The sequence below is a fragment of the Drosophila pseudoobscura genome, chromosome 4 (assembly GCF_009870125.1).
Source record: "Drosophila pseudoobscura strain MV-25-SWS-2005 chromosome 4, UCI_Dpse_MV25, whole genome shotgun sequence".
In the NCBI taxonomy this organism is placed as follows: domain Eukaryota; kingdom Metazoa; phylum Arthropoda; class Insecta; order Diptera; family Drosophilidae; genus Drosophila; species Drosophila pseudoobscura.
Window position 1 is genome coordinate 11794292 of NC_046681.1, and position 121896 is coordinate 11916187.

The following is a 121896-nucleotide window of genomic DNA, read 5'->3' on the forward strand; positions in this document are numbered from 1 at the left end:
AATCATTCATGAATCGTTTTGGCACAAATGCAAATCGTGCAAATCTTTACAACAAACAAATGCCGCCCCACCACTCCTGCAAGGGGGGGGGGGGGGGGTGAAGGGGGGACAGTAGGGAAAAACGCGAGCTAAACAATGTAAAATGTAAAATGTTAAATAATTATTTAAAACAGTCGACTGGGGGGTGGGGGTGGAGAACAATAAAATGTTAACTGTTTACTTTTTGGAAAATTTATGGCCTAATGCAGCTGGCACTGGCACTCCCCTCCCCCCCTCCTGCAGATCCCTTGGGCTCTTCAGCCTTTGATTTAAGCAAAAAAAAAAAAAAATCATTCACACTGCGGGTTTGTGTAAATATGCAACACTGGCCGGCAAAACAAGGCTTTAATACAAACAATATCAATAGGTCTAAATATTTAATATTCCGCTCAACCGAAAGTGATGATTGGTGTTGCCACGAGGTTGGTTCTGGTCTGAAAGCCCTGTTTAACAGTTTAACAATCAAATCAAAGGGTCGGCCACAATAATCACAGAGAAGAAGTAAATATGTAAACTGCCAAATCGTGGCATTAAATTAAATAACACCCACGGGCAGAGTGCACACAAATAAACAAACAGAGAACACACGCACAGAAATCTAGAGCCACATATGGCCCAGGGTCTTGAAATTTTAAGGCCACCCAAAAACCGAAAAATGCAAAAAAAAAAAACCCCAACCTGGCAATTATATTTATGTTCCCATAAATGGGCACAGCACCATTCTATGTTTACTTGAAAGCAATTAAAAGCAAACCAGTAGCAGGAAAAGCTAACCCGAAAGAGTTTGTGTGGGAATATTTACTTAGAAAGGAGGATGGTCCCACTCACACCCATGTGAAAAAGCCTCGCAGTAAAATGGCCACTCAGGAAACGAAGTTCGTTTATTGTGTCAGGGATATACAGATGTACATACTCGTATATGTATATCTTTTAGCAGGAATTGTTTCTCTATGCCCTAGCTCTCTGCAGCACACACAAATAACCTACGGGGCCATAAAAGAAATACGTTTACTATGTACTAAAAATTGAGTAAACGCTGCCATTACACAGCAGAGCAGCAGAGGAGCAGACCAGCAGTCAGAGATACACAAACACAGACTCCTACTCGTCGGCCCCAGTGATTCTTTGTTCTATTTGTGCACTCGGATCTCCGTTTGCCCGGCTCTGGTCTATTATTTTGAGTGCACACAACTTGCCAGCACTAAGAACAGGAACAAAAAAAAGGACGAGCACACAATGGGGACTGGGACTGGGGAATGGGGACTGGGAACCCTTTTGGAATTGTCTTTGACATCAGGAGAGTCCATCGGTTTACCATTCATCAATTAATCCCGTTGGCAGCCTTTTGTGCAGCCCATAATCGAATTAACCTCGTTTAGGGCAAAACAATGAAATTGTTATCATAAGATTAGATATTCCATAGAATGGAAGAGCCAAAGCTAAAGCCCACCTCAAACCAAATGCAAATATCGACTTTAAAACTGCTTTAACTTGAGCCTAATGGAATGGAAGAGGCAGGCACCTGACTACTTGCCACTTTGCCAACACATTTACATTTACAGGGCAGAGAGAGAGAGACCTGCCCTGCAGATACATTTCAAGTAACAATCAAAGCTTTGCATTCCCCTCTTTTTTCCTCTCTCGAAGTGGTTTGCCACATAAATTTGCACTTTGTTTTGTTTGCCAAGCAATCGAAATGAAACGAAACGAAACGAAACAGAGAGCTGGATACCAACAACAAAGAAAAACGTGTAAAGAAGTCATCAGGTGGGAGAGGCTTTGATTGGGGTAATCACACTCTTTAAACTGTCTTTAAGTGTATTTTTATTTCAACGAAATTCAATTGCGGGTCAATCGTTTCTTTTCCATTAGTATTTTCTGCAGCTCCGGAAAGTGCACATTATTCCGATTAAGATTGATGCTAAAATCTGATTTTTTGTGCGACAGCATATTTTTAAGGAACTGTCGTCTCTCAGCTCTCTCAAGGGATTCAGTTTGAGAGCCACGGCCACCTTCAAGACGTCCTGGGCTTACGGATCGGGCATCGGGCGCCTTTCGTTGCCCTTCTTCGGGGCCTTCTCTCTTCTGTACACGATCCTTCTCTTTGGCTTGAAGCTTCATTTGATCTTCCTTTTCAAATCGTTTGAAAATATCATACATGTACGAGTAAACCTCTATGACATCTTCATTCATTTCTGTCATGCATTTTCTATAAGACAGCATCGTGGCTTTCATACAAAGAATCTCTTGGGAGAGTAAATCTAAGCGGTCCTCTAGCGTGGAGTCCATCAGATTTACTTGCACCTCTTTGTTTGAGGAATTGCTATCCAGCATTGCATCCTGATACGTGGATTCGTCCAGGGAACTGGAACTGATGTCGCACAACGATTCCATTTCACTGGGCCGTGTTTTCGGTGGTTCATTGAGTGTTTTCGCCAAAAGTTGACTAAATTTCGACATTTTACAAGACCAGAAATAAAATTAGTTATTCTTAAAAACAAATATATATATTTTTTTGTTTTGATTAATCTGGAATACGAAATGCCCTAACTACTTGGATGAGAATAAAGTTTTAAAGTAGTTCGGGGGGGATTTATAAAAATCATAAGCTGGGTTGAGGGTGATGAGCTAAGAGGACCTCTACCCTAGAAAGCTGGACAGATAATTTAACCAAATAATCTTATTTTTTTAATATTTTTATTTTTTAATTATCGTAATTTTTCCTGTGACTGTTGCTCTTATAGTAACAAGTAAAACAACATAATTGTACCCGTTATAATATTTTATATTCAAATAAAAATTACAAAATATTATAATAATAAATAAAAAATTATTATACAAAATCAAAAATAATTATAAAATTTATAAAATTATTTAAAAAAATAAAAATTATTATAAAATATAAAAACTATTATTATATAAAAAATTATTATAAAAAATTTAGAATTATTATAAAAAATATAAAATTGTTATAAAATATACAAAATTATTATAAAAAAAAACAGTTTTATAAACAAAATTATTATAAAATATTACAAGTTATTGAAAAATACAAAAAATTACTATAAAAAAAAATTATTATAAAAAATATAAAACTATTATAAAAAAAAATTGTTATAAAATATATAAAAAATTATTAAAAAAAATGTTACACCTTCTTAGTGTATATATCTCAAATATTATTTTCTCTTGGATTATTATTTTATTATAGTTAGGATTGTATTTTGTATTTTTGATTAAAAAAATGTCAAATGATCATTACCAAAGACTTCGAAAATACAAAAGTCGAGCTTCCATACAGCGAATCTCAAGGGGAATTCATTATACGAATAATTCGTAATATAGAACTCATTTTTGCAGAATTAATAATTGAAGTCCTTTGGGAATAAATGCATTTTCGGAATAGAGAATTTCGAGTGTATAATGCATTGTGTTGTTGGATTCAGGGAGCGACTCAGAATACGAATGCATTGAAGGGGGTCTGCGGTCAGAGACAAAGGCGATAAGAGAATTAAAACCCGCCATAGAATAGGTTTTTGCTCCCTCATGCCTTAATAGAGGGCTACTAGCTCTATTTATGCTTTAATCTTAATTAAAAATCCCACATTTCGCGCCCAAAATGGTGGAAAATAATCATATATGTTTCGACCAGCCCGATTCATTGAATTATAATGCAGATAAGCCCCCCTAAAAACAATATAAACACATCCAATCCCGTGCATAACTAAAAAGCACACCACTGAAGTCGAATATTATCTCTTCTTTTTTGTTCTTTGGGTGAGAAAATGACAAAGCATAAGCCCTTGGAGAGGCGTCAAATCACTTAAACGCAAAACGCAGATAAAGGCTAAACCAAGGCAAAAAAAAAAAGAGAGAAAAAAATACAACTCAAACCCGAAAGCAATTCCCAACAATGACAGCCCATAAAATGATGAACTCTGTTTCTCACATTTATGCTGCTTTTTTTTTTGGATACTGGAGACGGCATTAACTTTGACATTCGCATGATTATGACTCTTGTGTGGCCATGACTTTTGCACTTTTGATGGAGACTTGATGAAATTAATATCAGACAGTGCCTGAAAGAAGTTGCCGGCTCATTGGCAGTGGCTTCTTATCAGTGCCTGCTCATTGATAAGCAAAATCTCAATGGCTAAGTGCATGACTTTTCCAACTTTAAGTATATCTATGGCAAATGGCCAGAGATGAGTCGTCTTTGTGGTTATTTATGGGTTTATTTGAGAGAGATTCTCATGAGCATATTTTCTTAGAGATGGGCAATCCATCGAAGATAGGGGCCTGGCTTTACCTTTGAAGATCCTTATGGTTTGCCTCTCTTGAAAATGCCTTGTATCCATTTCGATTTGGAATTATGTCTGTGTGTTTGTGTCGTGTCGTGTTGCATTCATCACACACTCAAAAATTCCCATCTGGCAAACCATCTATCTCTCTGTAAATACTCACTAGACAAATCCTATCTATATGCAATCAGCAAATATGTGCTCAAAAGAAACCAAACCCAAACCCAAACCCAGAGCCCAGAGCCCAGGCATCCCAGAGCCCCATCGCCCCTTCGTTCGATGCATAATGCAGGCACTTTTGCAGGCAAGTGGAAATTATGTCAAAACAAAACGCAAAACGTGTGCAACTCAAGTCACTCGTTAGTCTGAGAGGCATTTCAATTAAAGAACCGAGAGGAACAAGCACACACAGACACAGAAATGGGAAGATTGTAAGCACAAAAGTTCAACTAATATGATATGCAATGCAAAACGGGGGCTGGAGCGGGACGGGGCTTAGGGGTGGGAGCAGACCGCGTAGGTGGTGCCCGAATGGACCGGGGTGGTAGCGGGATGCCGCCTCAAAGACATGAGCTGCCATTTATCAGCGCCAAGCAATCTGCAAATTTCTACGCTACACGCTACAGAGTTCTCTACGGAGATAAAGGGTGGGGGCCTGCGCTATGGGAGAGTTCTGGACATGGGATATACCTATATTTTAATGGTATTTTGCATTATATATTTTATAGCATTTTATTTTTTAGTCAAAAAGCTTAAATACACGACAAGACCCCATATTTATCCCTACATTATATTCCTCATATTTATAAATTTGTAGATTTAATTTTTATTTTATTTGAATATACAAAAATGATTTATTTATTTGATTTTTTTATTTATTTTAATTTACTTGTTTTAATTTATTTATTTTTATTTACTCATTTTTATTTATTTGAACTTACTTATTTTTATTTATTTGTATCTATTTATTCTATGATATTTTTTAATTGTTTTTATATAAGTTTTTTAAATAATTTAAAAAAATATTTTTTTTATATTTTATTAGAATTTTTTATGTTTACTTTTTTTTATTTATACGTATTATTTTTTTTTAATTTGAAACAAGGACTACTTTCTATATAATTGATCCTTTATTAATTATTTATAACTTACTTTAGGGAGCTTCATTTAATTTTAATAAACAATAATATTTAATTTTTTTTTCTTAAAAAACTTTTTTATTTTTAAAAGCACTAATTTCGGAATTATTGATTCATTAATAATGATTACAAAATTAGTTTACTCTAGGGATAACAGCTTATTCTTCTTGGAGAGTGGTATTTTTTTTGTGTTTATTTCTAGGTTTTATTTTTTTTTACTGGTTTTTCATTGATTGTTTTTAATTCTTTAAATATTTTATATAATTTTCATAATTTTTTAAACGATTTCTACATTTTTGTAATATCGTTCTCTCAAATATATTCCTTCCCATTTCCATAGAGCATCTCCTGTTCGTCCAGCGTCATCGTCTCCCCGTCATTTTATGTTATATATACGCGATTTCAAAAAAAGAATATCCCCTACGAGTATCATCAGTGCAGAGAGAAAGAGAAGGGAATCCATGGGCGGTTCTGCTTTTGTTTGCAATTGCAGTGGAATCGCTTTTGCTTTGCTTGGCTTTGCTTCTCCCTTTCCTATCCTATCCATTTCCTTTCTTCCACTGTACATATGTCTGGGGCAGCAGCATTTGTAAGGATTTGCCATGTCTCTTCCATCTTCTTTTCGTACTCAAACGTAGTGGATTGCTGTGTGTGTGTGTGTGCAAGTTGACTTCATTCATTCATTCCGAAAAAAAAACAGAAATAAAAGAAGAAAAAAGTTAATTCATAAATCGCACAAAGCGCGCTGATACGAAAGACGCCGCACACACACCCTAAGAACCTCGTATGATGCAAAAATGCATTTAGTCAGATGTGCAGATTGCAGATAAAAAGCATGTGCCTGCAGCAGAAGGAGAGAAAGGGGATCTCCGTCTCTGTCTCTGTCTCCGTCTCTGTCTGTATCTTTATCCCCTGTTCAAATAAAAGATTTCCATCAGGTGGCTCTTATGGCGCATAAAAGTACTTAAATTTGTTTGACTTTTGGCTAGATATGGTTAGCCCCGGCGGCATGTTCGACTCGTGGTTGCATGGTTGCATTGTGGCCCATTGTTTCGCTTCATTATGCGAAATTGCTAAGGCAACTCACGATCCCGCACGCGCGGACTTGTTTAACTTTTCACCCATCGTCGAGCACGCGGGCCGGGGCGGGCGGGACGGTCGGTTCGGGCGGTGACGACAAACAGAAACAACGACGTTTTGTTTGCGAATACGTTTAGCAGAAGATTGTGACGCTATACATAGAGTATATACATATATATATATATATTATCTATGTATATATATAGGTTATTCATGTGCCAGAGGCGAGAGGGTTGCATTACCGCTTGGTATTTCAGAGAAACTTACATATTTAATGAGGAAATATTTTTCCGCAGTGAAATATGAAATATTTCTGTTTTTTGAACCTGCTCACACGCACATTTTCGTTATCTTGTGAGATTCGTTCATTACTGATGCAAAAAAAAAACCAAAGATTGCTGCTTACTTTCACTCGTTTCCTGCTACTGGTTGTTGTAACACTCGAAAACTTTTGAATGGACCCCCTCTGACCTCACCTGGTGGCAGTCAGGCATGAAATTGAACGGTTACTTAGCGGCATTTTCAATAAGCCGGGGAGCATGGGACATGGCTAAACATCCATGAAATGGCTGGCAAAACTCTTTTTCGACTTCATTGAATGCACTCGGGCGATAGCTGCCTGGTGCCTGGTGCCTGGTGGCACATGTGACTCTTTATAAAGTCGTATAAACTGCTTATATCTCAACACTTCAGAACCATCTCAAGTGTTACAATGACTGGGATGAGAGGAGTTGAGCTCTAGGATGGTTTCCAGTGACGCATCGACAACAACAACGGCAACGACAACGACAACGACAACGACAACGACACTTGAGGCACAGACAACACAAAAAGAGGCAAACGCTTCCTTTTGTTGGAGGCGCAAGAACTTAAGGCTTAAGCCTTTTTTGGAGAGAGTGCCACAGTGCCTCAGGAAGCTGTACGTGATTTTATCAAAGGAAAAGCCAAATGGAGAACAGAGCCAAGCCACCCCCTCGCCCCGACTTTCACCAGCTATACGCCCCCTGGGCTGCGTCAAAATATGCCGCAATCAGGCTGCAAAACATTTTCATTTATATTTAAATACAAAAACGCCGAAAGAAAACGAAATCGTGGAATGGGAATGGGGTTGTTACTGGGGAAAGGGCCCAGCAGAACCAGAACCAGAACAGAACGCGTTTTCGATTATGTTTAGCCGCTTTTCGGGCAGCTTATCGACGCCCACGACGCATATGGGCAGGGCAGGGCAGGGCAGGGCAGGGCAGGGCAGGGCTCCGCTCTCCTCTCGCTCTCTCTCGGAATTCCATATTTATTGCGCACCATGATTTATTATAATTTTATGCATGAATCCCATTCTCCTCCTGTCTCTGTCCCCCCCGCACTTCCCCCCACGGGCAGTGTTTGTTGGAGGGGGTGGGTGGAGGAGGGGGCGTGACTATACTGTAGGTAAAATAAGTCCGGACGATTACGTCTACCAATGTCTCCTATGTGTTGCGTCTCACTTGACCTATTCTCCCACTGACATGCATATCAATATACGGGAATAAATACTCACACATATGTATGGATTGTGCACATGTACATGTGTATGTATGTATGTATGTATGTGCGAGCAAAACGCATTTCTAGACCAAAAATTCAATCAATGGTAAATGATTGCTATGGAAAGATCTAGAGATGGGAATGGAAGATGGAACTTGTTCTTATCTGACTTGAGCTGCGGCTTATCGCCAGACTCGATAGTAACACTAATGTTTCTTAAATTACATAGCTATACAAATTAATTATTTTTATTTTGTAATATTATTTATTTATTTTTTTTTAAGGACATATTATACACCAAACAAATGGTATTGAACAGTAGATTACTTTCAATTCAATTTTTATAATAAAAGTTGTAAATAATTTGTTGTTTTAAAAATTAAAAAATGTGTTTAATTTTAAAATTTGTATTACAAAATTTAAAAAAGGTGCTTTATAATAAAACACAGAGTTTACTTTTTGTATTCCACAATAAATTTTAACAATAGAAATCCCAAATTAACTTGTATATCATTATGTTGAAGCTAATTTAATATTAAATTTTTCAAATAATCATAAACCAGTTTTATTTTTAACCATCGACCATTTATTTTTTATTTTTTAAAATTATAATCGAAATTAAATTTGTATTTCATTAGTTTTTGTTATTGTTATTAAAATTTTTATTTTTTATGTCATGAATTTTATTATTCAAATTTGAAACATTTTTTAGAATTCCTATGATAAAAATCAAATTAATTCTTTTTCATAATTTGTATAACTTTTATAAATTATAATCCTCACGATCTCTTGGATGTTGTTGATTTCGTTCTACACATTTCTGATGAGGAAAGAGATCTACTTGAGATAAAGGACAGTAAAAAAAAATATTAAACGAGGGGGAACGTTGTGAGTCGCAGGAATGCTGATCAGAAATATATATAACTTATGGGGTCGGAAAAGCTTCCACACAAATCTAATACATATACCCCTAAACTCTTTTTTGCGTATCGGGTATAATAATCATAGATAAATCAAGAAAATGATTCAAAATTTTTCTAGAAAAATTTCGAACAACTCGCGCTTTAAAAATGTGACTAAAATTCGCAGGTTTTGTTTTTGCCATGAGGCACACTTTCAGCGACTGCCTGACTGGCTGCCTCTTTCGTTTCACCCCTGACTGGTGCTGTGGGGGATGGGATACGGCATCCGCCCACAAATGATGAAACTGATTAGACATCATCTTGCTGGCATTTTCCCCAGTGACAGACAGGCCAGAAGTTGGTCAAGTGGTTTTCTGGTCGAAAAGAGAAAATTGCTGCAGCATTATGCGGGAGACGAGCCCCACCCCCACACGCACACACACACGCAGGCACTCACACACACACACACACACCTGGGAGACAGAGAGACATATGCAGTGCATGAATATTTCACACGCACAAAGTGAAAGGCGAAAGCGAAAGCAAAAAGGCCTGCGGATTATCACACTCAATAGTGCCATTCTTCTCCTCCTTTAATGCCGATTCTCTGTATCTTGTGTATCCCGTGTATCTGTGTCTTTCGGTGGATGTATCTCTGTCGCATCTGTAGCTCTCCCTCTCTGTCTCTCTCTGTCTCTCGCTTTAATGTGGTTATTGTTGTTTCCAAGGCGTCTGCTCATTAATTCATATGATGGCACTTTTGCCTCATTGGCAATTCAATTGCCAACGCACAACAGAGACAGCGAGATAGTGCGTGGGAGACAGAGACAGAAAGGTTAAGTGCCAACTTGCACACGTATTCTCCCCTACCCCCCTCCACCACCATCGATGTATGTATGTGTGTGCCCACTCCACACCATTCCAAAATGAGCATTTTGTTTATGCATGCATAATTGCTCATATCTGACCAGCACCAATACATATCCCCCGTTCCGATACGGAATTATGCAATTTGGGTGCCCAAAAAAGTATGCTACGAAATTTGGGATTTGCATTTTATTTACCGCCCTTACGAAAGGATTATTTATGAGAACTGATGTTAATGTTGAATGGAAATGTTTTACGTTTTATCGGAATATTTAGATATTAGAAAATTCGTATATTTCCATATAACGTTCGACTGTACTTTGATGGATCCACGCTCTTGAAGGTCGCCATGGATATAGATCTGGATACAGGGCATCACTTTTAAGCCTCTTTTGACTTTGAACTCCTATACAGAACATGATATTTCTTTGGAGAGTCATATGTATCTTCTATTGGTAAAAAATGGTTACATTTTCAGGTGATAAACTGTATTCTATAATATTGTATAATTTAAAAGAGTCAAAGTTCCCTAGTCCCGAATTTTTGTATTTAATAGAGAAATTTCTATAATTATTACCTACAAAAAATTGTAAAAAAATATCTATGAATTTCCTTACCTTCAATTGAGGTTCCTTGAGAATATAAAGCTCTAGAATTAACCCTCCTTGACACAAAAAATAATATTCCAACACCATAAACAAACTTATCGGAACATTTCCGCCCCCGTCCAAAAACACTTCATCAATTTCCATTACATTTGGATCCTCTCTCTCTCTCTCTCGCCTTCTCTATCGAGAGATATACGACCCGCATAGGGGAATTATTCAGTGAGCACTCATTCAGAACCTCCCACGATTTGCACATGGCAAATAAATAACCAAAAATAAATATAAATTATACAACATTAGGCGCAACAAACCACCAAGCAAATAGGAGTACAAAAAAAAAAAAAAAAGACCAACCTACAGTTGACTAATTAACGGGCATTAGTCAACACTGGCGGCACGGCATGGAACGGCTCGGCTGGCCAGTTCATTGCCAAATCGAATGTAAAGCCCAGCGATAAGCAACTCGGAAAACTGTAATTCAATGTGGCTAAGGGGCGCCCGAGCAGTGCGGGGGGAGTGCGATTATGAATGATAAGCAAGGAAAATTCACACAATTACAACTATTGCTCATACGACCCATAGCCAGAGCCACGCCTACCGCCCTACTGCCCTCCCCCCACCCAAAGGCCCCATAGCCGCACAAACTAACGGTTGTAATTTAGGAAATTCAATTATGTGTCCCCCGAAAACCCGACCGAAAAGCGAACAAGAAAGGAAGACTGGAATTTGGAAAGTCGAAGGTTTTGATACACTTATGATCAGAAATCGTTGGACATATTTATTTGATTTTGATAAGTAATGGATATAACAATCAATGTAGGACTGTTGGATCTTATCTTGAGAAATAAAACACTTGGGTATATGAAAAGTTTCACTGTGAAAATTCAAACTGTGGGACTATTCATTTTAATATGAAAAAATATTTATTTATAATATAAATAAAAAATGTAATAATAAATATTTAATTTATATTTAATAATAATTTAATCATTTATATTTAATAAATAAATAGTTGATTTATATTTCATGAATAAATATTTAAATAATATTTATTAAATACATTTTTAATTTATATTTAATAAATAAATATTTAATTTATATTTAATAAATAAATATTTAATTTATATTTAATAATAATTTAATCATTTATATTTAATAAATAAATAGTTAATTTATATTTCACGAATAAATATTTAAATAATATTTATTAAATACATTTTTAATTTATATTTAATAAATTGTTAATTCATATTTATTAAATAAATATTTAATTTATATTTAATAAATAAATATTTAATAAATATAAATTTATAATTATAAAATTATAAAAATTATAATTTATATTTAATAAATAAATATTTAATTTATATTTAATAAATATTTATAATGAAATCATTTATGCTCAGATTTTTGCGATTACACTTGAAATTTTTGTGCTCCGGTTTTTAATACAGAAGAAATCTGCAACCCAAGTATTTGGATATTATTTTTGTAATATATTTTTCTGTCAAAGGAAAATAGCAATATTCTGTGTGGTTTATTTTAGAAAAAATACATTTATTGGAAATATTAAGATGTTCAAATATTAACTTGAAACATTAGCAATTATGTTTATATTTTTTTCCCCGCTCATAAAATTTTTTAATTTTTTTTTTTTAAATTGTAAGAATCTAACGAATTCCAAACAAATTAGACCACGATTTGCGATAACCGAAGCATGGCTGTATGTACTTTTAATTAGATGGGAATACCTCCTTTTATTTTGTGTCAAAGTCTCCTTACAAACCCCTCATACCCTGTTGTAGTAAAGGGTATAAGAACTCTGTCAATTCCTCCGTCAGCATTGAAGCGTAGTTGAAACGGATGAGCAGTGGGTTACAATGTGCTGTGGCTGAGTGGATTGTGGACTGTGGATGGATGGGTCAATTGTGCGGCGGATTCTAGCCACCTTTCCCCCGCCCCCCGCCCCTACCGCTCCCGCACCGAACCGTACCGCCCCGGCACATTGCATGTAATCAAACAGTTTGCGTAGCAATTTTCGATTATCGTTTGACTGATTTCGTGTTAAATCAATTAAGACATTGCCATCAACGTTTCAACGAACGTTGCAGTGCTCTTGCGACTAGACCGGACTAGGCCTGGTCCCTGCTCCTTGGTCAGTATTCCGTGCCATGCGCCTATTTATCTAATGTGCGGGCCCAGACTGCCACCCACCCTCACCCACCCCCAACAAGGACACACAACTCAATTGTCTTGCTGGAGGCCAGTCCCTGGGCCTTATTGATTTGTGCCGCAAAACTTCTCGTTACAGATATTTCTTTTCTTTTTAGCTTCTGTTTTTTTTTTTTGGGTCTAAAAAATTTGCAATTTTAAATTTATGAAAAATGTTTTTCTTTTCCCAAAACCTGCCGCCGCACTCTACCCCTCAGTCCCTCGTCCACAGTCCCCCTGGCGGCTCCTGCCAACTGCACAAGTTTTTCCTGTGACCAAAAAAGTAAAGTTTGTCAAGAAAAACTTTGCTTTTGCTTCATTTTGTAGCCGCATAAACACTTTGAAATAGACCAAAAACTGGAGTTCCAAGTGTTGGGGGCAGGGATAAAGGGGTGGCCTGCTGCCTGCTGCTGGCAAAAGTTTCCATCCCGTAAATGGCCGTTAACAAGCGAAAAAGATTGCTGACTGAAAATTTAAATTGAAAATTTTTCAACGCTAAAAGAAAACTTGGTTTTCCTTTTAGTGCGTTTTCAAGTACTAATCGATTCAGGACTTCCAACCAAAGATCTTATTTCCTAATTAATATTTAGAATTTTCATTTCATTCCGCCCCCTAATTGATTAAAATAATTATTGTGCACTCAATTAACTAAAATTTTTGGCAATAAAATTGATTTAGATGTAAGCAGGACATTCCCTTCGTTAGGATTTATGCCACCTATTGTTGCCACTCGCCCGTGCGGTGTGTGGTGGCATGTCAATAAGCCATTCGATGTGGGCCTGGGCTTCGCTTAATTTTCGGAAATATCGCCTGAATGATTTCGTGTTAAATTAATTAAAATCAAATGCGTGTCCGGCAAACATTTGACCACCGCGATAAGGAGGGTTTCTCTCCCCCGAAAATCAAATCTGGCCATAAATCGGCAAGACCTTGTAATTGAAAGCGACAATGTTATAGGGCTATTTGTAGATCTTTTTTTGTACTCCTACGTCAGTACTTTGAAGTCCAGAGAAATCAGGCCATGGAACAGGGCAACAGCACTGTTAGCAGGGCGGGTTAACAGACTCCGTTAACAGCCAGTTGCATTACAGCGCTCTGTAACACCTCTCTGGCGCTTGCTCTTAGGATCCACACGGCTCTCGGGCGGCCTTAGCTTTCCAGCTAGAACATGATAAAATTATACAAAAATTATCCAGCATTATTGAGAGCGCTTTGATGCCATTTTTTATGAGAGATCGAAGAACGAAAATTTCTGTTGTGCTGAACAAAATAAGATCCGAAAAGACAGCGCATTGCGGGAGCGGACCACCTTGTATAATTTCGTCATGAGCTAGAACATATGTACATTGTACATACATGATTTATTATGTTCCAATCAGCCAGCATACAAAAATTTTTCAAATTAAATACGACATCCATATTTACCACTTTCTTTTTTTTTACCACGATCCGCCCTCCTACAAACAAATTTATTTACATAAATAAATATTTAATATTCAATATTCATCTGTTTGAATTATGCATACATATTTTTATTGTTTATATACAAAATTAATAATTAAACTCTGAAAAACTATATAAATCATACAAAATAAAATTAAAATAGTTTTTTTGTACTTTATCTTTTTTGTATAAATTGAAAGAAATATTCAATAAAAAATATCTAAATAAGTGCTCAATTCTATATTGAAGAAATTTTATCAGTCAATTAAATAATTTATAAATGTATCAAAATGTTGAAAAAATACACACGCGTCACAATTTGAAACAATTAAATAAAACACACATATTTCTAAGCGTAAAAAAAAAGAAGAAAAAATCCTTTTATGACATGCCAAAAATCTCTAAAACGAAAAAAAACTCAAATGACAAATAAAAATTGTTTTTAATTAATTGCGGTTTCAGTTTCCTCTCTTTCGATATTGTCTGTTTTTTGTTTTTAAATACCAAAAATACATATTCATATTTGATATATTGAAATATTTATATTTTGGTTAATAGAAAAACTATTTCCAGGACATGTGTGTGTGTGTGTATTGCGGTCGTCTCTCACCTTCCCCCTTGCTCGCCAATATACGGGAATCTACTATAACTTTTCTCTGCTGATTGTGTGCTTATTTAAGGCAGCAGCTGTTCAAATTTCTATATTCCGCTGGAATGCATTCCCTCCCCCCCCCCCCACCGCCCAACACACAGTCACCGCCACACTATATACGCCAACATGAATTTTTATAGTTTTTCCCAGCCATTGGCGAGTAATTAAATTTAACGCTTAAAACAACAGCAGACGAGAGGGAAAGCGAAGCTTATCATTGTGTGGGTATCATCGACAAGGAGATACCCTGGCACTGGTACGGAGTCTCTCTGGCTCTCTGCCCCTCTGACAAGAACATCATTGGACCCATACGGTTGCCTTCAATGGGAATCAATACAGTAAACACTCTACCGACCACTCATCGACTTCCAGGGTAGAATTCGTGGATAAATTTATTCCACATATCTATCTACAAAGGCGCTAAAAAGAGTATTCTTAGAGTAATTCTTACCATCAGAGGAAGGGCACTGAAATTTAAATTTTTGTACAAACCTTAATTTACAAATATTTATGTACAAATAATTTTGCTCCGAGAGTGGAAATTGTTAAAAGGAAAGTGATTTTCAATTCAATTTTGGCTAATAAACAAATTTCATATTTAAATAAAATATTTTCATTTTTAATTAAAATTTATTTCATATTTAAATGAAATGTATTTTGTATTTAAATTAAATTAATTTCATATTTAAATTAAATATATTTCATATTTAAACTAATTGTAATACATATTAAAATTAAATAAATTTTGCAGTTAAATTAAATGTATTTCATATTTAAACTAAATTTATGTCATATTTAAATTAAATTTCATATTTAAATTACATTTATGTCATATTTAAATTATTTATTTTATTTCATTTAAATACGAAATATATTTAATTTATTTAAAAAATATAAATAAATAATATTCATTTAAATATGAAATATTTCTAATTTAAATTAAAAATATTTAAATATTAAATATACATATTTCATATTCATATTGAATATACTTAATATTTATATTGAATATATTTCATATTTAAATTAAATATTTTTCATATTTAAATTAAATATTTTTGATTTTTTTTTCATATTTAAATTAAATATATTACCAACGAATTAATTTTATTTCTATATATTTATTTTTATATTCACATTAAATATGCACCGTTTTGAAAAATAAGTGCTCCTGCATTTATGTTGAAATCAAAATTAATTCTATTTAGTTTTGTTTTAAACCCCGAATATTTAACTGAAACATGGATGTGTTCCTTTTTCGTATTCCAGTTCCCTGCGAGCCATTAGTAGCTTCGATATAGAGTCTACCTTGCCTGAGAAATCGTTTTTCTCATTCAAAAATTAGCTTTTCAACTGCTCCCCTGAATCCCATATCTCCGCCATTACAGGGTATCCCCAAAAGGTACAAGAACTGACCGCACAAACAGAAAACCAAACACAGGACACAGAACACGGTGGAGCAACTGCAAAATGCAATTGTTAACAGCCCCGCCTGTCCCCCCGCCAGTTGGTTTTTGCAAATCGTTTGACACGCCAAAGGGAAAAAATGTGCGCGAAAATTGAAAAAAATCGCCGTACGAAAAAATAAAAAAAAAAACGTGAATAAATATTTCTGCGGTCGGTGTGGGCATTTGCAAACAAATGATGCATAGAGCGAGAGAATGTTTTTCGCGGTGGAGTGGGGGGTGGGGTGGGGGTGGGGTGGCTCTGTTCTGCTCTGCATTTAAATTGCTTGTGAATTATGTGCTAAATGCATTCGAAACACCCGATCCGCTTTTCAATGTTGCGGTTTTCACTGCGAAATGATTATTAATATTATTGGATTTGTTTTTGGCTAGTGTGTGTGTGTGTGTGTTTTTTTTTGCTCTGAATGGATTATTATTATTAATATTTATCACAGCTGTTGGTCCTTGGATTAAGGCAACTTACATTATTCGGGTGCCTTAATGACGGGCATTTTGTGTAATTGGTATCTGCCGCCGCATTAGCAGATACTTTTAAATTGCCATTAAAATCAATTGAATATGACTGCAGATATGTAATTTGAATAAAGTAGTTTTTATGCGATTTATTCAGGCCTATTCAGTGTCATTTGTTGTTAAGGAAAGAGTTTATGAGGTGTCTGAAAAGGTTCATTTAGGTGGAGTATTTTTTTGCAATTTGGTAGAAAAAAAGTGATGGAAAATGTTTATTTTTTCTGAATTAAATTGGTATAATTGTTCGGGTAGGCCTCGTACCAGAAGCCGAATGATTCACTTATGTATCCTCGAAGTCTACCCACCCTTATAGGGCTTTAAAGATCTATAGATCCAAACGGAAAAGCCTACCCAATGAAAAAACTCTTATAAGGTGTCCAAGACATTGTTCCTTAAGGTTCCGCCTTCATAGATTTACATTTTTGAAAGGAAATCCCTTTCTGGATTTAAATTTCTAAATATCCTTCTTGATCTTATAGATCCTTCAGCATGTACCCATTATTTTAATGATATTTTCCAACATTTTAAGCCCATGAAAAATTAAACTTTTCTTATCCCCCCCTTTCTACCTTTTTATCCCTGTCGGGCGTTGGCCAAACAATTGGCGCTTTTATGGCAATACATAAAAATCATTAATTACAACAACTCGGAATGAAATTTAAATGTCAACAAAAAACGTAACAGAAAGCGAAATTAACGAAGGAGATGGACCCAAAGAGAGAGAGAGAGAGAGAGACCCTAAAGACAGAGAGACAAATATTGAAAAGCAAATTGAATTTTCGTATGGAGAAACGTAAAAGGTGGAAATGCGTATAGGCATGGACCAATGGGCGTGGCATACGGCAGAGGAACCAAGGCTGCAATTTTTATTGTGCACTTTTCGCGGGGTCCAATGGTTTTTAGACGCTTTTTGGCAACAAATATTGTTCCAAATGAGTGGAAAAATAAAACGATAAACTTCTTCTTGAAGGTTTTTGGTAGCCCTGGGGAAGGGGATGCCTGTGCTAGGGTATCTATGCCTTCGACTGCCTCCCTTGATCCCCATTTTTTATTTTTGTTTCCGTAGAGCACAGCACTTTGTGCTGCCCCCACGCACACGCATGGACTTGCACCTTCAACAGTTTGATTTTATGGGGGCGTGTGTGTGGGTTCATGTGGCGGCAGCATTTTTGCTTTTTATGTTCGACAGATTTTCGTGTTGGTATGTGAAACATGCTGATTCCCAGTGATTACAATTGTTGTGCCCTGGACCCCAGCGAACCATCCGCCCACTGCCCAGGACCCATGAAAAGCACAACGAAAGCAGATAAATAAAAAAAGGCACTGCACAGGAAGTGAGTTTGTGTTTGTCTGTGTGTGTGTGTGTGTGTGTGTGTGTGTGTGTGTGTGCAAATATCTGCGGGTACGCGTGTGTGGGTGTAGCCGGCATTGGCGAAATTTTCGCACACGAAACATTCAAATGGAACAAACAAAAAGAAACAACGAGGGGGAACGTTGTGAGTTGCTGCGGACACCGCAACTCTACGGTTATACCCGATACTAAGTCAGTATGGCTCTCCTCCGGCAGACGCCGCTAATATTAAGCGACACGACAAAGAGTACGTGCGAGAGAGACAGAAAATCAGTCTGAACGTGACGTCGGGCGCTGCGTAGCCACTGCAAATTGATTTGTTCCTTTTGGCTATAAAAATGATCTGATCTGATCCAGATTCAGCAATCTAATAGATATGGTCATTATCTATGATTCTGCGTTTTTAGTTTTCTTAAATCTGGAATATTGTGGATGCAACAGATTTTCGTCCTTTGTGGGGGCGGATGGGGGTGGGGCGAAATTCTGAGATATACGTTTTATAGTGACATCTTAAAGGAGTGTGTGTACCAAATTTGGTTACTCTAGCCTTAATAGTCTCTGAGATTTGTGGTTGCCTCAGATTTTCGTCCTTTGCGGGGGCGGAAGGGGGTGTGGCGAAATTTGGACAGGAAACGGTCAAGGTCCGATATCACAGGAGTGTGGATACCAAATTTGGTTGCTCTGGCTTTTATAGGTTCTGAGATCCTTGAACTCATATTTTACAATTGGCAAAACCGACCATGAAACCTGTGTGTTAGAGTGAGACAGAGCGAGAAAGAGTGAAATTGTTTTCGTGATTCTGGCTGTAATAATTATACGATCTGGTTCAGATTTTGCACTCTAGAAGATATAGTCATCTTCTACGATTCTGCGTTTTTAGTTTTCTCGTATCGTCGAAATTGTGGATGCCACAGATTTTCGCCCTTTGTGGGGGCGGAAGTGGGTGGGGCAAAGTCTTGAAATATTTTTGGAGCAGTGACATATCACAGAAGTCTGGATCCAAAACATCGTTGCTCTAGCTCTTATAGTCTTTGAGCATTAAGCGCTGAAGGGGACGGACAGACGGACAGACGGACGGACGGACAGACGGACAGACAGACATGGCTCAATCGACTCGGCTATTGATGCTGATCAAGAATATATATACTTTATGGGGTCGGAAACGATTCCTTCTGGACGTTACACACATCCACTTTTACCACAAATCTAATATACCCCAATACTCATTTTGAGTATCGGGTATAAAAATAAAGAAATTTATAGGTGCCCGAACATCTGGATACCCTGTAGAGAATGTGGAGGGGAGCTCTGCAAGCTCTCTCTCTCTCTCTCTCTCTCTCCCAGTGTGGCTTGGCAGTTAAGGGTGGGTTTTTAGTACCCAAAGAGAGCGCGCCATCGGTTTCTCTATCGCTCTCCCTCTCTCCCAGTATGGCTTAGCAGTTAAGGGTGAGTTTTTAGTACCCAAAGAGTGCGCGCCACTGCTTTCTCTATCCCTCTTCATAAAGGGGTCTCTCCTAGTTATATGACTGGTTCTATCCCTACCAAAACCCCGCACTTGGAGCCACAACCGCTTTGTAAGGGAGCCGTCTGGGATCCAGGAGGATGGTAAGAGGCTGGTAATAGGCTGTATTAAGACCAGGGCAAAGTAGACCTCACATCTCTCTCAATTTTTAATAGATCTGTTGTTTCTTGAACTCCATCTGTTCCCATTCCCCTTAGCGTTCAATATTCCAGCTTTTTCCTTGCCGCAGCCTGCCCTTCAACCAATCAATCCTCGCTTTTTATTCCACAGGGTATCAAAAAGCACAAAAAAAAAACCAGAAAATAACCTGCAAAAGTTGTCTTTTTCTGTTTTTGATGCTGCTCGTTACAATTTTCGTGATGTTCTGCTGACAACTCAACAGAGATCAAGTTATTATATGTGTGCGTGTGTCTGGGCGTTCTGAGAGATATATATAGACAGAGCAGGATACAATGAGAGAGAGCGACAGAGAGAGAGAGAGAGAGATTTTTCGGCGCGGTTGTGGCGCTCAGAATTTGAGGCTGCGGACCGAAGTCCGGGCTCTGGGCTCTGGTCCTTGTCCTGTGCCGTCCTTGGGTCCTTCTCGGCCGTTGACAATTAAGGTGAATGAATATTTTAATATTGGCAAACAGATTACACATGTGGGCAATGGGACCAATCCGCACGGGCCAGCAGCAGTCGTGACTTGTATGTCATTCGATGGTCCCGGTTCCCGGATCCCGGATCCCGGGTCTCGGGTCCCGCGTGGTCCTGTCCGCCTCTCTCTTCGCGTAATGGCGTAAAATTTAATTCAATTGAATTGTTGGCACAATGCATCAAAGGCAAACCGTGCAACGAAACATCGTTTTATTATATCTTTTTTCTTTTGCCATCAAAAGTAATAATATATATATACATATACATATATGTACATATATTTGTGAAATGAAATGCAATTTCTGAATGCAATTAACGTTTTATTTTCACAGATTTCTTTTCATTGTATTCCTCCACGAAAATATGGCCATAATTAAGCTCTGAAGCTCAATGTTGACTTGACTTCTTTTCCCTTTTGTGGAGAAGAAAGAGAAGCTTAAGCAGGAAAGCGGTAAGTATATATATATATATATGTATATTGATTCATGAAGAATACGTTAAGAAAAGATTTAAATTGACGATTAAAGGGCTTCAGTTTAAGCAATTTTTCGCACTGGAAAAACCCTAGAAAATTTATGAATAACCTCCAGGCGACAAGCTCATCAAGTGCATAGCATAGCAGGCGGTCGGAGGACACAGTCCCTGCTACCGGGGCCTAACAACCAGAAAAGAACTGACGATGACGATGACGATGACGATGATGGTCGGTGTCCGACAAGTGTTTCGGGAGGGGGGCGGTGGTAGGGCCCGGACCAGGATTAATTTGCCCAGAGAAAAGAGTGAAGGGGTTACGTGCCGAATTTCTAATCAAAATTGCCGCAAAACAGCAGTTGCAGCAGACACAAAAACGGATTGTTTCAGTTGCTGTTGCCCCCTGTCCCTGTCCCTGTCCCTGCCCCGGCTTGTGGCATGCGTGTGCCTGTGTCTGTGGAAATCAAAAGCGCTTTGGTTGGCAGTAAAACTTGATGAAAATCGATTTTAATTACAAAGTCAATGCGCGTAATTGCTTTTGCACCTAACTCAAGTGCTGCAACCAGCAGCCAGCAGCCAGCACCACTTTGATGTAGCAGGTCTCTCGTTGGGTTTTTTTTTTCGGGCTTTCTCTGCAGAGTGGAAGGGGTTGCTAATGCAACAACTAGCAAAAGAGGCCTCGAAAATGAGCCGAAAAAGTAAGACGAATGTAAAACTGAAGAATGACAGGTCGGATATTGGTGGAACATCAAGCGCAGGAAGCACAAGGAAATGGTGGATAATGTGGAAGCAGCATGATCGCTAATCCAAGGCGCACTCGACAACCCTAGGCGGACTCCTCAACGCTCCTCTCGCTCGTCAATCTACTGCTCACTAGTCAATCCACTGTTTACTCGCCAACCCTCGGCCCCTGGCTCACTCGCTCACTTGCAAACCATCAGCTCACTCGCCGACGCTCAGCTCTCTCGCCAACCCACTGCGCACTCGTCAATCCACTGTTTACTCGCCAACCATCGGCTCACTCGGCAACCCCTGGTAAACTCGCCAACTCCTGGCTCACTCGCTCACTCGCAAACCCTCGACTCACTGCCCAGCCCTCGGCTCACCCTCGACCCTGCCACGAAGACATTAGACAGGGGAAAGTGCCTGCTCCAGAGCCAGTTTAAGATCTCCATAAACATCTCCATCAGATCTACATCGTATACTTTGGCTAGAGGTGCTTCTAAGACCTTTTAAGCTTTATCATAGATCGAAAAGGACGTTCTGTACCTTTCGTACCTTCATCTTGCGATACTCTGTACCCCTCATTCTACGGACCATTAACCCAAAGAAAAGTGTCTCCACTCCCAAGAGATCTCTCTAAAGAAAAGTGTCTCCACTCCCAAGAGATCTCTCTAAAGAAAAGTGTCTCCACCCCCAAGAGATCTCTCTTAAGAAAAGTGTCTCCACCCCCAAGAGATCTCTAACCCTAAGATAATATCCAAGTATCCAAGTAAAGACCTCTGGCCCGAAGTCCAACCTGTAAACGAAAACATTCAATTCATTTAAGGCACCTAAACGTTTCATACAATATTGAGGAGGCCACAAGTTATCATCACAGTTTGTGTGACACGCCGAAAAACACTGGGGAGACAGCAATTTAATGGTTATTTTGCAGCTATTTTGCAAAAGCGTAGGGTTAATGTCGCTGCCATTTTCCTGTGCATAATTTTGCGCTGCGGCAATTATTGCTCAATAAGCGAATTGTTTGTATTGCTGCAGTGCCCCCAAACGCGTGGCAGTTGCATAAATGAATTCCATGCGAGGCAGCACAACGGTGGCCGGGTGCGTGGGGGGTAAATATCTATGTAGAGAAAATAGACCGAGGGGCGACTACCGGGGGGAGGGAGGGGGGGGGGGGGGGGGGAGCAAAATACCAAAACAGCGAAAGAATTTTTGGCGTTTGTGGTTGTGGCATGCAGCACGCACTGCAATTTCGATACCGCGTCCTCCTTTGTTTGTCCATAAAGCTCTCCCGGCAGCCAAATTTACTGCACTCCGAAAACCAAGTCCAAAATGTCAATTCAAAAATCAGCCATCGGTGTTGTTTTCGTCAAAATTTTAAACATGGAAAGGTATTCAGACAATAGATGGGTTTTAGATGCAGTCGGGAAACGTTTAAAACAGTTGGGAATAGTAAAGAAGGTTTAGTTTTATATCTAAATATAAACTTTGACGGATAATTGGGCTTAGAAGTAGAGCCGCGGTGCTTGCGGCGACTAACAGCGCTTGCTCTGGGTTCTTGTGGAAAAGAAGGTTTTGCTTGCATCAAATGAGGCATAAGGAAGGTTCTAGAGGCAGCTTGGATGCAGTGGAGGATCATAACGAAGGTATATTTTGGTTAAAGACGGATCATAGGGCTTAGAAGTGGCGCCGCGGTGCTTGCCGCAGCTCCCGCTCGTTTCTTGTGAAATTCCTGAAAGAATAGAACGTTTTTCTTGAATCAAATGACGTTTAATTGTTGTTCTAATCTATAGTAAAGGCCTTGTAATCTCAGTTGAATACTGCTTCACTTAAGTGCTCCCAATATGAGCTCATAAAATTCTAATCGGCGCCAAACTGTCTCGCATTTGAAGAGAGTTCCGCAGATACTTCCACAACTCATAAGAAAGGCAACTCTCAAACGTTTATAATGTTTCCAATTAGTCGAAAAAAGCTAATTGTTTCGTCGAACAGATAAGAACGCTGACAAATGACAAAGAAACCGTATCTGGGGAAAGAAAAAAGATTAGAAGGTGTGTGTTCTACGATTAAAGTGCCTCAACAAATGGTTTGTGGGCGAGGTCAATGTACTTCTTGCTGATTTGTATTTATTTTGTTCCCGTACGGTTCGATGTCTATGTGATACTGAATGGTGAGTGTTTTGCTTCTATGCTTTTCGATGGACTGGTTTTCGTCTCCGTTCCTCCACACTTATTTACACTCCACATTATTTATTTAATTAAATAAAAAAACTATGGAGAGCAGCTCTCATCATTTCTAGCTGGAAAATATGCATAAAACATTTATTTACACATTAATTTACAGAATTCCATTGCAGACTATGAAATTTAATTGAAACATTCTAGCGATGCCGCTGCTAGGAGAAGTGATTGTTGCCATGGCATCTTTCAACACTTTCTCGACTGCAAAAACTCAATTTCACAAATAGCCACGCAGCCAGGTACAAACCGAACCGCACTGGAATGCATTGCTTCTGCTTGGATGCACTCACAGATACAGACAGCCCTCGTACATACACTTGTATATTTATAGGACCCCTAATGCCCGAGCAGCATTTTAAATGAGGTTTCCAGGGGGGGTACATGGGGCTATCGAATGGGAAATATACAAGCAGGTGTTCTAATCATATAAACCGTGTCCAACAGAAGTCTATACCAAAGTCTATACTAAATGTTCAAGAGTTGCCTTTCTTATCAGTTGTGGAAGTATCTGCGGAACTCTCTTCAAATGCGAGACAGTTTGGCGCCGATTCGAATTTTATGAGCTCATATTGGGAGCACTTAAGTGAAGCAGTATTTAACTGAGATTACAAGGCCTTTACTATAGATTAGAACAACAATTAAACGTCATTTGATACAAGAAAAACGTTCTATTCTTTCAGGAATTCCACAAGAAACGAGCGGGAGCTGCGGCAAGCACCGCGGCTCTACTTCTAAGCCCAATGATCCGTTTTTAACCAAAATATACCTTCGTTATTATCCCCCACTGCATCCAAGCTGCCTATAGAATCTTCCTTATACCTCATTTGGTTCCAGCAAAACCTTCTTTTCGACAAGTAATTCCACAAGAAATCAGAGGAAGCGCTGTTAGTCGCCGCAAGCACCGCGGCTCTACTTCTAAGCCCAATTATTCGTCAAAATATATATATAGATATAATTGTGAATGATTTCTTGTGTTTATCGGCTAATGGGGGTTAAAAACCATCCTCCCTGCAGGCCAAAGTATAGATGGGCCGTGCAACAAGCTTTTTAAGTAAAATATTAAATGAAAGTGCAGCTAAGAGGGATTCCAGCAAAGAGTTACAGAGAGAGAAGGCATTAGTAACAGATCCAGGAGATCCATCAGCAGCAGCCCCATCGTCGTCGCATCGCATCAGTCGTCGTCGCCGTCGTCGTCGTCGTCGTCGTCGTCGTCGTCGTCGTCTGCTGCAATCTTGATTTAAATGAAATTTAACTTTTTGCATATTAAAAAAGTTTTGCATTTTTCATGCGAAATAAGAAAAGTTTTTTGGCCGATTTTTGTCTCTCTCTCTCTCGTTCTCTCTGTTCGGTATTCCTCTCGTTCTGCCGTTGCCTTGCCATTCGTTTTGTTTTGTAGTTCTATTTTTACCATTTTTTGTTGGTTGGGCATTCGTCGTGGACTGCAAATTAGATAGAGGATAGAGGAGACCACTCCCTGGACCACTTAAGGCACAAAAAGCTGCCAAGTCATGGTCCACAAAATACGTATACGCAGTGTGCCCCCAAAAAAGCAAAAGATGCACGCAGGAAAACAGTTTTTTGGGTTAAAAATAGCTTAAGAGTACAAAAGAACGATGTATATTTTATTGGTGGATCATCGGCTGCCTTTGGAATGAATTAGAAATGCCTTTGCGGCAGAATTAGAGATTAATTTGGGTGTCATCGAAGGCCATGAATCACATGGAAATTACGTTTTTTATGCCATATTTTGCACAGTACCTTTTACTAATATTTAGGAGGTATTTGTGGGATCTTTAGAGGTTGTAGAAGAACCATCTTTGAGGTATTTGTGGGATCATTAGAGGTTGTAGAAGAACCATCTTTGAGGTATTTGTGGAATCATTAGAGGTCGTAGAAGAACCATCTTTGAGGTATTTGTGCGATCATTAGAGGTCGTAAAAGAATGCTGAATTTTCAGAGAAATGTATGAAAGTTTTCTATAGGAGAAATTAATGAAACTTTGATTCAAATGCACTGCAAAAACACATACCATTCCGGGCCCATGGCATCTGGCTTCCTCTTTGTAGGTCGTGTGTTTTTCTATGGTTTTAGAACATCAAGTAAGCGCCTGTTGGTGGGCGAAATCGACGCCCGATCCAACGCAGTTGACTTCGGTATATCGATAGGTCCTTCGCTGTCCAGCCGGAACCGGACTGGGTACAGTTGCCTCGGCTGCAACTTCTGCGGCTGGCACTTGTGGGGACACCTGTGGTGGCTCTCCATAGCCATCCTGTGGATTGTCTTCTTCTTTTTGAGAATTCATATTCGAGTCACTGGGAGTTAAAGATTTTTTATTTCAACATTTGATCGAAAACAAAGAAAATTTTTGAAATAGTCTTTAAAGAAATTTTTGTAAATTTCCGACTGCTACCACCTGGTCTTTAATTCTGCCATTAATAGTATTTTCCAGTGCCTCGAATGCAGGGCAAACTAAAAGAACATTTTCCAGCAGCCACTTGGGGGGAAAACTCCCCAACAGTTTTCCTTCTTCAGAATCGTTTTCTCTCTGCCGTTAGGGGGTGGGGTCTGTGCATTATTTTATGTTGAATTATGGCGCCTATTGTGTGTGTGTGTGTGTGTGTGTGTGTCTCCCTCTCTCTTTCTCTATCTTTTGGGGCGGCGGTAGAGGCGTGCCATTTGCAACGTGTTTTATTTACAGACGAGAGGCGTGCAAAAAATTAGCACTAAGCGGCGAGAACGAGACACGTAGCTGGAGAGAAGAGTACGGGTAGACAATAGTGTGGGGGGAGGGGGAGGAGGGGGGAGCCAAAAGCAAATGGCTCTTCTCAGGTAACGGTAAACTAACCCAGAAAACCAAGAGGCTGTGGTTCCTTCTCTCCGTTTGCTCCAAGTTCCTTATGAAGATTTATGTGCTGTTGTTTTTGCATCGCTGCCTCCGCCAGACAATGCAACAACACGAGGCACAATACAACAACAACAACTATGGGAAGAACAACAAGAATTATATATGATATTTATTGGGGACCCGAATCCTTAGATACCCTTGAAGAAGCGTCGTTTTGTGGAGATTTAATCAATAAATAAAATTATTAATAATAAAATAATAATAATACAAATTAATAATAATAAAATATTAATAATACAAATTAATAATAATAAAATAATAATAATGCATATTAACAATAATTTATTAATAACAAAATTTAAATAAAAATGTTGGCTGATTTTGAATTTTGGATACAAAAAAGTAAACCATTTTTGAGGAAATATTAGAACAAAAAAATTTTTAAATCAATAAAGAATTCATAAAGTTAAATAATGTTATATTAATAACAAAAACTTCAATCAAAAATTTTGGATTATTTTGAGTTTTTTAATACAGAAAATGATCACAGTTTTATGGAAATTTTTTAAAACAAAAAATGTAAATAAATAAATGATAAGTCAAAGAAAATAAACATTATATATTTTGTGAATAACAAAAACGCAATTAAAAATTTTGGTTAATTTTGGATTTTAAATACAGATTTCTGTACCATTTTTATAGAAATATTAAAATCAAATAGTTTTGGAAATAAATAATAACAAAAAAAAGATTTATTTCTAACGAAATTGAAATAAGTAACAGAAAAATATACCATTTTTATGGAACTTATTAAACAAATAAATAAAATCAAATATAAAAATTACAAGTTTTATTAATAAAATAATTGCAATAAAAAGTGTTGGTTTATTTTGCATTTTAGATATAGAAAATTATATTATTTTTACAAAATAAAAAAATTAAATCAACATTAAATAATATTTTATTAGAAACGGAATTTCAATAACAACTGCTGAATACTTTTGGGTTAATTAATTAATCGGACAATAGTTCCACTGAAAAAAAAATTCATAAAAATTAAAATCAGCGTAAAAATTATAAAACCTGAATTTTATTATTTATTAAATTCGCGATAGCTTTGGATAATGACCATAGACTTTTTTTTGGCCTTGAAGTTGTTGCCAAAAAATTGTACCAAAGACAAATTTCACTTTTAAAAGCTACCTTGAAGAAATGTTGTACCAAATAAATTTCTGGGAATATATGTAGTGGGAAACGTAGTCATATTCTTTTCGATGATACCCACTGAAAGAGTATTTTAACTTTTGAAAAGTACAAAAAAAAAACTCTGGCAAAAGCTAACCGAAAGACGTGAGCATTGAGCAAAATTTCATGCGGTAAATTTTGTTCTTTTTTGTTTGTTGTTGTTGTTTTTGTTATTTTTTATATTTTTTGTTAGCTGCGAATGCAAACGAAGACCAGGTACGGCATCTTATTGGCAATTGCATTGGCAGATACAGTCGAAATTGGCTAAGAAGGAAACGGTGATGCATATGGAAGGCCTTTCTGGTATAAAACATAAAACCCATAAAGTGCATCTATTATAGCGATAAGGAAACCCCCAACCCCCGCCTGTATGCATTTTATTAGCCCTTAGGCATTAGCCACTATACTTGACGAGAGATGCTCTGCTCGGGTTGGCTCTGCTCTGCTCTGGTCTTGGTATCAATTGCAATAAATTCCAAGTCATAAACATGGCTCTCAGCCATGTCTCAGTGTCTGTCTGGGCGGAGGGGAGCGAGGTGGGAAACCCTTGAAACGGAAACCTGATCACGCTCTCATTCTTCGTAGTGCTCTGCTCCTTTCTTTGTTGGCCTTTTCACACGGAAGTGATTTGCGCTTTTGCCGGTTGCCACTTTTGCCAGCTTTCTGCTTTATTCTTTTCTTTAGCTTTTTGATAAATCAAATGCGTTGTTGATGTCGTCCTCTGTCGTCGTCGAGCACAGCTCATTGTCGCAGAACAGGAGCACGCAGCCGGAGGAGCAGAAGCTGTTCGAAATTGAAGTTCTCATTGGAGACGGAGACGAAGCCGGAGCCGGAGACGAAGCCGGAGCCGGTGCCAGAGCCGGTGCCGGTGCCAGAGCCGGGGCCTGTTGTATTGGCACTTGAAAGCGTGCGATAAGGAAGTCAAATTGTATGGCAACCCTCAACAATGGGCCGCACACTCTGCCGTTTAGTGCAGAGCACCCCCCCACCCCACCTCACCCCACCCCACCCCACCCCACCCCACCCCATCTCTAAAGCTCTCAAGTGCATTTTCCCTTTTTTTTCTACCCCACGTGGAGGCAAAAAAAAAAGGGCTGGCTATGTTGTACGCAGACATTCTTTTGTTAATCACAAATTAAGAGACAAAAAAAAAAGGTATGCCCCCCCTCCAGTCTGGACAGCCAGGCCTGAAGTACCCTGTAATTCAAGTGGGCCTGGAAAATGTTGTTTTTTGAAGGGCCTTTGACAGATACGAGTAGAAGGAAATCGAGTGGAACACTCCATCATCGACAGAGTTTTCTCACTCAAAACGGTTTGTCTCGATTTCCCGACGGCTTCGGTGTCATAAATCTAACACTGACTGGCACTTTATTAATTCACGATTAGAGAAGGGAGAGGGAGAGACAGCAGAGAGACGAGACAGACTCGAGTACCGATTGTAATTAACTGCCAAACTAGAAAACGTTGTTCGTGCCACACCGCAGCACACATTGTAGTACATCCACACACGATGCTGCTCTCTCCACGAAACGTAAATCATTTTAAATTGCTTTTTGAGCATTCGTAAATGGTTCGACTTCCGCCCGGTGCCATCTACTCCATTCCGTAGCGTCGTCCAGTATCAAGCATCAATATCTATCCATATATCCATATATCCATCTATCCATCTGTATCTGCTCTGTTTGTTTCGTTGTCCGCTTTCGGGTTCGGTTGCATCTGCTGTCTGCGGCTTACCTGCGATTTGCTCTGGGGCAAGACCTCGCTACTGTTTGAGTAATGTTCGAAAGATTTTTGTTAAAGGATTCTCGATGATAATTATCAGGCATCTAGGGGTTTATATTTATATAACAATTGAAATCAAATTAGGGGCACCCAAGAGGTAGACACTGGAGCAATGATATAAATATTTTCAATTATAAATTTAGTCAAGATAAATAAATATATTCAATTATTCCTTTTATACATTTACATTATTTTATTTATTTTTTAAATTTTTAAATTATTCATATTTAGCGAGAGTCAAATTTAATATGTACTCCCCGACGTTTCACAGAGGTCTCAAAAATAGAAATTTTGGTTCGGTTTCTCATGTTTTTCCTATAATTTGACTCTTTTTTATGAAATCACTCCAAGTTTTACCAATTTTCTTCATTATTGATGGACCTACTTCCCTCACTGCTTTTATTTCCGATTTATCCTTCTTTGAAAAGGACTTACCACAAATCAAATTTCTTTCTTATAATAGGGACACTTTAATTGACTTTAGAATTTTTTCGACCACAGCCAAAAAATATATTTATAAAATGAAAAAAAAATATTCTTGTATTCAAGTGTCGCATTTATGTATTTTAAAGTAATATATTTATATTGAATTTTTCTCTTTCATCTCCTCTAATGAATATTGCTTTAAATTTTTCGAAAATGTATGCTAAATTTAATACATGTTTTATGATAAATTTAATAAAAATTGTATGCTAAATTTAATACAAATTTTACGTAATTTCCAATTTACTGTTTTCTTTGGATTATGCTATAAATATTAGTACCTTTAAGTGTACATTTATAGTGTGTCTCATTCATGTTTCGGGGAGTGTTTTCAGCCTTACTATCATAGGTCTCAAATAAAGTCTCCAATCAAAAGAAGAATACATTTCATGAGCTTTTATTTGGTTAATTATTTAGTATTCGTTAGTCAATGATTACACTGTGCCACAATGTACTTTCCACGTGACAATAAATTCAGCTTTAGGCCTGGATCGCCTCCTTGTATTTAAATTTTGCAACATTCTAAAAATTAAAGAATCTATCCTCCGTTTTGTGACTTTGTGCAGCACGGACATATGCAAAAACTATTTAATTAAAATTTAATTTTTTATTTGTATCGATAGCGTTAAGATCTTAGCGGCTTATCTTATAAAAATATAATTTAAAAAACCCAATTTTTAGTGCCAATAAATTCTCGAGTACTCCATTCTCTTTGTAATTCAACATACTTTCAATTTAATCGAATTATACCTTCTAATTGATTCATAATTGCTTTCATAAACGATTCATAATGGACACAAATCAATTATTTATACACAAAATTTGGTTTATGTTCCTTTACTTTGGTTTAATAATTGCAAAATATAATTCTAATTAATCCCTTAACAAGTCAGAAATGGTGTCAAGTGTCAATTGTCGAATTAACGCACCGCCTCACCCCCCCTTCGATAACAAAACTGAAGAAGAAATCAAATTATTTGCAGCACATCACGAAACACACAGCAAAAGCAAAGTTCTGGTCTTCTGTTTCAAGGGGCGTATACGTGATCAAATATGCAAATAATTACAAAATGAATGTGTGAGTGTGTGTGTGTGTGCAAAACCGAACGAAGCGTAACCAGAGAGCGTATCCTGGCTCTAAAAAAAAATACAAATACAAATAAAATAAAAGAATGCCCGACCTGGAGATGACTGGTAGTTCCAGTCTTCCATTTTAAATTTTAAAAATTATACAGAGCTTTTTCTGAACTGAATCACGATCTGGGACGTTGCTGGATGCCCCGTCCATGCATTCGAGTATACCCTTGTCCTCTGGCATACCCTATATATCCCTGTATTTCCCACTTTTAAAGCGTTACACACTGAACACACGACAGCGCGAAAAGTGGAGGCGTGGCTGGGTATGACATCAATTTATTTGCGACACGCACGCGAATGCAAACAAATTAAATTGCAAATCATGATTAGCTTTCCACAGGGGCGAAAAAAGCTACACAAAAAACAAAAAAGAATCCCTGTATATCGCTGAAGAGGTGGAGTCGGCGGAAAAGAGGGATGGCAATAGATACGGGTATTCCTGTCTCATCAGCATATGACAATTTTGTGGCTCTTTCCTTTTGGGTTTTGTTTTAGGGTGGAGTGGATAGAGTTTGAAAATAGTGGGGGGATAATGGGGACTACACTTTAGGGAAGCTATAAAATTGGTGGATTGCTTGGAAAAAATATATAAAATTGAAACACATTTCCTCAATATTCTATACGTTTTTGGAAGCTTTTTAAAAATTTATGCTGGTAAAAAAAAAATACTTTTTAAAAAGATTTTATTTTTTTAGATTTTTTTTTAGTCGATTTTAAATAAAATATATACAAATATATATAATAATAATAAAATAATACAAATATATAAAATAAAATTGGAATAAAATAATTCAACAAAATAATATCCTTAAAGCGAGGACTTTTGGGACCGACTGTGTATTCGAACGGAAAACTAAAGCTTACCCAAATTTCCGAATTTCCTTCATAGAGCATTCGAATATTGGCTTGATTTCCCAATCCTGTTGCTCCTTTTGCCATACTTTTTATAAATTTATGATGTAACTGCAAATTTAGCGGATTGCAATACATGTACTTCCCCTTTACCGCCTTACGCTGTGTCTGCCCGATTTCTCTGCTTCACTGCGGCTGCTACGTGCACACTTAAGAAATACCCCCAGCCAGAGCGTGCCACCAGCCCGACGTCACGTTTGATAATATGGTAAATAATTTAAGCAAAGCAAAAAACAGAAACCAAAGCCTCATGCACGAGAGGGGTACAGTCGCGTCGTTGAGGCTAGCGGATAACCTATAAATTTCGCTGAAGAATCGCAGATTTCAGTGGGTTTCATACCTTGCACAAACGTCCTACAAATACCCTGTATAAACCCACGACAAGGCGACAGCAAATGTCAACGACAAACCCCCCCAAAAAACACACACAAAAATCTACAAAAATAAAGACAGAAGAACAGCAGACGAGTAAAACCAACATCGATGTCAAGTTTGTGTTAAATTATGTGTAAATTATTTAGCATCAATGCAGCACAAGAGTTTTTCTTTACGAAAATCGATTATAAATTGAGATTTATGGTATTTGGTTTGTCTTACGGGGTTCTCGATTGTTTTTCCAGGCTTTGTTTTTCATTGAGAGTTGCATTTAGATCACTCTTGGGATCTTGTAGATGAAAGCCACACCATAGTTCCACCTCCCAGGGGGACTCCTTCTCTACTCTACTCTCTTCATCCTTTCAAAAGGATGATGTATTCTACCTTGAAAGCAAATAGAATTAACCAAAAGGAATTCACAGAAAAAAAAAACTTTTCACAAATTGAATTAACGCACACAGAAAAAAGGGGAGCCTCGGCCTCCGTCTGTTCATTGAATTTCCCTTCCTACCTTCGAATGGCCGATGCTCTTAACCTCAGGTAAATATTTATACAGGGCCCTCCCTTTCGAGGGGTTTGCACATACTCCCCCCCTCTTTCCGCCGTCTCTCCAGGTAAGGAAAACATTCGGCTCGGGATTCTATTCAAATCTTGGCCCCAAGTTGTGCCTTTCCGAGCACTTAAACAGCAGCAGCTTTTTGGTTATTTTGTTTGCACTCCTGTGCGTTCCGTGTGCTCTGTGTGTGTCCAGTTATTGAATTCCACTTGTTTAGCTTGATTTTGTTGTAGTTCGGGGCCTGTGTAAACGTTGCACAACAAAAAAAAAAAAAACACAAAAAAAAACGAGAAACTTTTGCGTGTTAACAACATTTTTCAATATAAGTTGGCAAACTTTTCTGTTGCTCAGACACACAGAAGACACCCAGCCACCCACATGTTTGCCAAAGCCAAAAGTAAAAGTCTAGCAGCCAAGTCAAGGATGTCAGTCAGGAGGTCGTATCCTGGGTGTCCTCCTGAGTGTCTGTCTGTCTCCCTGTGTATTTGTGCCACTGCAAGTGGCAGCTAAGATGATCAAATAAAGAAAGAAAAAAAGAAGAAGAAAACTCTCAAGGGTGTTTTAGTTAAGGAAAATAGAGAACAGAAAAGTAACGAAACGGTTCAGCCACCCCCCCTACCCCACTAACCCCACCCCACCCGCTCTATATACATACTATATGCGGGTGTATCTATCTATCTCAGGTAAAACTTCTGGCTTGATGAATTGAATTGTTGACAAACGAACGAAAGAACGAACGAACGAACCAGCAAAACAGAAGAAAATTGTGTTTATTCAGTCATGTTACAAGTTACATTGGGGGTTTTTCTTTGGAAAAGTTCTGGCTGCCACCACCCCCACCCGTCACCGCCACCCTACAATATTGCAACCGAAAATCCTTGTTTTTTATGCGGGGTGGATTCTGTTCAGGGCAACAACAGCTGTAACAGGGCAAAAGCGCTGGTAGTCTGTTACGGATCTCGGTTAACAGTCTGTTAGCGATCCCTGTTAGCACCACCATTTACAGCGCTTTGCAATCGCTCTGTGAGAGCGGAGTCGCTCTTACTCTTACGATCCACCTTGGGCTTGCACTTATGATCCACTTCGTGCTGGCTCGCACAGTCCGCATCGGGCAGCCCAATTCGGGCTGGCTCTTAGCGTCCACTTCGTGCTTGCTCCCACGATCCACTTCGTGCTTGCTCCCACGATCCACTTCGTGCTTGCTCCCACGATCCACTTCGCGCTTGCTCCCACGATCCACTTCGCGCTTGCTCCCACGATCCACTTCGCGCTTGGTCTCGGCATCCACATCGGGCTTGCTCTCACTATATCGCCATAAGGCCTGCTGCAGGGGAATGCAAATCGCCACAAGGATGAAGAAAGTGCAAGTACATTTCCTTAAGAAGTTTGTGACTCTAATCGGTGCAATTTAAAGCCAATTACGGGAGAGCAGAGCATCCACCAGGGGCAATCCAGCGATTCTCCACCGCCTCCTAATATTAAGATGCCGAAAAACTTTGTCATTTATATTAATTTCCAACACTAGAGTCTATTCCATTCATCAACTTTGGTTCCAAAACCAAACAAAATATTCCAAAATAAATACCCTTTGACTTACAACTCAAAATTTTTAATTTTTTTTTAAAGAAAGGAATTTTGAAAATTACAAAATTATATTTTTTCCAAATTCATTCAAAATTTTGTGTAGAAAATGCATTTGGTCTATTCCTTTGATTGGCGGTGTTTAAGCAGAAATTGTCCAGCCTGATGCGTGCCCATCGACTCCCAATTCACGTCTAATTTGCCGCTCATCGTGTCTTGGCATCCACCAGGCCATTGCAAATGGGGACAGACACAAAACCCGGGATTGAAGAGTCATCTTAGAATCACTGGACACACGGCGGATCCTTCACAAGAACTTGATGGTTGTTCTTGGCCCGAGGGACCACATAACCTTCGGATGTAATCTTCAGGCCGCAGCAACGTGAAGCATTCAATTGAGGACTGGAGGACACCATAGCCTTCATAGCAAGTCACATGGAAGCGATTTCCATGCGAATGCCCAGCACTGGAGGCTAGCCGGAGACCTTCTCGTTGCCAATGCGATATAGGAATGTGCCATCGTCTTGGAAAACGGCCACGACATGGCCCTTCATATCGCAAAGGTAGAAAACATTGCCTCGTATGGCTATGTCCGAGGGGTGCACGCACCTAGTCACTGCAATCAAACCAGCGTACCTTCCTCGGATATAACAAAGACGGTGGGCGAGACACTATCGACGGTCCCAATATGGCCCTTGGCGGTGACGGCCAGCCCGGCCAAATCCTTTCCAAATCCTTGGAAAAGATCTGCATGCGAGAGGCCCACATCTTGTCGAATACAGCGATACGGTGATTTTTTGATCCTCTCGTCAACGCCCAGGCAAAAGCCCTTCAGTTGATTGAATCGTCCGTTCCCGGGGCCCAGGCAGACAAATTTGCATCTGATCGGCATGGGAGTGGAAGTGGCGGCATGGAAACTGTCCACCCGATGGAGGCTGCGCTCGGTGGCAGCTGGCAGGCAGTAACCCTTGCCCCAATTGGACTGGGGCCTGGGGCGAATGCTCGACCAAGCCCGGCCCGAGCCTCAGTCAAGGAGTTGGACATCAGTTCATGAAGACCGGAACGTCCTTTAGACATGCAGTCTGCTTAACAAATTTAAAATTTAGTAATTGTTTTCATTTATTTACCAAAAGAATTTCATGGAATTTCGGAATATTACGTATGTCAAAATTTGTTAAAAATGTATTATATTTTTCATCGAAAAATTATAAATAATTCCAAGGCACACTAGATCCAGAAAAAACTAACAAAAATTTGTGGGGGATTTAGTTTACAAAAAACAAAAAAACATTTATCTATGTAAAATGGAAAATCATCTTCCAAAAAGCCCCAACCGAATTTAGTATCTATTTAGAAGCTGCCTCCGACAGGACTTCATCGGAAATGTCTCGCGCAGGACATAGAGGCGATATTCCAGTTATTGATTTGAGGGGAGACAGCGGCGACGAAGCAGAGGAATGCAGCAATGCCGTATTGTGCCCCATATGCTACGAGCACCTGCACAACGAGGGTCCAGTGGCCACCATCTGCGGACACCTGTTCTGCTTCAAGGGCCTGAGGAATTGGGTGAGGATCAGCTCTGCATTTCCCCTGTGCAAAAAGTCCGATAAACGAGCAGGCCTTGGACGCCCCGACTGGCATTTAGTGTCGGAAATTATATCAAACCGAATTTCCATTCAATAGAAATTGTAGAACAAACTTGTAGAATTTTGTAACCAGAATATCACCCGAAAATGGCATCGATTACTGGTACTAACGCCTTAGATGGGACCATGCAGATAATTGACTTGACGGGCGACGACGATGGCAAGAAAGATGGCCAGAAAGCGCCCCAAAGGCGCCGTCCAGCCCAGAAGAGCATTCGCGGTGCCCGTTGTTGTCTTTGCTGCAAATTCCTGAAGAATGCGTCGCCAATGGTAGCCACCTGTGGACATCTCTTCTGTTCGAACTGCTTGCTGGGATTGATGGAAAATGATTCGCAGTGTTCCTTTTGCGGGCAAGACCTTGACGAGGAGTCCATTTTTCCAATATATCCCAAGTACAAGGATTAATTATGTACTACCGCATCATTGTAACATTAAGAGTTGTATTAAAGATTGTAGATGATTGCATGGCCGGCCAAAAAGCTGTTCGTAGGGCGCCCTCTGTCTAAAGACTTGCTTTTCGGTCCCAAAATTCCAACAACGAATACTCAATCTTTGGCGACGTGCTGAATCCCAAAGCCCTCTTACTCCATCAATTACCGTAGCTCAAGTGTCGTTGAATGAAGCCATTATAATACGGGGCTTCGGGGGAGAGCAGGAGGTGTCCAAAGCTGCACAAAATAGTTACCTCCAGACACTCGAAGCAGTCACAACTTTGGCAGCGCATAATCTACCCACTTACAAGCCATACAAATACTAACGAAAAAAAAAAAAAGCCAAAGAAGTAAGAACCAAACCGCCCAACAAATTGTCTAGATGAAGTGCACTTTCCCAGGAAGAGGGAGATGGAGAGACCAGGCGACGTCGTTTTCCAACTGCCCGTAAAAGTAGACTACAAAATATGCTTAAATATGCATTATGCTCTTATGGACGAAACGCCGAAAACACGAGGCACAGAGCAGGGCCAGAACTCGACTCAAACTCGACTCGATTGCATGTAATGGCACTTAAGCTTACAACCCAGGTGCGTCTCTCTCTCTCTCTCTCTGTGTGTGTGTGTGTGTGGGTGGCACAGGTGCAAATGTAAATGCATCAAATCCGAATTGGACCAGAGCGTACCGGGTCCGGGTCCTGGTCCAGGGAAACCCGCTGGTCCTCGACCTGAAACACAACCCAGACGATGAAGCCTTGCAAAAAGCGTCGTACCACGGGTAAAAAGCATTTTCACACACACAGATACAGATGCAGATGCAGATGCAGAACCAGATGAAGATACGGATACATACGCATTTCTGTATTGCTGCTGTTGTAGTTTTTTTCTACTATTATGCCTTGCCACATGCCCCCAATGCTTTGAGAGCAAAACACAAAAAATTGAGTAAGAAAAAAAAGGCGAGAACCCATTGAAGGTCCACTCCGACCCTTCAGACACTCCAAAAACACACCCAACCTTCGCTCCAGACACTCCCCCCCGCCCACACATTTGAATTTGAATGTACATTGAAATTGATATTGCAACAAAGAGGCGATTACTGCAACTGGAAACCCAGTTATTGCCACTGCAACTGCCGCATGTCCACAGACCACGGACCACGACCACGACCACATGTGATTAGCACCAGTGTCGCGTGGAAAACTGTGAAAATTCGAGGCTCAAATTGAAACTTGAATGGGAAAAGTCGAGCATAAAAATTCCATGGAATATACAGAGGAGCAGGTCAGCGGTACTATATCGTCGACCGATTCAGTCATCCGAGGCTGAGTCAGAGGCCGAGTGGGGATCCCCAGTAGCCCATGCCATGTCCTTGCAATTAAACCCGATTCGACGGCCATTGGCAATGTCTTCTTCGCCGACTAGAAATACCAGGACGTCCAGCGATATACTCGTATTTTATGAGCATTCGTTGCTGGAATCTCGGCACCGAAAAGCAAGTCTTTAGACAGAGGGCGCCCTACGAACAGCTTTTTGGCCGGCCATGCAATCATCTACAATCTTTAATATAACTCTTAATGTTACAATGATGCGGTAGTACATAATTAATCCTTGTACTTGGGATATATTGGAAAAATGGAGTCCTCGTCAAGGTCTTGCCCGCAAAAGGAACACTGCGAATCATTTTCCATCAATCCCAGCAAGCAGTTCGAACAGAAGAGATGTCCACAGGTGGCTACCATTGGCGACGCATTCTTCAGGTATTTGCAGCAAAGACAACAACGGGCACCGCGAATGCTCTTCTGGGCAGGACGGCGCCTTTGGGGCGCTTTTTGGCCATCTTTCTTGCCATCGTCGTCGCCCGTCAAGTCAATTATCTGCATGGTCCCATCTAAGGCGTTAGTACCAGTAATCGATGCCATTTTCGGGTGATATTCTGGTTACAAAATTCTACAAGTTTATTCTACAATTTCTATTGAATGGAAATTCGGTTTGATATAATTTCCGACACTAAATGCCAGTTGGGGCGTCCAAGGCCTGCTCGTTTATCGGACTTTTTGCACAGGGGAAATGCGGAGCTGATCTTCACCGAATTCCTCAGGCACTTGAAGCAGAACAGGTGTCCGCAGATGGTGGCCACTGGACCCTCGTTGTGCAGGTGCTCGTAGCATATGGGGCACAATACGGCATTGCTGCATTCCTCTGCTTCGTCGCCGCTGTCTCCCGTCAAATCAATAACTGGAATATCTTCCTATGTCCTGCGCGAGACATTTCGGATGAAGTCCTGTCGGAGGCAGCTTCTAAATAGATACTAAATTCGGTTGGGGCTTTTTGGAAGATGATTTCCTATGTTCTCACACTAAAGCCCAATGAAAATGTTTTCAATGTTTAACAAAGATAGGAATCGCAGAGAAAGATACTTAAGTCAATAAATATTTCTAAAAAATATGTATAAATTATTTGGCACGCCTCCAACGCCACTGCCACCGCCCCTAAGCCCCAAAATCGAGCACGGCCTTCACTCGGTCTGCGTTTGCGTTTGCGTTAACGTTTTGTTATTTTAAGGCATTCCGTTGTGCCGTATGTAATATTTACCTTAACAGTTGTGAAAGTTTGCCAACATGTTGAGCATATTGCGTTTTGTACACACAACTGTACCCCTCTGTCGGGTGCTCTCTATCTAACTGTTTACCCGGGCGCATGGCGTGGCGTGTTTGCCTTTTGAAAACGGCCCAAAAACCCCAACCGACCATTTCCGCAGCCAAATGCAATTTTTGGTGCAACATTTTTTGGGCTGCGTACAATATTTGGGCCTAATTGAAAGCTTGGGAATTTTAAGGGGATTTTCAGAATACTATTTAAAAAGTTAATCATTAAATAATCCCAAAGAATTCTGTGTACCATAAATCACTTTGTTGACCGTCTTCGGGGACGAAAGCAATCTCCTGAACCGAACCCGGGCGACGGCACTCCATTATTCCCAGCGAGTACTCGCAGCACACACACACACACACACACACACACATAACCTCCACTAAATCGTTTTGGACACTTTAACTATCCGCTGGGATGAGCCCCCAAAACGAAACGAAAGCAAAGGAAAGGAAAGAAAGTGAAGTCATGCGCTTAGGGGCTGCTGCTAGCTGCTGGTCTACGGATGGGTGGTCAACGAGAACGTCGACAATTCCACGTTTCCAATTCTCCGATTCTAGTATTCCATATGTTTGCACAGACAATTCGTGTGCGGCGTGTGCGGCATGTGCGTGGGGCATGGGGCTGGGTTGTCCAACGTATTACGATACTCTGGAAACTGAAACTGGTAGTTTTTTTTGATACCACCAGCTAACACAGCTTTATTTTGAGGGCTAAAAGCCTTTGGAATACCTATTAGTTGAGTTTAAAAGAGGTTTCTTAGGTCTAAAGTGGAGTAAAATTATTCAAAATTAGCTCCGAAATTAAGAGAATGATAAATGGGAAATTTGATGATTTTTTTCTTTCGATTGAGATGATTTTTGGTATATAGATGGAAAATATCGTTATATATGAGGGCTTGAAAAATAATTCTTAGATTTAAAAAAAAAATTGTGGATACCCCACAGAGAAATCTAAGGGATAAGCCGGATTTCTAAGGTCCATAAAGGCCCAAAAGATAAGCAATCTCCTAGATCTTAAGGTTCTTGGGATCTTTTTCCCCTTTCTTCCTGTTACATATATCCCTTTCTGGCATGCCACTATTTTACAGGGTATCGAAAAGAGTGAGAAGAACAAGCATAGAGATGGCTGCTATTTTCATTTGTCCGGAACGTGTTTGGAAAATTAAAAGTTTCACCCAGTGAAACACAGAAAGAGACAGGACACAGAGAGGGCGAGGGAGAGGGAGATAGAAAATGAAAGTGGAACCAACTTTTCCTTTGGTGGTGGCGGGGGCGGGGGCGGGGGCGGTGCCAGGGGTGTGCGGGTTACGTTGCAGAAATAAATAAATATATATTTCGCCCTCCCCCCCCACCCCCTCCCCACACTCCTCCCCTTCTCTAAATGCAATTCCCATTGTAGTATTGTTTTGTTTATCATAAACAATAAAACTTATTTTGACAAGTTTTTTGAAAAATGAAACCAACTCAAGAAAGAGACAGGGAGAGAGAGGGAGAGGGAGGGAGAGAGCAACTTGAAGTTGCTATTCTCTTTATTAGTCGGTTTCGTTCTCTCTGCCATGCCTTTCCAGGGTATGGACTGTGCTTCTGTCTGTCTGTCTGTCTGTCCAGCCATAAAACTTTCATAATTTGCATGACATGCATTGTGTTTGTGTGTGTGTGTGTGTGTGTGTGGCACCATCTGCCGTCGCCGTTTGTCATAATGGGTAGCGTTAGCCTGTCCAAAAACAACTCCAAAGTGCCCCCATTCCGTTCCGTGATTAATTTTGCAACGTGCGGCAAGCAGCAACCAGCTGCTCAACCTCCAAAAAAAAGAAAAAACAGAAAAACAAAAACCAAAAACTAATATTTAAGTCATTTTTTGTTATGTTTAAGTATCTATTTTGTGTTTTTTTTTAAGCGGAATGGCAGGTGGCTTTCACTCAACTATTTACTGGTTCTACTTTACGTTCAAGTTCTTCTAATGTTTGTTCTTATAAAGGTCCACCCTAACACCTAATAATATTTACCCCTTTTTGCCTTTAAATTTCTTAGCCCTTTCCTCAATGTTTTGTGTATTTAATCGATTTGAAGCACATTCCCGAACCATTGAAAACATTTATGTAATTAACATGGAAGGAATTTTTTTTCTAATTGCAGTTGAAATTGCAGTTTGGAGTCGACTCTATCATGCCCAGTAATCGGCTTGCCTCCCAAAAGTATGCAACCCTTTAAACGTGTGAGAAAGCCAGGTGTTCAAGGAGCCAAACAAAAGGTAAGCTTTTTGTGCCTTATTTCAGAATACTACCTTATAACCTCTGGAGAGGGTTAAAAACACTGAACCTTGATTCGATTTTCTTTGTCTTAAAATCCCCCCTCCTCCAGAAATTCCAATAAATGGTATTCCCCCCCCCCGCCACCCTCCCTCAACATCCAATAACAATAGTAATTATTAAGTGAAGCGCATTCCAGAATTGCCCATTCCTCAAGTTACTGGAATAAAAAAACACACCGCACAGCCACTCGCGGAAATGTAACAAAATATTTTCATAAATATTTTTCTTTATTTTTCTTTATTCTTTATTTTTATACATACCATCCCCCCCCCCCCCCCCACCACTCCCACCCACCATTTTGAGGGCAATTTGTGAAGCAGTAGGCCATGGAATTTTTTTATACGATTGCATGTGGCATGGGCCTTGGGGCACAGCCCCCCACTGGACTGGCGACTCAACGGCTACTCAGCGAGAGAATTAATAACGCCATGCGTCGCATTTGCATGCAGAGGCAACGAAAAAAAAAAAATGCAAAATAAAAGAAAAAACCGACTCCCCCCGCCGCCCCCTACCAGAGTCCAGGCCATCCTGTCACGCCTCGTAAATTTTTTAGGCAAATATTGAATTGTTGGAGCAAAAAACTGAAAGAAAGACAAAGAAAAAAGGAAAAAAAAAAAATCCCCATATGGAAATAGTTGGATGGTAGAGGAGACACTTTGGATGCCCTAACCATAACATTCCAAGGGTGGAAAGGATTCGTTTCAACCAACGTTTACCTGTGACTGGCAAAACCGGCATTCAGCTGAAACGAATAGGGGGAATATTCATTCACTGCAGAGCATTGACCATTCGCTTATTGATTGCCCTTAAATTTTCCTGATTTTTACGCATTGTAATTTTTATTGTAGACTTTTTCTTATCGAAATGGTAAATATAATTAATAGCGTCAGCTGGCAATCGTTTGTGCAATTTTTATGCACTTTAAAGGTCTCTCTTTATACGATATATACGATATATATATATATATTGATCTCCCACTCCCCCCTGTGGTCGGTCCAGGGGGCCGTTCATTCATGGCATCTTTTCACGCTCGATAAATGCATTTGTGCATATAAATTGCTTATTTATTGTTTGCACCCATAACAATTTTTTTAATTGCCAGGACAGACACAGGTCTCTGGTACAGTCACCAGTACTGTACGCGGGGGGGGGGAGGGGGGAGGGCTTAGGCGCGACGAGTCACGCAGTCACAGGAAATTGTATCTAAATTCAATTTCACATGGTGGGGCTTTGGTATCTTCCCAGAGACAGAGAGAGAGAGAGAACTCTCAACATTAAAAGTACGTGTCAAATTAAATTGTTGTGCCTGGAAAAACAATTGAATTTTTGTTGCCGTTTGCACCAGTTCCGTGCTCCCCATTTCCCCATTTCTAACCCCTAACCTAATCCAACGTTTAGACGGTTAGTGGGGGGGGGTTGCCTGATTTCGTTTTCGGCCCAAGCTAAATGCCAGAGATTTATGTTTATGGCTGTTCCGTGTCAGTGTCTGGTGTATCCTCTGCGTCGGATTCGGCTGGTTTCTGTGTCATATTCAATATTTATGCTGTTGCCATTTGTCCTTGACTTTAAAGTGAACAGATTGGGGTATTTTATATGAGTTCTGAGGTGGGAGAGTCCAATTGGTAAATCCCTTGGGGCAAGCCTAGGAATGCAGACCAGATCCCATGATAATATACTGTTTAAACATCTACAGGTTAGAGAAGTTTCTCCTATGGGATCTTAAGAAAGTGTACAAATCGTTATTGTTCTTTAAGAATCTGCCAAAAAGCTTCGTTATGTGAGTGTTTTAGAGCATATATCCGCATAAAAAGGTGAGAAGTCTAGGAATTTGTAAGTAATTTATTCTTAAAATCCAAGCCTTATATATGATGTAGCAATTCTATTATCATCCCCAGACCCACTGAAGGGATGGTATGTTGAGTGTTATCCTAAGACTATATTGGTCAAGTGTTTCTCCACTTGTTAAAGGGTTTACCTATCTCCGCTGACAGAGAAGACCCGTGAGGATTATAAATTGTGTATATTATGTAATTTTGAGCCTTAAATTTAGATATCGGGTATGGTTTTAGGAAAGATTGTGCCGAAACGGTAAATTTTCCTACAATTAAAATCAGAAAACTTAAAATTACTTTAAAGTTTTTCCCCTTGAAAATTGAAATGGTGTTTCACATTTCGGTTTTTCGTGCCCCGAGGTCCGGGCTTCGATTGGAACTCGAGTTGTGTCGCAGGCCCTCGAATGTCTCGACATTTCAAATCACAGCGTTGGACACCAGGCAAGGCACTCTTTAAGCTGTTTGAAGTAGCCATCGAAGAGGGAGAGAGTGACTGTGCTCGGTGTACAGTCGTATGTAGTTTTGACATGTCCTTGCGCTGGCAATACGTTTGCCAATTGCCCGAGTAGGCGAGCATGGCTCCCTTTTCTCCCCCACTGTCTCTCTTGTTGTCTGTGGCGAAACGTGCCCAACTTTTGTTCGGCAAAAGTTGTTGATAGATAGAAAACGGGGCCAAGGGTCACCAGTCGGCTGTCGGCTGTCGGCTGTCGGCAGTCACATGGCTGACTGCCACACCAGGGGACATGGGTAATTATCGAGACAATGCGCGCTCGCTGGCCTCCCCCCAAGTTTGTCATCGGGTCTCCAGCTCCAGACCCTCTTTTCTGTCTCTGGTGTACACTCGCACGATGGTTTGGTATTCTTCTTTCTCATTTTTTTTTTGTGTTCTGTTGGCCCAGGAAGTGCAGTAAATTGTGCGACACAAAAATAGTACCTACAGCAGGACAATGGCGTTGGAAAATGCGCCATGCAGCGCAACGAAGCGCCTGGACACAGAACCCAGGACCCAGGACCCAGGCCCAGGCCCAGGACATTCAATATGTCGGATCGGAGAGGGGCAAAGGGGGGTATGCCTTGTGCTGCACAACAGACGCTTGTCATCAGCAGACGTGACTAGACGACAACAACATCGGCAACAAGAGCAACAAGAACAGACGGCAAGCACCCCGTTCCACCCGTCCGCCCCACAACTAAAGACAAAACATGCTCTGGGCGGCCTGGCGTTGTGTGGGTGTACTGTACTGGGGGGTCGTAGGTTAAACCCAAGCAATTGTGCATTAAATTGCACTAAGCCAGCTGATTCGACTCGTCGAGAACCCCTCTACTCGAAGCTGGCAAAAACCCCATTAAAAAAAAGGGGAAGCCCAAAGAAGCACTTAAGAGACACAGCCATGGATCGTATGGGTGGCACAATATGTTTCAAATGGTAACACAAAAAAGGAGTTAGTGGAATGGAAAGCTCTCCACTAATTTAGCAACTAATGTCCTTAAAAAAAAAACCCCCCCCTCCCCCCACAACTCGTCTGTTGTGGCGCCCATAAAGTTGAGTTCATCAAGCTGTTTTTGGCTTTTGTTATTGCACTTGACTGCGTGCCACCATGCCTCACCTCAGTGGCAACTCAATGTGTTGATTTGTTGTAAGTTGAGCTACTAAAAACACGCACAAAAAAACTTGGGGAAAACGAAGGGAAAGCGAAGGCAAAACGAAGGCAAAACGAAGGCAAATAACTTTTCAATGTGACGGAACACAAAGCCAGGGAAATTGTTTAATTAGTTTGAATAGATGGATGAAGGAATAGTTGTAAGGGGAATGGTTGTTCTTGTCTAAGTACAGGGATTAAGCCAAAAGCATTCAATTACACAGAAACCTACAACTTTTGTCTACTTTTAAAAGGGGATCAAGAATCGTAATCCAACAGGAGGAATTTCAAGGGTTCCAAGAGGTGTACACACCCTAGGGGACAAGCTTCGCTCGTTTGCCTACCCCCGGCTCACTCGCTACGGTCGCTCACGCCGATATGAGTCAAATATCGGACGATAATAGAGAGAAAATATGATCATTTGTGGGATATTTCGTACATTAATTTAATATTTCAATACAACAAAATTTCTCATTAGATATATATATTTTGTATATCCTTAAAATCCAAATCTTCCTCTACTTAACTGCCTTAAAATGTTTTTTTGATGTGTTTAAATAATTTTGAAAGCCCTCCAATTATGCGGGCAGCTGTAGCTTCCTGTTCTGCAGGACCTTGGTAATATATAGATAGAAGAAATCACAGTAGAGTATAGTTTGAACGAGGCCAGCGATGATGGCAATTAAATCGAAATGCGACTCTGCGATGTAGCGATAAACCCAATTGCAGACATACAGCGCCCGATAGGAGCCCAAGGCAAAGAGATAGTGGCTCGTTATGGACTCGGCTTCTCCAGTCTTGGCCACCATAAATAGTTGCGGCAGGATGGCAACGGATTCCAAATAAATTGAAAAGGTCCAGAGTATTTCCAAAACGGAAAATTCATGATTCAAGATAAGCGAAAGCAAGCCACACGGCACCAGGAGGTAAGCAATGCGGAACGAGTCATGATTGTGATCGTACGATGCCTTGAACTTGCGATAAATCAGATTCAGAGTAGCTCCAGAAGTACCCAAAAATAACAACTTCATTGTCGAATTATAGAAGCTCACATACGAGGTCATGATATCCAAATAGCGCATAAAGTAGACGAGTGCAAACAGTATCTGCGACTTGCCCGATATACCGGCACACGAACGAGATTTCCATATTTTATGCAACAGTATTACAATGGCTAAGACATGGGCCAGATCTGCCATGAGACGAAATATATTCATTCTGAATGAAATGGGAGTTTATTTTTGGGGCTTCAGTCGATAGTCGTATGAAATACTGAATCCAATATCTACAGTAGAGACGATCTAAGCAAAGGTTACCCTGTCCTTGGATTTATTTGAATATAAACTGGACTTTATCTAGTTTGAACTTTTTGGATAGCTGTAATTTTGATCGCCATTGGGTATGTCTAGTATTTTTTTTTTTGTAGTTTTCTGGTTCTGTTTACATATCTAGTATTTATTCGAGAATTTGTATGGATAATATTTTTTTGGTATTTTTGTTAGTATTTTCTAGTATTTTTTGTTATTAAATTGCAATCCAAATCTCTTCAATTTTAATAACTTCGAATCGCTCTAATACGCATCATTTTCACAGTATTCTTTCCATCAATTCAACTGATTTAAAGGTCTGGAACAATATTGTAAGAATTTCTCAGCTTAAGCTAAAATTTTACATTAAACCAACATTCAATTAGTCGAATAAATGTTCAAATCAAATTAATTTCAATTTAAGAGCAAAAAGGTAATGCTTTGCTAATGCAACAACAACATAGAAGAAATTGTTATCAATAAATTTTTGATAATCAATTCAGTGAAGCGTAAATAAAGCCCCAATGAATGGGGGAGGGGGGGTCCGATGACATTAACAGGGAATTTTGCTGGAGGGGGGAGGGGCTATGCGAGGGGGGGAAAACTATTTACTACTCGGTATCTGGCTTTTATTTTAGCGCGTTGATGCGGAAGATGAACGGAAAGAGACGGAGACCGAGGGACCGCTCTCTCTCTCTCTCTCTCTCTCTCTCTCTCTATTGTGTGAATGAGATTTATGGGTTTCTATATCCTTTAGAATGGAAGCTACAACTTAGTGCACTAAAGCATTGAATTGTGATTAACGTTTAATTGCAATTAGAGAGAAAATTAAACGTTTCAATTGTTTAGGAAATATTTAGGGGAAGATTGTGGATTGAAATAAATCCAAAATGATAGAAGCTGAAGGATCTATTGGATGGGAAAGAATCTAAAGGGATTTCGTATTGATCAGTCTATAAAAACTTGAAAAAAAAATAAAATATTTATTAGCTTATAAAATCAAAAAGTAAAAAAGTAATAATTCCCTTATCGACATACGCCATTCGAGTCTGGGGATGTGCACCAACAGCAAGAACCCGCGACCTAACAAAATATTAGTTTTCCAAACAAAAACCCTAAGAGCGATGACCAACGACCGCCTGGTTTGCTCTGGAAAGATATCCATATCCCTGAAATTGGGGATCAAGTAAACCCAAATCTAAGACAGCAGCTAGTGGAATACTAGACCCTTAAATACCACACAAACTTGAGCCTCTACATCCGTCAAATATCATAAGTAGAATAATTTCGAAAAATAATCTATTAATCTATTATTTTAGTCGTAATCCATCTACAGTGGGTAACATTAATATTCGGTTTTTTCTTCTTCTTAATTTCAAACGTGTATACATTGTATAAAATATATATATATACCTTTTTAGAGAGGTATATATGTATATATTAATGATTATTAATAACTATTATTATAGTCGTTGAGCACTAGGCGCTGATAGGGACAGACGGACGGGGCTCAATCGACTCGGCTATTGATGCTGATCAAGAATATATATACTTTATGGGGTCGGAAACGATTCCTTCCTTTCACCACAAATCTAATATACCCCAATACTTACTCATTTTGAGTATCGGGTATAAAAACATGGGCACAACGGCCGAGTCGCAAAGAAAAAGCCTTTGCTCTCTGAGCACAACCGAAAGATAAGGAAAACAGTTGGCCAGGAGTACTCCAAAAGGACCAAAGCTGGTGTGATGATGTAATATCCTTAGACGAAAGCAAATCCAAGACTATGGTTTCCCGGAAACCAAATCCTGAGCTGCATAAAAATCACTGAAGACCAACAGTGAAACACGACGGGGGTACCGTTATGATTTTGGGCTGCATTTCGACAAAAATAAGCATGAAATCTGGTGTTCATTGAAGGGGTAATGAATCAAGAACAGTATCTGAAAATTTCCCCCAGAAAATATACCATTATCCAATTGTTTGTTTTTTTTAAAGGTAATGTTTAATTATATTTGAATACGTTTTACACACTGGATTCCATTCGGATCCCCTCGCCATACATATGTATCTACCATTAAAGATTGTATCTATGTACATATGTATGTCCTCGGCAGCCGAAGTTGATCTTTCCTTTTGATTGGGTGAAATTGTACGCGTGTAAGAAATAGAAAATAGGAATCTTGGAAGTTGTGTGCTGACAGGCTGCACCACAGTGAATGTGCAGGGACAAGGCTACGCAAACAGGCTTCATATATTCATATATATACGGCTACTAAAGTCTATATTTCATCAAAGGACGTAACCTTCACCACTCAGAGCTCGCTGCTGATGCACAAAGTCACAGTGCTAATTTTTGTACATGGCTGTCAGAGACTGTACAGAACCACTAGGTACAGTTCCGATACGAATGTAGCGAACGCGTCGCTCCTTAAAGTTGAATTTCGCTCTCTGATAGCAATTCGATCCCACAAAATCCCAGTGAGTCTGGTCGCAAAATCAGAATCATCCACTTCGATCGTGATGTTACATGAGGTATTTTCGCAAATAACTTCATTAAAGTGATTCCTTGGACAGTTTTTCAAAGGAATCATGTTTTACTATATCGGAGGCATTGCAGTCAATGAACGTGAGGCATTCTTCAGTCAGCTGGTTGAGATTGTTGCGGCGTGCGACATCGTATCTGCGCGTTGCTCATGCTACAGTGGGACAGATTGGAAAAATGATAACTGCGAAATTTGCCGATCATTTAGTTTTCGTTTTGTTAAACACTGTCGTCAGGGTTTGTTATCCTGTGGATGGCGGCGTGTCTTTGCAGAACCACTAATCCAGTCAGTCCGTAGAATATAACGATATTCCCGTTAAATAAAGTCTGTAGAACACACATGCACGTCGAGAGAGTTATGAATGTTGCCACATTCATTGCAATTTTCGTTGGCCATGGCATGGCTTAATAAAGTCCACACATCACTTACGTTCCACATGCCCAAAAAAGAGAACAACGAGGGCGAGAAGGGACCTAGTGGGTCGATGAGTGTGCTCTGTGTGTGTGTGTGTGTGTGCTGTGTGTGTGTGTGTGCTGTGTGTGTGTGTGTGTGCTTACATACAGTTATGTTATGCGGATTTATTGGGCAACGCGGCGTAAATAAGTTGTTGTATTAACATTTTAAGCTCGCTCAACTGATTTAAGTGACACATAAACCTCTCTTCTCTGTGCCTCCCCCTCTCTCTCTCTCTCTCTCTCTGTCTCTCTTTGAGCTATCGTTTTTTCATCAGCCTCCACTTTTAATTACGTAAACAAAAGCGCGACAGCGGCAGAGATCTCGCGGTGGGCTTGAAATAAGAAAAAAAAACACCAACAACAACAACAACAACAAAAAAGACCCCATTGATGGTCTGATAAATGTGATTGCCCATGGTCATTGACATTTCTGTAACAGATGCAAAGGGTAGCATGGGCTCGGGATGATGTTTGCCACATGGGGTAGAAGCATATACCCTATAATCGACCAGCAAAAGCTCTGTCTATAGCTCTGTACCCTCGAATCTATGCGATGGAGGGACCTTGGTCTTTTTCGCGAAACAAAAAGGCCATCAAGTGGTTAGGCCATTGGGTTCCACCGAGTGGTTTAGGGCGGTCTCTGGGTGGTTGCCGCAGCGTTTGTGGTCCACCACAAGCGGATATGCAGCACCAGGCCAAAACGTCAATGCCCAAAAACCCACTCGACGAATCTTCTTTGGGCTTATGCCTCTACCCCCCATTGGGGGTGACAGCGAGGGCGTGCTAAATTCTGGTAAATGTTTATAAATAGGCTGCGGTAACCGCTTAAATTTTAGCATTGAAAACATCGCTCTACGAGAATATTGGAGGCAGCACAAAACCGCTGCAAAAATTTGTTGGCTGTGGCTAAGCTTTTCGTGGCTTTTGGGGTTCATTTATTCAGTATTTTGTATGATTTTTCATTTTATTTATTTACTTTCCCTTAGTTTAGGTATTATATTTTGGGAAAAATGTGAAATCTGGAAATTTGGAGGGCTTTAAATGTTGAACCTTTAATACCTAGAAGGTATCTATATATCTTTTCTCTTTTTTCATTTATTTAAGTCGAATTAAATTATGAAATTATCTTCTGTTACCATATATTGCAGATATTCTACATCTATAAGGTTCTTACATTCCGTCGCTTTGGGAAATCCCATCTACAACCGTTCCAATCAATTCCAAAGGATCTTAATGACTTGACTCTCGTGTTATCTGCAAAGCTATTCATAGGGGGTTTAACAGAGTTTACCGGGGCCTTAAGGCCTGCCACAACAGAGCCTCAAAAGACCCACAAATTTATTCCCTACGTTTGAGCACCATAAGCAGATGGCTTGAACCATCTCAATGGGGTTTAAGTTGCGTTTTGAATTGCGTTCCAAATATTGAAACTATGCGGAAAGTGGTTCCACATTTCATTTGTACTTGAGGTATTCCTATGTGGAATATCTACTGTTAAAAAAAGGAAGTTTAAACATCTTAAAGCTTCCAAAATGTGTCTGTTTCAATTCATGTTAAAACCCCACAAAACAGAGTTCCATACTGCGAAAACTTTCCCATTTTATACTTACTTACTTTTCCACAAAATGTTTTCCCAGTTGCAACAATGTTGCCAAGTATTTGGCACGGTATTTTTTTTCATTAATTTCTCAAATAGAACCTACAATTATTGACTGCAACGGTATGGTTTTGGTTCTCTGGCCCACGCCCCGTCAATTTCGTACGGTCGTCGCCCACTCAAATCCTCTGCCCCGCCGTTCTGGACCTGAACCTGAACCTGAACCTGGACCAGGACCCATCCGAAACTTTGGCGAAATAAACATTTTCCAACAAAAACTAAACCAAACCAATGGCGACCACATTGAAACAAATAACGAAAGTAGCAGCAACAGCAACAACAACAGCGGCAACGGCAACACTGGTAATAGTAGTATCTGCAACATCTGTTTGAACAAATAACCAAAACACGAAATTGGGGCAGAGCCTCCTTTTGCCTTAATTTGTATTTTTGGTGGCCACGAAAACCATCCTCGCTCATTCAGTATTTTTGGAGCACCTCCTCCGTCCAGTATTTTTGGGTAACTGCGCCCGCGATTTCGTCTGTCAGATGCTGGCACTTGAACGGTGTACCAGCTGTGTCTCCTAATCCCCAAACCGAAGATACTTGGACTGGATGGAATTGCACTAGTCTACAAGAGACTGAATCAAATTATGGATAGCCTGAAAATTAAATTAAAAATTAACTTTATTTATTTATTTTGAAATGAAATGCTTACAAATTGTATACTTAATTTATGGAAAGTTTTCAGCTACAAACCGGCACGCTTGTCGTTGTTGATGTCGTTTTTCTAGTGACTCTTGCGAGTAATATTCACGCATTTGCGTCTTGCTCACACGCACATATTCATTATCTTGTTGAAAATTTTTCGTCTGTTCTTTCTGCTCTGCTATTTCGTAATTTTGTTGCTTTAATGCTATCCACTAAATTATTTACAAATTGTATATTTCATTTACGGACAGTTCTGGGGTAGAATTTTAATCGTTTTATTGCCAAAATGTAAAAATGTTGACCTTTACAATCAAAACAAAATACTTAGATTTAATATACGCCTATATAATATAGAATTCCGTATATTCTCCCTAATGTGCCCATAATTCGTAATATTCTTAAAGCATACAACAAAGCAAATTACTCTTTGGTGTGGATTTAGAAATCTCATTTGGGTTGTAATAACAGAATGTCACACAGAAATCAATTAAAATCATTTCCCGTTTAAAATTGTCCATTGGCAGGAACCGAACAGAAGCGACATCCTGCCATGTGGCGGCCTATTCCTAAAGCACCTCTCAAAACTTCAAACCGCCCCCCTGGAGCCACCTCTTCACCTCTCATGGCACCACCTCATTTGGCATCTGTTGCCAGCGTTGTCATTTCGGCCGCAGCCCCCTGCCCCTTGGATCAGCTCTCAACAATGTTGTTTTACATTTCCGGTAATAAATATACATTTGACAAAATAATAGAGAAAGAGAGACAGAACACACAGAGAGACAGAGAGAGACTGAGGCGAGACAGAGACAGAGACAGGTGACATTTGGCAGTTTGCCTGCAAAAATTTTCGCGTGGGAGGGCGTGGGAAATTGGAATTTTCGGGACAAATTTTGGTTCGCCAGGTGAGAAACTTTGCGGCATTTCATTTCCTACAATTAATTAATTATTTCGTTGAGTTGTGAGTTGATAGCTTTGATAATTTCAAATAAGGAAATAGAATAGAATTCTTGCAGAGAAATTCTGCGTGAAAGCGTGGATGGTTTTGGAACTTGGAAATATTTAGGCGTCGCAACACGTTAAAGAAGTGAACCGATTCCTGTATCTTTATTTGGTGGCTTTGGTGGTGCCTCTGATAAATCTCCAGCACCATGGTGAGGAGCTCGAGTCATAAAGTATTGCCAAAAAATTAGCAGCTTGCCACTGGCCTTCTGGTGCTTCTTTGATAATATGATCCGCTAAATTAAAATGACGCTGAGAAGGCTGTACTTAGATATAGGATAAAATCGGCCTCATTGTCGGAAAGTGGGTTTCGTGAGAGTTCAATATCATTTTCCGCTTTTAATTTGAGCAGAGAATTATTTCAAATGAAACATAAAACGTTATACATTTTGGTGAGCACGATTGTATCTTCAAGTATTGTAGGGAGTTTTTTTTTTTTAACCCACAAGGTTGAACAACTAGAAACGGTCTCCACAATAAATGGGGAATATCCAACGATTATGTCGAAAGACAATTTGTAGCCATTAAAAACAGTTTAATGAACTATTTAGACGGATGTATAGCCGCATAAAATTGCTTCCGGTAAAGCCAATCGCTTGGTCTAAAGGCATCAACGACTTCACATTCTGAAGAAGACAAAAGTCTAAGCCAAGAGGACCTGTAGCCAACAAATTATTATAGTTCCCACATATCCTGTTGACATTTAACTGACAGCGCGGCTGAACAAAGGCGACAATGGGCTGGGAAATGGGGAATCTAGGTGAAAGGCAAACACATGCACAGGGGTGAAAGGTGGAAGTGGAGGCACATATAACCGGGCACCACCTGAGTCCTGAGTCCTGAGTCCTGAGTCCTGAGTCGGAGTCCGGGAGTCATAACCATGACCAAAGTCACACGACAACATGGGACACCGACACACATGCACACACACGGACACACACGGCTAGCTCCACATCCGGCGACATCCGGTACTTCCTGCTCTATCCCTCACTCACTCACTCCCTCCCTGTCTCTCTCTCTCTCTCCCTCTCACTCAGCATTCCTGTGGCCTTGTCACACGTTCACCGTGCCACTAACAACTGCCCCTTAACAGCAGCAACCAGCAACAGCAACAATCTCACATCATACTTTATGCGCTATGGCTACTCTATCAGGCCGTACACACACGAAGAGATAGAGAGAGAGAGAGAGAGAGAGACAGATAACTAGAAAGAGAGCGGGATAGAGAGCTAGCCAGAGTGATAGAAAGATAACTCCAAGGACTTGATGCTCTTCACTTATGGCTACTCTTAAATGGTTCTGAGATTTGGTCTACTGGGTGAAAGATCTTGTAAGAGGACGACATTTTCTCAGGGAAGTCTGCATTTGAAGGAAGTAGGAAGGACGGAAGGACGGAAGGAAGGAAAATTAATCCAAGGATGCCATATATTTAGCGATTATATGAGCCAAATATCGGACAACGACGACCTACCATTTTGTATATAAAAGAAAGATAACAGCTAGAGATGATTTGGGGATTAAAAGTCGCTTATTTTCCTCTCATTTTATACCACTTTAATAGTTGAATACGTCGGCGTATCGGTATTATCGGCTATAGGATTTGATTCAAAATCTTTGACTAACATTTCAATAGCCATTCCTTCGTTTTGGTCATTTCACGGTCTAAAGATGGTCTAAATTGTTTAGAAAAAGGTTCTTCGATATAATCTGGGGAATTTTCGAGCTTTCTGTGCAAAGAAGTCTTAGGTTTCTAAAACTTCAATACTTTTATTTGAAGAACTTGCCTGGTCGACCCGTTCTTTGGGAAAGAGTATACAGCACTTCTCCCTTTTGAATGCTGATGAAAATTTACAGCTTACTTCTTATGGCGATGTGGCAATGGCGGAGAGGCGGCTGTTGCTCTCTGCCGTTGCCTTTGCCTGTCATGCATCCGTTTGCAGGATGCACGAAATAATTCTGTTTGTGTGGAGCCAGGCGCTCACTCCTCCACTCCACTCCACTCCTCTCTGTGTGTGTGCGCGTGCGTGTGTGTGTGTGTGAGTCCTTTCATCAGCGCGTGTGTAGTTTAGGACCGACTGGTGGACTGACTTATTTCCACTTGCTTTGGGGCCGTGGGTTTTGGGCGCCCTGGTTTGCCAGTGCACAGTGCACTGCAGCCCTGGGATCCTCTCACGCTTGATGTAGTTGGTGGTTTACTACTAATTTGCAACCACATCGTTTGTTTTGTGTGCTGCTGCCCGCACACTCTGCTCCCCTCTCTCTCTCTCTCTCTCGCTGCTGCTGCGAGTGTCCTTTGTGTGTGACAAGCTCCCTGTCTTCTTCCTCCGGGCTCCTCTTCTGCGACACGTCTGGTGCATTAATTCTTGCATCACAATAGAATGAGGGTGTGGGGCTCTCACTCTCTCTATCTCTCTCTCTCTCTCTCTCTCTTTCTGTCAGTTTGCATTGTTATAAATGGTCCTGCTGCTGCTGCTGCTGGTCCTTGTCCTGCATCCCCATCCCCTTTTTTGTTTTTTGTTTTTTTTTTTTTTTAATTTTTGCGCCCCTTATCAGCTGACGCTGCATACTTTGTGGCATCTTCAGAAAAGTTGCACAGTGTTTCCCCTCGCACTTTTCCAAGCACCGTTGCACCATGTAATTATCGAATACATTGTACAACAAAACACATACATATGTATGTACATACATTCATACTCGTATTGTATATGAAATTATTGGGTATCCCCAAGGGGGCAGCACTTCGATATCTGTATCTGGCCCCAAAAACGAAGCTCCATAAATTGGCATTAAAAAGTATTTAGCATGTTAACAAGGCAACCCTGGCAGTTACAAGGAGTTCGGGGCTGGTCCAAGGCTTTCGACTTTCGTAGTAAAAGCAAAAAACACGACAGGAGACCAGAGTTCATGCGAGCAAAAGCCAAGGCACAACATAAATATAATTGTATATTTATATATAAATCTATATAGACATAAAGGACACGTTGTATGATATAGAAATTGGCTTTATAATCGGCTTACGTTTGTCCTGATATGAGAGGCAAATGCCCAGGCACACACACAAACAAGCTTAAAATTGAGTACATGCAAAAAGCTTTGCATTTATACCGGGTATCATACCCACACACACACACACACACACACACACACTCGTGTATAAAGATTTAACTTATAAATAACATACATTTACATATCCATACAGCCATAATGATAACTGAAACAGCTCCCAAAGAATCGTTTCCACAAAAAAAAATATATATCAAGGGATGGAATCAGGTTGGAAAATGACAATATGAATTTGCATTTTCATTTTCTTATCGAGAGTACCACAAATATAAGGAAATTTATTTGTTTTTTTTTTTTGAGTTGCACAGAAAGTGAAAAGTGCTCTGCTTTTGGGAAATATGATTAAACTTGTAGAAGGTGGAGTACAGATTCAAAACTAATGAAGAACATACTATCCCATGTTTAAAGTCAGAAAACCCTGTGACACCTGCAATTTTTCAAATACATCTTTTCAGAAGCTCATTTAGTCGAATGTGAAGAATAAATAGGAAATCGATAAAAATAAATTCATAAATAAACTCAAATATTCATGCACAAAAATAAATAAAATAAAAAATAATAGAATTGATAAATAAAATTTAAAAGAAAGCATAAAACAATACATAAAACATACAATTCTAAGAATACGTTATTCTTTACAAAATAAAGGATATACATATGTACATACAATACTTATTAGATTCGAAAGGGGACTATTCTTTACACGCTGAAATAAAATTTATTGATTTATTGATTTATAACAATTACGTGATTGAACTTAAGGTAATTTGTGAAAAAAAGCTATAAAAGGGATAACTGAAAAAACATCAAAAACAATGATTACTCATTTTTGACACTGTCAGGGAATTTTCTACACAAAGCTGTATGTAGCTGTCGGTTTTCTATTCTAATTCGGATCTGTCTCCATTAACCCAATTACTTTTTGAACATTGCTGAACCATCCCTCAAAGGGGGATCGCTTGCCATTAGCCTTGAATCTTTTTGCCTGTGTTACATGCCTCATTCAAAGTTACGCTCTCCCGACTCATTTTATCGCCACTTCTCTGAGTATGCCTCTGAGCACTCGTTCGCTCTTTCTCTATCTAACCCACACACACGCCCAACGCGCGCTCTCTCTTCGTGTTGTCCCTTTTGATCTTCACTGAGCGAGTCGTCTCTCTCTCCCTACGCACTCTCTCACTAACGCCTACGCAGCAATGGGACAGGCGGTGAACAAGAAAACTCATGCACAGCAATGAGACAGGCGGTGGACAGTTACAAACGGTAAATAGTAAAGAAGTAAAGAAGGCAACGGAAGCCAACACTGCGAGAAATCTTGTGGTGAATTGTTGGACATCGAACATATGTACATACATATGTATAGCAATATGTGCAACAATAATATCGTGCCATATATGGTAGCGGATACCAATGTATGGGCTGCAACCACTAAGATTACCGCTACAATAATGGGGGAGCTTCGGACAGCAGAGAGGGCAAGGAGTATGTCGAAGGAGTAAGCTGTGTGCTAGGTTATCCAGACTAGGTCTCAGACCCTAAAAATTTGTTAATTTGATAAATTAATAAATATAAGAAACGCTGAAAATAACCCAATATTATTCGGTTATCCGACTAAGCCTCTAAATCGTATTTTAAACAGCCCTCTTTGTATTGTTATACCCGATACTCAAAATGAGTATTGGGGTATATTAGATTTGTGGTGAAAGTGGATGTGTGTAACGTCCAGAAGGAATCGTTTCCGACCCCATAAAGTATATGTATATATTCTTGATCAGCATCAATAGCCGAGTCGATTGAGCCATGTCTGTCTGTCCGTCTGTCCGTCCGTCTGTCCGTCTGTCCGTCCCCTTCAGCGCCTAATGCTCAAAGACTATAAGAGCTAGAGCAACGATGTTTTGGATCCAGACTTCTGTGATATGTCACTGCTACAAAAATATTTCAAAACTTTGCCTCGCCCACTTCCGCCCCCACATAGGACGAAAATCTGTGGCATCCACAATTTTAAAGATACAAGGAAACCAAAAACGCAGAATCGTAGAGAATGACCATATCTTTTAGACTGCAGAATCTGAATTGGATCGTTTTATTATTATAGCCAGAATCAAGAAAACAATTTCATTTTTTCTCGCCCTGTCTCTCTCTAACACACACATAGCATAGCCGGCTTTGCTTAGAGTAAAACATTAGCGCCTAGATCTCAGAGACTATAAAAGCTAGAGCAACCAAATTTGGTATCCACACTCACAATATATCGGACCGAGACGAAATTGTTTCAAAATTTCGCCACACCCCCTTCCGCCCCTGCAAAGGATGAAAATCTGGGGATATTCATAAATCTCAGAGACTATTAAGGCTAGAGTAACCAAATTTGGTATCCGCACTTCTGTTAGATCTTACTATAAAACGTATATCTTAAAATTTCGACCCACCCCCTTCCGCCCCCACAAAGGACGAAAATCTGTTGCATCCACAATATTGCAGATTTGAGAAAACTAAAAAATGGCTCTCCTCCGGCAGACGCCGCTAATATTAAACGACACGACAAAGAGTGCGTGCGAGAGAGACAGAAAATCAGTCTGAGCGTGACGTCGGGCGCTGCGTAGCCAGTGCAAATTGATTTGTTCCTTTCGCTATAAAAATGATCTGATCTGATCCAGATTCAACAATCTGATAGATATGGTCGCTATCTATGATTCTGCGTTTTTAGTTTTCTCGAATCTGCAATATTGTGGATGCAACAGATTTTCGTCATTTGTGGGGGCGGAAGTGGGCGGGTCGAAGTTTTGAAATATTTTTGTAGCAGTGACATATCACAGAAGTCTGGATCTAAAACATCGTTGCTCTAGCTCTTATAGTCTTTGAGCATTAGGCGCTGAAGGGGACGGACAGACGGACAGACGGACATGGCTCAATCGACTCGGCTATTGATGCTGATCAAGAATATATATACTTTATGGGGTCGGAAACGATTCCTTCTGGACGTTACACACATCCATTTTCACCACAAATCTAATATACCCCAATACTCATTTTGAGTATCGGGTATAAAAAAGGCACGAATGAGAGAGACAAATAAATGGTAGAATATCATTAGGTATGGACATAGATCGAATAACTAACGGCTCTCCGTATCGCAAGCGGCGCTCGAATACAAGTGCTTCTAACCCGAGTGACCAAACCAAACCCTGTTATTAGTATACCCTGGATGAGAGCCAGCGAAAATGTGTGTGTATGTGTTTATAGGTGTGTATTCTTTCTAATTCTCTAAGCTCCACACACGATCAGCGACAGCCGCTGGACCCAGAATTTGCTGATTCAGCTCTCTTATCAGAGTCTCGGAGCGAGAACAATATCATTTGGATTTCAACAGTCAGTGCAGTGCGTTCGGCATCGTTTCATTGAATCCCACTGCGTTTTTGTAGGTCTATAAATTTTGCCGGGCAGATGGACTTCCGTAATAAGCCTTTAAATAAACTACAGAGAAACGGATGAAAGCTATTACCACGTTATTTTGTGAAATTCTAATTGATTTAAACAAAATAAATATTCATTAAAATATCTCATTTCTATCGATGTTTGGCGTGTTAAATATACATACATATATATATCGATAGCACGATAGCGATTTATCGAAATTCAAGAGTTACTCGAAGCAAAACACCGACTGCCGCTGTGCCGACTTGTGAAGTCAAAGAAAGGGAAACCTGAAAGCCTGCATAAATAGAAGCAGCAGAAACTGACACAAAAATTGCCAAACGCCACAAAAAGAGGAACAAAACAATCTGTGCGCATAAATTGTTCAAGAAATTGAAATAAAGTGAGTTTATGGAACACAAAGAATACACGTTTAGACATCATTTTTCCATTCCACACAGAAATATCCAGCGACGAAAATGAGCAGCCAGAAAAATCAAGGGACCACTGTGGAAAACATCGACGAGATCGACAGCTTCGTCGCGGACATGGCCAGCCTCTGCATGAACGAGCCCTACTCGGACGTGGAGTTCCTGGTGGAGGATCAGCGGCTGCCGGGCCACCGTCTCGTTCTGGCGACGCGCTCTGAGTACTTCCGCGCTTTGCTCTACGGCGGTTTGGCCGAGTCGAACCAACGGGAAGTTCGGCTGGAGGTGCCGCTTGAAGCCTTCAAGTTAATCCTGGGATATCTCTACTCGGGGAAGATGCCTCTGTCCACACTGGACGTTGACACCATTATCGATGTGCTCGATTTGGCCCATCTTTACGGGTTGCAGGTCGTCGAGTCGGGAATAGGAAAATACCTGCAGCAGAATCTTTCTGTCAGTAATGTGTGCACGATCCTGGATGTCGCACGCCGCAAAAATCTCAACCAACGGGCTGAAGAATGCCTCAATTTCATCGACAACAATGGCTCCGACATAGTAAAACATGATTCCTTCGCACAACTGCCCAAGGAATCACTTGAGGAACTCCTGCGACGGGACACGTTTGCGGCCCTCGAAATTGATATCTTTCGAGCTGTATGCAAATGGAGGGACAACCATCCGAGCGAGGACTTCAAGACGGTGGCTGCGCTCGTACGTCTCCCGCTTTTGACTGTCCAACAGCTGGTGCAAGAGGTACGCCCCTCTGGCATATACGAGTTGGAACAGATACTCGACGCCATTGGTCAAGCGGATACCGGAAAGAATCTGCCCTACCGTGTCGGGTTGTTGCCGGGGGAGGATGTGGCATCAGGGAATCATCTTGCGCGCCGTTTCCAGGATGAGCAAGATCGTACAGTCTTCGAGCTGAGAAACCTTTTCGGAATCAACTATATTGATGCACAGCATTCAAATTTATAGACAATCAACCAGTTAATGGAAACCAAGTGAGGGGAGTACAAGAAGAGCTGCAAATACAGTGAACTATTAGAGCAATAACACAGTGAAATAATGCTATAAGAACAACGATTGCCTGTTTGATTAGCCTTGTCCCTGCATATTCACTGTGGTGCAGCCTGTCAGCACACAACTTCCAAGATTCCTATTTTCTATTTCTTACACGCGTACAATTTCACCCAATCAAAAGGAAACATCAACTTCGGCTGCCGAGGACATATGTACATACATAGATACAATCTTTAATGGTAGATACATATGTATGGCGAGGGGATCCGAATGGAATCCAGTGTGTAAAACGTATTCAAATATAATTAAACATAACCTTTAAAAAAAACAAACAAATCTCTTAATTCTGTCAAATCTAGCCTCGGAAAGGGTATCAAGAAAATACAGACAGTGCGAGTGCCGAAACATAGGGAATAAAGCAAAGAAAAAAAAAGAAGAACCGTTGCTGTCCCGTTACTCGTAGCACACTGCACACATTTGCGGCTCTTCGCATGAGCGGGCGCTAGTTTTCTAGGTGTACGAGGGCGAGTAACGGTGCTCCCAAACGTTTCGTCTTGTACACTGTTTCCTTCCCTCCCTCCTTCCTATTTTGTTGATGCTTTGCTTTGGTTTGTTTCTATGCTGGCTCTAACCAAAGACTATACAATACCAAGATGTTGCATGAGGAACAAATTCTTTTTCAATTTTCGTTTGACGCTTCACGGTACGGGCGCGCGGGGCTATTACTTCAATTCTCTTTTACGCTAGCTTCGCCTCCGAAACGCTACTCGGCTTCGTCAATGCCTCGGTCAGCGTCGAGTCGGTGTGTCTCGAGAGAAAGAATACAAAAACAAAATATGAATCGTCTGCTTGCCGAAACCGTAGGGCAGCGTGGTCGCTGATGTTTTTGGCGCGGCACAGTGGGGCCGAAATAGTAAAAAATTGTATGAGTGCTTTAGATAAATTTAATGTACGCATCTAATAGAGAATTTTCCAATTGAATTTTCAAGATAGTTTTAGTTTAGGAGATATAAGCACTCAAAGTTTAACATTTTTTCAGTGTGCAAATATTTATTGAACTCATATTCACTAACTAATCTAGCAAGCTGAGACGGCCAAAGGTCCCACTGTGCCGCTCCAAAGACATCGGCGATCCGCGACCACCGCTTCGACGGTGCTGAGGCTCGAGAGTCCAGAATTGCCGAACAGACGAAACCGATGGGCAGCGGGGTCGCGGTAGAGACGAAGTACAGGCGAAAAGGGAATTGAAACCCCGCGCGCTCCCTCGTGCCTTTTGGGTTCTAATGTTAGGACCCGCCCTAGAACAGCTTTTTGGTCGCTCATGCAACATCTTGGTATTGTATAGTCTTTGCTCTAACCGAAGTGCGAGTAAGAGATGGTGGCGTGAGTGGATGTGCACTTTTAAATACAATTTTAATGTTCAAAAATATTTCTGGACTTCCTCTTCCTCTCCTCGAGTATTTTGAAATACGATTCCAAGAACGCTATCAATTTTATAAGCACGCTCTAACGCTCTACTATCGGCTTTTGCCGATACCTTCAATTGAATTACTCTCACGCTACCCTCACCTCACCTCACCTTTGGCTCCTGCATCAGCTGCTTCTACAGCTGTTTTTTTTTTAGCCTTTTGCGGGCTGCGTCCCGTCCTTTTTGCGATGCAGGAGGCAAGAAAAATGATTGAGTGGGCACGGCCATATCACCAAAGCAGCCAGACAGTGACACAAAGAGTATGGGCTATGTGACGTTCTTTTAAGCTTTTAGTTAAATATGTATGTAGAAATCTTGATACATCTGTTCAAAAATCGTTTCGTCGTGCCCCAAAATTGCCTTAGCTAATTGCATTTGAGAATTGTTTTCAATGCGATTCGCAGTTGGACAGAGTACCAATGATGGATTTCACTTGGAAAGATCGGTGGGTGGGCATCGCTTGCTTTTACTTATGCCTGGCGTTTGTGGTCGGTGACGCTTTATATTATGACACAAGTACGTGGAATATTCTTCGGTAAAAGCTATGTATGTTCTATTTCCTAATAATCCATTAGCCCTGTGTTATGGGGAACCCGACTTCACAGGATGCGATTGGAGAGTTATAAGATGGTTCTTTAACCCATCGACCAAGACTTGTTTCCTTTCACGCGTTTGCAGCGGTGGCTTCTGGTATTTCATGACTTGTGCACACAACTGCATTGAGCGTGGACCCAAAGAGAGGCTGGCGAGGATAAAGGAAATGAACCAGAAATCTACAATTGTGGTGCCATTCAATTCGTTCGCATGGACGACAACAGTGACATGGGATCCAACTGTTAGTATAAAAAAAAAAAATTAAAAAACCAAAAACACCACAAAATGGTGGTAAATTGTTTTCGAATTGCCTTTGAGACGTTTATTCATACCTGAAAAGTCATCAAATTAATGCACCCAAATAAAATTTTAAAAAAATATATACATATATATAAAAATGGAAGAAATCATTTTTTTCAGATGTTCAGATCAAGATTTATAAATGTTTTTTTGGGCTTTTATGTACAGTTTCGTAAAAGCAAATCCATCCTCTAATGATACAAAAAACTAGCCATAATTTATTTCAAATTTGTAAGGCCACAAATCAATCAGAAATTTCTGTTTTTCTTCGTGTTGGCATAGTGTGATTGGTTTGGATTTTGCATTAGCTAAGCAGCCATATATATGCGAGTATTGTTTTCGATGTATTGCGAGATTGACACTTAGAAATAATCAGCTTTGGGTCGTAGGAAAAATTCGTTAGAGATCACTAAGGTTAGGTTTGGTAGTGGCCTCCGTTTCGGCCCGTTATGGCACCGCTGGGACTGCGCTATGGGGCGCTAAGTATCTGACTATTGTAGCCTTATTGGGTCAAGATAAGGGCCACCCATCCTGTTTGCTTCCAATCTCCTGTGAGGGATGACTGCGCTGCACCTCCATCTGCCAAGTTTTCAGAGCTCAGAGGTGCCCTACCCTCGTGTCTTCCTTCCTTGATGATAAGCTCAGAAGAGATCAGTAATGATACAATCCTGATCAGTGCTGTGTATTTAGATTGATTACAGCCAGAATTGTGGTAACTAGTTCATTCGAATGAAATAAATTGTTAATAATTTAAATAAAATCAAGGAAAGAAACACTCTGCACTACCCTGAAAAAATGTTGAGTTAATCTCAGACTTTTGTTTTCCACTAGAAAAGGTGCTTTGCATAAATAGGAAAAACAGAAACAAAACTTAATTATGTGGCATTTACAGCATGAAATAAACCTCCTGTTGCCTTTCACGATAATTACGGAACACGAAACAACAACGGCAACACAAAGAGGAGGAAAAAGAGGGGGAGGGAATGTCAACCAACAACAACGAGAACAAATAAACCGCAACTACTTAGCAACATTATACACTTCCGTGGCAGCATCCAGCAGCATCACAGGATCCAAAAACCCACAACCCAAAAACGTAATTATTGTTGCGGTAAATGCCACAATGCCACCCAGACACCCACCCACTCACCTATTCCCATCCTCTTCTGAACCACTGACCAGGCTTTTTAATTTCTTTATATATACATATATACAAAAAAAAAAGTAACAGTAACTGTAACAGAGACCGAGACCGAGCGAAAAAGAGACAAACGATGTGCTCAAAGGGGGACAGAGAGAGAGAGAGAGAGAAGGAGAGAGGGAGGTGTAATTGTGAGAGTGCAAAAGAGAGGTGTATATGACAACGTGCCGCGAAAATTAATCCATTTGCTGTGACAATGACTTTTATGCGGTTTCCAGCAACGCGGCAACGGCAACGGCAACGGCAACGTCCGGGAATCGCCAGCCAGGAAGCCACCACCAGGAGGCCAGGCCATGGCCAGGCCAGACGTTCAGACCAAAGGACTGACCGTGGGACAGACAGACAATCGGCAAAGTCAAGCCGCAGGCCAAATGCGGGCCATTGTAAAAAGTGGCCAATAGACAGAGACGGAGACGGAGACAGAAGAGAGTGTGAGAGTGCGAGATTGAGAGATTCAGGGGAAAAACGAAAAGCAAAAGCAAAAAAAAAATAGAAACCCCAAGACTCGGTGAAGCTTTACAATCCCTGCGACATGTAAATATTTGGCGACATTTATAAAAAATGTTTACGGACTACCCAGCGAAGGGAAAGCGGCGGAGGCCTTATCAAAGCAATTATCTCTAAGATGTCCGACGGTACAGAAGAGACCCACCGATTCGGGATTACGGATTCCGGATTCCGGATTCCGGAATGGAGGGAGGGGCAGCGCTCCTTCCTTGCTACCCACTGGGCCCCATTGTTTGATTTGGAACCGTAACAGAGACAAAGTACATAACATTTCTCTTGATTTTTCTCTCACTCTCTGCCTTCTCATTCTTTCCCTTTCAGTTCGCCAACTGCGCTGCCCTCTCTCTGTCCATCGGTTTTTTGCGGCGGATTTGCCAAATGCCGAAAATTGTCAAATGTTGCGGTCAATTTGCGGTGGACTGGTCGTCCTGGAGATTAGGTGACTGGATAAGAGATGCCCAACTTCCTGCATCTATCTCTCTCTTTCTCGTTTTGGTGTTGGCTTGAATTACACTTGATTTAAGCCAAGAGCTAATCATGCCGGCACATTTTATAGACATATTTTAATTTGGAAATACAATGGAATTATATTAAAGAGGAATTCCGTTTATTTGTATATCTTGGCATTTTTTCCTGTTTGAAGATAACTGACCTGCAGGTAGAATTGGTCTGAATAAGAGCCAAAAGAGCCACCAACGCGAATGTAGCGAACGACACGATCCGTGAAGTGCATGTCCTCTAAGTCCTCTCTATGCCTTGTTCCCACGCAATCCCACTGATTATTGTCGCAAGAGACCTTCACGTGGAAGCCACTATGTCTTCGGTGACTCCGAAAGTTACCAATAAAGTTGACTACGAAGAAGTTGCTCAGTTCCAAGACAAAATCCTGTGTGCGAGGGTCCTTAGTCCAGCGCGCAAGATACCTTTCAGAGGCCAAATTCACCTCCGGCAATAAGACGCCTCGGTAAATCAGATTATTTGGTGTGATCATTTTATCGATGGCGTCAAGTATTTTGTCCGGTGAGACGATGCCAGAGGGTCGCACCACATGTAGTAGATGCTCGATTCTCATGAGGGGGAAACGTATCTGAGAGACCACCGGCTCGATGTTGACGTTGGGATGGTTTGCCTTCCATTTGCACACAGCTCGAAAGATATCTACCTCGGGGACATAAAAGTTGTGGAGCTGTAGAAATCTCCCAAGTGATTGCCAAGACAGTGCGTAGCAGGTGCTATATTTAATATTTCGGCTACATTGAGGTCCATGAAGGTGAAGCAGTCGTTTGTCAACTCGTCCAGACTGTATCGACGCTCTGATTCCAGGAGCATCATATCCTAAATTGTTTAAATAAACTAAAAAAAAAACGAGGGGGAACGTTGTGAGTTGCTGCGGACACCGCAACTCTACAGTTATACCCGATACTAAGTCAGTATGGCTCTCCTCCGGCAGACGCCGCTTCTATTAATCGACACGACAAAGAGTGCGTGCGAGAGAGACAGAAAATCAGTCTGAGCGTGACGTCGGGCGCTGCGTAGCCAGTGCAAATTGATTTGTTCCTTTCGCTATAAAAATGATCTGATCTGATCCAGATTCCACAATCTGATAGATATGGTCGCTATCTATGATTCTGCGTTTTTAGTTTTCTCGAATCTGCAATATTGTGGATGCAACAGATTATCGTCCTTTGTGGGGGCGGAAGGGGGTGGGGCGAAATTTTGAGATATACGTTTTATAGTGAGATCTAACAGGAGTGCGGATACCAAATTTGGTTACTCTAGCCTTAATAGTCTCTGAGATTTGTGAATATCCCCAGATTTGCATCCTTTGCGGGGGCGGAAGGGGGTGTGGCGAAATTTTGAAACAAACTCGTCTCGGTCCGATATATTAGGAGTGTGGATACCAAATTTGGTTGCTCTAGCTTTTATAGTCTCTGAGATCTAGGCGCTAATGTTTTACTCTAAGCAAAGCCGCCTATGCTACGTGTGTGTTAGAGAGAGACAGGGCGAGAAAAAATGAAATTGTTTTCTTGATGCTGGCTATAATAGTAATACGATCCAATTCAGATTCTGCAGTCTAAAAGATAAAGTCATTCTCTACGATTCTGCGTTTTTTGTTTTCTCGTATCTTTAAAATTGTGGATGCCACAGATTTTCGCCCTTTGTGGGGGCGGAGGTGGGCGGGGCAAAGTTTTGAAATATTTTTGTAGCAGTGACATATCACAGAAGTCTGGATCCAAAACATCGTTGCTCTAGCTCTTATAGTCTTTGAGCATTAGGCGCTGAAGGGGACGGACAGACGGACAGACGGACGGACGGACAGACGGACAGACAGACATGGCTCAATCGACTCGGCTATTGATGCTGATCAAGAATATATATACTTTATGGGGTCGGAAACGATTCCTTCTGGACGTTACACACATCCACTTTTACCACAAATCTAATATACCCCAATACTCATTTTGAGTATCGGGTATAAAAAGAATTTGTTCCTCATGCAACATCTTGGTATTGTATAGTCTTTGGTTAGAGCCAGCATAGAAACAAACCAAAGCAAAGCATCAACAAAATAGGAAGGAGGGAGGGAAGGAAACAGTGTACAAGACGAAACGTTTGGGAGCACCGTTACTCGCCCTCGTACACCTAGAAAACTAGCGCCCGCTCATGCGAAGAGCCGCAAATGTGTGCAGTGTGCTACGAGTAACGGGACAGCAACGGTTCTTCTTTTTTTTTCTTTGCTTTATTCCCTATGTTTCGGCACTCGCACTGTCTGTATTTTCTTGATACCCTTTCCGAGGCTAGATTTGACAGAATTAGAGATTTGTTTGTTTTTTTTAAAGGTTATGTTTAATTATATTTGAATACGTTTTACACACTGGATTCCATTCGGATCCCCTCGCCATACATATGTATCTACCATTAAAGATTGTATCTATGTATGTACATATGTCCTCGGCAGCCGAAGTTGATCTTTCCTTTTGATTGGGTGAAATTGTACGCGTGTAAGAAATAGAAAATAGGAATCTTGGAAGTTGTGTGCTGACAGGCTGCACCACAGTGAATATGCAGGGACAAGGCTAATCAAACAGGCAATCGTTGTTCTTATAGCATTATTTCACTGTGTTATTGCTCTAATAGTTCACTGTATTTGCAGCTCTTCTTGTACTCCCCTCACTTGGTTTCCATTAATTGGTTGATTGTGTTTTAAATTTGAATGCTGTGCATTTTATTCATATACATATACTTATACGGCTACTAAAGTCTGTATTTCCTGTAGAGTAGAGATGGGTTCGACTACCTTTCACTTTCATCAAAGGACATAACCTTCCCCACCCAGAGCTCGCTGCTGATGCACAAAGTCACAGTGCTACTTTTCGTACATGGCTGTCAGAGACAGTACATTAGTAGTAGGTGCAGTTCTGATACGAATGTAGCGAACGGGTCGCTGTTTGAATGTTAAGTAATGTGTCGCGGTTTCATAAACACTTTTCGATCCCACACAATTCCAGTGAGTCTGGTCGCAAGAAACATGCACTTCGAACCTGATGCTATATGAGCCATATTGGAAAATAAGTTCAATAAAGTTGATTGCGAAAAGGTTTCTCAGCTCGAAGACTATATGATTTTGCTCATCCTGGAAACGGCGCGCAAGATGTTTCTCTGATGCCACATTCTTCTCCGGCAACACGACGACACGGTAGGTCAGATTCTTTCCGGTATCCACTTGACCAATGGCGTTGAATATTTGGTCCGGCTCGAATAAGCCAGAGGGGCGTACCTCTTGCACCAGCTGTTGGACAGTCAAAAGCGGGAGACGTACGAGCGCAGCCACCGTCTTGAAGTCCTCGCTCGGATGGTTGTCCCTCCATTTGCATACAGCTCGAAAGATATCAATTTCGAGGGCCGCAAACGTGTCCCGTCGCAGGAGTTCCTCAAGTGATTCCTTGGGCAGTTGTGCGAAGGAATCATGTTTTACTATGTCGGAGCCATTGTTGTCGATGAAATTGAGGCATTCTTCAGCCCGTTGGTTGAGATTTTTGCGGCGTGCGACATCCAGTATCGTGCACACATTACTGACAGAAAGATTCTGCTGCAGGTATTTTCCTATTCCCGACTCGACGGCCTGCAACCCGTAAAGATGGGCCAAATCGAGCACATCGATAATGGTGTCCACGTCCAGTGTGGACAGAGGCATCTTCCCCGAGTAGAGATATCCCAGGATTAACTTGAAGGCTTCAAGCGGCACCTCCAGCGGAACTTCCCGTTGGTTCGACTCGGCCAAACCGCCGTAGAGCAAAGCGCGGAAGTACTCAGAGCGCGTCGCCAGAACGAGACGGTGGCCCGGCAGCCGCTGATTCTCCACCAGGAACTCCACGTCCGAGTAGGGCTCGTTCATGCAGAGGCTGGCCATGTCCGCGACGAGGCTGCCGCTGTAGTCGATAATGTATTCATTAGTGGAATTCGGGGACGACGAGGTATCTTTATTCGCCTGGCTGCTCATTTTCGTTTCCTCAAATAACCTGTAACAATTGCAATTAAATGTTATTCGGTGCTCCGCAGATTTAGTACTGCTTGCATGACAGATTAGTTAGATCGAACAACTAAAAAATGATCGGTGCGGAAACGAGCGCGCTGATAAGATAAGATTGGAGATCCCACCCCTATCTACTATCGATAGGGTACGAGTAGACCTCTCGTGTACACTATGCTTATAGCATTGTTTGATCAATCAAGCATTTCTGCCCGAGAAAGGCTTACATTTCGGAGAGTAGCTTCATCCTAAACACTTCAGTGTTCAACTCCGGCGATCGTGTGCGCCGCGCACCCAGATCGAAATTTTGAAAGTGATTTTAGATCAGCTGCGCTTTTAGGCCTCTTTCCGGCCTAGTGTGCGCGAGACCAAATTCGAAATCAACAGAACGGTTTATTCATCCGTTGATTTTTAGAGCTGGTTGCAAAATGATCTAAAAGCTCTTGCTCCGTCAGTTTAAAAGCTTCGATCGTCGAAGCTTTTGGTTTGAATATTAAATTTGAGGCTTTTATTGATTTATTCCCTGGGACTGCTGTGACTTTTGGGATCATAAAGTCTCTGCTTGGATCCTATCCTTTTATGGCTTCAGCTAAAAATAAAATCTTTACATACTTATTCACTTTATTGGCAGACTTAAGAGTTATACAAGATCTTCTAGTATACTTTTTCACAACTTAAAAAATATACATTCACAAAACTATTTACAATGGTGGCTCTCTCAATACGTACAGATCTCCGGCTAACCAAAAATATTCTGCTTGATGGCGGGCCAAACGCCTTGACCCCGCTTCGGGGTCAATTCGTTGTCAATCTCTTTGTGATACTGCTCCCGCAGCAGGGGATCGAGGGGACCCCAGTTTTTCGTTGGAGTGAAAGCGCCAGTGATCTTCTCACCCAAAGTTCTGCCCGGATCCCGGACAATGGCCACAATCATCCACACGGGCAACTGGAGAATGCCAAAGGCAGTGATGGTCCAACCGATGCCTGGGAAAACAAAGGACGACCATCGATCAGTGATCCATCAAGTGAAAGGTGTTTCGAGGGAACACTTACTGTACGCCCAGCCTGGGTAGATTTTGTCGTTGTAGGTCAGGGGCTCATAGGTGGCATAGAAGTAGATCAGGATTACAGTCATAATCAATGGGGTGAAGATGCTCCAGCAGAGTCGCCAATAGAGACCCACTTTGCGGCCCAGCATGAACTCAATGTCCTTGCAAAGCCGATCAGTGCCATAGATCCAGCCAATGGTGTAGAGCTCTGCAATGCCCAGGACCAAGGCAATCATTGAGGCCCCAAAGAAGTCCACTAGGGTAAGCATATACTGTCCGCCCTAATGTTCAAAGACAACCAATAACTAAGCCATTAAGTCTTAAGTATTACATTGATTATCTTACCGGTGTTATGTACATCAAGCCAATGGCAAAGCTAATGATTGCTATAAAGAGGGAACACTGCCATTGCTTGAAGTGTGGAAAACGATCTCTTATGGCCGTCACCGAGCAGGAAGTCATGGCGATGTTCGAGCCGATTCCCAGGACAAACAGCATAAGGAAGAACAGCACCGAGAAGATCTGCGGCAGCTGTTTGAACTTTGCAATGGCATCGGGATACGAGATGAAGGCGAGGCCAGCGCCGCCCTTCACCACAGTGCCAATGTCATCGGTGCCGATCTCGTGGGCCAAGTGCCCGAGGATACCGAAGATGGTGAAGCCCGCCAGCAGGGATGTGATCGTGTCCAGACCCGTGACAATCGCCGCATCCCGATGGACATTGTGTCCGAATTTGTTGAACGACGAGTACATGATGATGTTGCCAAAGCAAACGGAGAGAGAGTAAAAACATTGCGTGACGGCGGCATACCAAACTTTCGGATCCAATATCTTGCCCCACTGCGGCTTGATGAAGTACAAGATGCCATCGGCGGCGCCCGGCAGGGTGACGGCACGGATGAGGAGTACACCCATGATCACATAGGGGAAGATGGCCAGGAAATAGGAGGCCTTCCCGGAGCTCTTGACGCCGCGTCGAATGATGAGAAAGACGCACAGCCAGGCGACGAATAAGCCAATGACCAATTCCCAGTTGGGCAGACCAATGCCATCGATGATGTCGGGCTTCTCGTGCAGCACTTCCTTTCTAAATATTTCAATTGAAATTGAAAAGTGTCACAAATTAAAGGAAAGATCGAAGGGTACAGACCAACCACCAATAATAAAATCATTGTTAGGATAGGAACCATCACCATACGAGAGTACTATCCCCCACTTACACAAAATACCATTCCGAACTGGTCCGAACCCGTTGACTCTCATCATTTATTGTGTAATTTTTTTGTATCGGTTGATCATCCTGTGGATCTTGTGGATCTTGTGGAAGCCAATTACGTGCATCGGGGGCGGAATCAATGCAGTTGCTACCCCACTCCTCGTGGCATTTGGCCCAGGGCAATGGGTTGCGGAATGATTCATAAAAGTATCGACCAATTATCGCCACCAGTGCGGCATAGTATGTGCTGAGCATAAACACCTGCAGTGCCTGACCGATTCCAACACCTTTCCGGATGACAGATACAGAAAGTAAAGACTTTTAAAGACACAATTCAAATGAGAGAGAGAGAGAGAGAAAGAGAGATAGAGCGTGGGAGATTCGTGTTATTCATGCTTTGAGGATGATTATGATTATTTTGATTCTGATTAAAGACAATGATAGTGAAAGTGCAAGAAAGAAGGAATGGAAGATTTTTTATAGAATGTACGTTTTTTAGTTCAAATTATTTTTAAGTAAATTAAGTAAATTCTTAGTTAACGAGTTGTCATTTATAATTTACTCTTGGGGCATTGTAACCTCTCAAAGATGTTGCTATGTTGCCTTAGTTGCTATTTTTTTGGCTCATGAGTTGATAAGAAGAAGTGATTAAGATCTTAGAACTCTGATCATTGGCTTGGAGGATTGGAGGATTGGAGGAGAAGCTTACTAAAGAAATCAAATGGAACTCTCATCGTTCAAAGATTGATGATTGTCGGAATGAATAGAACAATAATCACAGAATCGATGTATTTCTGATGGAACCAATGAAGAATATTCTAGGGAGCTCTAATGTTCCTCGAACCGCTCCCCGGTGCGGTTAATAGCGTCGCGCGCCATGCAGCAGCGCATATCGGTCGGTTGGAGTGCGTTAAAGGCTTTGGCCTAATGTGGCGTGGGCATGATATGCAACGTCCAAAGATAAGCCTCTTAAAACTATCTCCCAAACAAATATTCAACAAGGAATCATTGAACCAATTACCATTAGGAAAGGTGAAAATAATGGAGTACTTTCTTGCAATGCAATCGATCTTCTTCCATCGTGAAACAAGGTTAATGCCAAGGCTATACTGTGTACAGTGATTGAGTAATTCAATCTTCAAGAACCTCCATTATTGAATGCCGATGATACTGATGATGATAATGATGATGATGTTTGCCAATTGGAGCAACTGTCACTGAACCCTCTGATGGCTGTTGCAATCGCATCGACCGATTGCGGTATCCACCAGTATCCTCTCTCAATTAATGGCAATTTAGGCGCCATATTTGCGTGTATGGTACTCATTCAATTAGTGCCGCATGCCAATAAAGCGAACGAATGCTCCCATAAACTTGAGTTGAGTCTGGGTGCCGGGATTTCACCAGAGTCACAGAGTATCGCGCGATAAGATTACCCCACAATGCACCCACAGAACACCAGAAAACATGCCCCAAAAGCAAACACACACAACGGCAGAAAGAGACCACCAACAATAATGACACCGAGACCGAAACCGAGACCCCCAGCAACAGCAAACGACAATACAAACCACTTACAGAAAATACAGCTCGGCGGATGCCACCGGCTGCTGTTGAGGCATATCCATATCCATTCGGTTATTGGCCAATTTGGAGGTGTTACCCAGACTGGAGGCGACACAGGTGGACTCCCATTCCGAGCGGCACTCGGACCACGGCAATGGCGAGCGAAACGATTCGTACAAATAACGTAGGGTTATGCCCATTATAGCGACATAGTAGGTGGTCACCATGGATATGGACACAACCTGACCAATTCCAACACCTATACGAGTACGAGATGCGGTGTCGAGGATGGGTTGATGAGCACAAATGATGATTTACGTGGTTCAGATTCAGTTCTTTTGGTTGCTATGCTCTTGCTTGAAGGGTAATCTGATATTCTTTGAGGGTTTAAACTGTGGAAGTTGAATAACTTACTGGTATCATAGCTAACAAAAAATCAAATCTAATTTACAGAAAAATCTATTCAAATCGATCAATTTTTTGGTTGGAACTATTAACTTCCAGTTTCGATTAAAATCGATAATTATCGAACAACAGATAGAACTGGAATTTTCCGTATTACATTAGATATCCATTTACTTCTTGAAAGTATAAATATTCCCTACTCTCTACGTCAAGTGTCTACAATTCACAAAAGCATCGCTTGAAATCGATAATTATCGATTGACAGCAATCACTTCTGCTTCTGGTATCCTCGCCGCAAGAGCATCAAAACCTCGAACTGAACCGAAAAAGTGAACTTTCACAAACGCTTACCTTTCATCGCTGGACACAAATCGAAAACCTTTACTGAACCGCGACTGGAAAACTGACCAATTACCATTTCCAGATAGTAAATCGGTTTGCCAATCAGAAACAGCACAATGAGATATGGTATGAGGAAGGCACCACCGCCATTGTCGAGAGCGGTGAAGGGGAATCGCCAGACATTGCCGAGGCCCACCGACATGGCGATGCAGGACATTAGGAACTCCACTCCCTTGCCCCAGGTGGCACGTTCCTCTGACAATTTGCCCGCTCCTGCCTCCTGGTCGGCATTATCGCGACCGGCTGCTGTAGCGCCCGGCACCGGACTGTTGGACTGTATGAAAGAGCGATGTTTAGTTGGCTCATAGTTTGTTTTCGGGACCAAACCGCTTACCGATATCACCACAGTGCTCGCTGTGCTGCGTCCATCGTCGCCTATAAAAGCTGGATTTTGGTGATTATGATGCGATGTTTCCATAGTTTCCTGCAAAATACAGTCAACAGTTCTATTAGCAGCGAGTTTTCAAGTTCAACTGAATGGGAATGGGAATTCTGAATTCTGAATTCTATTGTGATATGCTTTATTTTCGCTCAGATCACGATTAGATGAAAGAAGCTGTATAAGTGACAATCAGATAAACCAAAAATGATCTTGAAGATAAGAAATGATGTCACTGTCACGAGCTAGAGATAAGGCTAGACGAATGGTTAGCCATATAGAGAAAGAGTGACCGACTGTCTTGGCCCTTTAGATACTGCAATTTATTGTCTGTCTGGCATAGATAATGCAAGAGGTTTTCAACTCGAAATATGTGCTTTGCAAGTTCCATTAGATATCTGTGGGGCTCCGTCTTGGTGGAGAAAAATTCACAGAATGAGAGTCAAATGTTTTGCCCTGCTATAGATTACAACAAATTAAGAGCAAATTTAATACTCATAAAACAATTAACAGGACTGTAAAAATTCGCCAACTAAGGAGTAAATTTCTTCAACAAAAGAAGGCGCTTAATGTGATTAATTTATATAATTAACACCTTATTTCATTTACCAACCAGTGTTGTTAGCTCACTGAAATGATAAAGTGATTTGGGATATATATTATATATCAGTCGTTTGTGTACCAAAATCGTTATATCTCATAAATTTGTTGCTTTGGCTGTGCAACCGGCTGACAATTACCGCGAAATATTGACACGTTTGCGCTTATATTAATTCGCAATTATTGATTTAACCGAGAAGTGGGCACGTTTCGCGATCGAAAATATTTATGAGGGTTTGTCAAAATAATTGCAATTGATTTTCTACTATTGCGTGAGTCACAAAGAATAATTGATGGAACTAATGGAATGCGAAAATCGGGAATTTCTCAACTTGTTTACATATTGTTGGAATAATACCAATGAAATTTGTAAAACTATTTTATTAATTTCGAAATAGTGTAATTCGTTCTTCGATGATTACAACAAGGGGATTTCAGTGAATATTTCATAGAAAAATCTATAATAAAGAGCTGTTACTGTTAAATAAATTTAAAAAAACCCCCGTTAAATGTAAAAGACGTAAAGGAAAGTCTTAACGAAGATCCAATATACGTATATTTCGTTTAGCGCTTGGATTATCTTTCCCCTTTGAGTATTCCTTATATCTTTAGCGAAAAATTCAAGAAATTTGAAAGCGGAACAGATCTTTAGGTCCTTGTAAATGTTTATAGAACCCTTATTTAGAGTCTATTTATTATATGCCACACTCCCAATCTCTATATGATACTCGTAAAATTTGTACAAACAAAAAATCTAATTAAGAATGTTGCAACAGATTGTTTTTCAGGTAATATTCGTATCTCTTGTGTTGTAAATGCACTTTGTTGACAGATTGATGTGCGAAAAATGTAGATAACAGACCTGTTACGATCCTAATTAAGAACGTATATTGAGAGTGATAAATCTTATTGCAGAAAATAAAGAAAGCAAAGAAACACTAGGGTCTAGTCGGATTGGCATTGACCGATTGAAAGGGTTTAGCCAACACATATTTTACAGCTATTAAAACTCATCTTGAATTCTGATTCATTAAATATTCGTATAGAAATTGTTGTAAAATTATTCACCGCACGCAAATTGTGGCAGAACGCAACAAAAATTCCCCCCAAACAAATTGACGTCTAAATCCGCTTTAAATTATTTTCATTATTTTGTTGTATTTATTTTCAGAATAAAACTGGTTTTCTCCTTGCTCGTTGCTTGTTAAAAGTGTTCTAAAAAAGTTTCCCCCCCCCCGCCAACTTGGGGATGACTCAGACCCAGAGACAAGATCTATTCTTCTTTTAATTTTTGTCGAGGCTTCTTGGAATCGAATTAAGAGAATGTCTCAAGTGACGTCATGAATGTCAAGCAGTTGTTCAGGTGAGTTAATAGCAGTTTTAACTGGTTTTTAAATTTACGATCCGATCGGTTTCTTTTGTAAGAAAAGAAGGGTCGAGAAGTGTAGACAAGACAACGAAACTGAATGGAATAATGGAAGATTTTTATACATTTATTACTGTAACAATTTCTTTATATTTTAAAAAAGACCTAAAAAAACATGAATACCGAGAAAAATTTCTAGTAATTAATGCTCACCTGAAACCTATTTGGAAGCATACAAATATGATGCTTTAAGCCACAGATGGAACCCCCACAGTTTTAATGGTACCAGTCTCTAAAAGATACAGAACATATTCGTTTCCATTCATAAAGAGCCCGCTTTATTTCCTGATTCACGCTCTACCTTTGATACAGGTATTACTTTACCATACTCTGTGTTGTGTTTGTTTAATGCCTTGTCTGTTTTAGCAAGTACTTGTATCCATAGTATGGCAAATCCATTGCAAACTTTACATTCGTTCAGAGTCAACAAACACTTGAATCGAAACTACCGCCAGAGACTACCGTCTGAGTGGCATTAGCATGCAAAAACGTGTTTTTAAAATATGACCAGCTTGTTGCGCTGGCAGCCAAAACAAATAGACGGTAACGATCGAATCGTTAGACGAATCACAAAAATATATACACAATATACAAAAATACATACATACATATGCATATATTTATGAGCTTTTGTGTCTACATTGCGTATACGTCATCAGTTGAAAGAGCCAACCAAAAAGGGTTGAAATTTGATGAAATGCGAATCTCGGGATACTCTAACGTTGGAGTATATTTATAAAGTTTTTTTTTTTTTTTTTACTAAATTACGTGACGAAGAACTTCAGAGGAATTTTAATAGTTTTTTTTTGTACTTTCGGCGGTTTAAAGTGAAACTTAAAATAGTTCCTTCTGCTGGTTTGTTCTTAAATTTACTCTGTAACAAACGTTTATTTTTCCTTAGTTTAGGTACTTCTGTGAGTGCTTATTTGACTCATTTATTTATACCCTTTTTAAATAGTTTTTGGTGGCTTTAAAACCTTTTAAAATTAAATTTTGTTTAGAATTATATTTAATTTTATTCATCAACAGTTTCTAATGGCTTTTAGATTATAATAGTAATTTTTTCAAAGATTTTGATTCGTTCTTTGATGATTTTAAAGATGCATTCTGTGCCTTGATACTTTTTACCTACAGTAAATATCCATTTATAATGGTTCAAGCTGATGGATGAGAGAAGCCGTCTTTGAAATTATTTGAAATTCAACCAATAGCCAAGTTCTGTCCTAAGACCTACTATGTCAAAGTTAAGAGCACCTTTGAAAATCTCCTGTAGAATCTTAAGAAATAAAACCATTTCTGGAGTATGTTTTGAGGGGTTCCATAATATTTAAAGATCGTGTCATTCCGTCGTTTCGAGGGAGAGGAATCCCTTGCCAGCTCCATTATAATCTCTTTAAAATAAACCCTAAAAAACCTTGCTCTTAGTGTTGATATTTTTTTTGTATAGTTCAGATAACCTTATAGTGACGATTCGCACTGTATAATTTGCATGATCTGTAGTACTTCCTTGAGCGGATTTATTGGTGATTTACCTGTTGCTTCGGCTTCTTCTGTTTTGTTTCTTTTTGCTTCTTACACGTTCACTTCACAGTTTTGCGGTTCACTTCACTTGGGCGACAATTAATTTTAAGCTGATTTACAGTGGTTATTGTTGTTGTTGTTGTTGTTGTTGTTGTTGTTGCAGCTGTGGTGGTGGTGGTGGTTTAAGTTTGTTGTTAAAAGGTAAAGTAACTGGCCGCCTTTAACCGCTTTGAACCGGCACTTAGCTGGTATTTCTGTTGATCCAAGGCTATGTCTTTTTATTTCAAATGTTAAACCACCAAAAATGCAGCTATTTGTATATTTTTTTTGTCAATTGTTGGCCATCTTCTCGCACTAAACACACACGTTATTTTTTTTTTGTTTGGTGGAAAATCACTTTGTTGGTTTTTTTTGTTTTTTTTTTGGCAGAAACCTTTACGAAAACCCGTTATTATTATTGCGCTAGCCAAAAAATCGGTTGGCGCGTATTGTTTTCCACTGATCGGATCGCTGTATCTTTCTGTACACAAGCCGAGTGCTAGCAGCCAACTGAATGGGACAGGGCAAGGCTTTGATGGTTTTATTGTGAACTTGACTTCACTTCAATTCACAGGCAGGCCAGCGATCCAACAGCTCGCTCGGCACAGCGTCGGAATATAGGTGAAAGCTTTGTTGTGACCCAGTTTGAGAGTCATGTGTCTTGGCTGAAAGAACGTGCGGCTTGTGACTTGTCCGCGTGGTAGGTGCGGGTCTTTGATGAGTGATCTTTGGGCGGGTGGTTTGAGTCTATGATAACGGATTTGGAGTAGGATTTCGACTGGGAGTAGCTATAGGATTATTTGAAAGATGTTGACCACCAATTTGATAAGAATATCATTAGAGGAAAAGTGACAAAGAAAGCTTTTAACAAAGATTTCTGAAAAGGTTGAATCTTGGAAGAAATGAGATTCTCTTTTGTGATGGCCTTGAAAATTCCCATGATGCGGCTTGTGACTTGGCTGTGTAGTAGGTGCGTGTCTTTGATGAGTGATCTTTGGGCGGGTGGTTTGAGACTGTTATAACGGATTTGCGTAGAAATGACAATGGCTGCTCGAGAGGGTAAATCATGTGGGGAATGAGAGTAGATATAGGATTATTTGAAAAAAGGTTATGCTTCAATTTTATAGAAATATTCTGGGAAGAAAAATGGCGAAGAAAACTATTAACAAGAAGTCCTGAAAAGGTTGAATCTTGGAAGAAATGAGATTCGCTTTTGTGATGGCCTTAAAAATTCCCATGATGCGGCTTGTGACTTGGCTGAGTAGTAGGTGTGGGTCTTTGATGCGTGATCTTTGGGCGGGTGGTTTGAGTCTGTGATAACGGATTTGGTATACGATTTCGAATGAGTTTAGATTTAGGATTATATAGATAAGAGCCTTCAAAAAATTGAATCATATTCGAATCTAGATTCTCTTTTGTGATGCTTTTAAAAATGCCCATTATGTAATGCTTTTATGTGTTGAAATTTGCTTATAGACATTATCGAGCCATTTGGAAATCTCCAATGATGTCCTACATAAAATAAGAGTTTTTCTGTTCTAAAATATTTATAAAGTGTTCGATCCAGGCCCAGTACGTAACATTTTTTCTTTGCTGCACTTTTCCGCCCTATTCATTCCCCTCTCTTTTATACAGTCCTTTTTTCTAAACAACTTCCACCTGAGCTGTTAACCGTTGACGTGGTCAACTTTTGCTGTGGCTTGCAATATATTTTACACAGAGGTAAACTAAAAATGTGCAATCTGTAAGTTTTGTCGGTCTCCTCTACACGACAGTCATTTCATTTCGGGCCAACAGCAGCAGCAGCAGCAGGGACAACAGCCAAAAAGCCAGAGAGAGAGAGAGAGAGAGAGAGACTGGAAAATGGTTAGGATTTCCTTGGCCAAGACTTTTGCTTAGTTTTTAATTGCAATTAAAAAGTTGTGTGCCAGCCAGCAAACGACAGAGAAAGGGGAGACACACGCACACAGAGAGGCGGAGAGAAAGAGAGGGACATACATTTGGTGGAGCTCGGCGTACTGTCCAGCAATGGATATTGTCCCCAAGGTCCAGTCATAATGACAAAGACCAAGAAGACAAAAAGAAGAAGAAACTGCTTGCAGCCCAGCAGCAGCAGCAGCAGCACCGCAAAATGGCCATGCAACCAATTTTGCAGCATAAAACAAGGCAGCTCCTTGGCCACCACAAAACCACCAACAACACACGCTCTGCCTCTTTCCCCTCTTTTCCCTTCCCGCGAACACACACACACTCATCCAGAGAGGAGCGCCGCATCTCTACGGCGAAACACCGAAACAATTCTTCGGCAGACTTAATGATTTTTGGCTTAAAGTTTTACCAGTTAGCAGTATTTTTGCAAGTAGTTAAAATTTTATGAGACACAGAAAACCCCTTGGCACCCAAAGGCATTGTTTTATGCATTTTCCAGTGGTCCAGAGAGAAACAACAACACCCTTACTCGTCCCAGGTTTCCTTATCTTCTATAGGAAAAATCAACGACAGAGCCAGACGAAAACCCAAGACCAAGACCAATGACGACACGACACACACAAAAAGCGAAACGAAAACTTGATAAAAACTTTTATCATAACAATTTGTGTTGTTTTCCATAGACGCTGCTACCCTGGTCCTCATCCTGCTCATCCTTCTGCCGCCACAAGTCCGGCTTCTGGTCTCCTGCTCCTGCTCCTTCTGCCCAAAAATATGGGGAACAATGGGCCCTAGTGTGCCACATAGTGTGTGTGTGTGCGTAATGAGAAAAGTGTAAGTGCAACTTGGCCATTGCCCACAGCCGCCCTGGCCCCCTCCCTCCAAAAGAAAGCACAAGATGAGTAGCAAATGAATCTCACAATTTAAGTTCAAGAAGAGTTGAAGGAATTTTCTGGGGTGCAAATTTAAGTTTCGATCTTACCTGTTCAAGAGAATTCTTGGCCAAGAGTGCTTGAAGAACAGGGAAGAGAACAATCTGCAGGTTTTATGGGTATTACTTTTATATACAGATATACACAGAATTTTTGGAGAAATTGTGCCACGAATGTAGTGAAATATTTTCATAGGTGTACATACATACGTATGTCTTTAATACGAAATAACTTATTTATTTGGTATTAAATACTTGAATGAATATAGGAAAGCCATAAATTTCAGTACCACTAATAGGGAGAGAAAATTGAGGAGGACCTTGAGGAGTGAGGATCGAGAAAGAAGAACTTCGTGAGTGTGTTCTCTGTTTTCTATTTGATTTAATTAATTGAATATAACGATAATTACGAGAAAGGTAGCGTTGGATTTAACACATAAAATTCCTTTCTGTTTTCGTCATCCTTGCTGGGTTCTTGGTTTCTCGTGTTGCGCGTCCTGCAGCAGAGCCCCTCAGTCGTGCCGCATCGCTGGATCATTTCTCTTGAACTCCCCTTTCGTTGTAGTGCTGTAAAAGTGAACTTTTCTAAATTTTAACACATTTAAATGCTAGTTTTAAAGTTCATTTCATTTTATTAATTCTATTGTAATGTTTGGAACTTTGGCCTCGGATCATCTCGCCCTCCGTTTGAACTCTTTCTTCGTTTTGGTTGGGGGGTGGTTTGGGGGGGGGGGGGGGCGTGGAGGGGTTAATGTTCATCCGTAAAATCAGAAAGTTTCGGTTGTGCAATTTTTCGGCACATTTGACTGCATTTCCCTGGCGCTGCACAGGGCGCTGTCCTCCATTAACTTTCTTTTCGGAAGGGCGGAAGGGTTTGGCGATGGCCCAGAGGCTGCAGCGGACAGGATGTGTCCATGTCGACCGCCTCAAAGGCTCCTTTGGCTTTTGTGGCTAAACCAGAAATCATTTTACTCGTGTCTCCCCAGGAAAATCTCTGCCTCCAGAAGTACCCTCTCTACACTCTACTCCACATGTTATGTGTAAGGTAATCTCCTTTATTACTGCGGCAACTTTTTCCAGAGCAGAGCTGAGCAGAGTTGGTGGTGGCACACCAGACATAAAACAGGATTTCCAGAAGCTTGGACTAGGACTAGGACCAGGACCAGGACGAGGAGGAGGAGGAGGACTCCGCTGTCGTTTACAACTTTTGCATAACATGGCAATGGGACAAAACTGTGAGCATTACCCAAATGTTTATTTGCGGGATCTTTCTTCTCTATTTTTCTCCGAAAAGCCACGATGCACATAAAACAAAGTTCTCCACATATTATATATTGGAGGAAAATCTCATAAATTACACCCAAGATGAGTGCTAATTGAAAATGATTCCTTATACAGAAGATATTTGTGCTGGCATTTCTTTAGAGAGACCCTCTTGATTACGCTAATTGAGTGACTCTCTCTCTCTCTCTCTCTCTCGCTCTTTCTTGCAAAAATCAAAAAGTATTCAGGAAAAGGTAATTTTCGGGACTTTTTGTTGAATACTTTTAGGTGGAAACACATATTCCAATGCCTGTCTCTCAAAAGGAATTTCTATACATTTTGTTTTACTTTTGCCTCTTCGCTTTATTTCTCACTTCTTTCCTTCATTCCGTTCGTCCGCCATTTGGTTTTTATGGCCACACGCGCATACGCCTCTAAAATTTAATGCGTTTGGGTCCTGTACGAGGATTTTGTGTGTGTTTTGAGGGGGGTTTGGGGGAAAAGTACAGTTTCATATAATGGATTTATAATTTCCGCTCATAAGCGGAGAAAGACATTGAGAGTGGCATTTGGTCGAAGGAATGTAAGAGTACGTATTGGCTTGTATACCAGATTATTCAGATTATTGGAATCAGAGCATGTCCACAGAAGATCTTAAAATATTCCCTTATTTACCAAGCCTTAAGCTCCTCCAAAATACAATCGATTAATTCCCTCTAAAGATCGCATAATTTTTGGGTGATGCAGGAATAGTTTGAATAGTTTTTTGTTTGGTCAATGGTTGGGTTCTGCCTTCGCGCCGTTATCCTCACGCATTTTGCCGGCCCATCAATTGTGGTTTGCATTTCGCATTTTGCTGCTTTCCCCTGACTTCCCGACTTGACATCGTTTCTGACTGTCCTGTGACTGCCTGTTTGTATTTTATGAGTGGCTCGCAGTCGTGGAGAGCCATGGGGCCGCGGCGTGTCTCTAATGACCCGCGACAGCAGCGGGACGGTTACGATTTTTGGGGGCACCGCCTTTCGACTTCCTGCATATTGCATTGCAGCTGCCATAAAATTTGCCATCGCGCAGCAAAAGGACAAATACGGAATTGGGGCCTCGGAAAAGTCAGTTGGCAGTGCAGTTTATTGGTTCGAAATTTTAATTTGCCAACGGGGCGGGGCTGGGCGGGTTGTGGCATTTGGTCAATCGGAATTTTGTTGTTCTTTTTGATTTTATGAAGAGAGATTCCCCTTTGGGGAGTGGTGTTTTCAAAAAAAATGAGACCTCTGCAAAAGAAAACTTTGGTCACCTTACCAACACTATTAAGGCTTACGACTTACCAACACTTCTTTGGAAAGAAATCAAAGAGAAAACTTTTATAATCTCAAGAATAAAGCAAAAAGATTGTAAAACAATTTATTTTAAAACTTTATGGCTTTTAAATCTACGTTTATTTATGCCTCTGCATCTTTATTGATAACTGTTTACCAACACTATGTACTTTTAACAAATTCTCGCAAGAAATATTCAATTCTTTGGTCTTTTGATATTTTAGGCATAAGTTTTTATTTATTTTATCACAATTTCTTCAAAACAAATATTCTTTACCAACACTAAAATTCATAGATCAATAGCCAGCAATAAAAATAGGATTACACCTATCAAACGACACAATTAAATTAATGTAAATTAATGGACTTTCAAGAACTAGAGCACTTTAGGGCCTTTAACCATTTTCAAAGTTGTTTTTTTCATCCCTTTCGAACACTGAACCCAATCACTCGTACCTGGAGTGTCTGTCAATTGGGTTCGATGCCACTTGAACCCTTTTTTGTGTGTTAAAAGACTGGAACGATTAATGAGAAAATGCGAAATCCTTTTTATGTTTTGTCATTATTTAATTAACAAACAATTTGTGACGGCTCGTTGCTAATTAGGCGCGAGCGCCCCATCAAAGGGGCGCCCATAATGTCGCCCCACAAGTCAAAAGTCTGTCGTCTGGCAGAAAAGCATCGAAGCGAGCTCCGATTTCCACTTTCCACCTTTCAGCCTTCCGACACATTTTCCAATTTTCACACCCAGCGTGGCGAAAACAATTAGCCAGGGAAAACCAAGACAAAAAACAAGAAAGACAAAAAAAAAAAAACTGCTGCTTTGTCTGCTGCCTGAGCCGGGAATCCTTTCAAGTGTTTATTTTTTTTTTTTTTGTGAGGCAAAATGAGGTCTTGGAAAAGGTGGAATAAGTGAAAGGATACCTACCGGATGACACTTGGAAATGTTGTACGTATCTTTAAATTTTTCATTGAAAAGTTGTCCCACTAACGCGGTGGAGAAGTTCATTTGACAGCGGAGGGGTGGGGGAGGGAAACTTGTGGTGGGGGTTTGGGGCTTGGAGTGGGGAAAACTTGGCAAGTGCACGCACCACAAGAGTCAGCTAACTATAACAACTTGCATTGCATGCCTCTTTGAGTCGAACAACAGCTATAACAACTAGCACGGCATTAGTGGTTGGATGGAGACGGACAGCGCTAGTCCGGAGAGAGTCCAGAGTCCGGAGTGGCCGGAGTGGCCGGAGTGTCCGGAGTGTCCGGGGGGAACGAGTCCCAGTCCAGACTCTCTCTCGCTCTCTGGGTTGCAATGGAATCGTTGTCATGGTCACGTTCAACATCTGCCGCTGCTTCCGGCTGCTGCTCCGCACGAACGGACGATGAATGGCGGCCATGTTCCATGCCCCCATGCACCATGTTCCATGCACCACACCACACCACACCACACCACACCACACCACACCACACCGCAACAATTGTCAAACAAGCCAGAAAAATGGCGGCTTTTTGCTAGAGCTCCTCCTTCTCTTCTTCCTGCTGCTGTTGCTTCATCCTCCTCATGCCTCAGGCATTGGTGTTGCATTCGGTTATCCATTGATAATTTTTTTCCTTTTTTTTTTTTTTTGTTTTTGTTTGTGGCAAGCATCTTGTTGCAGGCTGACTAATGATATGGATGCCAGAGTTCTCCCTCCTTCCTTGAAGCATATTAAGCGGAGGAAAAGTGAAGTTTATTGTGTCAAATTTAAAGCCCAGGCAAAGAAGACTTCAAGACGTTCTTTTGTTTGCAAAAAACTGGTATGGCAACGCTTTTTATAGTAAGGAAAACTCTCTTGATAGATGTCAGGCAACTTATTAGGATATTGACATGCAATGACTGGGGCATAGATAGAACCAAGCGACACCCAAGTGACACCCCAGCGAAGCATTTCATAAGCGGATCTCAGGCAAAATTAACCGAGGAGCGCTGCTGCATCTAGCGGTTTATGTTCAATATTTCTTTCAGACCGTGATTACGTTTTGTTCTCAATATTTCCACCTCTATTTGATGACCGATGGCAAATCGAGTGTGTTTCTCACTTTGTTTCTTTTCACCACATGCTGAATTCTGTAGAAACATTTCCATTTTGTCATTAGAATATTTTGAATGAATTTCAATCATTTTTGGCAAAGAAAATGCTGTTCAGCTCAAGTTTTAGACCAAAATGCATCCATTTTGGGTGTCCTGAAAATCGGTTAATTCCGAAGACTATAAATTTTTTTTCAAAAATTAAATTAAATTAAAAAAAAATGTTCAAGGGATAGGGAATATGGAATTGGGACTTTAAAACGATTTTCCTTAACGTAAAAATTATTATTTTAATTATTTTCGCTAGGAACGCTTACAGAAATGCTAAGTAATATTTACTATTAATGGATTTCATATATTTCAATTATTTTTGAGGCCCCTTGGGGTGAGTGGACTATCAAATATTGTTTGGGGTTTGTCCCTTACAACTATTTACCATTTGGTATTTTGTAGTCTTGCAAGAGCAATTCCTTGAGCATTTGCTGATATATTTCTTAGCCTTTTGTTGTGCCCACATCTGTCGCTGCCAGAGGGAGTTTTTGCTCTCCTCTCCGGTTGTTGCGACTGAGAAGCAGCAGGTGCAAGGATCCAAACGTTTTTCTACCGCCGTGTGTGTGTGTGTGTGTGTGTGGCTCTGTGTGAGACTCAATTCAAAAATACTTAACAAACATTTATTTGAATTTTTGCTCGTTCGTTCAACTGCTTTTGCCAGTTGTTGTAATAAAAATGCAAATAGCTCCGAAGTCGGAATGGGTTTCGGTTAGTCGCATGCAAAGTGCCAAAAGCACTCGTTCTCTCTCTTTCCCTCTTTGTCTGCCTCACATCCTCTCCTTCTATATATATGTACATATCTATATGTACATATAGTATGTATGTATTTCCTATTTCGCTCAACAGCATGCACATAATTTTAATGCCAATTCAATTTAATGGTTCATTTCATATGAAAATTGTAAAAAGTCATTGCTGTGGCCGAAAAATGGGTGAAAGTATTGTGCGAAGGGCCGTGGGGGTGGGGCCTTTGGAAAACCCGTTGAAAACTCCTTCGAATATTTGATTGTTGTATTTCTGCATATTTTTGTTGTTGTTGTTGTTGTTGTTGTTGTTGCCTGCCACTTTGGCATTTTGTCATGCGTGATTTTTAGGGCAAGCAGGGAGCTGCAGCAGCAGTGGGTGCCCGCCGCAGTTTTGGTTGCAAGTTTTCTCGCTATTGTGTTGATGCAGCTGCGTGGCAACAAAGGGAATTTTTTTTTATATTTATATATATGTTTTTTTTCTTTTTTTTTGGTGTCACTCTAGAGGTAGTTTCGGCCGTAACAATCTTTTGTAGGCTGTTCTATAAATCGAGAGAATATCAAGATTTATTTATGCATATATTTACACCAGCAAAAAGGCTGCTGCAATTAAGTAATACTCCAATATCCTTTCCAGGGTATACTAATGATCGTTGCTATCCTTGGAAATATTTGGATTTAATTTTCTTTTTTTTTTTGGGTATTTTCTGTCGCGCATTAAATATGCAGAACATGCATTTGCATTTTGATTCCGCCACAACTGATATATTTTGTATTTACTATATACTCGTACATATGCATACAATCCGTATGTCAATGGAATACACACACACACACACACACACACACACACATATATATATACGAATGAGGGGTTCCCTATACTTATTTGAAGGCTATTATAGATAGCAAACGTTTGGGATGTAAAGTCCTCGCTCCCTCTACCTCCTGTCCCTGTACCTGTCCCTGTCCCTGTCCCCCCCTTTTGTGAGCTTTGACATTTTTGATTTATTTTTATATATATATATTTTTTCTGCATTTATTTGATTTCTATGCCAAATTATATATTGAATTATTGTTGGTATGGCAACTGCCGCTGCGCTGTTGGCCCTGACATGCCAAAAAAGGTTCTCTGTATAAGGTTAATGGGTATCAATATAACAAGGGTATATGCGTGGTGTGCTAAGCCAGAGGCATGGCCTGACTTTAAAACTCAGTAGATATTTTATTAGACTTAAGATTAATTAATTTATAATATAATATTATTTCTCTACAAATTATACATACAATTTTTCTACAAATTCTCACGCCTTTTTCTAAAACAAAAAACCATAAATTGGAAAATTCTCGAATGAAAACTAATTCTGAATTTATATATGAAAAAGTTAAAGCCAAATAATTTATGAAAATAGTTGTAAAATTTCTAAAAAAGTAATTAATTGGTCTAGTTCCTGGATGTCAAACATTCAAATTAATTTGAATACCTTTCCTTTTGTATGAAGTGCCTCCTCCCCATCGCTGTAGGGAACTTTGTTGGGCGGTGAGGGGGTAGAATTTTTCAATTTGATGCAGCAGCCAAACAAACGTCCATCCACACACACACACACACACACACACACACATCCCACACATACACCCACGCATGTTTTGAGGAACTTTTCTGAACCGTTTCTTTTTGTGGGGGGGGGGGGGGGGGAAGGAAAAAAAACTCTTCACAGAATCTGTGTATGTGGCACGGCATGGTCCTGGGGTCCTGTTAGCATCTCTGGCATTGCTAGGATTTCTCGGCAATTTGTATGAGGCTTTGCTGGCTGCTCCTGCCCCACGGAGCGACCTATCGCGGGAGAGAGTTCAGTTCGGATCAAAACAGCTGGAAACTACAATATGTGGATTGTGAGTGGAATTGCTGTGTTCCCTTCTTTTGTACTTAATATTTTTTTTCTTTTACGTTTTTTATGTGTGTGCGGTGTCACATCAATCCCAGGCCGGGGCGCATCCAGGGGGCCTATGCAGAGTCAAACGATACTCGTATCTCTAGGAGAAGGAAGCAGAAAAGGGGGCTTTCATACTCACCGCGGAATTGAATTTAAAGCTGACAATAATGGTGTGACGAACCGATTCAGCTGGGCTGCCTCAGCGGTCGGTGGGCTCGCTGCAACAATATTTGTATGTTGCCCCGACGACTAGTAAGAAGGCACGGGTTGGGTTTTGTACTGATATGACAACTACGCTTTATTGGTATCTTAGAGCTATCATACGCTATTCCGACTCCGGTGCTGGTTCTACCGTTGGTTCTCCTCTGCGTTTTTGGTGAGCGTGACCCACCCTGGACCCCCCAAGGCGTCTCCAAGCGTGGCACCGCCGACTCTACTGACTGGGGCTCTCACTTGACTCACTTGGCTTTTCGGCCCGAAGGTGTCTCACTCCCTGTGGGATGCACTCCAAGCGTGGCACCGTTGGTTCAAGGGATTGGGACCTTTGGACACAACGCGTTCGCTTGGCGGAAAACCCCGATTCTCCGCGTCCCATGTTTGGGACGTTTCAAAAACCCCGCGCGAACGGCGCGCGCGCGCTTTGTTCTCGAACCGGTTGCACCCTGGCGCCCTCCCTCGGCCTCGCCCAGTGCGGTGTTGCCGTATCTCTCCGATGTGAGCGATCGATTCGTTTTCACCTTGTCGATAGTTCGCATAGGCGCTCTTGTGATCCGCTCGATATAGGGTAGGGTCGCTATTCTGACCTACTCGATATGGCGTAGAGTTGCCTTTACGATCCACTCGATAAAGCGTAGGGGCGCTTTTGTGATCTACTCGATATCTCGCGGCGTGCGTATTCTACTTTCGCATCGCGAATTCCTCAATGGACGTTGTTCCGGGTTTTTTGTTTGTTTTTCTTGTGCCTGTCCGGTTTCCCTTTCTGCCGTCCGCTGGTGCGCAGGCCTTCCGGCGGCCCTTTGGATGCTTCGGGTAAGTTTTCCACTCTCTTTCACGCCTTCCGCCGCATTCATTCATACTTTACCGATTATTTCTAGCGATGCCCCTCTGTTCTTCTGCTGAAAGGTAAATACCATGTTCTTCTTCTCTTTTATTTTTTTTTATTCGTTTTTGTTTTTAATTCTTTTTCTTTAATTATTCCTCTTCTCTACTCTTCTCTTCTATTCAGTGTGTTGCCCGGAACACCTCCTGCCGATCGGTGGACACCGATAGACGGTACTTAGTTTCACCCTCGTCGAAGTTGGCCTCATCCGCGCGAGATAGCGCTTGACGACGGCCGGCCAGTCCTCGCGTTTGATGGGCTGCCACCGTGGGTTGTCCGCCGGCCCCGTCTGGGGCCACGATGCCTGACGCTGCAGCTCGGGCCGGCGCGCCTCTGCCCGCTCCCCTGGGCACGACGTCTGTCGGCCTAGCTTTGGCCTCTTGCTCTGGCCATTGCCAGGGACCTCGCTCCCATGGCTCAGGTGAGCGTTGTTCTGCGAGTGTTGCTACTTCCAGGTCTGGCGTCGTGTTATTTGGCTTCGCCTTGAATCTGGTAAGCCTCCCGAGTTCTTGGGTTCTTCATCTCACCTTGCCTTTTCTTCCAGCCCGTCCAGGGTGCAGACCGATCTCCCAGCTCGTGATCAACAGATCCTCCGACCTTTCGCCCGTGCTGCCCGTCTCCGGATTGGCTTGGACGCGGATGTCACCCCCGTGCAGCGAATCGGACCCAGGGATCATCCGATTCCCCAGCCGGTAGACCGCGCACGGGCTGCATTCGCTTTTGTCCCGCCTTCCCCGACGTTGGCAGCTGTCTCCAATGCCCTGGACCCGGACCCGAACTTCGGCTCACCATCGGAACGCCATTTCCGGGGCCACCTCGTCCGTAGACGCACCACGCAACCCGCTCCCTGGGATAGTGGTGATCCGGGTATCTGTTACTTTCTTTACCCTTGCTCAGTTTCTATTGGTTGATGAGCTAACTCTTATCCTTCTTTCCGTAGGTCCGGCTTGATCCGTCCGCCTGCCACAGTCTGCTGCTTAGTTTTACAGCCTCTTGGCTTTGCCGATTTTAGTTGTAAGAGGATTCTGGAAGGCCTTGTCCTGCGTGGCATTAAGTTGGGCCGCTCATTCCTGCCCTTGTGGATGATTCCTGTCCTGCGTGACACGAGTGGTTCCTAGTTTTCCTGATCCTTAGTTGTAAGAGTATCCTGTACGACCTTGTCCTGCGTGGCATCCTCTTGAGTCTCTCCTTTCTGCCCCTGTCGACTGTCTCTGTCCTTCGTGCCCCCGTCCATCCTTCCCCGTCTGCCACGCCCGTTACCCCTCCTCGAGGGGCTGACTACGATTCGGTTCCAGGGCTTGTCCTAGGGGTTCCCTCACCGGGCTGTGGCTTCAGGTTACAATCTACAGATGACCGGGGACACGAAATCCATTATGGTGTAGGGACCGTCATATTTCGGGGCCAGTTTTGCGGCAAACCCTTCGGCCGCGTTGGATAGATGGTGTTGCTTGGCCCATACCTTATCTCCAATCCTGGGTTTCCACGCTCTCCTCCTCAGGTTAAAATACCTCGCCTGGCCCTGCGCAGCTATTTCGAGATTCCGCCTCACCAGTTGAAATAATTCTCTCAACTTGGCCGCGTTCTCGTCCGGTGTGGGCGTGCCCTGCCCTGTGCCAAGCACTTCTTCATCGTATAGAGCCTTTGGTAGCCTTGGCTCTCTCCCTTGGACAATAAACACAATGGTAGTTGAATGACTGAATTTTCTTGAAATTTTCTACCCCAAAAAGGTACTACACTATTCTTTCTATACTTTGAATACTTAAACTTTCTCAGAAAATCAAATGTCATGCCAGCAACATGAATGCTATGGTATGATTTAATTTAATCCTTAAATCAATTGCTTTTTTGTTCTTTTTTAGTGTATTTTTTGGATGTAAGATGATGTATTTACAGATCATTTTTTGTTCATTTCTTGAAAAGCCCCATTTCATCAAAGCTTTTACGATGAAATATATCCATTTATCTACTATCTATATACCAAACATCTAATACAGAATTTTCCAGAGATTTAAATTTATTTAACTTTTATTCAAATACTGTATTTGTTTTTTATATCTTTTATTATCTATTACATCTAACATCTAATCTAATATATACCAACAGCTTCCTTAAATTTGTTAGCGCCTTCTAGATCGATTTAACTAACGAAACCCGGCACGAAAAACCACCCAAAAAAAGGGATTACGCAGGTAAAAACCATATTCTCACCGTTTTTCGTGCCAGGTTGGCCAATAGATCTCTCTAACTTCCACTTAGGTAGAGTTTTTGAAGGGTTGCTATTTCTCCATAGTTAAATGGATCTATCCTAAGCTGTGAAGTTTCCCAGAAACTAGTATTTTCCATCGTTTGCTATGTCCAAAAATTTACATACTTATGTGATGATTCTATAGAATCAGTGTTACTTTTTGTACATGGCTGTCAGAGAAGATACCGAATGTATAGAGCCACTAGGTACAGCTCCCACTCGAATGTAGCGAACGGGTCGCTCTTCGAATGTGAAGTTATGTGTCGCGTTTCCATGAGGACTTTTCGATCCCACACAATTCCAGTGAGTCTGGTCGCAAGAAACATGCACTTCGATCGTCATGATGCGATTAAATGGGGTATATTCGCAAATAAATTCAATTAAGTTGATTGCGAAAAGGTTTCTCAGCTCGAAGACTGTATAATTTAGCTCATCCTGGAAACGGCGCGCAAGATGATTCCCTGATGCCACATCCTCCCCCGGCAACAACCCGACACGGTAGGGCAGATTCTTTCCGGTATCCGCTTGACCAATGGCGTCGAGTATCTGTTCCAACTCGTATATGCCAGAGGGGCGTACCTCTTGCACCAGCTGTTGGACAGTCAAAAGCGGGAGACGTACGAGCGCAGCCACCGTCTTGAAGTCCTCGCTCGGATGGTTGTCCCTCCATTTGCATACAGCTCGAAAGATATCAATTTCGAGGGCCCATAACTTGTCCCGTCGCAGGAGTTCCTCAAGTGATTCCTTGGGCAGTTGTGCGAAGGAATCATGTTTTACTATATCGAAGCCATTGTTGTCGATGAAATTGAGGCATTCTTCAGCCCGTTGGTTGAGATTGTTGCGGCGTGCGACATCCAGGATCGTGCACACATTACTGACAGAAAGATTCTGCTGCAGGTATTTTCCTATTCCCGACTCGACGACCTGCAACCCGTAAAGATGGGCCAAATCGAGCACATCGATAATGGTGTCCACGTCCAGTGTGGACAGAGTCATCTTCCCCGAGTAGAGATATCCCAGGATTAACTTGAAGGCTTCAAGCGGCACCTCCAGCCGAACTTCCCGTTGGTTCGACTCGGCCAAACCGCCGTAGAGCAAAGCGCGGAAGTATTCAGAGCGCGTCGCCAGAACGAGACGGTGGCCCGGCAGCCGCTGACCCTCCACCAGGAACTCCACGTCCGAGTAGGGCTCGTTCATGCAGAGGCTGGCCATGTCCGCGACGAAGCTGTCGATCTCGTCGATGTTTTCCACAGTGGTCCCTTGATTTTTCTGGATGCTCATTTTCGTCGCTGGATATTTCTGTGTGGAATGGAAAAATGATGTCTAAACGTGTATTCTTTGTGTTCCATAAACTCACTTTATTTCAATTTCTTGAACAATTTATGCGCACAGATTGTTTTGTTCCTCTTTTTGTGGCGTTTGGCAATTTTTGTGTCAGTTTCTGCTGCTTCTATTTATGCAGGCTTTCAGGTGTTTTGCTTCGAGTAACTCTTGAATTTCGATAAATCGCTATCGATATATATATGTATGTATATTTAACACGCCAAACATCGATAGAAATGAGATATTTTAATGAATATTTATTTTGTTTAAATCAATTAGAATTTCACAAAATAACGTGGTAATAGCTTTCATCCGTTTCTCTGTAGTTTATTTAAAGGCTTATTACGGAGGTTGATCTGCCCGGCAAAATTTATAGACCTACAAAAACGCAGTGGGATTCAATGAAACGATGCCGAACGCACTGACTGTTGAAATACAAATGATATTGTTCTCGCTCCGAGACTCTGATAAGAGAGCTGAATCAGCAAATTCTGGGTCCAGCGGCTGTCGCTGATCGTGTGTGGAGCTTAGAGAATTAGAAAGAATACACACCTATAAACACATACACACACATTTTCGCTGGCTCTCGTCCAGGGTATACTAATAACAGGGTTTGGTTTGGTCACTCGGGTTAGAAGCACTTGTATTCGAGCGCCGCTTGCGATACGGAGAGCCGTTAGTTATTCGATCTATGTCCATACCTAATGATATTCTACCATTTATTTGTCTCTCTCATTCGTGCCTTTTTTATACCCGATACTCAAAATGCGTATTGGGGTATATTAGATTTGTGGTGAAAATGGATGTGTGTAACGTCCAGAAGGAATCGTTTCCGACCCCATAAAGTATATATATTCTTGATCAGCATCAATAGCCGAGTCGATTGAGCCATGTCCGTCTGTCCGTCCCTATCAGCGCCTAGTGCTCAAAGACTATAAAAGCTAGAGCAACGATGTTTTGGATCCAGATTTCTGTGATATGTCACTGTTACAAGTATATTTGAAAACTTCGCCCCGCCCACTACCGTATTTACGCTTCGAACCAAAACGAGTTTTTTTATAGACTTGGCGCCATACATTTTTTTTATGAATTTTGCTTTTTTTATGCCAAGTTTTTTTTTTTTATTAAATTTAGGATTTAAAAACTCACAAAAAGTATTTTTTTATTGCAAGGTTTTTTTTTTTAATTTAAATTGAAATTTATTTAAATTTTCAAATAATTTTTTTTCAGAGGTTGGTTTTATTTTTTTTTTTTAACATAACTTATGTTAAGTAATATTGCCATTTTAAAGAGCTGATAAATGCAGCTATGCTCCAGCTTAAAATCTGGGGAATCTTACGCTTTTAAATGCAAAATTGTATAGCTGCATTAATTAGGCGTCTTTTAAGGTATCGTTTCTTCTTCCAATAAAACATGAACCTTTCTTCCTTTAAACTTCCAGCCCCATCCTGAAATCCCTTTTCAATCACATTTCGCTACTGGCCCCAAAGGGCGATCCCTTTGATTCTTGTTGTTGTATTTTTTGGCAACACTTGCGGAATTGTATTCACTTTTAGCCCGCAACACGGAATTCACAGCTCCATTGCAGGGCTTAAAACTTTAAACTGCTCTAAGTAGGCAATGTCCTGGAAATATGCGACAGGCTAATGGATTTTTTTTTGCCGCTTTCGGCGCTTTCGGGATTGGGTTGGGGGAATCTTTTTTTTTTGTTTTTTGTGGACTAATGGAAGCGCGCCGACGACCTTTAAAATGTGAATAAACTGGGGTTTTTTCTCGTTTTGTTGTTCGCGAGTTTGGCTACCTTGCGCTTAACCCCTTGAAGCCCCCGCTGAATCACCCCTGGGGGGGCTTGTGAGGGGATGCCACGGAAAGTGGGTCTCGTTTGGCCGCTTTTAATGCCGCGTAAATTTTGCAGGATAATCCAATAAAGAGATTTTCGTTGTGGCCATTGCCGTCGTTGCCGTCGCTGCCGTAGGGCACACAAAACAAAACAACAAAGAAAATACTCAAAAAAAAAAAAAAAAATGCAAACATTTTCCATGGAACGAGGGCAAATAAATAAAGTTATGTCTCTCTGTGTTTAAACAATTTTCGGGACTACAGAGTGGATAAATGGTAGCAGAAAAATCCGCCACTAGTCGTTCATTCTGCCTTTAAATGGAATCCCTATTTTTGAGCCGCTATTTTATTGTCAATGTCAAGAGCAGAACAAGCCCCCTCTGAAAGAATGATTCCACACGTGTGGCACATTGGAGTTAAAATCCTTCACCGTTTTGCCCTCCCCCTCCTCCCACCCTTCTTCTGGGACTCGATTTCGATTGCCCTGCAAAAAGGCCCACAAGGGGGCTTTGCGTCCACTCGAGGGCGTCCGTCCACTTCATAGCCAGCGAACTACTTGAAAAATAGCTCCCATGAGTGTGTGTAATTTCTGGATCCAGCAAAACCAGCTTCAAAAACATCAGCAACAATAATACGAGTAGTACTCGTAAGACCAGCCGAACAACAACAGCAATTCACATACAAATTTGTTGTTGTTTTTTCAACAACTAAAACTCATCCGAGCGTGAGTACGTCAATATTCATATTACTCATACGCACAGTTGAGCAAACATCAAAAGGCCCCCCAAAAGACAGAAAGATCCTTTCCACAAATTGCCTAATAAATTTCTGCTTTTTTTTTTATTATTATTAATTAGAGTTCATTCAATGGGAAAATTAAAGCTTCCTGTTGAATGAAAAACGATTGACAAGCAAAATCTTAAATAAAATATATATAAAATTGTTTAATTGCCGGACAAGAGGCAATTAAGTTTCAACTTTAAAACATTTTAGCCCTGCAGATTTGACATTTCCAGACGAGCATTCCCTAATGAAAAGAAAACAATATACGAGATACATATTCTTTTGTTGGTTTTTGAGGGTATTCTGAGATGTTTGCCATGTAGAGAATAGAGGATAAAAAAAATACCTATATATTCCACAAATTTTTAAATTTAAGAGTATCTCAGGCGTCGGCGCATGTATCCATCATTTTCTTTTTGCCATAAAACGCTTTAGGTACCACCTTTGGGCCATAGCTAAATTTAACTTTATTAATTATTTGATGTTGAATTTGTATTTTATTAAAGCAAATATTTTGATTTGAATTTAAGCGACAAGCGACTCTCTGGCAGTCACACCCTACTATTCGAAAGTCGAATGCCAAGAGCGAATTTCAAACAGCAAAAATTCCTTCATTGCTGTTGTGTATCTCAGTATTTATCATTGGATGGGTGGAAGGGTGGATGGTGGAGGGTGAAGTTGCCGATTTCCAAGACAAAACAAATAGCAAACGAAGCGTGTCGAGCAGAGAACAGCATTCCAATCCTTGGACGAGGACGAGGGCTCGGGCTCGGGCACGGGCTGGGGCGAAACGGGCTGAAAGAAATCAATAAATTTCAAAGGAAATAATTAAGCAAGTAATTGACTTGGATTTCTTTTAGGAATTCCCCCATAAATCTCCGCCAGCTAAGCCACGTAGCTCACCAGCAAAGAAGCTAAAATACGAGTACGAGTACGGCCAGAGCAAAGCAGAGCAGAGCAAAGCAGAGCAAAGCATCTTCTTGTTAGTTCTCTTCGAATGTGTGTGTGTGTGTGTGTGTGTGAGGAGGCCAAAAAGGATTTCTGGCTTAAGCCATGTGTGGACAGTGCGTTTCGAAAGTGTATTTTAGTGTAGATTATTCCTTTCACTCTATATCCAATTAGATAACATTTCTGTTGGATTTATAGTTATATTTATCGATTAGGAAATCGATTTTTCAATGTTTCAACCACCAAGATACATTTTAGGATTAGACATTGGAGGGATTTAAATCAAAATCGAAGATATGAAGATTGTTTTTGATGATCAAAAAAGTAAAATAAATGTAATAGTCATCTATGCTGATATCGGACAAAAGTAAAGACTCTTAAAACTTGGATCTCTGAAAATCAATCAATTAAACAGTCTAATGGCACCGAACCGTACTGTAACCTTTCCATATATTTGTGTGTGTGCGTGTGTGTTCAACTTGCAATTGCAATTTCTTGTGTGTGTGTGTGTGTGTGTGTGTGTGTGGGAGAAGGTATGGCATCTATTTTACAGTTTCAACACGCCTGGAATGCGCCACACTTACACTTGCCACTAGCTGCCGGCATTCCCGGGCACCAGCAGCAGCAGCACGAGGATTTGTGGGCAGCACTGGGAAGACTCTGGGGGGCGGGTGGGCTGTTATAGACCGAGACTTGTGATATAAATAGACAAAATAAGATCCAAACGCCTCCGATGCCACCTCCCGCCCGACCCTGACACCACCGAACCGAACGTCTTTCGAAATTAAAGCCAAAGGCATTTCGGCAAATATGTTTGTTTGGTCAAAGCTGAAAGCCATGCTATCTCGTACTAGTATTTGCCCTGTGCGTTGGCGATAGTGTCACAGTGGCCTCCTGCCTGGCTGCCTGCCTGCCTTCTGGCCTCTTCTTCTGGGCAAGTGTTGATTGTTTGGTTGGAAAGAATTTCCGTTTCACACAGAGTGAAAGGAGAGGTCTTCCTTTCCGCCTTAATCGAGTGTGTTCAGTCGCCAAAATTAAACTGTCAAAAATGTCGTCTTTGTTTCCATTCCCCATTGTCACACTTAATTGGGCCTGAAAGGCAGGCCGGCAGTCAGGCCAGCACTGGCAAATACCTTTGGACACACCCATTGAAGACAGAATAGCATGCAAACAGAAATTTGGTGAATATCCAGGGAATTTTTAATGGACTTAAATGCAATTTAAGTGGTCTAATATATGCATATTGTGTTTGAAAAACATTGAATGAAATGAATCTTTTTTCTCTTTCGTTCTTGGAATACACAAATTGTTCTTACTCGTTCATTGAAAGATGATTCTAAAGTTGCTTAAATATATACATATATAAAAAATAAAAACGTGAATTTTCTTCTTTTTTTTTCTTTATTCTATGACTACAAGATTTTCTTATATTTGAGGCATGCTTCACGAAAATATTTTAATTTCAATAATATTTAATGCCTCTTAATTATTTATTTAATATTTTATTATTATTTATGGCTACAAGATTTTCTTATACTTGAGGCATGCTTCACGAAAATATTTTAATTTCAATAATATTTAATGCCTCTTAATTATTTATTTAATATTTTATTATTATTTTTCTATTATTTATGGCTACAAGATTTTCTTATATTTGAGGCATGTTTCACGAAAATATTTTAATTTCAATAATATTTAATGCCTCTTGATTATTTATTTTTGTTAACTTTATTTTTGTTAACATTATTTTAACAATATTTTACTAACATTTCCTTTGAATCGTGATCGCTTTCCTCTAATAAATCTTAAAATTTGTAATTTTTAATGGCCATATATGGGTTTTGCTTTATTACATTTTTTTGTAAGCATTTTTGACATATTTTGTGTGTGTTTATAGTCCCGAACAGCTAATGGCCATTCGCTTATGGAACATTTGTACAGAAAATGAACGTTTTTCGCCGCATTCCATGAATGTGGCACTGGAATCATTGAGTGAGGAGCAGAATTATCATTTTCTGAGACTGCAAAGCCTTTAAGAGCCACCAAATACTCATCGATTTCCTTAGCAAAAGCTTCCACGCAATACATAGATGCTCATGCATCTCCCATAAATTAATTACTGACTAAATGTAATCGTCTTTGGTTCCCCTTATGAAATCCGTTAACGATGTATCTTGTTTATTTCGCATTTTCCTCGGCTGCCTACTACCATTGTTTGCTTTTGGGTAAATTATTCCGTGTGATGTGATTCATTAGAGCAGCTTTCGAATACTGTTTGATTTTAAGGCAAAAACAAATATGATCCTCTATGGTTCTTAATTGGTATTGAGTAACCACTAAATGGGAGTTAGTTAAAGTCATGAATTTTCCTAATTTAATTTCTATAGAGCTTCTTTTCTTTTTATAAACAAACTCCCCTAAATGGCGCAAATTACTTGGCGCGTCATTAATTTTTCTAATTTCTATATGAAACTCAACGCGAGAGAAACGATGATGGAAAAGTAAAGTTTCGACATTTTCTGTTTGACTTAAAAAAAAAATAAATAAAAAAACAAAAAAAAAACACGTATCCCTTAGTGCTCTACAAATATTATGAAACGTGCAGAGGCATGGAATAAAAAGTTTTTAAGTATCTATGTGTGTGTGTGTGCGTGTGAGTATTTTAAATATAATAAAATATTTTTTGGATGGCAAAAAGAAACAGAAATTTATGCAAATCGAGAGAGAGAGGGGCAACAAAAGTTGCTAATTGTGCAGAAAATTGTGAGCACAAAGTATTATGAGGCACCCGCATGGCTCATGCCGCATGCCCCCATTCAGCATTCTCCTCTCTTTTGTCCACGTTTTTGTGCTGTACAATCTCCGGGCGGCTTTCCCTTTCCCTTTCCCTTTCTCGGGTCAAATTGTAATTTATACGAGACAGCGGAGGCGACAACGCCAGGCGGCTGGGAGCTTAACTTTTACAATGCATCAATAAATTACATTATCCTTAATTTCCCGCGTTTTTCCGGTCAACACTGGAAGAGAGCAAGCGACAGCGGAGCGGTCTGGCATTTAACCCGCCCGCAGTTCGCGCTGCTTGCCTCCTGCTGAGCCAGCGAATCCTTTCTACTGCCACGGGGCCTGGGCGTGGGCGTGGATGTGGTTGGGCGCAAGACCGTTGAAGAAAATGGCCAAAAGAGCAGAAAAATAGGTCCAATTAAACACATATGCAGTGCAGTGAGCACACGGTAAAGAAACGAGCCAAATACAATATAAAAATACAAAATTAAATTTAAAGATATTTGTAATGAGAATATTTCTGCAGCATACAATCCCCCAGCCTTTCAGTACAATCTTTGAACCACTTTTCGAAATACCAGGCACGCAGGCATAATCTTGTGCTAATTGCACGATTTTTGGGCCCAAAAACCACAAAAACCATTACGAATGTTTGAATTTGTGAATGGGCTATGATGATGATTATTGATATGGCGATGAGAGCACTGGCCACTGCCAGAATTCTGAATCGTTCTTCGAACATTGTGCGATTGTCCGATACTGAATGAATTTTCGGTGAGGCTGAGGCTGAGGATGGAGCTGGAGCTGGGACCTCCAGCACTTAGCACATAATTACATTGAGTTTCTCTCTCCGGGTATGTGTGTGCGTGTGTGTGTGTGTGTGTGTGTGGGTTTGGGGGAAGGGGGCTTACTACTAAACCTTAATTAAGCGACGCTGCATTGCGTTTATCTGATGCTCTGTGCTGCTCCGTCGGTCGGTCATTCGATTGGCGCATATTGAATATTTGACCAATTGGACTCTCTACAACCTATCTAACACTCCGTTTCCTCCCAGCCCCGTTTCCACTCTTGTATGGTGGGGGATTTCGGGGCTAATGAGTTTATGTTTGCGGCACTGCATTTACTTAGTCCGTGGCAGTCGGTACCCGTACATGTGGCAGGAGGGATGCTCTCAGTTCTCACTGAAATTTAAGCCCATTTTGCTAGGCAGATCGGAAAGTGTTTCCAACATTTTAAATGGTTTTGAGCATAGAATTTCAGTCAAAGATGGCAAAATTGAATGGGTTTATAGAGTGTAAAGAGGGGGACTCATATTTGGGCTTGAAAATCTGCTAGAAAGAGTCAAAGATGACTCAAAAATCATTCGACAAATTTAGGAATTTTTAGTAGTTTTTTTTCTAAGGTTCTTTTTTAAGGATTTTCTGATGTTTGGTGCCTGTACTTTCCACAAGAAAAATATTAATTGGTCCCTTATGAATAAATTCATATCTTATCCTAGGATTTTGCAATTTTAAAACTAAAAAACTTTCATAATTTTTACTCGGCATTTGCAGATTGGGTATCTACAGAAATTATTGAATTAAAACGATAATTGTCTGATCGTTTATGGATATTTTAAGTTGTGTCGTACCTGAAGATCCAAAGCGATCCAAAAGTTTAAGTTTTTTAAATATTTTTATATTTGCTCTCTGCAAATTGTGGACAAATATTAAAAATTTAAATTAATCATATAAATACCTTCCAATTTTTATGGTAACCCTTGTTGATATTTTTCTTTATATCTTTCACTCCAACAAGAGAAATTTCTGTTGAATTTCCTTTAATTTATTTATCTAGACCTTCAATTGGCCGAAAATAAATCTGAATAGCTGCAATCCTAATGTCAACCATCTAATCTTAGTAAAAAGACTCATACATGTGATTTTCTTAAGTTCAAAGGCCACGGCTCATTCATATGCATTGATTCTCTCCTTTAGCTCCAGGTTCTTTAGCTCAAAATGGATTTCCTGCCTGACAGATATTTTCACACCTACACACTATCCGGCCGAGGAGTATATAAATAGGACCAATCTAAGTAAGTAGCCGCCCCTCATGCCCCAGGCCATTGCGTGCGGCGGGCCGGTGGGGCAGGCTGAGACAAACCAAAAATAGATTAGCGCGTGCTCCGTTTTGGACTCAGGGGCTAGAGCTAGCTCCTCCTTTTTCCTGTCGAGCAACGTGGAACTTTTTGTATTCTCCTTTTTCTGTGTTTTTTTGTTTTATATTAAACATTTTATTTTTTACGTTTGAGTGAACTTTTAGTGCAGCATTAAAAAACAAACAAAAACAGACAACAAAAAAAAAAGAAAAAAAAATCGAAGAGCGACGCTGAGAAATGCAAATGGCTTTGGAACGGTTCTTTGTGCTGTGTCCTGTGCTGCAGCAGCGCAGCATCCTTGTTATTTTTTATGTGATGTCCTCTCAGCCGAAGGCTACAGACAGACCTCTGATTGTGTCCTTTGTTCCTTGGTTTTTGTGTGTTTGCTTTCTTTTTCCACTCTTTTTCTTTATTTTAATGCCTCCAAACGAAATCAAAAACAACTTGTTATCGATGTTTGTCATTGTGCGCCATACTTATTTTTCTTTCGTTTGAGAGGGGGCGGCAACCCTGCTTAAGGATGAAACGTGGCGTGGGGCGGCGTTGTCCCTGTTTTCCTACCTCTGCCGTTGTCATTCGTCAACGTTTCGCGTGATTGACTTTTCGGGTTAAATTAATTAAGCGTGTGCGTTTTTATTGTTGATTGAATACTCTCCCTCCCTCCCATCGGTTGTATGGGGCGTGGTCGGTTGGCCGATACGCCCATAACAATAACCTCTTTGTTTGCCGCCAGCCTGTGCCCCCCAAAAAAGGATGAAAATTATTTGTATTGACTTTTTGGTTGAGTTGTCGTTGATTTCTTGAGGGAGGGTAGGCCGCCGTTTCGTTGGATTTTGATTTGGGTTACCGACAGACAGGATTATGTGGGTATATTCGGTGAGCAGGGGATTTGTGTTATAATTGAATCCGTTACGCAGGGACACCATAGATCTGAAACAAGTTGGAGCAAATCTCAGATAAATTAATTAATAATTGAAGACCATAGAAGCACAAACCATCGTTTTTCCAACTATAGTATGTATTATAGCATCCACAACCAGTTATCGAGCATCGTATCGAATGCAGTACCCATTTCAAACTCCTCAGAACCTCACTTGACTCTGAAAACTTATCAGCCTCATGGACTCCACTCCAGCCCCGAGACGAAGCTCGAAAAACCCCTGAAAAGCCATCAAAACCACACAACTGAAAATTGCGAAATGAAAACCGCCGTCAACAGGGTGCGGGTTGGCGGGGGGTTGGTGGGGGGTGTAGGGGCAGTCAGAGGGGAGTGCGTGGGTGGGTTGGGGTTTTTTTTTCTATACGTATATTTTGACTGCAGCCAAAAAGTTTGGCATAAAATTTACTAATTTTATAATGTGGCAGGCAGACATTTATTCCGACGCTAATTACAAACATTTAAACTTTTAATTAGTTTTCAAACAAGGCAGCCAAGGCACAAAAATGTGTCTGTACACGTATGCCCAAAAGAAAATCAGCCAGAAGCGAGCAAGGGGGCTCTGATATGCCTCTGGTATGTAAATTCCCTTTTTTGTATCTGTACAAAATGTTGAGCACTACTCATTTATAGAGCTACAAACAGATACAAAAAAAATAAATCGTAGAAATGCGAAAAAATAAGCATGAAAATGCCATAAACAAATCCCAGAACTGATTGCCACTCAAACTAAAATGGAAATTGGCTACAAGCAAATGGCCATAAGCAGCTAACAAAAATACCAGAGCGAACCAGGGAGATCCAAGGGCCAATGACAGAGTGAATCAGAATGGGAGAAATTTTCGAATAAAATCTCAAGTATTTTTATCAACTCTTGGACCATTCACTTGACTCGCGCTGCCTATCAAACTAATTGAACATGTAAATACTTGGCTGGGGCGGGGGGACTGGAGGCTGTAGAAAATAATGACCGACTTGGGGGAGATCAAATTGAGAGAGAGCAAGGGCCAGACATGGCCAGAAAGGAAATGGGGATACATTTTTATGGGTGGAGCAATGCTCTATAAAATAAGATGAATATTCTACATTTTCTTCGCTAAATTGAATACATTTTAAGCTGTTCCCGTTGACATTGTTGTTGGAAATATATCTCTGGCAGCCCTACTCATCGGCCCGCTCACTCGAAAGTAATGCATGGCTCAAGAAAGAAGTAAAACGGAATGGGAAAAGAAACTAAAACATTAAATAACAATTGGAGAACAAGCGAAAAAAGTGATTATTAAATAAAAAGCAGTTCAAAAGCTGAAAGCTCTAGTATCTTCCCAATTCCCAATCCGTCAGGGATAATGCAGCAACATCCCAGACTTGTGTGCAATTATTTTGGACTTAAATCGAATTTGCTGTATTCATTGCAGTCCCTGGGAAATCATATTAACAAATATCGTATCGTATGTCCTTTGCTCTAATTTGCAGTCTTATCTGTTCATTACAAATGCATGCTATACCCACAACATTCATATGCAGACACGATGTGAATGGATATGAATAGTTAATGTGAATATTTTGGACGCACCACCTGACCGCAGATTGCCTGGGCCACAAGTCATGAAAGTATTAATGCCATTTTAAGTACTTCCGTAACGAAAACTAAACGCCAAACCAAACCAACCCACACACAGACAGGGATAGGCACACACCTACTTACATTTGTAGATACTTACCCAGTGGACCAAAAAGCGATAGTAAAACGGAACTATCATGTCCGGAAACGGACTTAGAAATGATAAAAATCCGGGAGCGATGAGTGAAGTCTCGCAAAATGCTCGCAGACGGACTTAGAAAAGAGCATTTACCGGACAAAAACCGAGTGACGACAAAGTCTCGCAAAACTATCACAAACGGACTTAAAAACGGGTGAAAAATGGACAGAAAAGTGAAACATAACGGAAAAAATAGCTAGGTACGGGTGAAGTCTCACAAAATGCTCGCAGACGGACTCAGAAAAGAGCATTTACCGGACGAAAACCGTGCGACGACCAAAGTCTCGCAAAACTATCACAAACGGACTTAAAAACGGGCACAATACGCAAGAAACGCCGGATCACGTAATAGAACATGAACGAACATGTCAAACTGCGGCCCGGCACAACGCCGCCGTTTTTTCGTTTTGTGTTATTTTGTGATTAAAAACCGCAGCAGAAGGACGTAAACGGGAAGTTAAATCATAAAAATAGTGAAAAAAAGGAAAAATCGGTAAGTAAATTATTATTTATTTAATAGTATAGTATAGTGCACAAAATTTGAGTTTGGGAGCAGTATAAGACCCCAAAAAGACAACAATCTACACATTCTGTGTATATATTTTTTTCTAGCCATCTTCTTGTGCATCAGGCGACCTGCGTCAACGAATATGTACATATAACAATTTTCGCTGGAACTGACTTTGCGCACCATTTTTTGTGTTACTTGCTGGTTACTCTAGCCATCCGTAGTAAGTATTATTTTCAAATTTATATATATATTGTAATATAATAAACATGATTATTTGTTTACAGCGGGATTTAAGGAAAGATTTTCATTAGAAGACGCCGATTTCGACCGAGTAACGCAAAAATTTTTCCAATATGCCCAGGACAGAGTGTCGAAGGAAAAAAAACAAATTAAATTTAATTCACTAATATAATTTTTTAATCTATTTATGTAAAACCAAAATTAAAAATTAAAATTAATTAAAATAAAATTAAAAATTATAAAAAACAAAAAAAATTGTGCGTCCCTTTTCATATTACTTTCGGCTCGCAAAAGATATCATAAACGGCTCGCAAAAGGCTCGCAAGAGATATCATAAACGGCTCGCAAAAGGCCCGCAAGAGGTATCATAAACGGCTCGCAAAAGGCCCGCAAAAGATATCATAAACGGCTCGCAAAGGGCCCGCAAAAGATATCATAAAAGGCTCGCAAAAGATCCGTTTCTGTGCTACCGAAAATGAAACTTTCACTGCCACAAACTGAGCGACTAGTGATTCATTTTCTTATCGTTTTCGGATCTCAAATCGGTAATTTTACACGGCTGAGTTCCGCTTAGCTCTCGTTTGCGATATCTTTTACGAAGTTTTGGTCCACTGGGTAGGCACACTCTCAGATACTCCCATACACACATACATATGTATATGTACATACATACGAGTATGTACAGTACCGGGGAAAGAGATGGCGAAAAATGCAAAGCTCACTAATTCTAACTGCAGCATAAATTAAAGCTCTCATGAATAATAATTCAAGACAGTCCGGGAAAAGGGGAAATAAACTACATACAACAGCAGCAACAGCGGCAGCAGCAGGGGGCAGAGAGTAGTGAGCAGAATCTGTGGCAGTAGCAACATCAGCAGCAGAAGCAAAACCAAAAGCAGCAGCATCAAAAAGCCACTTGAGCAAATGCCTCTGTCGTTTGTGTTCCCAAAAACCAAAACTCCAATTAAACTCTGCGATTTTTCTGGGGGTTTATTGAATGAATGGATCCCCCTCTCAATCGCAGTAAATTTTATTATACTCAATAAATAATAATAAAACAATAGGACCGCTTTATGGGGGCAGTCTTGGGGCAGGGCTGCTGTATGTTTTCTAACCCTCAAAAATATACTTATTTCAGGGTTAAAGGCGACCTCTGACGTTATAAGATTGATTCAAAATGATTTATCTTTAAAAAAAAAAATAAAGAAATATAGTAAATACTCTCCTCCCGAACGGATATCTTGGCCTTATGGACATATCATACATAGTCTGTATGTATTTATTTATTCCTAAAAAATGGCACTATACATTTTTTTTATGAATTAAAATTATTTATACAAGTATTTATAGTCTGTAGTAATACAAATATTAGCTCTAAATCTCTATTGAATTACAAAATAAATACTGAACGTTGCACAGTGATAATTATATAAGTGACGGGCTTATGGGGTTTTATTTGTATATCCTTACCGATTCAAAAATCATATTTTCAAGACTATTGTCTTGGTTGCAGTTGGCAGCAGTTTACTTTTTTGATATCCATTCGGATGCTTTAAATAGTAAGGCAATTAGTTGGCTCAGACGTTGGGGCTAAAGCTTAGGGGGTTTCATTCCTTTTGCAAGTCGAGAAAATGGCTAGCTCTTGCTGTTTGTTGCCCAAGAAAATGTAAGCCTCTTAGCTGTACAAAAATATTTAAAAAATATACAAAATCATATTTTTCTATAAGAATCTGTTCCCCGGAACACTGTTCACTAACCCCACCCCCACCCCCCCCCACACGTTCCTTGTGTCGCCAAAAAGCCAACAAAATTTTATAGCTGTTGTCATTATTTCATGTGCAGTGCCACATAGTCACGCCCCATGCCTTTCGGTCCACAAAACACGCACCCAGCACCATTCCACCCACAAGCAGACATACATACGTTGATCATACGCAGTGTTGTGCTTACAAATTTCAAATGCATGGCACTTTAGTGCAGGAGCAACACCAGCAAGAACCAGAAGCAGGAGCAGGAGCAGGTCCGTGTCTCTTGCGCCCACGCAGACAGGCAGACAGGCGGCACATACAAGGACAATTTTTCGCATTTTGTTGGTTTTATTTTTGTATATTTATTTATATGTTATTCCCCCTGGCTAAACTATGAGTACAAGTGCACACAACACACACACGCACACACACACACTTGTCGGGCACCAGGAACAGGATTGGTCTCGGATTGGGGCTAACGCTTCGGCCCGCGCGACTCTGCCTTTACGATATTTTGGCGAACCAATTTAATGGCCAGAATCATTATTATATTTTGCTTTTAAAGTAAATACTGGTCACAAAAATATGGAACAAAAATATTGATTTTATTGGAGAGTGTTCAATGAGCGTCGTTTCTGGATGGATGGATATTTTTAATTGAAAGAGTTTTTGGTAAGTTTGGTAACGCAGGAAACCTGACCGAGGGGCGCTGCCGCATGACGCGCAAGGCATGAAAACCGTACTGTTATTATGAAAAGCAGTATGGAACATCTAAATCGTCTAGTTTCCTATTGGGACGACGGAAATGCCAGTGTATCTACAGCTTCGACCTGCAAAAGTATCTCCTTTCCGGCACTCCTTCAGCTAATTGTTAACTTCTGTTGGAACAACAAACCCATTTAGTGAATGTCATAGAAATCCCCACAACAACTGTTCCAGGACATGCAGCCCCAGTCATTACTCAGCCATTGGGAGACAAGGACTCGGCATCCGTTGGTGCCTTTGCGGCAGAAAAGTTAATCATACGCTGCTTAAAATTACAAATCACCGCAATCCATGGAGAGGACTTACAACGAGATGCTGCTGCTGTTGCTCCTGCTGCTGCTGCAAGGATAATAACAGAGAGACAGCGAGAGGGCCAGCCTGCTGTGCCTGCCCCCCCGTCCGCCCCGCTGCCTCTTAAGTGTTTTAAACTGCCACCATTTAACGGTAATTATTGCAACACTGTGGCACATTTTAAGTGCTCTCATGGCGCGCAGTTCGCCTCGGACTGACTCTCTGATGGTCAACACCTGGACGGCAGCACACCAGCACCTGGCCTGCATAAATTTCCGGCTCAGCATTTTACTTAATCCCGTCTATTTTGCAAAAGGATTATCAAGGCAACTTTTTAATTCGACGGCGAAGTAGCCCCAGCCCCAGCCCCAGCACCAGTCTCCCATCCTCCCATCCTCATCAACCCATCCTTGTCGTCGCCAGTCGTGATGTCAGCAGTTTTCTGTGGTGGCCTTTTAATGGGCCTTTCATGCCCCTTTCCTTTCATTATCCAGGACGAGCCCCATCATCAACTCTCCTTTTAATGCCCATTGAAGGCCCATTTGATGCGTGGCCAACAAAGCGTGCTCGGGAACTTGCCAACTTTTGCCACCAGCCACCAGGCAGCAGGCAGCAGGCAGCAGACAGCACTGCAGCAGGCGAGAAGATAATAACTTGAAATGATGGATTAAAGTAGCCGTTAAATTGAAGTCGTACGACTAGGTAAGCGCAGCAAGGGTCAAGGGTCGAGAGGTCCTTATATCTCTCTGACTTTCCTCTAGGAAGAGTTTTTGTAGGGTTTCAATTGCTCTTCGGTAGAGACGTTTCCCAGAAATGTGTACTGTCCATCTTTATGAAAATCGTTTGCTTAAAATGTTTGCCCAAAAATGTTCCTTTTTATTCATATTTATGTACACATGTATGTAGATGTGTAAATAAAAAATCTGTATTTCCTCCTAGCAAATGATGAGTACGACTATCGTAATAACACTTTCATCAACGGATGTAACCTTCCTCGCTCAGAGGTCGCTGCTGATGCACAGTGCTAGTTTTTGTACATGGCCGTCAGAGAGTCTACATCACAATTTGAACCTGTGACACGAATATAGCGCACGGCTCGCTCCTTGAAGATGCAGTTTGATTCCGCTATTTCCTGATTATAACTCGATGCCACAGGATGCCAGTGAGTCTGGTCGCAAGAGACATCCAAGTCGATCACTTTGTTATATGCGTGAGAAATGCGAAATCCAATAAAATTTATTACCAAATTGTTTCTCATCTCGAAGACTGTACGATTTTGGTCATCCTGGAAACGGCGCGCAAGACGTGTCGGCAACACAACGACACGGTAGGCCAGATTATTTACGGTATCCACTTGACCAATGGCGTTGAATATTTGCTTCGGCTCGAGTAAGCCAGAGGGGCGTACCTCTTGCACCAGCTGTTGGACAGTCAAAAGCGGGAGACGTACGAGCGCAGCCACCGTCTTGAAGTCCTCGCTCGGATGGTTGTCCCTCCATTTGCATACAGCTCGAAAGATATCAATTTCGAGGGCCGCCAACTTGTCCCGTCGCAGGAGTTCCTCAAGTGATTCCTTGGACAGCTTTTCGAAGGAATCATTGAGGCATTGAGGCATTCTTCAGCCCGTTGGCCCGTTCAGCCCGACATCCAGGATCGTGCACACATTACTGACAGAAATATTCTGCTGCAGGTATTTGTCTATTCCCGTCTCGACGGCCTGCAACCCGTAAAGATGTGCCAAATCGAGCACATCGATAATGGTGTCAACGTCCAGTGTGGACAGAGGCATCTTCCCCGAGTAGAGATATCCCAGGATTAACTTGAAGGCTTCAAGCGGCACCTCCAGCGGAACTTCCCGTTGGTTCGACTCGGCCAAACCGCCGTAGAGCAAAGCGCGGAAGTACTCAGAGCGCGCCGCCAGAAGGAGACGTCTGGACAGGCAGCCGCTGATCCTCCACCAAGAGCTCCACGTCCGACAAGTGCTCGTTCATGCAGAGGCCGCCCCCCAAAACCCATATTTATTTCCTTCTCCGTTTTTTTGTTGTGCCTGGACTTGGTATTTTACGAGCACCCTGTTTCTTTCATGATTTGCTGCGGAAATGACGCAAATAACGCAACAAATTTAAGCAACTTAAACAAAATTTTACAAAGTCACAAACAATAGACAAAACGCAAAAACACACCTTTCGCTTCGGGTCGGCTTCGGCTTTGGGTTATTTATGACAATAGGCATGTGTGAGAGACCCGGACCCGACAACAGGATGTTTTATATTATGCCATGCGAAAATAAAGGCAAACACACACGCAGACGTCCCTGAACACATCCGCCCACGTACGTAGTGTCCTATTTGTCTATTGTTCTTGTTGTTGTAATATTTTGCATAAATTCCATTTATGTTCGAAAGAATGAAGGGTATGCAGGGACTTGTGAGGGGTATGGCACATAGAGAAAAATATTAAAAAGGTGTGAAACAGTTTTGAGTTGAGTTTTCGGACCCCGTAGGGGGCTAGTTCCAATATATTCAGAGAATATGTTTATTAGAATATCTCCTGATTAGATCTTAGATTAGATACATCAGATATCTACTCTTAATAAATATAAGTATTTAGAAGTAACAAAGAAGAGACTTCATTTTCACAAATTCCACTCAAAATATACTTAATTTCAAATTTTGGTTTACAACTAAAATTCCCAACTATTTTCCAGGTCATTCGCCTAGGCGACCCACCAATTAGACAGTACTTTTTAACCTTTTTGTGTCATTTTGAGAGTGAAATTTAATTGTGCTGCTCATTAATGGCACGTCGCCTGCCCCGAAAGCCTGCCGCCGGAAATATGTGATTTCCGGCAATAAATACATATTTGTGCCATATTCAGAAAAATGCATACATTACTCATACATATGTATGTACATATATGTGCATATTCAGGTATAATATGTATTTATATCTGCATGTAAATTCTCAATAAATTCCAGGCAGGGAAATACTGAGAAATCCGCACAGATAATTACATGATGGAATAGGGGGACAATGCTACTCCAGAATACCATATATTTTCCCACATTCGCATGCAGAAATTTATGAGTTTCAATTGAAATTTATAACTTGATTATCACTTTTGCATTTTCTATTTGATGGCAGGGCTTTTTCTCATCCTCATTCGTAGCGCGTATTATGAGGGTCTGAGAGAGCAAACAATCATTTGAGCATAAAGCCATAAATCTATGCGCCAATAATAAGGATTCCAAAGGAGTAATACGAAACACACACACACCAACAGAGGGGAAAGAATTTCGAGAATAAGCACAAAAAAAAAGGGACAAGCGGACATGAGACAGCAGAAAGTCGGAATATTATGTGGAATTAGCGGAAATACACTTTCTTTTGAGAAGAGGGAACTAAGGTAAGGCGCTCACGCTCATGGAGAAAGTGTCTTAAATATTTGGCTAGAATTAATCATATTTTTGAGAAGATATTTCCATTAATTACCTAGAGAGCAACATACGTATACTCTAGAAGTGACTTTAAATCGCACCCGTGGCACCACAAAGCTAATCAACTTTCTTCAGTTAAAGCACGAGTATATGTATAAATCTTTCAATGATAATGGAGGAATGGGGCGACCGAAGCCGAAGCCGAAGCCAATCAAAGACAAAACAATAAACAGGCATGACAATAAATAAATAAATAAATAAATGCCCAGACAAAGGACTCGCAACGGGGACAGCAGGCAGCAGTCAGCAGTCGAGAATGCCAGGAGTCGAAATCGGGCATCAAGAGCCAGGACTTGAGGAGCCCAGAGCCAGTCCACTCCCCCCTATAGGAGCCTAGAGTGCGAGAATGAGGTCCTGGCACGCAGCAGCGTTTTGTTTTGCGTGAAAGGATAATGACGCGCCCACTTTCCGCCGCCCAATACTCTCCTTGCAAAATGCAAACGACAATATTGAAAGGAAAGGAAGGACAGCGCCATAGGGAGAAGGATGGGGCTGGGACCTGGTGCGGGTCCTGGGTTGTGGTTCAGAAATTGATTGAATGGCGTATTAAATTTAAACCACACACCCACACACACCCAGATACACACACGCACACGCACACGCCGTTCCATAAGTAAACATTTATCTTTCCTCACCCCCCTCCCCACCCTTTCCACATTTCTCTGTGGGGTTGGGTGTGCGTTTTGCTATGTTTTTTTTTTCGTACCCACTTCAATTTAACGGCTACTTAAGTCCATCATTTTGAATATACGTAATACAGAATACCACAGGGAATTCGCGAAATGAAACTAGATGGGGAATAAAGAGAAAGAGTATGTACATATGTACATATATATGTGCCTACCGCTAACTAAAAACGAGGGGGAACGTTGTGAGTTGCTGCGGCGACCGCAACTCTACATCAGTCAGAAGGTGTCGACGGGCGCTGCGTAGCCACTGCAAATTGATTTCTTACTTTTGGCTATAATAATAATCCGATCTGATTCGGATTGGGCAATCTCATAGATACGGTCATTCTCTATGATTGTGCGTTTTTAGTTTTCTCGTATCTTCAGATTTTCGTCTTTTGTGGGGGCGGAAGGGGATGGGGCGAAATATCGAACAACATATCGAATATCATATGTGACATATCACAGAAGTCTGGATACAAAAAATACATTTTCACCACAAATCTAATATACCCGAATACTTACTCATTTTGAGTATCGGGTATAAAAACATGGGCACAACGGCCGAGTCGCAAAGAAAAAGCCTTTGCTCTCTGAGCACAACCGAAAGATAAGGAAAACAGTTGGCCAGGAGTACTCCAAAAGGACCACAGCTGGTGTGATGATGTAATATCCTTAGACGAAAGCAAATCCAAGACTATGGTTTCCCGGAAACCAAATCCTGAGCTGCATAAAAATCACTCAAGACCAACAGTGAAACACGGCGGGGGTACCGTTATGATTTTGGGCTGCATTTCGACAAAAATAAGCATGAAATCTGGTGTTCATTGAAGGGGTAATGAATCAAGAACAGTATCTGAAAATTTCCCCCAGAAAATATACCATTATCCAATTGTTTGTTTTTGTAAAGATAATGTTTAATTATATTTGAATACGTTTTACACACTGGATTCCATTCGGATCCCCTCGCCATACATATGTATCTACCATTAAAGATTGTATCTATGTATGTCCTCGGCAGCCGAGCTGACAGGCTGCACCACAGTGAATATGCAGGGACAAGGCTAAGCAAACAGGCAATCGTTGTTCTTATAGCATTTTTTCACAGTGTTATTGCTCTAATAGTTCACTGTAGTTGCAGCTCTTCTTGTACTCCCTTCACTTGGTTTCCATTAACTGGTTGATTGTCTTTTAAATTTGAATGCTGTGCATTTTATTCATATATGTATGAGTATAAGTATATATAAGTATAAGTATATATAAGTATATATAAGTATACGGCTACTATGGTCTATATTTCCTGTAGAGTAGAGATGGATACGACTACCTTTCACTATTATTAAAGGACGTAACCTTCCCCACTTAGAGGTCGCTGCTGATGCACAAAGTCACAGTGCTAATTTTCGTACATGGCTTTCAAAGACTGTACATTAGCAGTAGGTACAGTTCCGATACGAATGTAGCGAACGGGTCGCTCTTCGAATGTTAAGTAATGTGTCGTGTTTCTATGATGACTTTTCGATCCCACACAATTCCAGTGAGTCTGGTCGCAAGAAACATGCACTTCGAACGTGATGTTATATGAGATATATTGGAAAATAACTTCAATAAAGTTGATTGCGAAAAGGTTTCTCAGCTCGAAGACTGTACGATCTTGATCATCCTGGAAACGGTCCGCAAGAGCGCGTCGCCAGAACGAGACGGTGGCCCGGCAGCCGCTGATCCTCCACCAGGAACTCCACGTCCGAGTGGGGCTCGTTCATGCAGAGGCTGGCCATGTCCGCGACGAAGCTGTCGATCTCGTCGATGTTTTCTACAGTGGTCCCTTGATTTTTCTGGCTGCTCATTTTCGTCGCTGGATCTTTCTGTGTGGAATGGAAAAATGATGTCTAAACGTGTATTCTTTGTGTTCCATAAACTCACTTTATTTAAATTTCTTGAAAAATGTATGCGCACAGATTGTTTTGTTCCTCTTTTTGTGGCGTTTGGCAATTTTTGTGTCAGTTTCTGCTGCTTCTATTTATGCAGGCTTTCAGGTTTCCCTTTCTTTGACTTCACAAGTCGGCATAGCGGCAGTCGGTGTTTTGCTTCGAGTAACTCTTGAATTTATCGATTGAGTCGATAATAGTGTTGTGTTGCCCATGAGTGAGTGAACAAAAAAGAGTTGTTCACTTAAGTGAGCAACTGAACATGTTCCTTCCAAGTTGTTCTTTGTTGTTCACTTGTTAATTTTTACTCACTTGTTCTCTACTCACTTTTGGCTCAGTTTTGCTCCTCAAAGGGCATTTTGCGATCTGGCAGCTTTGCTCATATTTGCGTTTACTTCACACTTTTTGTATAACCGGCAAAGCTGTTTACTCTTTTGAAAAATTCACTATGTCGCTAATTCGAAAGTATAGTGAAATTCGGAACCATCTGTGCATGAATAGTGAACAACTGAGAGAGCAAGTCAGCAACTGAGCAAGTGAGCAACTGAGCAAGTGAGCAACTGAGTTACTGAGCAATCTAAGAGAGCAAGTGAGCAATATGAGTGAGTTGACTCACTTACTAAAAAAGAACAAGTGAACATGTTCACCAAAATGAGCAATGTTTACCCAACACTAGTCGCTATCGTGCTATCGATATATATATGTATGTATATTTAACACGCCAAACATCGATAGAAATGAGATAGTTTAATGAATATTTATTTTGTTTAAATCAATTAGAATTTCACAAATTACGTGGTAATAGCTTTCATCCGTTTCTCTGTAGTTTATTTAAAGGCTTATTACGGAGGTTGATCTGCCCGGCAAAATTTATAGACCTACAAAAACACAGTGGGATTCAATGAAACGATGCCGAACGCACTGACTGTTGAAATACAAAAGATATTGTTCTCGCTCCGAGACTCTGATAAGAGAGCAGAATCAGCAAATTCTTGGTCCAGCGGCTGTTTTTTTTTATATTCATATACTTATTTATTTGCTCTATAATATACACTATACAATTTATATTTAACTTAAATTAACGGACAAGAGTACTGTTGGGAGGGAGGTCACCAATAATTATTGCCTTGGACCTGGGCATTGCAGAGCTCTACACCATTGGCTGGATCTATGGCACTGATCGGCTTTGCAAGGACATTGAGTTCATGCTGGGCCGCAAAGTGGGTCTCTATTGGCGACTCTGCTGGAGCATCTTCACCCCATTGATTATGACTGTAATCCTGATCTACTTCTATGCCACCTATGAGCCCCTGACCTACAACGACAAAATCTACCCAGGCTGGGCGTACAGTAAGTGTTCCCTCGAAACACCTTTCACTTGATGGATCACTGATCAATGGTCGCCCTTTGTTTTCCCAGGCATCGGTTGGACCATCACTGCCTTTGGCATTCTCCAGTTGCCCGTGTGGATGATTGTGGCCATTGTCCGGGATCCGGGCAGAACTTTGGGTGAGAAGATCACTGGCGCTTTCACTCCAACGAAAAACTGGGGTCCCCTCGATCCCCTGCTGCGGGAGCAGTATCACAAAGAGATTGACAACGAATTGACCCCGAAGCGGGGTCAAGGCGTTTGGCCCGCCATCAAGCAGAATATTTTTGGTTAGCCGGAGATCTGTACGTATTGAGAGAGCCACCATTGTAAATAGTTTTGTGAATGTATATTTTTTAAGTTGTGAAAAAGTATACTAGAAGATCTTGTATAACTCTTAAGTCTGCCTAAGGGGCCTAAAAGCGCAGCTGATCTAAAATCACTTTCAAAATTTCGATCTGGGTGCGCGGCGCACACGATCGCCGGAGTTGAACTATCTCGGGCAGAAATGCTTGATTGATCAAACAATGCTATAAGCATAGTGTACACGAGAGGTCTACTCGTACCCTATCGATAGTAGATAGTGGTGGGATCTCCAATCTTATCTTATCAGCGCGCTCGTTTCCGCACCGATCATTTTTTAGTTGTTCGATCTGACTAATCGGTCATGTAAGCAGTACTAAATCTGCGGAGCACCGAATAACATTTAATTGCAATTGTTACAGGTTATTTGAGGAAACAAAAAAAGTGAGTTTTCGAAACAGAAAGCATTGAAATCTAGACAGCCTCTATCCATTCCACACACAGAAATCTAGCGACGAAAATGAGCAGCCAGGCGAATAAAGATACCTCGTCGTCCCCGAATTCCACTAATGAATACATTATCGACTACAGCGGCAGCCTCGTCGCGGACATGGCCAGCCTCTGCATGAACGAGCCCTACTCGGACGTGGAGTTCCTGGTGGAGAATCAGCGGCTGCCGGGCCATCGCAACATTCTGGCGATGCGTTGTGAGTACTTCCGCGCTTTGCTCTACGGCGGTTTGGCCGAGTCGAACCAACGGGAAGTTCCGCTGGAGGTGCCGCTTGAAGCCTTCAAGTTAATCCTGGGATATCTCTACTCGGGGAAGATGACTCTGTCCACACTGGACGTTGACACCATTATCGATGTGCTCGATTTGGCCCATCTTTACGGGTTGCAGGCCGTCGAGACGGGAATAGGAAAATACCTGCAGCAGAATCTTTCTGTCAGTAATGTGTGCACGATCCTGGATGTCGCACGCCGCAACAATCTCAACCAACGGGCTGAAGAATGCCTAGATTTCATCGACTACAATTGCTCCGATATATTAAAACATGATTCCTTCGCACAACTGTCCAAGGAATCACTTGAGGAACTCCTGCGACGGGACAAGTTGGCGGCTCTCGAAATTGATATCTTTCGAGCTGTATGCAAATGGAGGGACAACCATCCGAGCGAGGACTTCAAGACGGTGGCTGCGCTCGTACGTCTCCCGCTTTTGACTGCCCAACAGCTGGTGAAAGAGGTACGCCCCTCTGGCATATACGAGTTGGGACAGATACTCGACGCCATTGGTCAAGTGGATACCGGAGAGAATCTGCCCTACCGTGTCGTCGTGTTGCCGGGGGAGGATGTGGCATCAGGGAAACATCTTGCGCGCCGTTTCCAGGATGAGCAAGATCGTACAGTCTTCGAGCTGAGAAACCTTTTCGCAATCAACTTTATTGAAGTTATTTTCCAATATGGCTCATATAGCATCAGTTTCGAAGTGCATGTTTCTTGCGACCAGACTCACTGGAATTGTGTGGGATCGGAAAGTCTTCATGGAAACGCGACACTTAACTTCACATTCGAACAGCGACCCGTTCGCTACATTCGTTTCGGAACTGTACCTACTGGTTCTAAACATTTTATGCATTCTCTGACAGCCATGTACAAAAAGTAGCACTGAAATTTTTCCCATTTCCTGAAAGCAAAATGTGGCACAGTCCCGTTCCTAATCATCGGTAATCTTGTCATCACAAAAGTAAAAACGGTAGAAAAAAATGATGTTGCTTCCTTTTTATATTAGATTTGTGGTAAAAGTGGATGTGTGTAACGTCCAGAAGGAATCGTTTCCGACCCCATAAAGTATATATATTCTTGATCAGCATCAATAGCCGAGTCGATTGAGCCATGTCTGTCTGTCCGTCTGTCCGTCCGTCCGTCCGTCTGTCCGTCCCTATTAGCGCCTAGTGCTCAAAGACTATAAGAGCTAGAGCAACGATGTTTTGGATCCTGACTTCTGTGATATGTCACTGCTACAAAAATATTTCAAAGCTTCGACCCGCCCACTTCCGCCCCCACAAAGGACGAAAATTTGTGGTATCCACAATTTTAAAGATACGAGAAAACTGATACGAGAAAAACGCAGCATCGTAGAGGATGACTATATCTTCTCGAGTTTCACAGGTTTCATGGTCTTTTTTGCCAATTGCAAAATATGAGTTCAAGGATCTCAGAATCCATAAGAGCTAGAGCAACCAAATTTGGTATCCACACTCCTGTGATATCGGACCTTGACCGTTTCGTGTCCAAATTTCGCAACACCCCCTTCCGCCCCCGCAAAGGACGAAAATCTGGGGCAACCTCAAATCTCAGAGACTATTAAGGCTAGAGTAACCACTATAAAACGTATATCTCAGAATTCCGCCCCACCCCCTAACGCCCACACAAAGGACGAAAATCTGTTGCATTCACAATATTGCAGATTCGAGAAAACTAAGAAGGCAGAATCATAGATAGTGACCATATCTTCGCACGCACTCTTTGTCGTGTCGCTTAATATTAGCGGCGTCTTCCGGAGGCGAGCCATACTGACTTAGTATCAGGTGTAAATGTAGAGTTGCGGTGTCCGCAGCAACTCACAACGTTCCCCCTCGTTTCTTATACATATGACCACCAAAACCTTTTTAATCTATTTGATATTATTTGATAATGGGTCGCCTAGGCGTTTGTCATAATTTTTATGATTTTCGGGGTATATTCAAGGTCGCCATCCCCATTTTACAAATTCCAGTGCTACTCGTACTAAGATCGTAAGTAGCGAGCGAGGATCTACTGGGCTGCTCGAGGACATTGGCACATACTTCACGACGATCGTTCTCGTAGCTCAGCTTCGATACGACGCTGCTGGTCGCTGCCCCAGGGTCCACCTGCGACTGGATCTGCAGGGGCATCTGTTGGATATCTTATGGCCTATCTTATGTTCTGCCTAAAGGTTTTCCCGCCATTCTCCACAATTACTGGGTATACTATACTGGGTAGCTATTTAAAATTAAGTTTTTCACCTAACAATAATGTATAAATTCCCTCCTTGCAGAGACTACACTCAACACAAAAAGCCAAGACCAAATGGCATTATAGAGGCAGGCCGGTGGCCTCCTGTTGATGACGTGAAAAGGAGGCAACAATATCAGAGACTTTGCCTGGGCCATCATCAAGTTACTTAAGTGATTTCAATTTAGTAAATTTTTTACTGCCACAAGAAAGAAGTAAGTAACTATCGAAACTATCCCAGCAACCAAAAAATACATAGATAGGGCTTTGGGCCACCCATAAAGTGTCTTTGCTTAGTGGCATGTCAATAGGAGGGTGTGGCAGCAGCCACTTAGCCCGTTCGGGGATTCTCTACAGCTGCAGCTGGCAAACGCTCGCAAAAATATCGAACGTTAACGTATTTATGGCTGCACTTTGCCTGACAACAGACGCCCCAAACTGGCATGGGATATGGAGTGAAGTGAGCGGAGCCTTCTTAAATTCTCTGTTGTCGTGCAACAACTGAAGCGTTTCCCCGTTCCCCAACAAGGCGCAAACCATTTCTTTTTTTTTTTTTGCACCATTTTTGTTACATTTCCGCTTTTTTGCATTCAATTTAATTTAACATAAACATTTATATGTTTATTATTATCCAACGCACACGCAGGGCAGAGGGAGGGGCAGTGTGGCATCGGCTGAGGCAGTACGCGGTGGCAGTGTGGCAGCGACGTTGCTGTTGTGCATTGTGCAGAAGAGAGTTTCATGCTTGAAATGCGCATACGTAGCGTATACGTAATATGCAATTTCGTAACGGAATCAAGGGGTTAATATACAGTGAAAGCTGCCCATCAACGGACACCTGAAACATGGCAGGGCTGTTTTCTCCAAAGACAATCTTCACTGTAGTTTGCAGAAAAAAAAGTATCCACTATAAATTTTGTGTGCAGCAAAACTTGCAACAACAACAATGGGATAGGGGAGTGGCATGGGGAAGGGGAACGAGGATTGGGGCTTGTGGCACGGGGAACAACTGCAACAACAACTTAAATCTTAAGTAGCTCAACTTGTTTATTTATCGAAGCAGAAGTTAATGCAGTGTGGGGGTGGTTTCAGGGTGTGCTCCACCATGGTTCATGCTTGATGCTTGAAGTGGGTGAACAGGTGAAAAAAATCCAGCAATGCGTCAACACACCGTTGTTGTCCCCTTTCCCTAGCCCCCAACCAAACATTATACGCAACTGTAATTGCAGGCGAAAAAAAAGGGGAACATTTGTCGAGCCACCGAGATTCGAGATGTTAAATGTTGGAAACTGAAAATGTTATGGAATTTATTTTATTTGAATCTGAAAATGTTAGCCACTTTTGCATATGATGAAATGACTTGAAAAACTTTAATTTGTTCATTTCTTAGGGCACACCTTGGAGTAGAGAAACTCTGCTGATGGCCAGAAATAACAAATATTTGGGAATATATTCGGCAGTCGAGGCGATAGATGCTCTTGCAAAATCACAAAACTATCTTTGGAACAACAAATTTCTACATATTCTAAATATGAAAACGTTCTTCGATTATCCGGGACTTTCCGACTTGTAAACGATAACCAAAAAGGACATTTTTTCAACCAAATATTATTAGTTTTATTTTCTTTTTATTTGTACATATTGCCATATTTTCTCACTTATAATATAGAGATACCCCCCTTTAAAAGGGTATGATGAAAAGAGAAAACAAATTACATATTAAAAGATGACCGGGGGAACAACCCGAAACCCCGAACACAACGAAATGAGAATGAAACTTTATCAAAACAATTTGTGGTGGAGCTTTGCATATAAAACTGAAGCCAGATACAACATACACAGATGGATAGATGGACGGATACAGATACAGATACAGATACAGATACATGAAGGAGCATCATGGGGAGGGGGTAGCTAAAGTTTAAGCTGGCTGCAGAGAAGCTTAGCTTTTAATTTTCCAGACACGTGCGAGCGGCGTAAACAACAAAAAACAAGACCAAGAGCGACACATATCAGAGGACAAATAAGCAAAATTTGTTTTCATATCTATTTTTTGTTGTGTTTTTGTTTTTGTACTTCTCTCTCTCTCTGTCTCTCTCTAGGGGATTCTGTGCGGAGTGTTTTTAAAGTTTTGGCACGCTTCGCTTTAATGCAATTATGAAAGGGGGAACAACAACGACAAGGATCACTGAAGTTTCCCCAGCTTGCGGGCCAGAAAGGTCCTCATTCGATAGACTCCATAGTGTAGGGTAGACACGACCACCGACAAGGCACTAATAGCGCCAATGGTAAACAGGGCTTCCCTGGGCTTACTGTAGTTCAAAACGTTATAGATATAGCGACGGCCCTTTCTGTAGAGAAACACAGGACATGGTATTATATAGGACCACATTATTGGACATGTCTTCTCACAAATCCAATCCACCCATCACATAATAGATGAAAGTAAATCCTGTATATAACCACCCGAAGGCCAAAGGATACACGAAGTGCAGGAGACGCGTTGGTTGGGCCACTATAAGGTGGTCCACTGAGAAGAAAATCGGTGGCAGGGCATGTGTCCAGATGTTATAGAGATCAGTGAAGTATGCAGGATTGCTGGGATCACGATCCTGTGGATATATGCAGGTCCAATAGACCAGAGCTATCACATTTGCGAATATTAAATTGATCCAATAGCAGACCCAATAGGCTTTGATTTGCCAGTTATTTCTGACTGAAAGAGCGGACATATTGAAAGGCATAAGGAATATCAAGTCGAAGAATATATGTACATCTCTCACCCATTCGCTGTGGATTCCAATGGTGGATTGTCACCAATATGGCGCCACTCACACTGGTAATGCCACACAATAGGAAACCCCAATCGGTCAAATAGATGAACCATCGACCATTGTGATGATATTTGGCCAAACAGCTGATGACGCCCGTGCCAAAAAAGATGCCCAGAAGCCAGCGATAGCCAAGAAACCATCTAGAGGTCAAACCCGACTGCCACTGCAACGAAAAATGTTGAATTATATACCCCATAGCGGAGAGATATACGGTCTTCCAACTTGGGATCGTAGAAAGTCTTCGGGGGCATGATGTTGCAGCCCAAAGTTCTCGCGTCGTAGCTCCTCGCTTAAGCTCAAGGGTTGCTGATGTGGCACCGTCTCCCCATCGTTTTTTATCAAATTTTTGTTTTCACCCATAGAGAAATTGGAGTTTGTTTTTATTTCCAGGGATTTGCCTAAATTGTATCTAAAAATAAATGTTGCTTATTTGATGTTTCTGGCAATGGCGTTGGACTGCTTATCTTGCAGGACACACGCTTCCGCTACCTTCTCTCTGAATAATTAACAACTTTATGCGATTCCGACTGAGGTCTCGGGACGGGGATGGCCATCGTCAAGGGGGATCTTCAACCGTTCCACGGGGGTTCGTTTCGTTTCGCGTATATTACGGCCTGACATCATTTTCCTCCCCCCCCACAGCCAACACGCCAAGATTGCGATGGGAGTGTGTGGCAGGACCACGGCAGAGGCAGGATGTCGTTCTGAGCCAAGCAGACACTTTTAATTGAGAGACACTTGGGCTGAGCTGTAGCGTGCAATTAA

At 41.0% G+C, this 121896-nt stretch overlaps 8 protein-coding genes and 3 long non-coding RNA genes across 20 annotated transcripts; 7 read left to right on the top strand and 4 right to left on the bottom strand.

Annotated features, from left to right (window-relative positions):
* Nucleotides 1–20564: 20564 nt before the first annotated feature.
* On the top strand, nucleotides 20565–80568 carry LOC117184226 (uncharacterized). 3 transcript variants are annotated; one of them, XR_004469509.1, is made up of 4 exons: nucleotides 20565–20699; nucleotides 41477–41579; nucleotides 76046–76237; nucleotides 80473–80568. It is a non-coding gene; the product is annotated as an uncharacterized lncRNA (long non-coding RNA). The 3 variants fall into 3 exon arrangements; XR_004469508.1 differs by lacking the exon at nucleotides 80473–80568 and adding an exon at nucleotides 76305–76624; XR_004469510.1 differs by lacking the exons at nucleotides 76046–76237; nucleotides 80473–80568 and adding an exon at nucleotides 50570–51768.
* On the bottom strand, nucleotides 45533–46420 carry LOC6903479 (ER lumen protein-retaining receptor-like). Its single transcript, XM_002132322.3, has one exon. The coding sequence runs from the start codon at nucleotides 46327–46329 to the stop codon at nucleotides 45691–45693; it is 639 nt and encodes a 212-aa protein (XP_002132358.2). The 5' UTR covers nucleotides 46330–46420; the 3' UTR covers nucleotides 45533–45690.
* Nucleotides 59144–60836, top strand: LOC117184224 (BTB/POZ domain-containing protein 9-like). 2 transcript variants are annotated; one of them, XM_033380831.1, is made up of 3 exons: nucleotides 59144–59296; nucleotides 59406–59608; nucleotides 59667–60836. In XM_033380831.1, the coding sequence occupies exon 3, from the start codon at nucleotides 59685–59687 to the stop codon at nucleotides 60609–60611; it is 927 nt and encodes a 308-aa protein (XP_033236722.1). In that variant the 5' UTR covers nucleotides 59144–59296; nucleotides 59406–59608; nucleotides 59667–59684; the 3' UTR covers nucleotides 60612–60836. The 2 variants fall into 2 exon arrangements, with proteins under 2 accessions (XP_033236722.1, XP_033236723.1); XM_033380832.1 differs by lacking the exon at nucleotides 59144–59296 and having other exon boundaries at nucleotides 59332–59608.
* Nucleotides 62517–63088, top strand: LOC117184225 (uncharacterized). Its single transcript, XR_004469506.1, has 2 exons — nucleotides 62517–62640; nucleotides 62700–63088. It is a non-coding gene; the product is annotated as an uncharacterized lncRNA (long non-coding RNA).
* On the bottom strand, nucleotides 68079–93299 carry LOC6903477 (BTB/POZ domain-containing protein 9-like). 3 transcript variants are annotated; one of them, XM_033380830.1, is made up of 3 exons: nucleotides 92791–93299; nucleotides 92646–92732; nucleotides 68079–69137 (listed from the first exon to the last, which is right to left on the bottom strand). In XM_033380830.1, the coding sequence occupies exons 2-3, from the start codon at nucleotides 92712–92714 to the stop codon at nucleotides 68094–68096; spliced, it is 1113 nt and encodes a 370-aa protein (XP_033236721.1). In that variant the 5' UTR covers nucleotides 92715–92732; nucleotides 92791–93299; the 3' UTR covers nucleotides 68079–68093. The 3 variants fall into 3 exon arrangements, with proteins under 3 accessions (XP_033236721.1, XP_033236719.1, XP_033236720.1); XM_033380828.1 differs by lacking the exon at nucleotides 92646–92732 and adding an exon at nucleotides 78330–78341 and having other exon boundaries at nucleotides 68079–69233; nucleotides 92791–93298; XM_033380829.1 differs by lacking the exon at nucleotides 68079–69137 and having other exon boundaries at nucleotides 91196–92732; nucleotides 92791–93279.
* Nucleotides 69861–78386, bottom strand: LOC4817927 (sodium-dependent nutrient amino acid transporter 1). 3 transcript variants are annotated; one of them, XM_001357334.4, is made up of 7 exons: nucleotides 77833–78386; nucleotides 74230–74319; nucleotides 73845–74169; nucleotides 71527–71809; nucleotides 70652–71393; nucleotides 70311–70587; nucleotides 69861–70241 (listed from the first exon to the last, which is right to left on the bottom strand). In XM_001357334.4, exons 2-7 carry the CDS (start codon nucleotides 74311–74313, stop codon nucleotides 69997–69999), a joined length of 1956 nt encoding a protein of 651 aa, XP_001357370.4. In that variant the 5' UTR covers nucleotides 74314–74319; nucleotides 77833–78386; the 3' UTR covers nucleotides 69861–69996. The 3 variants fall into 3 exon arrangements, with proteins under 3 accessions (XP_001357370.4, XP_033236717.1, XP_033236715.1); XM_033380826.1 differs by lacking the exons at nucleotides 71527–71809; nucleotides 77833–78386 and adding exons at nucleotides 73101–73347; nucleotides 76454–76532; XM_033380824.1 differs by lacking the exon at nucleotides 77833–78386 and adding an exon at nucleotides 76454–76507.
* Nucleotides 88731–90887, top strand: LOC26532321 (uncharacterized). Of its 2 annotated transcripts, XR_004469505.1 has the most exons (6): nucleotides 88731–89118; nucleotides 89184–89211; nucleotides 89315–89609; nucleotides 89644–89680; nucleotides 89733–90055; nucleotides 90129–90887. XR_004469505.1 is itself a non-coding variant. In XM_033380834.1 (5 exons), exons 3-5 carry the CDS (start codon nucleotides 89601–89603, stop codon nucleotides 90137–90139), a joined length of 432 nt encoding a protein of 143 aa, XP_033236725.1. In that variant the 5' UTR covers nucleotides 88740–89118; nucleotides 89184–89211; nucleotides 89315–89600; the 3' UTR covers nucleotides 90140–90887. The 2 variants fall into 2 exon arrangements, 1 of the variants encoding a protein (XP_033236725.1); XM_033380834.1 differs by having other exon boundaries at nucleotides 88740–89118; nucleotides 89644–90055.
* A 10647-nt stretch (nucleotides 93300–103946) lies between the features above and the next one.
* Nucleotides 103947–104894, top strand: LOC117184227 (uncharacterized). Its single transcript, XR_004469511.1, has 3 exons — nucleotides 103947–104434; nucleotides 104554–104672; nucleotides 104737–104894. It is a non-coding gene; the product is annotated as an uncharacterized lncRNA (long non-coding RNA).
* A 9822-nt stretch (nucleotides 104895–114716) lies between these two features.
* Nucleotides 114717–115366, top strand: LOC6903797 (sodium-dependent nutrient amino acid transporter 1-like). The gene is made up of 2 exons (XM_002136643.3): nucleotides 114717–114939; nucleotides 115009–115366. The coding sequence occupies exons 1-2, from the start codon at nucleotides 114795–114797 to the stop codon at nucleotides 115251–115253; spliced, it is 390 nt and encodes a 129-aa protein (XP_002136679.1). The 5' UTR covers nucleotides 114717–114794; the 3' UTR covers nucleotides 115254–115366.
* A 225-nt stretch (nucleotides 115367–115591) lies between these two features.
* On the top strand, nucleotides 115592–117045 carry LOC117184223 (BTB/POZ domain-containing protein 9-like). Its single transcript, XM_033380827.1, has 2 exons — nucleotides 115592–115705; nucleotides 115766–117045. The coding sequence occupies exon 2, from the start codon at nucleotides 115782–115784 to the stop codon at nucleotides 116922–116924; it is 1143 nt and encodes a 380-aa protein (XP_033236718.1). The 5' UTR covers nucleotides 115592–115705; nucleotides 115766–115781; the 3' UTR covers nucleotides 116925–117045.
* A 3152-nt stretch (nucleotides 117046–120197) lies between these two features.
* LOC4817824 (protein rolling stone) lies at nucleotides 120198–121561 on the bottom strand. Of its 2 annotated transcripts, none has more exons than XM_015179948.2 (4): nucleotides 121354–121561; nucleotides 121072–121294; nucleotides 120710–121013; nucleotides 120198–120648 (listed from the first exon to the last, which is right to left on the bottom strand). In XM_015179948.2, the coding sequence occupies exons 1-4, from the start codon at nucleotides 121489–121491 to the stop codon at nucleotides 120483–120485; spliced, it is 831 nt and encodes a 276-aa protein (XP_015035434.2). In that variant the 5' UTR covers nucleotides 121492–121561; the 3' UTR covers nucleotides 120198–120482. The 2 variants fall into 2 exon arrangements, with proteins under 2 accessions (XP_015035434.2, XP_001357369.3); XM_001357333.4 differs by having other exon boundaries at nucleotides 120326–120648; nucleotides 121081–121294; nucleotides 121354–121558.
* Between the last annotated feature and the right edge of the window lie 335 nt (nucleotides 121562–121896).

Excerpts from the sequence above, each read along its gene's own strand:
- LOC6903479 (XM_002132322.3), bottom strand. The coding sequence starts at position 46,329 with ATGAATATATTTCGTCTCATGGCAGATCTGGCCCATGTCTTAGCCATT.
- LOC117184224 (XM_033380831.1), top strand. The coding sequence starts at position 59,685 with ATGAGCAGCCAGAAAAATCAAGGGACCACTGTGGAAAACATCGACGAG.
- LOC6903477 (XM_033380828.1), bottom strand. The coding sequence starts at position 69,227 with ATGAGCAGCCAGGCGAATAAAGATACCTCGTCGTCCCCGAATTCCACT.
- LOC4817927 (XM_033380824.1), bottom strand. The coding sequence starts at position 76,474 with ATGCTTCCAAATAGGTTTCAG. Across the intron at positions 71,810-73,844 it reads TTTGTGTCCAGCGATGAAAG|GTGTTGGAATCGGTCAGGCA; the intron begins GTAAGCGTTTGT and ends TCATCCGGAAAG. Across the intron at positions 71,394-71,526 it reads AGTTCGGAATGGTATTTTGT|AAAGGAAGTGCTGCACGAGA; the intron begins GTAAGTGGGGGA and ends TGAAATATTTAG.
- LOC6903797 (XM_002136643.3), top strand. The coding sequence starts at position 114,795 with ATGCTGGGCCGCAAAGTGGGTCTCTATTGGCGACTCTGCTGGAGCATC. Across the intron at positions 114,940-115,008 it reads CTACCCAGGCTGGGCGTACA|GCATCGGTTGGACCATCACT; the intron begins GTAAGTGTTCCC and ends TTGTTTTCCCAG.
- LOC117184223 (XM_033380827.1), top strand. The coding sequence starts at position 115,782 with ATGAGCAGCCAGGCGAATAAAGATACCTCGTCGTCCCCGAATTCCACT.
- LOC4817824 (XM_015179948.2), bottom strand. The coding sequence starts at position 121,491 with ATGGGTGAAAACAAAAATTTGATAAAAAACGATGGGGAGACGGTGCCA. Across the intron at positions 121,014-121,071 it reads ACAGCGAATGGGTGAGAGAT|TCAGAAATAACTGGCAAATC; the intron begins GTACATATATTC and ends CCGCTCTTTCAG. Across the intron at positions 120,649-120,709 it reads GTGATGGGTGGATTGGATTT|AAAGGGCCGTCGCTATATCT; the intron begins GTGAGAAGACAT and ends GTTTCTCTACAG.